The sequence below is a fragment of the Salmo salar genome, chromosome ssa13 (genome assembly GCF_905237065.1).
Source record: "Salmo salar chromosome ssa13, Ssal_v3.1, whole genome shotgun sequence".
In the NCBI taxonomy this organism is placed as follows: domain Eukaryota; kingdom Metazoa; phylum Chordata; class Actinopteri; order Salmoniformes; family Salmonidae; genus Salmo; species Salmo salar.
In genome coordinates, this window is record NC_059454.1 from 17,245,526 (window position 1) to 17,367,421 (window position 121,896).

The following is a 121,896-nucleotide window of genomic DNA, read 5'->3' on the forward strand; positions in this document are numbered from 1 at the left end:
CTTGATATATTAATATTTGGTGGTAGTGATGTCATACTCTGTGATTGGTTTATATTTGGTGGAAGTGATGTCATACTCTGTGATAGGTTCATATTTGGTGCCAGTGCAGTGTCATACTCTGTGATAGGTTAATATTTGGTGGAAGTGATGTCATACTCTGTGATAGGTTTATATTTGGTGGCAGTGCAGTGTCATACTCTGTGATAGTGTTCAGCACTGTCACCAAATATTAACCTATGTTTCAGTTTCAAGAGGCCATCCTGGCTCAGGTCAAGAGGAAGGTTAACTTTTCTCTTCAAGCCTCAATAAGTCACACGGCCTGGACCAAACTGTCTGGATACAGTGCCTTACAAAAGTATTCACCCCCTTTGCGTTTTTCCTATTTTGTTCCATTACAACCTGTAATTTAAATGGATTTTTATTTGGATTTCATTTAATGGACATACACAAAATACTCCAAATTGGTGAAGTGGAAAAAATAACTTGTTTCAAAAAATTCTAAAAAATAAAAAACGGAAAAGTGGTGCGTGCATACGTATTCACCCCCTTTGCTATGAAGCCCCTAAATAAGATCTGGTGCAACCAATTACCTTCAGAAGTCACATAATTAAGCGGCACCACCAAGCAAGCGGCACCACCAAGCAAGCGGCACCACCAAGCAAGCGGCACCACCAAGCAAGCGGCACCACCAAGAAGCGGCACCACCAAGCAAGCGGCACCACCAAGCAAGCGGCACCACCAAGCAAGCGGCACCACCAAGCAAGCGGCACCACCAAGCAAGCGGCACCACCAAGCAAGCGGCACCATGATGACCAAGGAGCTCTCCAAACAGGTCAGGGACAAAGTTGTGGAGAAGTACAGATCAGGGTTGGGTTATAAAAAAATATCAGAAACTTTGAACATCCCACAGAGCACCATTAAATCCATGATTAAAAAATGGAAAGAATATGGCTCCAAAACAAACCTTCCAAGAGAGGGCCGCCCATCAAAACTCACAGACCAGGCAAGGAGGGCATTAATCAGAGAGGCAACAAAGAGACCAAAGATAACCCTGAAGGAGCTGAAAAGCTCCACAGCAGAGATTGGAGTATCTGTCCATAGGAACACTTTAAGCCGTACACTCCACAGAGTTGGGCTTTACGGAAGAGTGGCCAGAAAAAAGCCATTGCTTAAAGAAAAAAATAAGCAAACATGTTTGGTATTCACCAAAAGGCATGTGGGGACTCCCCAAACATATGGAAGAAGGTACTCTGGTCAGATGAGACTACAATTTAGTTTTTTGGCCATCAAGGTGCAAACCCAACACTTCTGAGAACACCCTGTGAACACCATCCCCACAGTGAAGCATAGTGGTGGCAGCATCAGGCTGTGGGGATGTGTTTCATCAGCAGGGACTGGGAAACTGGTCAGAATGGAAGGAATGATAGATGGCGCTAAATACAGGGAAATTCTTGAGGGAAACCTGTTTCAGTCTTTCAGAGATTTGAGACTGGGACAGAGGTTCACTTTCCAGCAAGACAATGACCCTAAGCATACTGCTAAAGCAAGGGGAAACATTTAAATGTCTTGGAATGGCCTAGTCAAAGCCCAGACCTCAATCCAATTGAGAATCTGTGGTATGACTTAAAGAGTGCTGTACACCAGCGGAGCCCATCCAACTTGAAGGAGCAGTTTTGCCTTAAAGAATGAGCAAAAATCCCAGTGGCTTGATGTGCCAAGCTTATAGAGACATACCAAAAGAGTCTTGCAGCTGTAATTGCTGCAAAAGGTGGCTCTACAAAGTATTGACTTTGGGGGGTGAATAGTTACGTATGCACACTCAAGTTTTCTGCTTTTTTGTCTTATTTCTTGTTTGATTCACAATAAAAAATATTTTGCATCTTCAAAGTGGTAGGCATGTTGTTTAAATCAAATGATACAAACCTCCCAAAAATCGATTTTAATTCCAGGTTGTAAGGCAACAAAATAGGATAAATGCCAAGGGGGGTGAATACTTTCGCAAGCCACTGTAAGTTACACGGTCTGGACCAAACTGTCTGTCTGAATAAGTCACACGGTCTGGACCAAACTGTCTGCCTTTCATAACCCAGATAAAAAAGACTAGTTTACTATAGAATACTATAGTACTTACTACATAATGATATAGTATTCTGTTACTATAGAATTATATAGTATTTTGTAGTAAACTAGTATACTGTAGAATACTATACTGCACACTGTCGTATCCCTCGATCGTGTAGTGCAAACTATATAATTGTGTAGTATACTGTGGAATACTACTGTATACTACACACTGTAGTATCCCTTGATCATGTAGTGCTTACTATATAATTTTGTAATATACTGTAGAATACTGTACTACACACTGTAGTATCCCTTAACCGTGTAGTGCTTACTATAAAATGTTGTAGTATACTGTAGAATACTATATTAAATACTACAGTATTGTCTGCCAAAAACACTGTAGTAAATACTATGGTAATGTCCGCAAAAACACCGTTTTTTAACTATAGTAATACTACATTATTCAATTTGCATATGCTCCACCCATACCCATCCCCCATATACCAATTTGTGCCATATAAGTAAGAAACGTACATGCCAATTATAGACCATATATTGTGTTCAATACAGGTTATAGAAAAAAGCAGAAGTGTTGAACTATCTGTTCAGACTCCAGTCCTACCTTCAGTTTATGGAATATTTGCTCATAGTATATTTTATATGTCAAAGATAATAGAAAGAAACACTAGTAAATACTACAGTAATATCTGCAAGAACACTACAGTGAATACTATAGTATACTTCTGCAAAACACTACAGTGAATACTATAGTATACTACAGTCTGCGAAAACACTACAGTACATTACAGCAAAAAACACTACAGTGAATACTATAGTATACTTCCGCAAAAACACTACAGTGAATGCTATAGTATACTTCAGCAAATACACTACAGTGAAAACTATAGTATACTTCCGCAAAAACACTACAGTGAAAACTATAGTATATAAATATAGTAATACTACAGTATTTAGACCATAACATACTGTAGTATCTTTCATATGGGCAGCTGTCCTGTCTTCTCTTTCTGCACCTTTATCTGTTCTCTTCTTTCTCTCTCTGTGCCTCTCATTATCCTTCTCTCTTATCCTCTATATGTTTTCTCTCTAATATTCTCCTTCTCTGTCCGCCACAGACTGTCCCTCTCTGTCCGCCACAGACTGTCCCTCTCTGTCCGCCACAGACTGTCCCTCTCTCGTTCATCCTGCTCCTATCTTACCTCTCCCTGCGTCAGTGGGATTGCATAATGAAAGATCATCCATTGCAACCATATAAAGGAGCATATCACACATTCAAACACACAACACACACACGTTCATCTACGTGCCTTACTCAACTGTCCTCAAATAACCTGGGCAGTAAATTGTAAACTGAAGTCAACACAGTCACATCCAAAATAGCTTTTGTCAATGCATGTTATTCATCTGCAGAATTAGTCAGCAAATAGTGAAACTGATGCATGTCCCTGCTCCCCACGTGCACTATCCTCCCTCCTCCCCACTCTCCCATCCCTTCTGCCCTGCTCCCTCTCCTTCTCTTTAATCATATCTTACCTGAGGGAATCTTTCACCCTCTCCTTCAGGGGAGGTGTGGCGGAGTGTGTTCGTCTTCGGGCCACCTGGTCAAGGCAAAGCTCGTCCAAAACATCCCTCTCCACGTAAAACTTCCCAGCTCTCTGTTCTTCAACCCCCATGGTTGTCTGCCTGTCTGTCTTCCAACACTGAGTGTCTTTATGTTGATTGCTTTGTGTCTCTGTCTTTTCTGTCTTTTCTGTCTTTTCTGTCTTTTCTGTCTTTTCTGTCTTGTCTGTCTGTCTGTCTGTCTGTCTGTCTGTCTGTCTGTCTGTCTGTCTGTCTGTCTGTCTGTCTGTCTGTCTGTCTGTCTGTCTAGTCTGAAACACTGTGCAGGTCTCTCCAAAACATTACTTAGAAAAAAACACTGTTGGTCCAAAAAGTAAAAAATCTATTAGTCAAAAAAGAGAAAAACCTCTTGGTCCAAAACAACAGTTGTCTGCCAATTACCAACAACTGTCCAACACCCTGATAGGAGTTACAAAAGCATGAAACAAGAACTATGTCCCACGCTCCTGGCTGTGTCTCAGTTTGTATCCAGTTTAGCGGAGTGTGGGAGTGACCGTCCTCTCCTGCCCTTATGAGGGAACATCTCACACCCCCACCCAAGCCTCTGTGTGTGTGTGTGTGTGTGTGTGGTCGAACTTTACTATCTTTTGGGTTCCAGAAGTCCTCACAAGGACAGTAAAACAAGGACAATTCTAACAAGTGGTGACATTTTGTAGATAGGGTTGGGAGTTTTTTTAATCTTTATTTAACTAGGCAAGTCAGTTAAGAACAAATTCTTATTTTCAATGACAGCCTAGGAACAGTGGGTTAACTGCCTGTTCAGGGGCAGAACGACAGATTTGTACCTTGTCAGCTCAGGGATTTGAACTTGTAACCTTTTGGTTACTAGTCCAATGCTCTAACCACTAGGCTACACTGCCACCAAGTTACATTTAGGGTTAGGGTTAGGGTTACAATTAGGTTTGGGTTAGAATTAAGGTTAGGGTTAGGTTTAGTTTTAGTGTTAGGGGTTTGGAGTTAAGGTAAGGGTTAGGTTTAGGGTTAAGGGTTAGGGAAAAAAGGACTTTGAATGGGAATAAATGTTTTGGTCCCCACTTGGATAGTAAAACCACCGTGTGTGTGTATGTTTCTCTCTCTGTGTGTGTGTGTGTGTGTGTGTGTGTGTGTGTGTGTGTGTGTGTGTGTGTGTGTGTGTGTGTGTGTGTGTGTGTGTGTGTGTGTGTGTGTGTGGTCGGCAATGAAAGTACAGTGAAAGTATTTACTCAGGCCAGTCACCCAGCTGTACTTTTTCCCTAGGTCAATCATCCTGGGTTGAGTAGACATCTCTACCTTTCCTGAGTGTTATGTCCTGTTTTCATGTGCCATCCTTCAAAGTTCTTTGTAGTTTAAAATGTTTTTTTCTAAATAGTTTAACTGTACGAATTCTTTTACCCATCAATCAATAAATCAATCAATCAAGTCTCTTCCCTCACACCCACAAAACACACTAGTAATCTGATTTAGTAGGAACAGTATTTGTATATTAGGATGTCCATTAGCTTTACCAGAAGCAGCAGCTACTCTTCCTGGGGTCCACAAAAAACATCAATCATAACAAGTAACAAAACACTGATACACTGACAGACAACGACGGTCACACTCATTTTAAATACAAAACATACAAACAATTCAACAACATTATACAAACAATACAACAACAAACATTATGTGTGTGTGTGTGTGTGTGTGTGTGTGTGTGTGTGTGTGTGTGTGTGTGAGTGTGAGTCCCCTCACAGTACCTCGCTTGTTTTTTAATCCGTTTTTTTTCAAGGTAATTTTGCTGTTTGCTTGACTAATTTGAGATGGAAGGGAGTTCAATGTGATCATGGCTCTGTATAAAACTGTCCATTGCCGTGAATTCATTTTGGACTTAGTATTGCAATATACTGCCGGTTTTATTGGTAGTGATTGTCTTGTCTTGGCTCGGACAGACTGTACTACAAGGTTTAGACAGACTGAAGTCCAGATTAGGAGGAAGATGTTCTACTCTGACTCCACACCTTCCTCCAGAGTTTCATATCCTACTGTGCAACACATCATAACTCACAACCTCTGATAAAAATAAATACTCTCCAAAATATCGTACAAATTAGGATTTGTGTCATAATCGTCGTAGTGAGTGGACCAAAACGCAGCGGGTATATGTATGCTCATCTTCCTTTTATTGAAAAAAACAACCAAAAACAAAAACAAAATAAACACTTATACTAAACAAACAACGAAAAACAGTCCTGTAAGGTTCACTGACAATACACGGAGACAACTACCCACAAAACCCATGGAAAAACACCCCTACTAAATAGAACCTTCAATTAGAGGCAACGAGGAACAGCTGCCTCCAATTGAAGGTCAACCCAAGAAACTTAAACATAGACATAGACACACTAGAACAAACAGAAATATACTAACATAGAACATAAACCAAAAACCCTGAAACACATAAAACAAACACCCCCTGCCACGCCCTGACCAAACTACAATAACAAATAACCCCCTTTACTGGTCAGGACGTGACAGTACCCCCCCCCAAAGGTGCAGACCCCGTAAACAAAACACAAAATTAACCCCAAATAAAGGGAGGGAAGGGAGGGTGGCCACCGTCACCGACGGTTCCTGTGCTACAGCCCCGCTTCCCAAACCTCCCCCCACGGAGGTGGCTCTGGCTCCGGGCTTTATCCCCACTCTAACCTGTCCACCCCTGCTGAAGGCTCAGGGCTGTAGCCCACCGCTGAAGGCTCCGGGCTGAGGGCCGACTCTGGCTGCGCCGGACTGGCGGGCCGACTCTGGCTGCGCCGGACTGGCAGGCCGACTCTGGCTGCGCCGGACGGGCGGGCCGTCTCTGTCGGTTCCGGACTGGCGGGCCGTCTCTGTCGGTTCCGGACTGTGGGCCGTCTCTGTCGGGTCCGGACTGTGGGACGTCGCCTGAAGCACTGGACGGGGAACTGTCGCCGGAAGCTCTAGAAGGGGCACTGTCACCAGAAGCTCTAGACGGGGCACTGTCGCCGGAATCTCTAGACGGGGACTACGCACTGAAGGCCTGATGCGTGGGACTGGCTTTGGAGGCACCAGACTAGTGACACGCACCACATGGCTGGTGCGAGGAGCAGGAACAGGACGTACTGGACTGGGCAGGCGCACTAAAGGCCTGGTGCGTGGGACTGGCTTTGGAGGCGCCAGACTAGTGACATGCACCACAGGGCTAGTGCGAGGAGCAGGAACAGGACGTACTGGACTGGGCAGGCACACTAAAGGCCTGATGCGTGGTGCTGGCTTTGGAGGCACCAGAACAATAACACGCACCACAGGGCTAGTGCGAGGAGCAGGAACAGGATTAACCGGGTCTTGAAAACGCACTGGAGGTCTGGAGCGCACAGCCTGCACAACCCCTACTGGCTGGCTTGTCAGCGTAGCCCTGCACGGGTGGAGTGCTGGCACAGGGCGAACTGGGCTTTGCTGAGGACTGATGGCTGCCATGCGTAGAGCAGGCGCAGGGTAGCCTGGGCCTAGGAGACGCACTGGTGGCCAGATGTGCTGCGCCGGCGCACTTCTCCCTGGCTGGATCCCCACTCTAGCACGGCACTTGCGGGGAACTGGTATCCACCGCACCGGGCTTTGACTGCGTCTGGGCAATACAGTGCGCATTTCCGCATAGCTCAGTGTCTTCTTGATCAGTTGCTCCCCATAATAAGCATGGGGAGTTGGCTCAGGTCTATTGCCTGACTTAGTCAATCTCCCCATGTGCCCCCCAAAAACATTTTTAGTGGCTGCCTCTCAGGCTTCCTTGCCAGCCGTGTTCCGGCATAACGTTCCCGGTCCTCTCCAGCCTTACTCCATGGTCCTTCTCCAGCTAGTATCTCCTCCCATGTCCAGGACTTGAGATAGCTCTCCTGTTGCTCCTTCCTCCGCTGCTTGGTCCTTTTTTGGTGGGTAGTTCTGTCATAATCGTCGTAGTGAGTGGACCAAAACGCAGCGGGTATATGTATGCTCATCTTCCTTTTACTGAAGAAAAACAAAAACACTTATACTAAACAAACGACGAAAAACGCCCTAACCAAACTACAATAACAAATAACCCCCTTTACTGGTCAGGACGTGACAATTTGTTTTCGATCGGCTGTGAAATACCTCTCGGGTCAGTTTAAATATGTGTGTGTTCGTAGTTAATGTTTACAAAAGTAAGCTGGCAAACTCGTTGAAACCACTTTATCAAGTACCCCTCCAAACGTGCTATTGGAGTATATTTGCATCTGGATTTGACCATTATGCTTTGTTTGTTTAACCTCTATTGAACGTATTGACAGACATGTTCCTTTGAGGTCTTTGCCAGGGCATGTAGTCTAGTATTTCTATGGGTAACTGAGGTTATAAATACCTTAATGATGGATATGAGTAACTGAGGTTATAAATACCATAATGATGGATATGAGTAACTGAGGTTATAAATACCATAATGATGGATATGAGTAACTGAGGTTATAAATACCATAATGATGGATATGAGTAACTGAGGTTATAAATACCTTAATGATGGATATGAGTAACTGAGGTTATAAATACCTTCATGACGGATGGAGGACCACACCCCAAATATGAAAGAACTAGTTACAGCCAATGGTGGAACTGCATTAGACCACCATCTTTCATCCTCCATTCTGCTTTTATTCTATCCACAGATAGTTGTGTACACACACACACACACACACATTTTAAATACTTTATTTGAATCCACCAATCAAATTTACTAAAAAACGATCCAAACATTTCAAAGGTCCCTGTAGCATGGCCCTCAAGGGTACAGAAAGCACCTCCTTCTCCAAACAGCTAGGCTGCCCATGACAGCTGAAACAAAGCAGTACATAGCCAATGTCATAATTACAGCCGTGTTGAAGGGACCAAACTGCAGCAGGTGAAATGTAGATACTCATCTTTTTAATATATAAGAGCAAAGTATCCACGGGAAAAACAATAAACAAAAACGACTAACAGGCTACGTACATACCAAAGACTAGCAGTGTTAGCACAACCACCCACAACCCCAAGTGACAAACATACTCCTAATTATATGACTCCCAATCAGGAACAACGATAACCAGCTGTCCCTGATCGGGAGCCACACAGACCCACATAGAAATACAACACCCAGAACACACATACACAGACATACTCTGCCACGTCCTGACCAAAACTGCACAACAACACCCTCTGCTGGTCAGGACGTGACAGTACCCCCCCCACCCCGAATGCACCTAAAAAAAGAACCGGGAACTTTAACACTGCAACCTGGGTACCCCTGCTCAAGTACTGTATGAAGACAAGAACATGAGCTACAATATGAACAACGGATGTCAATGATATAGGACGGGACAAGCTTGGGTATAACTGACATGTTACACACACACACTCACTCACACTCACACTCACACACAGACACTGACATTCCCTCTGCGCTACTAGTGATGTGCTGTAGTTGAGCGAAGCCTGATTATTGTGCCTACCATGAGAGTTGTTATTTTAGCATTTTTTTTTAACATGTCCACTGATGTTTTTGTTGTGGTGTCATCTGTACTGTCAGAAGGTTTGTCCTGTGGGGTAACTATGTAAAAGCACATAAACACAGGTGTATGTTGGTAAACATTAAAACACTAAGTCAAACAGATACGTTCACATGTTCTTCTTGGAGTGACAGGTCATTAGCCTTTTTGTCCTTGTTCTTTGCTTTATCATGGTTTACAAATACACAGATGGAGAGGGGCTCGTCTGAAAGCACCAATAAAACCCGTTTATTACAGAGCATGACTGAGTATGTAACGGTGCCTTACAGACATTGTAGGGCAATGACAAACACAGCACAGTTATATACAGCACAATAAAATATACAGCACAATATACCGCAGGAATAAAATCATTGTATAATGTTTCCAGACAGCATGGTTTTTTATACACTGTATTATGTAAACCAAGAAAAAAATAACTGAACTTGACAACGGATTTACAAGGAACAATATCATAGAAGAAATGAGACGCATAGTGAAATGACACGAAGACAGAAGCTCGTAAAATGCCATAAAGATAAATAGGAGCTTTTCAGTGTATGGGGCTAACAGTCATGTCACGTCATGAAACATTAAAATATCCTCATAAAACAGTCAAATGTAATGTGTAAGACAAAGGTGTCACGTCCTGACTAGTGAAAGGGGTTATTTGTTATTGTAGTTTGGTCAGGACGTAGCAGGCGATGTTTGTTTTATGTGTTTCGGGGTTTTTTGGTTCATGTTAGTATATTTCTATGTTTGTTCTAGTTTTTCTATTTCTATGTTTAGTTTATTGGGTTGACCTTCAATTGGAGGCAGCTGTTCCTCATTGCCTCTAATTGAAGGTCCTATTTAGTAGGGGTGTTTTTCCATGGGTTTTTGTGGGTAGTTGTTCCGTGTGTTTAGCTGTGTGCCTCACAGGACTGTTTTTTCGTCGTTGTTTTTGTTTAAGTGTTTATTTTGGTTTTCTTCACAATAAAGAAGATGAGTATACACATTCCCGCTGCGCCTTGGTCCAATTCCTATGACGAACGTGACAAAAGGGTTGTACGGAAGTCACAACTTATTTATCTCAAGATCACAACATAACAAAAGTTGTCTTGTCGAGATCACAAGATAAGCTCTATAAACAGGAGTGGATCAGTATTGGTGATAGATTGACAGTACGGCTGAGGAGGCAGAGTCCACGGTGGATCAGTATTGGTGATAGATTGACAGTACGGCTGAGGAGGCAGAGTCCACGGTGGATCAGTATTGGTGATAGATTGACAGTACGGCTGAGGAGGCAGAGTCCACGGTGGATCAGTATTGGTGATAGATTGACAGTACGGCTGAGGAGGCAGAGTCCACGGTGGATCAGTATTGGTGATAGATTGACAGTACGGCTGAGGAGGCAGAGTCCACGGTGGATCAGTATTGGTGATAGATTGACAGTACGGCTGAGGAGGCAGAGTCCACGGTGGATCAGTATTGGTGATAGATTGACAGTACGGCTGAGGAGGCAGAGCCCACGGTGGATCAGTATTGGTGATAGATTGACAGTACGGCTGAGGAGGCAGAGTCCACGGTGGATCAGTATTGGTGATAGATTGACAGTACGGCTGAGGAGGCAGAGTCCACGGTGGATCAGTATTGGTGATAGATTGACAGTACGGCTGAGGAGGCAGAGTCCACGGTGGATCAGTATTGGTGATAGATTGACAGTACGGCTGAGGAGGAAGAGTCCACGGTGGATCAGTATTGGTGATAGATTGACAGTACGGCTGAGGAGGAAGAGTCCACGGTGGATCAGTATTGGTGATAGATTGACAGTACGGCTGAGGAGGCAGAGCCCACGGTGGATCAGTATTGGTGATAGATTGACAGTACGGCTGAGGAGGCAGAGTCCACGGTGGATCAGTATTGGTGATAGATTGACAGTACGGCTGAGGAGGAAGAGTCCACGGTGGATCAGTATTGGTGATAGATTGACAGTACGGCTGAGGAGGCAGAGTCCACGGTGGATCAGCGCATCCACTTTTATTTTGGTAAGGGATTAACCCAGGCAGAAATTGCATTATGTCTGTCAGTAATAGATGGCTTCCAGTTTTGGCTCCAATACAATCACATTTTAAAGACATGTAAAAGTATGGTTGCACTACTATTTTCAATGGATTGGATGTGTAATGTTCAGTGCAAGAAAAGTTAACATTGAGGTCTGTGGTCACAGACTACCAATGAAAGTTTAACAAAGATTACCAGACTACCAATTAACGTTTATTTTAATCTCTTCAATAATTTTAACAGGGAGGTTAGCCTGTCAATAGCAGCAAAAACACAGTCACAAACAACAATTAACAAGTAGTACAGAAAAATGTAACTGATAAAACAGCTGAAGTGAATCACATGTTGAGGTTTCTAAATACTACAACATTTCATGAAGGCTGCAGTCTATTTGTCATTATAGTCACAAATGATGGGCCAAATGCTGTCGTGGTGAAGGACAGCACCGCCATTCATCCAGTTAGAAAAATGATCTCAGGGACTAGACCAGCGTTTCCCAAACTCGGTCCTGGGGACCCCAAGGGGTGCATGTATTGGTTGTTGCCCTAGCACTACACAGCTGATTCAAATAATCAAAGCTTGAATATGAGTTCATCATTTGAATAAGCTGTGTGATACTAGGGCAAAAAACAAAAGGTGCAGCCCTTGGAGTCCCCAGGACCGAGTTTGAGAAACGCTGGACTAGACACATAGTTTGTTTGGAATTTGTAATTCCTCAGTTTGCCATCATTTGCCTTTTATTGCTGGAGCTTTGATAAGAAGGCCCCGGCCTGTACACTAGCACATGGTTACTTAACAGATCTTACTCCCTCTGGTGCACTGTGACACCGCTGGGAATCTATTGTCAATAAGTCCACTCCTGTGGGCGGCAGGTTCAAATCCCTGAGCTGACTAGGTGAAAATAAAATCTGCCAATGTGCCCTTGAGCAAGGTACTTAAGCTTAATTGCTCCTGTAAGTCGCTCTGGATAATAGCGTCTGCTAAATGACTTAAATGTATAGAGTTTATGTCATGGGCTCGACAAAACAACTTTTATTATGTAGTGATCATGAGATAAATATGTTGTGATCATGACCTAACGTGGGAATAATTTTTTTATTCATATGTCCTCTCTGGACTTCCGTACAGTAGTATGCCAATCTCCTCCAACTGTATACTATTTCATTCTGACCTATTTGCCAATAGAAATTCTTGTTTGTAGGTCAAATAATACATCAAATTGGAGAAATGTTTCAAATGACATTTTAACAGTAGCACTAAGCACGGTGAATACCAACTATTATCAAAACGTTTAGTATATTTATATACTGGGTTGAGCCAGAGCCATAGATAGTTTGATCATTGCGGTTTCTGTTGATTATGACCTAAACTTGTTTATTGAAAGCAGGAAATCCCAGTAGATGATGCATCAAGTTTTCAAGGGAGGCAATCATATATTCAAATATGTATTTGAATGTATTCAATGTTGATTGAAACCAGGAAGTCCCATTTAGATCTCTTGGACTTCAGTGTAAGCCATGCATCAGAGTCAATGGGAGATCTCTTGGACTTCAGTGTAAACCATGCATCAGAGTCAATGGGAGAAGTGCACAGATTTTCAGTTAGCATTTAGCCCTGACTGAACTACAGCAGAGACACATGGCTCCCTTGCACTGATCTATTTAAAACCTGTTTACACACACACACACACACACACACACATACAAACAGCAACCAAACAGTATTAGGGACAGACACAGCAACGGCCATTGACAGAGACACAACTCCATTCTCCATTAGGATACAATGCAACTTACATGACTCCAGCCCTGAAAGAGAAGCACCAAGCCCTGGAGAGGTTGTCCTGCAGACTGCTGGTACAGTAGCTCTGATCAGAGTAAACTAATGTCATGGATTTGCTTCTTAATCTAACTCTACCGCTACAGCTCAATGTCTGCCGTGTGGGGTGTACAAGGAGCATGTCTGCCCTGGTGTAGTGTTACACACACTGTTGTGTCTATTTCTGATGTCCTCACTCTCTCTTTTCTTTCTTTCTTTCTTTCTTTCTTTCTTTCTTTCTTTCTTTCTTTCTTTCTTTCTCTCTCTCCACTCTCTCCAGGTTTAGCAGAGCCATCTTGACCCTCCAGGGTGAGAGATGGACCCCCAGGTGATGGTGCATGGTCAGGCTGAACATGGACTTCTTCTGCTGGGGCAGCTGGAGAGGATGTGGGGGGCCAGGGAACTAACTGACGTGGTTCTTCTGGCCGAGGGCATTCCCTTCCCCTGCCACCGGGTGGTGCTATCCGCCTTCAGCCCGTACTTCCAGGTAAGATAATTGTGCTTGTTTCAATGAACCCCAAAATAAATATTTACCATTTTACCATGGTGTTTACCATACTTCTTTCATCCCTCCAGGCCATGTTTACCTGTGGTCTGAGGGAGACCCGTGGAGGTGAGGTGCCTCTCAGGGACACTCCTGCCCAGAGCTTGGAGCTGCTCTTGGGGTACATGTATCGCGCCCAGCTGCCTCTCTCCCATGACAACACTCAGGGAGTGGCCGCTGCTGCCTTCCTGCTGCACATAGACGGGGCATTCAGGTGGGTTCAGGTGGCTACTGTTAGCCATGACACGACTAATACAATCACTACATTATGGTCACTATTACAGGTTGTGTCAGAGCTACATGTTGGACAGCATGGATACTTCCAACTGTGTAGGACTGTACCACTGGGCCAGAGACCTGGGGGCCGCTGACCTGGCAGACCTCGCCCTGAGATACTTGTGTCGTCACTTTGCCCAGGTAGGACCGTAATCATTCAGTATAATCTGAAAATTCTGCCCAACCGCCACAGTCATGTCCATTTCCTCTTCTCACCACAAGAGAGCAGTAGTTCCCTGCATCTGTCTACAGGCAGAATCAACCAGAGCTGTCACATAAACATTTTTACATTTTTTAAAACATTTTTTGTCATTTAGCAGACGCTCTTATCCAGAGCGACTTACAGTAGTGAATACATTTCATAAATTTTTTTCCCGTACTGGTCCCCCGTGGGAATCGAACCCACAACCCTGGCGTTGCAAACACCATGCTCTACCAACTGAGCCACACTAAACATTTATTACATGTATTACCTCCTCTCTCTCACAACGTCATCTCTTTGTATCACCACTCTTCTCTTTCTCTCTCTCTCTCCCCTCCTCCCCTCTCCCTCTCTCTTCAGGTGTGTCAGGAAGAGGAGGTGTTGGAGTTGGACGCCCAGAGTCTGGGGGGTCTGCTGGGTTCAGACGACCTGAATGTGACCCAGGAGGAGAGCGTCCTGGAACTGGTGCTGCGCTGGGTGGAGAAGCGCAGGGGAGATGAGCAGAGTGAGGCGCAGGCCGTGGAGCTCCTCAGGCGGGTACGACTGGAGCTGATAGACCCCAACTTCCTCAGGAGGGCCAGGAGGAGAAACCCGGTGAGGATGGAAAGAGAAAGAGGAGGATGGAGAGAAGGAGATTTTAAAGCTATGTCCACCCTACTAATTGTAAGTGTATGGTTGCAGGTATTGCTCCGGGATGCGGAATGCTTCGGGATGATCGACGCGGCTCTCCAGACTTCTTATCTCTCTGTGGCGGCTGCCCCCACTCGGCCCACCCTGCGCTACGGGATGGAGACCACAGACCTGCTCCTCTGCCTGGGGGGGACTGATGAAGGGGGCGTCCCAGCCCGCCGGGGGGGTCAGGCTGACCTCAGCTTATGCTTCGCCCCCCAGGCCAGAAGGACGTACTATATCCCCTCTCCAGTGAAGGGGAAAGGGACGATCACGGCAGGGGCGGTGACAAGGGATAACAGCATAGTGGTGGCTGTAGAAGAGGAGGACGAACACAGGACCAAGAGGCTGGGGATGTACAGGTGTGTGTGTGTGTGTGTGTGTGTGTGTGTGTGTGTGTGTGTGTGTGTGTGTGTGTGTGTGTGTGTGTGTGTGTGTGTGTGTGTGTGTGTGTGTGTGTGTGTGTGTGTGTGTGTGTGTGTGTAATACATACCTGTCCTCTGTTATCTGCCCAGGTATGATCGGTCTTGTGAGGGCAGCTGGGAGGAGCTATGCTGGGTGGGGTACAGGGACATGTATGCCCTGGCGGCACTAGGCGATGCCCTCTACCTGCTGGGGGGACAGATGAAGGTCAGGAACCATTACATCATCACCAACAGTGTTGAGAGGTGGTCGCTGAGAAGGGGCGGTTCCTGGCTGAGCTTCGCTCCTCTGCCTCTCCCATTGGCATGTCACTGTGTGGTCAGCCTCAAGGACCACCTTTACGTGCTGGGGGGCTGGACGCCACAGGTGAGCAGGGATGTCAGTCAATAAACCAATCAAGTCAATCAATCACATATAGGTTATGTGATGCTTTTTACAAATGCATTTGTTATAAAGTGCAACTTGGGAAAAACTCTGATCCTCCTCCCTTCTCCCTTTCTCACCCCCATCCTCTCTCTCCACCCCTCCTCCGTCCCCCTCCAGTCGGACCGTCCAGACGATGAGCCAGACAGGCTGAGTAGCCGTGTGTTCCAGTTTGACCCAGGCAAGGACCGGTGGATAGAGTGTGAGAACATGAGATACTCACGCTACCGCTGTGGGGTCGCTACACTCAATGGAGAGATCTACATGCTAGGTTAGAGTACGTCTTTCAATGGAGAGATCTACATGCTAGGACGTTTTTTGTCTTTACTTTTCTCACTTCATCCAGATGGAGGCATGAGGGCCAAAACAGTTGGAACATAATAGTGAACAGAACATTTTTTATTTAACTAGGCAAGTCGGTTACGAACAAATTCTTATTTTACAGCTCTGACTGAGCTCCAGAGTTCCTCTGTGGAGATGGGAGTACCTTCAAGAAGGACAACCATCTCTGCAGCACTCCACCAATCAGGCCTTTATGATAGAGTGGCCAGACGGAAGCCACTCCTAAGTAAAAGGCACATCACAGCCCTCTTGGAGTTTGCCAAAAGGCACCTAAAGATTCTCTGGTCTGATAAAACCAAGATTGAACTCTTTGTCCTGAATGCCAAGCGTCACGTCTGGAGTAAACCTGGCACCATTCCTACTGTGAAGCATGGTAGTGGCAGCATCATGCTGTAGGGATGTTTTTCAGCGTCAGGGACTGGGAGACTAGTTAGGATCGAGGCAAAGATGAACGGAGCAAAGTACAGAGAGATTCTTGATGAAAACCTGCTCCAGAGCGCTCAGGACCTCAGACTGGGGCGAAAGGGGTTTACCTTCCAACAGGACAACAACCCTAAGCACACAGCCAAGACAACGCAGGAGTGGCTTCGGGACAAGTCTCTGAATGTCCTTGAGTGGCCCAGCCAGAGCCTGGACTTGAACCCGATCGAACATCTCTGGAGACCTGAAAATAGCTGTGCAGCGACGCTCCCCATGCAACCTGACAGAGCTTGAGAGGATCTGCAGAGAAGAATGGGAGAAACTCCCCAAATACAGGTGTGCCAAGCATGTGGCTTCATACCCAAGAAGAATCGATGCTGCAATCACTGCCAAAGGTGCTTCAACAAAGTACTGAGTAAAGGGTCAGAATACTTATGAAAATATGATATTTCATTTTATTTTTTAATTTTTATAAATTAGCAAAAATATTTAAAAACCTGTTTTTGCTTTGTCATTATCGGGTATTGTGTGTAGATTCTTGAGGGAAAAAAACTATTTAATCCATTTTAGAATAAGGCTTTAACGTAACAAAATGTGGAAAAAGTCAAGGAGTCAGAGAATTTGGCAGTACGTCCAACCGGCCTCACAACCGCACACCACATGTACAGTGCCTTTGGAAAGTATTTAAAAACAACGTTGAAGGAAACTTACAGTAGAGAAATGAACATTAAATTCTCTGGAAACAGTTCTGGTGGACATTCCTGCCGTCAGCATGCCAATTGCACGCTCCCTCAAAACTTGAGACATCTGTGGCATTGTGTTGTGTGACAAAACTGCACATTTTTAGAGTGGCCCTTTATTGTCCCCAGCACAAGGTGCACTTGTGTAATGATCATGCTGTTTAATCAACTTGTTGATATGCCACACTTGTCAGGTGGATGTATTGTCATGGCAAAGGAGAAATGCTCACTAACAGGGATGTAAACAAATTTGTAGATAAAATTTGAGAGAAATAAGCTTTTTGTGCGTATGGAAAATGTCTGGGATCTTGTATTGTAGCTCATGAAACATGGGACCAACACTTTACATGTTACGTTTATATTCATTTTCAGTGCATATGTGTGTTCTTCAGGGGGTATAGGGTGTGAGGGGGAGGACCGTGGCCAATCTCGTCGCTGCCTGAGCTCAGTGGAGATCTACAACCCAGAAGAAGACACCTGGAGGTCAGGGCCAACCCTCCCCACCGCTCTCCTCTCTTTACGAACCAATGCCTCCAACATTGGGGAGGTGGAGGGCAAGCTGTACCTCTGTGGCTACTACAAGGGGGCAGGTGAGAACCGAACACATTTACACTGATCAATCAATAAATGAATCAATCAATTATCAATCATATTTTGACAGGTCGCCATGAGATCATCACCAAGGAGATCTTAGAGCTGGATCCCAAGGACAACGTGTGGACGGTGGTGGAGCGTCGAGCAGCCATGCATGACAGCTACGACGTCTGTCTGGTGGCCAACCTCAACCCCCGTGATCTCTCAACCCCGAACTCTGACCCTTGATGGATACAGGACCAAAATGGCCTATTCAGAGGAAGAGAAAACACAGAGACAATATTGCATAAAGAGGGACTCATGTTGCTATAGGCCTACCCTATAACTTTGTTTCATCGTCAAGACATGATAGCTTATAAGCTTATAAGTACTGTATGTGGTATCCCTCAGATGAAAGGATAAGGTATGGAAATAAATTGCTTTGTAAACTCACTCTGTAAGGACAGCCTAAGCTTTAGACCAAGGGTATTCAACTCTTACCCTATGAGGTCCGGAGCCTGATAGTTTTCTGTTCTACCTGATAATGAATTGGTGTCCCAGGTCTAAATCAGTCCATGACAGTTGAGCTTGAGGGCTATAGACTACTAGCCTATCACACAGACGCAACTGTCTGCATGATGTGATGCCTGTACTAACATCTGAACTCTGTGTTTCAATAAAATACAAATTAAGACATTCAGGACTTCCAAATATAAAATGTCTGGTCTGTAGGCCTATTTCTCTCCTTCCACAATACATATTCACAGCTTAACAATTTACTGGACCTTTAACTGATGTCCATCTCAAGCGTTTATTTTTCCAGCGAACGGAAAACAAACAAGTCTGATTGAATGGGTCATTCCTCGAGGACGTTGCTTACGTGCCAAGCATTCCTTCTCCTACTGTTCGGCATGGTCAAAAATAGGTCGGCGGAAAGCCCAAAATGATCGGAAATTAGTGTGACGCTGCATGTTGCTATGACAGCTGGCATCAGTATGGACTGGGGCGGATTCACCAACCCCATGGGACCATGTGGTTCTCACTGCTGATTTGTTGTGTTTTGTTTTCAGATAGAGGAGGAGAGAGAGAGAGCGAGTATGAACAGCAGCATTAGAACGGGATGCGAGACAAATGGAACAGGGGTGTCCCTAATGGGCTGATGTCTGGGACTATTAACCGAATACCCTTTTGACATTTCATTTCCTCAAGCAGAGTGAATAATTGATAGTAGCCTGGTGTTTTGTTGCTTCGTCTATCTGCTATGAAACTGGGCAATTTGAGGCGTCCTTTAGTTGTTTGTAGGCATAAAGAAAAATAACCAATCCTGTGTCAGTTTATTAAATATTTCCGCTGCCAAGTAGGCAACTAGTTGCGACAGGTGCGCACTGAGCGAGACCAGGATGGGCAGGCGGGAAGTTCGCAGAGACCATCGCAGCAGCAGCAGCGTGATGAGCACTGAAGACCGGTCAGAACGGAGGGAGAACATGCAGGACACCGCAGATACCGAAACCGGCGATGATGGCTCCGAGACCTCAAGTCTGGACAGCCGTCGTCTCCTCAGCGGGGACAAGCGCCCCAGCCACACCGGGGAAAGTGGCTCTATGCCCGGCCCGCTTCAGCTGGCAGGCCCGGTGGAAGTGAAGAAGCACCAACATAAACACAACTTGAAACACCGCTACGAGGTAATGGAGACGCTGGGAAAAGGCACCTACGGGAAAGTGAAGAGGGCGGTGGAGAGAACGACCAGGAAGACAGTAAGTGTTTTTGTTTGTTTTTCAATTAAATATGTCTCTGTCTATCTCGATCCTATACTGTCGTCCCTTTCCATGTGTTAGTCTTTTATGTCATATTATAACCTAAATGTTCACTTTACAGACATTAGACCAACTCATCATTGCAACCAAATGTTTCTGAATGTGTGCTGCCTTCTATGTTAGGGCCACCAAGGCAAAATATGCATCTGTTATTGACACTTGTTTGTTACCTGTATTGTGCGTTTGCTATTTCAGTCGAACAAAGGGACCCCAGATGATGTGTGTGTGCTCTTGCCCTTGGCTGTGCCTGGAAGTCTCAGGCAGGCAGAATGATGTATGTGTGTTATTAATTATTCATGTGTGATAGAGGACAGATTGTATGGGGAAGGGGAAGGTATGCATACTTTGTGTGCGTGTGTGTGCCTGCGTGCCATCTGTAGTGGATTAGCTCATACCCGCTGCTATGCCAGGGATCAGGGGCCTGCTGAGGACCTAGGCCACCTTCTCGTTATCTGACCCATTACCCTTGACCCCTCGCACACTCTCACTGGCATGCACCCAGGCCCACACACAGACACGGAGGGCAGGCAGCTTAACGGTTAAAGTGTTGGGACAGTAACCGAAAGGTGGACGAATCTGCAGTAACTTCCCTTCAGCAAGGTAGTTAACCCCGCAACAACTACTCCCCAGACTTCGATTAGGACAGCCATCGTGTTAAATGTGGAAGACACATTTCGGTTACATGCATTCAGTTGTGCAACTGACTAGGTTTTCCCTTCCAAACACAGACCAAATGTAACAGACATAGTTCCATTCTAGGTGTGATAATGAAGGATTGGTTATTCTAAAGGGGAAAAGAACCATATGACATGTGCATTATATGATATGCAATAAGGCTATTGGCTATCTATTAATATAGCTGAGAAAAAGAATACATTATGAGAGAGAGAGAATGGTTCTGTTGCCCGTAGGTCAGGATTTAATCCTTCAGTCTACTGTGAGCTGAAGACAAAGAGATGGATACCCCTTTCTGATTTTTAGTAAACAAACATGTTATTATAGAGATAATCTGATGGAATATCAGATTAGGAGACTAGGACTAGCTCAATCCTGTCACTGTCTGCTACTGTACTGTACACCCAGTCCCTCATTCCTAAATTTACTGGAGAGCGGGGGATAGAGAATGAAAGAGAGAGAGAAGAGAGGGAGAGCGAGCTGGTGGTAGAATTCCTTGAGCCAGTGGCCAGTGCATACTGAGAATTCCTTGAGACAAATTGACCATATATTTAGAAACAGGATCAGGAGCTGTTGTCTGAGTGAAGAAGGACAGAGGGAGAAGAGATGTGGTGGGGAGGGGGAAGAGATGTGGAGGGGGTCTATAGAAAAGGAGAGAAGGAAGGAATATAGAAGGCCGGGGCATTGACTCCAGATTAGGGTCGGAACATTTTGGCATCCTTACAGACTGCCTGCTAATGGAGACAAGAGTCTGGGAGGGGGAGAGGGATGGAGGGAGAGAGGCTGGGGTATATCAGTACAGTAAGCTTTGCTTGTAGGTCACTTTCACTGACTGAATGTGTGCAAACTGCATTATTGGATATATTGTAGGATGGCAGTTGAACTCTTATGTCAGATAAGGCTCTGCCACCCATCAAGTACACTACTTCTATATTTGAACTACATATGTTTAGACTCATGACTCCATCTCTTTCTCTCTCTGTGTCCCACTTTTTCTCTCTCTCGCTCTCTCTCATACTCCTTCTATCTCTCATACTCTTTCTCTCGTTTCAGCACACACCCTAGTCATTTTCCTTTTAGGAATGCTGTGTGTTCCCGTAGGTGTCTAGAAGAGAGCAAAACCCAGAGTGCCCTTCTCTCCTTCTCTGTGCTCTGCTGGTCAGGTCTTCATGCCCCAGAGGAAGGCAGGAGGGGGCAGTGGAATGCCAGGCTTTTCCCCAGGCAAGCCTGAAGTGACACCCCCCCGCTCTTAGTTCTCCTTCCGTTAAACCCTGCGCCTCCCTCTCCCTGCTCTCCACTGCCCCCTCTCACACCCCTTTTCTGCCCTCAACCTCTAAGCCCTTTCACCAAATGCTAGCCCTCCCTCCTTTCCTCACTTAGTCTCCACTGCCCCCTTCTTCCCCACCATTTCACTCCCCCACCACTGCCCCTTTCCTCCTCACCATCCTTCACCCCCCTCCACTAACCCCTTCTCCTCCACCATTTCAATTCAATTTAAGGGGCTTTATTGGCATGGGAAACATATATTAACATTGCCAAAGCAAGTGAAGTAGATAATAAACAATAAACGTCACACTCTCAGAAGTTCCAAAAAAATAAATTACATTTGAAATGTCTTTATGTATATACTGTTGAAGTCAGAAGTTTACATACACCTTAGCCAAATACATTTAAACTCAGTTTTTCACAATTCCTGACATTTAATCCTAGTAAAAATTCCCTGTCTTAGGTCAGTTAGGATCACCACTTTATTTTAAGAATGTGAAATGTCAGAATAATAACATTCCCAGTGGGTCAGAAGTTTACATACACACAATTAGTATTTGGTAGCACTGCCTTTAAATTATTTAACTTGGGTCAAACGTTTCGGGTGGCCCATTCCTCCTGACAGAGCTGTTGTAACTGAGTCAGGTTTGTAGGCCTCCTTGCTCGCACACGCTTTTTCAGTTCTGCCTACAAATGTTCTATAGGATTGAGGCCAGGGCTTTGTGATGGCCACTCCAATACCTTGACTTTGTTGTCCTTAACCAATTTTGCCACAACTTTGGAAGTATGCTTGGGGTCATTGTCATTTGTAAGTCGCTCTGGATAACGGCGTCTGCTAAATGACGTAAATGTAAATGTCATTGTCCATTTGGAAGACCCATTTACAACCAAGCTTTAACTTCCTGACTGATGTCTTGAGATGCTGCTTCAATATATCTACATAATTTCCCTTCCTCATGATGCCATCTATTTTGTGAAGTGCAGATGCTGCCACCCCTGTCCTTCACGGTTGGGATGGTGTTCTTCAGCTTGCAAACCTCCCCCTTTTTCTTCCAAACATAACGATGGTCATTATGGCCAAACAATTCTATTTTTGTTTCATCAGACGAGAGGACATTTCTCCAAAAAGTACGATCTTTGTCCCAATGTGCAGTTGCAAACTGTAGTCTGGCTTTTTTTATGGTGGTTTTGGAGCAGTGGCTTCTTCCTTGCTCAGCGGCCTTTCAGGTTATGTCGATATAGGACTTATTTTACTGTGGATATATATACTTTTGTATCTGTTTCCTCCAGCATCTTCACAAGGTCCTTTGCTGTTGTTCTGGGATTGATTTGCACTTTTCGCACCAAAGTACGTTAATCTCTAGGAGACAGAATGCGTCTCCTTCCTGAGCGGTATGACGGCTGCGTGGTCCCATGGTCTTTATACTTGTGTACTATTGTTTGTACAGATGAACGTGGTACCTTCAGGCGTTTGGAAATTGCACCCAAGAATGAACCAGACTTGTGGAGGTTTATAGTTTTTTTTCTGAGGTCTTGGCTGATTTCTTTTGATTTTCCCATGATGTCAAGCAAAGAGGCACTGAGTTTGAAGATGGGCCTTGAAATACATCCACAGGTACACCTCCAATTGACTCAAATGATATCAATTAGCCTATTAGAAGCTTTTAAAGCCATAACATCATTTTCTGGAATTTTCCAAGCTGTTTAGAGGCACAGTCAACTTAGTGTATGTAAACTTCTGACCCACTGGAATTGTGATACAGTGAAATAATCTGTCTGTAAACAATTGTTGGAAACATTAGTTGTGTCATGCACAAAGTAGATGTCCTAACCGACTTGCCAAAACTATAGTTTTTTTAACAAGACATTTGTGGAGTGGTTGAAAAATGAGTTTTAATGACTCCAACCTAAGTGTATGTAAACTTCCGACTTCAACTGTGTACAGTGTTGTAACGATGTGCAAATAGTTAAAGTTCAAAAGGGAAAATAAATATGGGTTGTATTTACAATGGTGTTTGTTCTTCACTGGTTGCCCTTTTCTTGTGGCAACAAGTCACAAATCTTGCTGCTGTGATGGCACACTGTGGTATTTCACCCAGTAGATATGGGAGTTTATCAAAATTGGGTTTGTTTTCAAATTCTTTGTGGATCTGTGTAATCTGAGGGAAATATGTGTCTCTAATATTGTCATACAGTTGGCAGGAGGTTAGGAAGTGCAGCTCAGTTTCCACCTCATTTTGTAGGTAGTGTGCACATAGCCTAGGCCTTTCTCAATAGCAAGGCTATGCTCACTGAGTCTGTACATAGTCAAAGCTTTCCTTAAGTTTGGGTCAGTCACAGTGGTCAGGTATTCTGCAACTGTGTACTCTCTGTTTGTTGTAAATTCTTTCCAATGTGTCAAGTAATTATCTTTTTTATTCTCTCATGATTTGGTTGGGTCTAATTGTGTTGCTGTCCTGGGACTCTGTGGGGTCTTTTTGTGTTTGTGAACAGAGCCCCAGGAACAGCTTGCTGAGGGGACTCTTCTCCAGGTTCATCTCTCTGTAGGCGATGGCTTTGTTATGGAAGGTCTGGGAATCGCTTCATTTTAGGTGGTGGTAGAATTTAACCGCTCTTTTCTGGATTTTGATTATTAGCGGGTATCGGCCTAATTCTGCTCTTCATGCATTATTTGGTGTTTTACGTTGTACATGGAGGATATTTTTGCAGAATTCTGCATGCAGTCTCAATTTGGTGTTTGTCCCATTTTGTGAATTCTTGGTTGGTGAGCGGACCCTAGACCTCACAAATCAAATCAAATTGTATAAGTCACATGCGCCGAATACAACCGGTGTAGACCTTACAGTGAAATGCTTACTTACGAGCCCCTAACCAAGAATGCAGTTTTTAAAAGAATACGGATAAGAATAAGAAGTAAAAGTAACAGGTAATTAAAGAGCAGCAGTAAAATAACAATAGCGAGACTATATACAGGGGGGTACCGGTACAGAGTCAATGTGTGGGGGCACCGGTTAGTTGAGGTAATATGTACATGTAGGTAGAGTTATTAAAGTGACTATGCATAGATGATAACAACAGAGAGTAGTAGCGGTGTAAAGGGGGGGGGGGGGGGCAATGCAAATAGTCTGGGTAGCCATTTGATTAGATGTTCAGTAGTCTTTTGGCTTGGGGGTAGAAGCTGTTTAGAAGTCTCTTGTACCTAGACTTGGCGCTCCGGTACTGCTTGCCGTGCGGTAGCAGAGAGAACAGTCTATGACTAGGGTGGCTGGAGTCTTTGGCAATATTTAGGGCCTTCCTCTGACACCGCCTCGTGTGTATATAGATCCTGGATGGAAGGAAGATTGGCCCCAGTGATGTACTGGGCCGTTCGCACTACCCTCTGTAGTGCCTTGCGGTCAGAGGCCAAGCAGTTGCCATACCAGGCAGTGATGCAACCAGTCAGGATGCTCTTGATGGTGCAGCTGTAGAACCTTTTGAGGATCTGAGGACCCATGCCAAATCTTTTCAGTCTCCTGAGGGGGAATAGGTTTTGTCGTGCCCTCTTCATGACTGTCTTGATGTGCTTGGACCATGTTAGGGTGTTGGTGATGTGGACACCAAGGAATTTGAAGGTCTCAACCTGCTCCACTACAGCCCCATCGATGAGAATGGGGTGTGCTCGGTCCTCTTTTTCCTGTAGTCCACAATCATCTCCTTTGATGAAGGGCAATGGGTTCTATAACTGATTAAAGTATTTTGAGCTAGATCCTAATTGGTATGTTGAATTTGATGTTCCTTTTGATGGCATGGAAGGTCCTTCTTGCCTTGTATATCGTTCACCGCTTTGTGGAAGTTACCTGTGGCACTGATGTTTAGGCCAAGGTATGTATAGTTTTTTTGTTTGCTCTAGGACAGTGGTTCCCAAACTTTTTATAGTCCCGTACCCCTTCAAACATTCAACCTCCTTCTGCATACCCCGTCTAACACCAGGGTCAGCGCACTCTCAAATGTTGTTTTTTGCCATCATTGTAAGCCTGCCACACACACATTACACGATACATTTATTAAACATAAGAATAAGTGTGAGCTTTTGTCACAACCCGGCTCATGGGAAGTGACAAAGAGCTCTTATAGGACCAGGGAAATAATAATAATAATAATACAAAATTATAATCATCAATAATTTTGCTCTTTATTTAACCATCTTACATATAAAACCTTATTTGTTCATCGAAAATTGTGAATAACTCACCACAGGTTCATGAGAAGGGTGTGCTTGAAAGGATGAACATAACTCTGCAATGTTGGATTGTATTGGAGAGAGTCTGTCTTAAATCATTTTCCACACACAGTCTGTGCCTGTATTTAATTTTCATGCTAGTGAGGGCTGAGAATTCACTCTCACATAGGTACCTGGTTGCAAAGGGCATCAGTGTTTTAACACTGCGATTTGTCAAGGCTGGATACTCTGAGCGCAGCCCAATCCAGAAATCTGGCAGTGGCTTCTGATTAAATTGCAATTTTCACAGAACCACTTGTTGCAATTTCAATGAGGCTCTCTTGTTCAGATATCGGTAAGTGGACTGGAGGCAGGGCATGAAAGGGATAACGAATCCAGTTGTCTGTGTCATCTGTTTAGGGAAAGTACCTGCGGAATTGTGCACCCAACTCAATCAGGTGCTTCGCTATATCACATTTGACATTGTCCGTAAGCTTGAGTTCATTTGCACACAAAAAATCATACAATGATGGAAAGACCTGTGTGTTGTCCTTGTTAATGCAGACAGAGAAGAGCTCCAACTTCTTAATCATAGCCTCAATTTTGTCCCGCACATTGAATATAGTTGCAGAGAGTCCATGTAATCCTAGATTCAGAACATTCCGGCGAGGAAAAACATCATCCAGATAGGCCAGTCGTGTGAGAAACTCGTCATCATGTAAGCGGTCAGACAAGTGAAAATTATGGTCAATAAAGAAAACTTTAAGCTCGTCTCTCAATTAAAAAAAACGTGTCAATACTTTGCTCCTTGATAACCAGTGCACTTCTGTTATGTTGTAAAAGCGTTACATGGTCGCTGCCCATATCATTGCATAGTGTAGAAAATACAGGAGAGCTCAGGGGCCTTGCTTTAACAAAGTTAACCATTTTCACTGTAGTGTCCAAAATGTCTTTCAAACTGTCAGGCATTCCCTTGGCAGCAAGAGCCTCTCAGTGGATGCTGCAGTGTACCCAAGTGGTGTCGGGAGCAATTGCTTGCACACGCGTTACCACTCCACTATGTCTCCCTGTCATGGCTTTTGCGCCATCAGTACAGATACCAACATGAGCAGCAGCTACGTTTGGCTACATACAGACCGTTAGTGGAATTGGGGGGTTGTCAGGAGGGATTTTGGGGGAGATGACGGGGGGGTGGGATCTGTTGGGTTGGTGGGTCCTGTGTTGTCTGTCCCATTGTGGTGTTGAGGTTGTAGTTCACCCCCCTCCTCTGCCCACTTCTCCCCCCTCCACTGCCCACTTCTCCCCCCTCCACTGCCCCCTTTTCCCCCACCATCCTTCACCCCCCTCCTCTGCCCACTTCTCCCCCCTCACTGCCCACTTCTCCCCCCACCAACCTTCTCCCCCCTCACTGTCCCCTTCTCCCCCACTAGGTATGTATGGATGGAAAGGATGATTTACAAGTAAAAACAGAGTCATAATGTGTTCTTATAGCAGTGTTTTCCACATGCGAGCTGTCCAGAGCAAAAAGAAGGGCCCATCAATCTACTCGCTGAGCTTATTTATTTTAGGAAAAGTGATTTACAAAAGTAAACGTTCAATAGTGCACACACTAGCAATATGCTGGCTACTGTTGATAGTCTGCAAAAAGAACGACACTTAGCATTGGTCTTGGCTAGCCTACTGTACTAGCCATGTCAATATCTCTTTTGGAATGTTTGTCTTTAAAAGGGCAGCGTCCTATTTTTAAAACTTCTGAAAATGACATACTGTATCTACTAGCATGGTAGCAGTTACCATAGACTTCCAGTCTTGGCGCTAACGCTAGTTAGCAAATTCCTTCAGACTGTACGCAGAGACAAATGGTATCCACACGTTCATCTGACTGGGGAAATGGATAAAGGGCTTTATTGACAAAATCCTGAAGTATCCCTTTAAAGTGAGTGACTTGTCAATTGCCTCCCGAATCGCATCGGTAAGAGAGCCGTTCATTTGGCTCCCTAATTTGCATACTGGTAGGCTTTATGAAAACATTTGAAAAAGATGCTGAATCTTCCACACTGCAGGAACAATAGGTAGGCTAGTGGAGCAATAACCTCACTCTGGTCTAAAATATTATTTAAAAACCCCAGATTGAATTGTTTTTAAAGCTAATGATACTTGTATGGTATTTTCAAAGACATTGATATAGGTCTACTGATTTTAATCAAAGTGTTGACAAAGGAAGATGGGCCTAGCTCGAGGCTAACTGGTGCTTGCTTTGGGACAGAAACCCCCTCGGACGGTTACGTCGGTAGAGTCTTGATGGATCGGCGGCGCTCCGTGTCGGCAGCAAAGGGTCCAGGCCAATTGGCAAAAGAGGTAATTGAAGCCCAGGAATTCTTGATAGATCTAGCCGGGAGATGGGCCTAGATTCGAGGATAGCTCCAGGCTAACTGGTGCTTGCTTCGGGATAGAGACAGTAGCCACTAGGATAGCAGCTAACTAACTGCGATGAAGAAATCCATCAGATAATCCCTGGGCTTCAATACCTCTTTTGCTAATATGCCTGGACCCTTTTCTGCTAACACACAGCCCCGCCGATCCATCACGACTGATCTGCCGACGTAACCGTCCGAGGGGGTTGCAACAGGCCATGTCCCCCTGAGGCCCATCTGCTAGCCTGCTGCTAGCCCCGGCCTGTTAGCTGTCTGAATGTCTGTGCCTCCAGCTCGCCTAGCTACTCACTGGACCCTATGATTACTCGGCTACACATGCCTCTCCCTAATGTCAATATGCCTTGTCTATTGCTGTTTTGGTTAGTAATTTATGTCTTACTTCACTGTAGAGCCTCCAGCCCTGCTCCACCCCCCCACACATGTGGTGACCGCACCTGGTTTAAATGGTGCTTCTAGAGACAAAACCTCTCATCGTCACTCAATGCCTAGGCACTGTACTCACATCCTACCATACCCTTGTCTGTACATTATGCCTTGAATCTATCCTTCCGTGCCCAGAAACCTGCCCCCTTTACTCTCTGTTCCGAATGCACTAGTCGACCAGTTCTTTTAGCTTTTTTAACCGTACTCTTATCCTAGTCCTCCTCTGTTCCTCTGGTGATGTAGAGGTTAACCCAGGCCCTGCAGTCCCCAGCATCATTCCCATTCCCCAGGTGCTCTTTTGTTGACTTCTGTAACCGTAAAAGCCTTGGTTTCATGCATGTTAACATTAGAAGCCTCCTCCCTAAGTTTGTTTTATTCAATGCTTTAGCACACCCCGCCAACCTGGAAGTCCGAGCCGTGTCTGAATCCTGGCTTAGGAAGGCCACCAAAAATCCTGAAATTTCCATCCCTAACTATAACATTTTCCGACAAGATAGAACTGCCAAAGGGGGTGGAGTTAGCCTGCAGAGTTCCAGGTACAACCCAAAATATGTAACCATGGCCACCCTCTTGGATATCATCCTGACCAACTTGCCCTCTAAATACACCTCTTGTCTTCAACCAAGATCTCAGCAATCACTGCCTCATTGCCTGCATGCGTAATGGGTCCGCGGTCAAATGACCACCCCTCATCACTGTCAAACGCTCCCTAAAACTCTTGAGCGAGCAGGCCTTTCTAATCGACCTGGCCCGGGTATCCTGGAAGGATATTGACCTCATCCCGTCAGTAGAGGATGCTTGGTTGCTCTTCAAAAGTGCTTTCCTCTCCATCTTAAATAAGCATGCCCCATTCAAAAAATGTAGAACCAGGAACAGATGTATAGCCCTTGGTTCACTCCAGACCTGACTGCCCTTGACCAGCACAAAAACATCCTGTGGCGTTCTGCATTAGCAACGAATAGCCCCCGCGATATGCAACTCTTCAGGGAAGTCAGGAACCAATATACTAAGTCAGTTAGGAAAGCAAAGGCTAGCTTTTTCAAACAGAAATTTGCATCCTGTAGCACAAACTCCAAAAAGTTCTGGGACACTGTAAAGTCCATGGAGAATAAGAGCACCTCCTCCCAGCTGTCCACTGCACTGAGGCTAGGAAACACTGTCTCCAACGATAAATCCACGATAATTGAGAATTTCAATAAGCATTTATCTACGGCCATGCTTTCGACCTGGCTACCCCTACCCCGGTCCACACCCCTGCACCCCCCACAGCAACTTGCCCAAGCCTCCCCCATTTCTCCTTCACCCAAATCCAGATAGCTGATGTTCAGAAAGAGCTGCAAAATCTGGACCCCTACAAATCAGCCGGGCTAGACAATCTGGACCCTCTCTTTCTAAAATGATCAGTCGATATTGTTGCAACCCCTATTACTAGCCTGTTCAACCTCTTTCGTATCGTCTGAGATCCCCAAAGATTGGAAAGCTGCCGCGCTCATCCCACTCGTCAAAGGGGGAGACACCCTAGACCCAAACTGCTACAGACCTATATCTATCCTACCCTGCCTTTCTAAGGTCTTCGAAAGCCAAGTTAACAAACAGATCACCAACCATTTCGAATCCCACCGTACCTTCTCTGCTATGCAATCTGGTTTCCGAGCTGGTCATGGGTGCACCTCAGACACGCTCAAGGTCCTAAACGATATCATAACCACCATTGATAAGAGACAATACTGTGCAGCTGTATTCATCGACCTGGCCAAGGCTTTCGACTCTGTCAATTGCCACATTCTTATCGGCAGACTCAACAGCCTTGGTTTCTCAAATGACTGCCTCTCCTGGTTCACCAACTACTTCTCAGACAGAGTTCAGTGTGTCAAATCGGAGGGCCTGTTGTCCGGACCTCTGGCAGTCTCTATGCCACAGGGCTCAATTCTCGGGCCGACTCTCTTCTCTGTATACATTCTCTCTACTACCGCATGGCAAGCGGTACCGGAGTGGCAAGTCTAGGACAAAAAGGCTTCTCAACACTTTTTACCCCCAAGCCATAAGGGTCCTGAACAGGTAATCAAATGGCAACCCGGTCTATTTGCATTGTGTGCCCCCCCAACCCCTCTTTTTATGCTGCTGCTACTCTCTGTTTATCATATATGCATAGTCACTTTAACTATACATTCATGTACATACTACCTCAATTGGGCCGACCAACCAGTGCTCCCGCACATTGGCTAACCAGGCTATCTGCATTGTGTCCCACCCACCACCCGCCAACCTCTCTTTTACGCTACTGCTACTCTCTGTTCATCATATATGCAGAGTCACTTTAACCATATCTACATGTACATACTACCTCAATCAGCCTGACTAACCGGTGTCTGTATGTAGCCTCGCTACTTTTATAGCCTCGCTACTGTATATAGCCTGCCTTTTTACTGTTGTTTTATTTCTTTACCTACCTATTGTTCACCTAATACCTTTTTTTGCACTATTGGTTAGAGCCTGTAAGTAAGCATTTCACTGTAAGGTCTGTTGTATTCAGCGCTCGTGACAAATAAACTTTGATTTGATCATTGATGTCGCTCTTGCTGCTGGTGGCTCTCTGATCCACCTCTACTCAGACGACACCATTCTGTATATTTCTGGCCCTCTGGACACTGTGTTAACTAACCTCCAGATGAGTTTCAATGCCATACAACTCTCCTTCTGTCGCCTCCAACTGCTCTTACGTGCAAGTAAAACTAAGTGCATGCTCTTCAACTGATCGCTGCCCATACCTGCCCGCCCGTCCAGCATCACTACTCTAGACGGTTCTGACTTAGAATATGTGGACAACTACAAATACCTAGGTGTCTGGTTAGACTGTAAACTCTCCTTCCAGACTCACATCAAGCATCTCCAATCCAAAATTAAATCTAGAATCGGCTTCGCAACAAAGCATCCTTCACTCATGCTGCCAAACATACCCTCGTAAAACTGACTATCCTACCGATCCTTGGACTTCGGCGATGTCATTTACAAAATAGGCTCCAACACTCTACTCAACAAATTGGATGCAGTCTATCACAGTGCCATCCGTTTTGTCACCAAAGCCCCATATACTACCCACCACTGTGACCTGTACACGCTCGTTGGCTGGCCCTCGCTTCATATTCGTCGCCAAACCCACTGGCTCCAGGTCATCTATAAGTCTTTGCTAGGTAAATGGTGAGTGACTCTCATATCGTCAGTCAGTGTAGCCTACCGAATCGCATTGGTGAGAGAGTCGTTAATTTGGCTCCTTAATTTGCATGGGCTAATGGTAGGCCTAGGCTTTTTGGCGATTATCTGCAGATAAATTATGAAAACATTCGATGAAGATGGTGAACAATAGGTAGTAGAGCAGACGGGTCACCAATGGTACAAGTCAGTATTGGACGTTGGGAGATGACGTGGAAACCGGCCACTAGGGGTAACAGTGAGCGCTGTTACCTTCAAGTAGGTTTCGGTTTTGCTCAGACATTGGGGATGGTGGATGGGCATAAGCATATGCCTCTGATTCCAAAGGTTGATATTTTAGTTTTAATCCTATCCCAAACCGTAACCCTTACCTTAACCATTCGGATTGAATGCCTTTGAAATTTGACATTTTAAATAACTTTGATATTTGACGTTTGAGAAACATGGATGAACATCTAATTCTGACGTGAGACTGTGAGAGCTTGTAGAGTGGAGAGCCTCATTCGGGTCCAAATATGATAATTAGGGCCCTCACGGAATGCAGGCATTAAAATAGAATTCAACAACATTAAAAATGTATTGACCTTTGTAGGGAATCCACTAAAAACATACAGAAGTGCGCTGGTTAGAATTGAGACATTGTTTAGAATCGAGAGACGAGCTTAAAGTTTTCTTTACTGACCATAATTTTCACTTGTCTGACCGCTTGCACGATGACGAGTTTCTCACACGACTGGCCTATCTGGGTGATGTTTTTTCTCGCCGGAATGATCTGAATCTAGGATTACAGGGACTCTCCACAACTATATTCAATGTGTGGGACAAAATTGAGGCTATGATTAAGAATTTGAAGCTCTTCTCTGTCTGCATTAACAAGGACGACACACAGGTCTTTCCATCATTGTATGATTTTTTTGTGTGCAAATGAACTCAAGCTTACGGACAATGTCAAATGTGATATAGCGAAGCACCTGAGTGAGTTGGGTGCACAATTATGCATGTACTTTCCCGAAACGGATGACACAAACGACTGGATTCATTATCCCTAGAAGGCCAGCATCCCGGAGTCGCCTCTTCACTGTTGACGTTGAGACTGGTGTTTTGAGGGTACTATTTAATGAAGCTGCCAGTTGAGGACTTGTGAGGCGTCTGTTTCTCAAACTAGACACTGTCATGACGTTGGCCTCTTTTGGTACAGGGAGGACAGTTGACCCCCTCCCTTTTGCACCCCCCTACCTTCCCCCCAATCCACCCTGTGTGTAAAGGGTTGTAAAAACTCTAAAATTCCAGGAGAGTCTCTGGCCACATGGCCCATAGAGAGACACAGGAAATTCTTCCAACTCATAGAATTGGAGAGCCAAGCGACATTTTGTGTTCTGGAGAAGGTATGGAAGATTGGTGAAGAATCCAGCTACGAACTGATCCGCTTGGTACAATTTTGTGATACTCAGAAGAGACAATATAGCCATATTACCATAAAACTGTTTATATAATAGCATCAGCTTGAGACTTGCAACTTAATGGTTGTATAGAATGTATTAATAAGGATAAAGCTTTTATAATACACATGAGATGCTATTGTACTGATGTAATGTGATAGAATTGTATTTCTGTAACCAAATCTAACTCAGTCATAGGCACGCCCCCAGGGACCCATACAGGACCAGGCGTCATTTGACAAGCCTGTTCTATGGGCACTATAAAACACCCCCTGATTTACATTTCTTCAGACCAGGCCTACACTCCGTGGCCACATAGGTTTTACCATCTAATTCCTCTACTGAAAGTGAACCATACCACGTGGTTAACTTTTAGACTATTGATACCGACAGAATAAGAATAAGTCTTTGATATTAATTATTAGTCTGCAGCTAAGTAAATTATATCATTGAACGCGAAGACCAACGAAACAACTATTCTATGACGACATTAATGAATGTCGCTCTGAAAGATCCATTCTAACCGAGAGAGAGAGAACGCGGACAAAACTCCCCAACAGAACAGAACTCTCGAACAAGGATCACGACGACACATGAGCGTAAATATATATTGATTGCAATTGTTCCCGAATGAGTGAGCCTTCAATTGTCAATTGTTAATATTAATGAACCCTGTGTACCTTCTCAGCTGACCGTTTATGACCCATTGTCTAACAGACCAGCCATGCTTGTTAGCCATTAGGGCACATTACTATACCAATCCTTTGTGACGATAATTACTGTTTGTATGTTTTCTGTTAATTACTTAGTGTAGTAAATAAATGATTTTAAGACAATTGATGTATGGATGATTTTAGTAAAGACTGGGTTCGTGCAGATACAACAATTTACGACGTTTGGAATGAGACTGGACTAAAGGTAAAATACACCATTTAAACCAGAAGATAATCGGCCTATACTATAATAGAATATAATATTATAGTACAGGAAAATTATATTAGGAAAATTATAGCTTTGTAATCTGAATATTCTCCTTGGTGCCCCGATCTCCTAGTTAATTACAATTAAACGATTAATCAGTTTAATCGCGTGATAATAATTACAGGGAGCTAATTGATAAACATATCTTCAGTTTAATGGTACCCCAAAGACACGACAACACTCTAATGTACTTGTCCTCTTGCTCAGTTGTGCACCGGGGCCTCCCACTCCTCTTTCTATTCTGGTTAGAGCCAGTTTGCGCTGTTCTGTGAAGGGAGTAGTACACAGCATTGTACAAGATCTTCAGTTTCTTGGCAATTTCTCACATGGAATAGCTTTCATTTCTCAGAACAAGAATAGACTGATGAGTTTCAGAAGAAAGGTCTTTGTTTCTGGCCATTTTGAACCCACAAATGCTGATGCTCCAGATACTCAACTAGTCTAAAGGCCAGTTTTATTGCTTCTTTAATTAGCACAACAGTTTTCAGCTGTGCTGACATAATTGCAAAAGGGTTTTCTAATGATCAATTAGCCTTTTTAAAATGATAAACTTGGATTAGCTAACACAATGTGCCATTGGAACACAGGAGTGATGGTTGCTGATAATGCGTCTCTGTACACCTATGTAGATATTCCATTAAAAATCATCCGTTTCCAGCTACAATAGTCATTTACAACATTAACAATGTCTACACTGTATTTCTGATCAATTTGATGTTATTTTAATGGACAAGGACATTTCTAAGTGACCCCAAACTTTTGAGCGGTAGTGTATGTGAGAGTGGATTCTCGGCCCTCACTAACATGAAAACTAAATACAGGCACAGACTGTGTGTGGGAAATGATTTAAGACATACTCTCTCCAATACAACCCAACATTGCAGAGTTATGTGCATCCTTTCGAGCACACCCTTCTCATTAACCTGTGGTGAGTTATTCACAATTTTCGATTAACAAATAAGGTTTCATATGTAAGATGGTAAAATAAAGAGCAAAATGTATTATTATTTGTGCCCTGGTCCTATAAGAGCTCTTTGTCACTTCCCACGAGCCGGGTTGTGACGACAACTCACACTCATTCTTATGTTTAATAAATGTATAGTGTGTGTGGCAGGCTTACAATGATGGCAAAAAATAACATCTGAGAGTGTGCTGACCCTGGTGCAAAAGGGACTATAAAAAGTTTGGGAACCACTGTCCTAGAGTAACATAAACTAATGAACATGCTATTATGTTCTTTGAAATAATTGTTTTTTAGTTTTCTAACATTACTTAACACTTTTCTAAACACAACAATTATTATTCTTCACATAGCTAATATGAAATGGATTTATTACACTGTTAGAATGTTGATGCCTCATTGACTGGAAGTGTCGGAAATTGCCTTTTTTTTTCCCACTAGGACTTTGTAGAGTAAAGGACATGTTTTGTATAATTCTATCTAAACAAATATGGGGGCACGACCCCCATCCACATCAACAGGGCTGCAGTACAGCGTGTCGAGGACACTCACAGGGCCTTACACACTCACGCACACTGACACTCCAACACACACACATCATATGCACATACATTCATATTGACTCTATACACACGCACAGCCACTCACTTACACTCATCATATAGCCTATGCTGCTGCTACTCTGTTTATCATATATCCTGATCACCACACTCCTATACATATCTACCTTTACAGTGCATTCGGAAAGTATTCAGACCACTGGACTTTTTCCACATTTTGTTACGTTAGTCTTATTCTAAAATGGATTAAATAAAACATTTCCCTCGTCAATCTACACACAATACCCCATAATGACAAAGCGAAAACAGGTTTTCAGAATTGTTGCTAATTTAGAAAAACTGAAATACCTTATTTACATAAGTATTCAGACCCATAGCTATGAGACTCGAAATTGAGCTCAGATGCATCCTGTTTCCGATCATCCTTGAGATGTTTCTACAACTTGATTGGAGTCCACCTGTGGTAAATTCAATTGATTGGACATGATTTGGTAAGGCACACACCTGTCTATATAAGGTCCCACAGTTGATAGTGCATGTCAGAGCAAAAACCAAGCCATGAGGTCAAAGCAATTGTCCGTAGGGCTCCGACAGGATTGTGTCGAGGCACAGATCTGGGGAAGGGTTTCAAAAAATGTCTGCAGCATTGAAGGTCCCCAACAACACAGTGGCCTCCATTCTTAAAGGGAAGATGTTTGGAACCACCAAGACTCTTCCTAGAGCTGGCCGCCTGGCCAAACTGAGCCATCGGGGGAGAAGGGCCATGTTCAGGGAGGTGACCAAGAAGCCGATGGTCACTCTGTCAGAGCTCCAGAGTCCCTCTGTTGAGATGGGAGGACCTTCAAGAAGGACAACCATCTCTGCAGCACTCCACCAATCAGGCCTTTATGGTAGAGTGGCCAGACGGAAGCCACTCCTCAGTAAAATGCACATGACAGCCCGTTTGGAGTTTGCCAAAAGGCACCTAAAGGACTCTCATACTATGAAAAAGAAGATTCTCCGGTCTGATGAAATCAAGATTGAACTCTTTGCCCTGAATGCCAAGCTTCACGTCTGGAGGAAATGCTGTGGGGATGTTTTTCAGCGGCAGTGACCGGGAGACTAGTCAGGATCGAGGCAAAGATGAACGTAGCAAAGTACAGAGAGATGATTGATGAAAACCTGCTCCAGAGCACTCAGGACCTCAGACTGTTTGCGAAGGTTCACCTTCCAACAGGACAACGACCCTAAGCACACAGCCAAGACAACGCAGGAGTGACTTTGGGACAAGTCTCTAAATGTCCTTGAGTGGCCCAGCCAGAGCCCAGACTTGAACCCGATCAAACATATCTGGAGACCTGAAAATAGCTGTGCAGTGACGATCTCCATCCAACCTTAAAGAGCTTGAGAGGCTCTGCAGAGAAGAATGGGAAAAACTCCCCAAATGCATGTGTGCCAAGCTTGTAGCATCATACCCAAGAAGACTCGAGGCTGTAATCGCTGCCAAAGGTGCTTCAACAAATTATTGAGTAAAGGGTCTGAATACTTATGGAAATGTGATATTTCTGTAGTTATTTTTTTGCAAAAATGTCTTAACCTGTTTTTGCTTTGTCATTATGGTATATTCTGTGTATATTCAGGGGAAAAAAACGTTTAAATCAATTTTAGAATAAGTCTGTGACGTAACAAAATGTGGAAAAAGTCTGAATACTTTCTGAATGCACTGTACTTTTTTGTGTTCTTATTTCTTGTGTTTTTGTTCAACCTTATGTTATTGATTACTGCATTGTTGGGTCTAGAGCCTGCAAGAAAGGCATTTCACCATGCTTGTGCATTAACTTGAAACTTGAGGTGTGTAATTCCAGTCCATATAATATACAGTACAGTAACACAGTCCACACTCAAAGATTAGCCTATCAGAGCTTGTTTTGTCAGAGCATAGCTACATCTATGGGCTTTTATGTTTTTCTGTCGTGTGTAATGTGTGGTAGCCTATATCATAGATAACGGCACAATCATTTGAGGTTTTTTGGGCTTTGGCTCAGAAATGTCTTCAATGTGATGCTGATCAAAGCTCTAATCAAATCCAGACATATTTCCATGCTTTATACGCTTTAGAATGACACTTCCGGTTTTGGCAGGAAATCCCGGGTCACCCGGGAGAAAATGGATTTATTCTCGGGATGGAACATTTGTAAAATACCAGGAAAATATTTAACCCAACCACTTACGTTATATCATGGCAGAGATTGTGTATACCAAGTCATTTTGTCTCTTCTATATAGCAGCATGTATACCTCCACAGTCTATTCTATGGGCATGTATGTAAGCCTGTATGTAAGCCTATACTCATGGTTATCATTTCTGTTCTCTCCATAGAAACACGTTAACACTCGCACGTTCACTGTGAGCAGTCAATACATAGGAGTGTGGTGTTGAACCCAGTATCTGAATAAACCTGTTCTTAAGATATCTTGGACTTGTCCTTGCCTGACTATGGAACGCCGTTTGTGTCTTTGCGTGGGAAAAAATATACACGTCAAATAACACTATTTGATGCGTCAACTAAGCTTTTCATTTGACACTTCAAATAACACAATCCTATTATAGAATGATGTGTGTGCAGGCCAAGCTCCACTATTACGATCACTGTCAAAGCTGTACAATACCGAGTTCTTAATAAGGCATTATTTGTTCGACCGAATGTGAAAACGTCTGAGTGAGCATTTGAAATTAGATCAGGATCAAACGAGCAGGATCAAACATGTTTGCAAATATCTTCAATACAGATGTTATCAGCAACTTCTGCGGTACCTAGCTAGCACCAATGCAAACAGCCTGAAAACAATGAACAGTAGGAACTAGTCATTTTCAAAATTCTTAGCAATGATTTAGGAATCCGTGTGAATAAGTATTAGCTAGGTAGCCACTTGTTGTACTTCTATTGAAATAACTAGCTAGCCTGCTACTTAACCCTGTTGCCCAAAACCAACATTATAAGCAGCCAGCTAGCTTCATCTGATTTAACCTGGTCTGGTCAAGCCATAGCATATGTGTTGTGAAGCTAGCCACAATAAGGATTAGCCACAATAGTGGATTTTGCGGTTCGCCTTTAAAATAAAAGTCCCTCTTTGAAAGTGATGCAGAAGGTTACAATTGGTGAAATCATGCCATATTTAGACTTGATAATGTTAAACATGGTTGGAGTGTTGGAATGTGGAGCAATGAAATGGGGTATCAGTCTACTCGGTGACACCCGGAGAACACAACTGTGAAGAGTTTACGGAAATATTAGCGTCGTAGCTCTTATTGCGGGACTTTGACTGTGGGAAATCACCTCCCCAGTCAGCCTATTGTGCGCATTGACATTCATATTGCACTGTACAGCCTTACCCCATTTCATTGATCCCTAATCGTTAGGTATCAGCCTACTCAGTAGCCAAGTGCTTTTTCCCCCAAAGTCCTCGAGTTATCAGGCTCTAAAACATCCACGTTGTACGGTTTTTCCTCTGGAATAGTGTTCAATAGTCATAGTAGGTTGACTGGTACAATAAATGTGGCTCAATTCACAGTGGTTTCCGAGTCCCACAATAAGAGCTACGACGCTAATGTTCTCTGGGTGTCACTGAGTAGACTGATACCCCATGTCATTGATCCACAATCTATAGGTAAGGCTGTACAGTGAAATAAGTATGCCCCCAATGCAATTCTAAAGTCTCTAATACATCCAGTGTGATTTCAACAGATCTTTGTGAAATTAACAAATTGTCTTTTGTTGAATTTATATAACAATATTCCAACCTCGTTTTGCATGATCTGTTCCATTATGGCATGATTCCACTATTTGTATTTTTTTGGAAGACTTTCATTGAGACTTCTATTTTGAAGGCTAAATGCAAAGTCCACTGTTGTGGCTAATCCTTATTTTGGCTAGCTTCACATAGGTGGGTTCGACCACCATTAATCAAATAAGAACAGTCTTATAAATGTATGGTATTTTAGATGATGACACTTAGCTAGGTAGTTAGCTAGCTAGAGTATGTCGTTTTGCTGTTTTTGGGGAAGAACATTGTGTGCATCCATCAGCTTTTTTACGACCAGCACTGTCCAGAGCTTGGGGAACTTTACCAGCATAATAGCATACGTATCGGTGAATCGTGACGTGGAATACGAGTTATTGTGTAATAAATATGTAATAACTACGTAAAAAATTTATGAACGTGTTAAATTATTATGTGACGTACAGTCATATTCGGGTCAAACTTATTTTACACGTCAGATAGTGTTAATAGACGTGTATATTTCTTGACACGCAAAGACCCAAATGGCGTTCCATACCCGACAGACCTGTGGTGGCTGAAACTATACTCTGGCACATGTATCTATCTAGTAATACCTGTTATTCATGGTCCTCCTGGATCAGCCTTTAGTATTTTACACAAACAAGTGATTGAAATGATCCACATATTTTTAGAGGTCATTCAGATACTTGGACTAATAGTTCCATGAACACAGGCAGGCGCTCACAAACGTACATTCACACACACACACACACACACATACAATCCCCTACATGATCAGATGAGACGTGGAGTCTGTAGGGAAACTCCGAGGTGTGGTTACATCACTGTTCTCTCTAGTGGGACATTACCCTGCTAGCACGTCCACACAGTTTACAAGACATGGATCTCTGGTGGCTGATCAAGCAAGCATGAGCATCTAAGTCAGGGAGTCCCAGGAGTGTGTGTGGATATGTGTGTGTTTTGTAACTGTGTTGGCCCAGAGAGCGTGTGAATACCATCTTCTGATGTCCCAGAGTTCTTTCCGGCAGCTGAGAATTCTAGAACTGTGACCCAACTGGAAGAACAGTGGTCCTCAGAGAGAGAGAGAGTGCTAGCTTTGAGAACCCTAGTGGTTGCTATTATGCCACAGGGTTGAATAACTCGTACTATCAGGTTGAAGCCTCACACAAAACATTTGCAGGGGTGTGTGTGTGTGCCAGGGGTTTTGGGGGTTGAGTGTGTGTGAGATTAAGTGAACAGTGTGTGAACACTGCAGCCTCTGCCTGCTGTCAGCCTCCACCCCTAAACCCCAAGTATCACCTCTACCCAGGGACTTTACGTTTGTGTGTGTCTGAGTGTTTGGAAACTCGTGAATTGTGTGTTTGTCAGTGTTTGCCTGTCTTCCTTAACGAGGCGATTTAAGTTTGAGAGAGATAAGGAAGAGTGAATGAATTAAGTGTGGCTGGAGTGGTGAGGATTTAACTAGTGAGGAATCTCTTGTTGCTGGGACCAAACCCTGGACAGACAAACAGGGACAAATAAAGCATCACCATGGTTACGCCTGGATCATGGTAAGGCTGGGAATTTCCAGGGACCTCAAGATACGATATTATCACGATACTTCGGTGCCGATACAATATGTATTTCAATTCTCACGATGCTATATGTACTGCGATTTGATACTGTGATTTTATTGCAGTTCGCTGTTTCAAACATATTGCTCACTCACCATGTCTGTTGCAGAGGGACAAGAGAGAGCCATGAGAAAACTAGTTTTGATCAGTCATTGAAATAAGTGCTGAAAACAAATTGGCTCCCTATTTAAAAAGAAGATGGAGAACAAGCTATGAAGTTTTGGTGCATGAGTTTTGGATACTGGAGTTTTGGTGCATGTATAGCCAACTAGCGCAAAAATAATATTGCAATATTGTCAAAATGATACAATATTTTGTCAAAAAGAATATCCCTATTATGTAACTGTATCGATGTTTTTTTTTTTTTTTCACCCATCACTAGCTCACGGTACGTGATTTTTTAGCCTACTCTATAGACCAGATAGAAAACTACTCTATAGACCAGATAGAAGAAAGACTACTCTGTAGACCAGAAGATACTGGACTTAGCTTGTGTTTTCCAGAGGAAAGAGGTTGCCAACGTTACCCAGTGACACTGGGTTCATTGGTTTATGAGCATCATCATATTGACTATGAATGAACTATGTTTGTGCAGATGTGCGTCACCTAGCAACGCCTAGCATTGTATCGTTTGTGTGTGTGTGCCTGTGCCGTTAACATTCTTAAGCGTGTGTCTGTGTGGTGTGTTTGTAGCTCGGAGGTGTATGTAACCGTAATGAAGTCTAACGCTGTGTGTGTCTGGTGTTGTGTGTTCTCAGGTGGCCATCAAGTCGATTCGTAAGGAGAGCATCACTGATGATCTGGACAGAATTCATATCCAGAGAGAGATAGAAATCACCTCCGCCCTCAAACACCCTTACATCATACGCTTCCACGAGGGTGAGAATACACACACACACACACACACACACACACTGAAAGGAAGACACACATACATACACACACACAATGTAACCTTTCTCTGTGCTCTCCCTGTCCTGTGTAGTGTTTGAGAGTCGTGATAAGATAGTGATAGTGATGGAGTACGCCAGCAGAGGGGAGTTGTATGACTACGTCCATGAGAGGAGGAGACTGGTGGAGACAGAGACCAGAGACATCTTCAGACAAATCACCTCCGCCGTGCACTACTGCCACACGGTAAACACGCATGCTGCACAGGCTCACACACAAATGCATGACAAAACTCACGGTTCGGATAATTTTTTGGGATCAGCAAAAAAAAACAGAAATATAACTTTCCTTTCCATTTATTACTTAAAGAACACTTAAAGCATGGAACTTTTCAATGTTTAATAAAATCTTAAAATGAAATATTCAATACTCAATTGTTAAATTAAAGTGCTATATATATATTTTTTTTTTTTGATTTCACCTTTATTTAACCAGGTAGACAAGTTGAGAACAAGTTCTCATTTACAATTGCGACCTGGCCAAGATAAAGCAAAGCAGTTCGACAACATACAACAACATAGAGTTACACATGGAGTAAAAACAAACCTACAGTCAATAATACAGTTGTATATAGACTTATTTTACTATGTGAGCAAATGTGGTGAGATAAGGGAGGTAAAGGCAAAAAGGCCATGGTGGCAAAGTAAATACAATATAGCAAGTAAAACACTGGAATGGTACATTTGTAGTAGAAGAAAGTGCAAAGTAGAAATAATGGGGTGCAAAGGAGCTAAATAAATACAGTAGGGGAAGAGGTAGTAGTTTGGCCTAAATTATAGATGGGCTATGTACAGGTGCAGTGATCTGGGAGCTGCTCTGATAGCTGGTGCTTAAAGCTAGTGAGGGAGATAAGTGTTTCCAGTTTCAGAGATTTTTGTAGTTCGTTCCAGTCATTGGCAGCAGAGAACTGGAAGGAGAGACGACCAAAGGAGGAGTTGGCTTTGGGGGTGACCAGAGAGATATACCTGCTGGAGCGTGTGCTACAGGTGGGTGCTGCTATGGTGACCAGTGAGCGGAGATAAGGGGGGACTTTACCTAGCAGGGTCTTGTAGATGACCTGGAGCCAGTGGGTTTGGCGACGAGTATGAAGCGAGGGCCAGCCAACGAGAGCGTACAGGTCGCAGTGGTGGGTAGTATATGGGGCTTTGGTGACAAAACGGATGGCACTGTGATAGACTGCATCCAGTTTATTGAGTAGGGTATTGGAGGCTATTTTGTAAATGACAATATGAGGCATAATACCTTTTTCCTTTGAACAATAGTGAATGAAAAAATAGCCTGTGTCCATATCATCAAAACCAAGTTAAAAAAGAAAGAAAGCAAAGCAGACCTGAGCTTATAACTTCACATTTTTCTAAAAGATGAGGATGTCTACATTGTCTGGGGAGAGGGGAGACCTCTGCAGTCACTATGTCCCCTGCTGTGGAGGACACCCTCTCGCTAGGAATTGAAGTGCCAGGCACAGCCAGGTAGAATCTTGCCATCTTGGCAATGTGAGGGTATTTACACGCTTTTCCACCATGCCAGTGGATCACCATGCCAGTGGATCACCATCCACTGGAATACCGCTTGCTGTCTTGTAGGATGCCACCTCCTCTTTGATGGTGTTGGCAAATGTCTTGCCTGTGTCCTTGCTCGCAAAGGTCTCCCCGAAAAGCTCCTTCATGGCCAAATTAGTTTGTGAAGGAGTCTACTCCTGTCGGCTCTATGGCTTGACCCTGCAGAAAAAAATTACTTGATCTATTAAACTGTTAGGTTCTAATTTTTCACAGTAAATAACTCACGGACACTAGAGAAGCTTAGCCAAGTTTAATTCTTCCCAAAGGGTCGTTACAGCTGTAATTCAGACAAAGACATGTTTCCACTACTACAAGTATATATACTCTACTTTAGGCACTCCTCCTTCTCTCCAATCCTTAAATCTTATGGTTCGACAGGAAGGGGGTTATAGGATAATAAACCCTTATTACTTCCTTCAGGGGATCTGACCTGACCTCCTGACCTCAACCCCTCCTTCGCCTAATCCACAGATGTCCACCCGTATCACCTATCGCACTCCCGTGACTCCCTGCTGTCCACTGAGCACATTCCACAGCCACTCTGTCTTTTTACAGAGAACCATTAACTTCTGTCATAAAAACCAGTCTCTTCCTTTATATACTATGCTTATGCGTATAACAATGTTCAAAGTTTACCCAGAATCCAACAACACTAATTCTTTATTTTCAGATTTCATAGAACTATAATTGTCACGAACATTTAATAAAAGCCATTATTATTCCAAATAAAAAATGGATGATTCTAATAGCAATAGCATAGACTGATTAGACTGCACTATATTTATTATTGAAGTAATTCACTCTTTTATTTTAATTTTTTACCTCTTCAGTGGCCACAATCTTAGTGGTGAGATCACTGTATGACCTCCGGTGTAGGGCAGGGTCTAGGTGAGACAGGGACGTGAACCTTGGATCCAGTGCAGTAGAACTAGGAAGGTAGTCCTGTACATTAGGGGGGTATCTGGGGTTCAGGTCCTCTCTAATGGCAGCCTTGACATCTCTAGTGATGGTTCTGTCTTCCTCACTTGGTGCCATGGATTGTAGAATCCTTGTTTTTAGAGGTAGGATCGTGGGCACAGATGGTGCAGTTTGTTTTCAGTAGGGTTGTAACCGTTTTTGAGGAGTTTGAGCACCTGGAGGACCTCCTCTGCCACTTTCACATCATCATCATCAGACAAGGTGACGATGTCTTTATGTTTTTTCAGGGTCTTGTCTGTCAGTGCAGAGGATACAGCTGCCTGCTGCTCAAGATAGCTCTCCAACATGTTATAAGTGGAGGTCCATGTTGTTGTGACATTGTGTATGAGCTTGTGGGTCAGTAGCTGTAGCATTTCTTGCTTGGTCTTAAGCACATGAGCGGCTTCCTGAGGCAGTCCATCTGGTTCACTGAGATTCCCCTTGTGGATGTGAAATTGATCACATGTGCAAAGCAAGCTATCTGTGGCCCCAGTCCAGCTTCTATCACTGCATTTACTTGGTTCTTGGCATTATCTGTGGTGATTGGGATATTGCTATTGGGCCTCTCTAGCTTCCACTCTGCTGCTCCCAGCAGTACCTGCGCCAGATTTGTGCCTGTGTGACTCTCATAGAGGGGACGTGTCTGTAGCACTGGACTTCACATCTCCCACTCCTCCGTGGTGTAGTGAACAGTCACAGTCACGTAGCTTTCCATTACCCTGGAGGTCCACTCCTCTGTGGTGTAGTGAGCAGTCAGTCACATAGCTTTCCATTACCCTGGAGGTCCACTCCTCTGTGGTGTAGTGAACAGTCACAGTCACGTAGCTTTCTGTTACCCTGGAGGTCCACTCCTCTGTGGTGTAGTGAGCAGTCAGTCACGTAGCTTTCCATTACCCTGGAGGTCCACTCCTCTGTGGTGTAGTGAGCAGTCAGTCACGTAGCTTTCCATTACCCTGGAGGTCCACTCCTCTGTGGTGTAGTGAACAGTCACAGTCACGTAGCTTTCCATTACCCTGGAGTAGAGGTCGACCTATTATGATTTTTCAACGCCGGTACCGATTATTGGAGGACCCAAAAAAAAAGCCGATACCGATTAATCGGCCAATGTTTGTTTTTTTACATGTATTTATTTATTTGTAATAATGACAATTACAACAATACTGAATGAACACTTATTTTAACTTAATATAATGCATCAATAAAATCAATTTAGCCTCAAATAAATAATGAAACATGTTCAATTTGGTTTAAATAATGCAAAAACAAAGTGTTGGAGAAGAAAGTAAAAGTCCAATATGTGCCATGTAAGAAGGCTAACGTTTAAGTTCCTTGCTCAGAACATGAGAACATATGAAAGCTGGTGATTCCTTTTAACATGAGTCTTCAATATTCCCAGGTAAGATGTTTTAGGTTGTAGTTATTATAGGAATTATAGGACTATTTCTCTCTATACGATTTGTATTTCATATTCCTTTGACTATTGGATGTTCTTATAGGCACTTTAGTATTGCCAGTGTAACAGTATAGCTTCCGTCCCTCTCCTCACTCCTACCTGGGCTCAAACCAGGAACACATCGACAACAGCCACTCTCGAAGCAGCGTTACCCATGTAGAGCAAGGGAAACAACTACTCCAAGTCTCAGAGCGAGTGACATTTGAAAAGCTATTAGCGCGCACCCGGCTAACTAGCTAGCCATTTCACATCGGTTACACCAGCCTAATCTTGGGAGTTGACAGGCTTGAAGTCATAAACAGCGCAATGCATTGCGAAGGGCTGTTTGAATGAATGCTTACGAGCCTGCTGCTGCCTACCATCGCTCAGTCAGACTGCTCTATCAAATCATAGACTTAATTATAACATAATAACACACAGAAATACGAGCCTTAGGTCATTAATATGGTCGAATCCGGAAACTATCATCTCGAAAACAAAACGTTATTCCTGTTACATTGCACAACCTTCAATGTTATGTCATAATTACGTAAAATTCTGGCAAATTAGTTCGCAACGAGACAGGCGGCCCAAACTGTTGCATATACCCTGACTCTGCGTGCAATGAACGCAAGAGAAGTGACACAATTTCACCTGGTTAATATTGCCTGCTAACCTGGATTTCTTTTAGCTAAATATGCAGGTTTAAAAATATATACCTCTGTGTATTGATTTTAAGAAAGGCATTGATGTTTATGGATAGGTACAGTCGTGCAACGATTGTGCTTTTTTCGCAAATGCGCTTTTGTTAAATCATCCCCCGTTTGGCAAAGTCAGCTGTCTTTGTTAGGAAGAAATAGTCTTCACAGTTCGCAACGAGCCAGGCGGCCCAAACTGCTGCATATACCTGACTCTGTTCGCAAGAGAAGTGACACATTTTCCCTAGTTAAAAGAAATTCATGTTAGCAGGCAATATTAACTAAATATGCAGGTTTAAAAATATATACTTGTGTATTGATTTTAAGAAAGGCATTGATGTTTATGGTTGGAGCAACGTGTACCTAAGCGATTATATGCAACGCAGGACAGGCTAGATAAACTAGTAATATCATCAACCATGTGTAGTTAACTAGTGATTATGATTGATTGATTGTTTTTTATAAGATAAGTTTAATGCTAGCTAGCAACTTACCGTGGCTTCTTACTGCATTCGCGTAACAGGCAGGCTCCTCGTGGAGTGCAATGTAAAGCAGGTGGTTAGAGCGTTGGACTAGTTAACCGTAAGGTTGCAAGATTGAATCCCCGAGCTGACAAGGTAAAAATCTGTCGTTCTGCCCCTGAACAAGGCAGTTAACCCACCGTTCCTAGGCCGTCATTTTAAATAAGAACGTGTTCTTAACTGACTTGCCTAGTTAAATAAAGGTGTAAAAAAAATTTTTTTTTTAAATAAATAAAGGTGTAAATAAAATATATATATATATTATTAATCGGCCGTTCCGATTAACCAGTCGACCTCTAGAATATAACCTCGTTATTTTTATTTTATTGTGTTACTTTGTATTTTTTACTGTATTTTATTTAGTAAATATTTTCTTAACTCCATTTCTTGGGGCTTGTAAGTAAGCATTTCACGGTAAAGTCTACACCTGCTGTATTCGACATTTGATTTAATTTGCGTAAGAAAGCGTTCTACGATCTCGTAGGCTGAGCCCTACCTTGTTGGTTCATCGTGGATGAGCTTGTGGTCTGGTAAGCCCAGAAGATACTGTTTAGCTTCCTGCTGCCTATTCATAGGATCTGACCTTGTAAATCCTGACAGTTTTCCGTAGCTTGGATAAGCTTGCACAACACGGTCAATGTTCAGTGCCTTGTTGATTTGCCAGATCTAGGTTGTGCCCAAAACATGGGATCCAATTGTAATCTAAGAATGCCTTGCAGTGATTGGACGCGTTTTCTGTGAGTAGCAAGTCCCAGTCCTCCTTCAGTGTCTTGTCCAGTGCTTCTCTTAGGCTCTCTGCTGTGTGGTCGCTGTTCAGCCCAAGCACCATGATTGATTGCATGTCCCAGGTATCTGAAACAACAAACTGAACAGTCACAACCATGTATCCATTCATTGCTCTGCTGGTCCAGAGATCAGTGGTGCATGAGTAGCAGTGGATGTCTTCAAATTGAGCCTTTATGATTCCCTGGTATCTCTGTAGAGCTTTGGTATCTCTGTATTCATGAACGAGTTCCGGTAGTACATATAGTATTTGTGGTTCAGCTTCCTCACGAGTTGTTTAAATTCCCACTTCTCTGGCACTGGCACGTGGTCCACACAGCTTTTTGTCCTCTCTTGAATGTGGTTCATAATGCTTCAGGTTATCAAACAGCTTTGGGAGGGTCGGGGTGGGCTGGGTTTGTATTCATGTAGGCCTGCATTGATTCTGAAAGGAAAGAGGGAGAAAAAAACAGGTCTTCATTTTCTCTTCTATTGTCTCCCAGACACACACACACACACACACACACACACACACACACTTGCTTTCTCCCTTTTATCTCAATCTCTGTCACACTGACACACACTCTTACTTGCTCCTCTTTTTTTCTCAATTCAATTCAAGGGCTTTATTGGCATGGGAAACATATGTTAACATTGCCAAAGCAAGTGAAGTAGATAATAAATGAACAGTAAACATTACACTCACAGAAGTTCCAAAAGAATAAAGACATTTCAAATGTCATATGTCTATATACAGTGTTGTAACCATGTGCAAGTACAAAAGGGAAAATAAATAAGCATAAATATGAGTTGTATTTACAATGGTGTTTGTTCTTCACTGGTTGGCCTTTTGTTGTGGCAACAGGTCACAAATCTTGCTGCTCTCTCTCTGTGACTCACTCACTCCCTCGCACACCCCATTCCCTTCCTTACTTTCTCCCTTTTCTCTCTCTGTCACACACAGACTCTGAAACACACACCTCTCACTCTCTCAAACTCACAAAATAGTTGTGTAAAAAGGCTCTTACACACACACACTTCTATTAAACTCACTCAAACTACCCAAATAAATCTTCTATTGCACGGGTGTCTTTACCTACAGATTATAAAGGGATAGGCACTCAGTGTAAACTAAGTTAGAAGCCTAGTTGCAATGCATTTCGTTTCCGGCGCTGCTGTTCACGGAGAACGCCCAGCCACTCAAAGTCAGGAGAGAAGCGGTAGTTTGCAAGCACAGGCTAGTCCTGGCAAATAAACTTAATTAAGCCTAGCATACATTAACTCTCACACTAGCTAGCTACCTCCATCCCAGCTAGAGCTGCAAGCTAACTTTTACAGACAACGTCAGCTCTAGCTGTAGTTTGTATAATAGTAAACAGTAGTAGCTAACGTTACTGTAGCCGTCCTTACGTTAGCTAGCTAATGTTGACGTTACAGTAGCCGCCCTAACGTTAACTAACTAGCTAACGTTAGCTAGCATATACCATTTGCTATAATAAGTACAAAAACATAGATAACTTTACAAATCTCCTTTCTCTTCAGTACAGTAGCCAGTTCAGGGTGTGTTGTCTGCATGTGCTTCATTAAATTGATTGCGAGGTACACGTTTCCCGTATTTTCTGCAGATTGGGCGTTCATCATCAAATACTTGTCTGTCTGAATGAAAACTGAATGTCTGTTGCAGAGGGACAAGAGAGAGCCATGATAAAACTAGTTTTCATCAATCATGGAAATAAAAGTGCTGAAATCAAATTGGCTCCCTATTTAAAAATAAGATGGAGAACTATCTATGAAGGAAAAATACAGGAGTTTTGGTGCAGGTACTTAATCGACGTCCACGTCTTCGGCACCAGGGGAACAGTGGCATGGTTAACTGCCATGCTCAGGGGCAAAAGGACAGATTTTTACCTTGTCAGCTCGGGGATTCGATCCAGCAACCTTTTCGGTTAGTGGCCTAAAACTCTAACCACTAGGCTACCTGCCGCGTTTGGGTCACATTAGAATATAATTTGTCAATTGACATATCTTGATTAGACTATAATTTAATGACAACAAAGATTATATTAACTCAATCATGATTGGCTTGATGAAGTTACCAATATTAGATGTAGACAGTTTAGGAATACTTTCTTTTCCCCTTTTAATAAGAAATGACCATACTGTATTAAGTTTTTATCTAAATTGGAAATTAAAAGTAAGTATACCAACAAGCTTTACATTAATAAAATGTGTAGAGTAAATTGTCGATTCTATCTGGTAAACGAGGAAATGCCTAATTTCAGTTGTATCGAATGATTCTCAAATAAGTAAATCTGTGCATAGTCTTCTCAAATATAAGGTTTAATTTATACCCAAGATAATTCCCACCAGAGGGCTAAATAGTCGTACATTTCTTTTGGCAGTATCCAGGATTTAACGTTAACACACCGACATCAGCTTTAGTGATCAGTAATATGGTGGCCAATAGTGGTTGCAATTGAGATCAGGTGTGCGGGCGGGTGACCTTAGCGCATATTTATGGTTTAACGAGAGTACACCTCATGTTGAGGCAGTGCTCAATTTTGGTTGCAATTGACCCACTTAGTGTGAAACGGAGCCATAGGCAAACATGGTACTGCTAAGCCACAGGAGGCTGGTGAGGGGAGTACGGCTCCCAATAATGGCTGGAATAGAGTGAATGGAATGGTATTAAAACATTTGTAAACCATGTGTTTGATACCATACCATTAACTCCAGCCAATACAATGAGCTCGTCCTCCCCAGTTAAGGTGACAACAGTCACCTGTGAGCTAATCCCACTAAATCCTAATCACTGCAGTTTCTCTTCTCAGGGTGTGAAATTAAGCAACAGGCAAACATTGCACAGCTAAACCCACAAAATCCTACTCCTAATAGCAGAGGAAAAATGTGTGGGTCAAAGGAGAATTACAGTTGAAGTCGGAAGTTTACATACACTTAGGTTGGAGTCATTAACTTGATTTTTTTCAACCACTCCACAAAGTTCTTGTTAACAAACTATAGTTTTGGCAAGTCGGTTAGGACATCTACTTTGTGCATGTGTAACCGATGTGAAATGGCTAGTTAGTTAGCGGTGGTGCGCGCTAATAGCATTTCAATCAGTGACGTCACCCGCTCTGAGACTTGAAGTAGGGTTTCCCCTTGCGTTGCAAGGGCCGTGGCTTTTGTGGCGCGATGGGTAACGATGCTTCGTGGGTGTCAGTTGTTGATGTGTGCAAGGGTCCCTGGTTCGAGCCCGGGTTGGGGCGAGGAGAGGGACGGAACCTACACTGTTACACATGACACAAGTAATTTTTCCAACAATTGTTTACAGATATATTATTTCACTTATAACTCACTGTATCACAATTCCAGTGGGTCAGAAGTTTGCATACACTAAGTTGACTGTGCCTTTAAACAGCTTGGAAAATTCCAAAAAATGATGTCATGGCCTTAGAAGCTTCTGATAGGCTAATTGACATAATTTGAGTCAATTGCAGGTGTACTGTGGATTTATTTCAAGGTCTACCTTCAAACACAGTGCTTCTTTGCTTGACATCATGGGAAAATCAAAAGAAATCAGCCAAGACCTCAGAAAAAAATGGTAGACCTCCACAAGTCTGGTTCATCCTTGGGAGCAATTCCCAAACGCTTGAAGGTACCACATTCATCTGTACAAACAATAGTACGCAAGTATAAACACCATGGGACCACGAAGCCGTCATACCACTCAGGAGGAGACACCTTCTGTCTCCTAGAGATGAATGTACTTTGGTGCGAAAAGTGCAAATCAATCCCAGAACAACAGCAAAGGACCTTGTGAAGATGCTGGAGGAAACGGGTACAAAAGTATCTATATCCACAGTAAAATGAGTCCTATATCGACATAACCTGAAAGGCCGCTCAGCAAGGAAGAAGCCACTGCTCCAAAACCGCCATTAAAAAAAGCCAGACTACAGTTTGCAACTGCACATGGGGACAAAGATCGTACTTTTTGGAGAAATTTCCTCTGGTCTGATGAAACAAAAATAGAACTGTTTGGCCATAATGACCATTGTTATGTTTGGAGGAAAAAGGGGGAGGCTTGCAAGCTGAAGAACACCATCCCAACCGTGAAGCACGGGGGTGGTAGCATCATGTTGTGGGGGTGCTTTGCTGCAGGAGAGACTGGTGCACTTCACAAAATAGATGGCATCATGAGAGAGAAATTATGTGGCTATATTGAAGCAACATCTCAAGACATCAGTCAGGAAGTTAAAGCTTGGTCGCAAATGGTTATCCAAATGGACTATGACCCCAAGCATACTTCCAAAGTTGTGGCAAAATGGCTTAAGGACAACTAAGTCAAGGTATTGGAGTGGCCATCACAAAGCCTTGACCTCAATCCTATAGAAAATGTGTGGGCAGAACTGAAAAAGCGTGTGCAAGCAAGGAGGCCTACAAACCTGACTCAGTTACACCAGCTCTGTCAGGAGGAATGGGCCAAAATTCACCCAACTTATTGTGGGAGGGCTACCCAAAACGTTTGACCCAAGTTAAACAATTTAAAGGCAATGCTACCAAATACTAATTGAGTGTATGTAAACTTCTCTGTACTATTATTCTGACATTTCACATTCTTAAAATAAAGTAGCCTAAGACAGGGAATTTGTACTAGGATTAAATGTCAGGAATTGTGAAAAACTGAGTTTAAATGTATTTGGCTAAGGTGTATGTAAACTTCCGACTTCAACTGTATGTCTACATTGCTTTTTAAAAGTCACACACTGACACACACTACCAGAAGTATCTATAAACGCTTTCTTATAGATTATAGAATTGTGTCGTGGTAAAAGCTAAATTTCCTAGTTGGTGCAGAAATTTAGGAAATAGGAGACTTAGGAAATAGTGAACGCCTATTGGCAGAGTTTTGGGATAAAACTCTTCAGTGGAATAAACCATATGCATGTCTGCACACCAGAGCTAGCGCATAGCTGATACTGCTTAACACTAGATGGCTAAATTATGTTGGTCATTTTATTTGGAGTTTGCAAAGCATGTTTACCCCCATCTATCCCCCAACCCCAAACCATTACATTAGAATGAAGAACAAAAAACACCCCTCGCTATTTTAGCGTTGGAGCTCGATGCTGCATCCTCTAGTTGTGTCTGACCTCAAATAGTGTTCTAAAATAGACATGAATGTTCCGGAACGCGTGAATTATTTACAATGCTTCTGAGGTATGCAGCTTTAGCAGGAAGTATTTAGGCTTCAGGGGAACAGGAACGTTTTTAAAAGATACGCCACATAAACCTCTCTCTCTCTCCCTATGCATGTCTGTCTCTCTCTCCCCCTCCTTGTTTCTTTATCTTATTCGCTCTCTCACATTCACTCTTCGCCTGAATTGACCTCTGCTGTGCTATTCATATTTTCCTGTAGCAAACTGTTATACCCCCTCTTTCTCTCTCCCTCTCTCTTTAATATCATTATACTACATTAGAGATATCATCTGGCCATGTTGGGTTTGTTATAGAGCTGGATTGTTAATTGTGATAATACAATGAAAGACAGAAGGAGGGATAACTGAACAATAAAAAATAATTAAGGAAAGCTAATTGAAAGACAAACAGAAACAATAACTAAACAAAGCCCTGGCTAGGAATAGACTAACAAACACAGACAAGGTTTACACACACTCAGACTGTATACTGTTGACCATTCACCAGTACTGTATGCTCGTGGATTAATCATTGAATCAAACAATCATATCATGAGAATGATCTTTCAATGTCAATTAGACAATAACATTTTAATCTCTCCTCTCTCAAGCTGTTCTTTTGTTCTCTTCATCTGTTCCCTATTTCTCTTGAATCTGTATGCAGCAACTGTGTTACAAAATGATTGATATCACACACAAAACACAAACACACACTGGACCTCCACTTATGTATTCAGGCCATGTTTGTGTAAATGTCATCTGCTCTCTAGTTCCTAAATTAACACAGCAGTGTCTTCCTAGAAAAACATCAAGGGGGTGAAGAATCTGTGCGTGTGTAAAGATCTGTGTGTAATAGTAGTATTTTACTTGATTGTCTCTTTCCCTCTCCTTCAGAATGGTGTGGTCCATCGAGATCTGAAGCTGGAGAACATTCTACTAGACCAGGACCTGAACGTCAAGGTGAGAACACACAAAGAATGTAAAAAAATTATTGGTTAAAATCGAACCCCCCCCTATTGGTCTGTTGAAAATGTGATTCTACAGATTTTCCGCTTATAGTGCAGACCTTGTGCCTGTCATCCAGTGAGTGTAAAGGGTAGTTATTTTAAAAGGATATGCCTGCATTGGCCGGGAATCGAACCCGGGCCTCCCGCGTGGCAGGCGAGAATTCTACCACTGAACCACCAATGCTGAGCTGCTCTGTTAGTCTACTCCAGGGCTCACAACACAGTGGGGGTGGCATGAAGGACAAGGAGAAGGGAGGAGTGAAGTAGAGTTGAAAATAGGAGAGAAAGACTGGAAGGGGTTTAAGAGACATATAGGACAAAAATGTAGAGAAGTAGTTTGAAAATAGGTTGATATAGCTCATGCACTTAGATTTGTGTTTCTGGGTATTTTCAGGAGTTTAAATTCAAGTGTGTTGCGAGATCCTGCTTTACCCCAAAAGAGACCACACATTGGCCGGGAATCAACCCGGGCCTCCCGAATGGCAGACGAGAAGTTTACCACTGAACCACCAATGCTTTGCTATATAATTCTCTGGGACAGAGTATTTCTCTAACAGTCAGGGTGAAGTGAAACAAATGTTGAATTAGTATTTAACTATTCAGCTCGAAGCACCATTAAAAACAGACGTCGTCTTTTAAGACGTTTTTTGTTGTTGTTGCATGATAGACCAGTTATAGGTAGTACAATGTACTTAGAGTGCCCGTCTCTTAATCATTTGTATTTTTGCATGGTAGACTAGTTTTAGGTAGGTACAATGTGTAGTGTTTTTACATAGCCTAGTACCTAGAGTCTGTTTGCGACAAGGATTTGAAAATAAACTTGAGCGATACCCGAGTGATCTAAAATAATTATTCTAGAGGTTTATCCATAATTAATGAGTTTACAAATGTAATCCATATGAAAGGTTATCAGAAATGATGTAACATGTAGACTACCATGTAAAAATACACTACATGGCCACCATGCGCATTGCCAAGCATCAGCGTAAAGCTCGCCCCCATTGGACTCTGGAGCAGTGGAAACGCATTCTCTGGAGTGATGAATCGCGCATCACCATCTGGCAGTCTGACGGAGCAATCTGGGTTTGGCGGATGCCAGGAGAATGCTACCTGCCCCAATGCATAGTGCCAAATGTAAAGTTTGGTGCAGGAGGATTAATGTTCTAGGGCGCTTTTTCATGGTTTGGGCTTGGCCCCTTAGTTCCAGTGAAGGAAAACCTTTTTTTATTTTTTTTTAATTTATTTTTTTTACCCCTTTTTCTCCCCAATTGGTAGTTCGTCTTGTCCCATCGCTGCAACTCCCGTATGAACTCGGGAGAGGTGAAGGTCGAGAGCCATGCGTCTTCCGAAACACGACCCCACACAGCTTCTTGACACTGCTCGTTTAACCAAAAAGCCAGCCATACCAATGTATCAGAGAAAACACCATACAGATGGCAACCAAAGTCAGTGTGCATGCACCCGGCCACCACAAGGAGTCACTAGAGCGCGATGGGAAAAAACATCCCGGCCGGCCAAAACCTTTCCTAACCTGGACGACGCTGGGCCAATTGTGCGCCGCCTCATGGGTCTCCAGGTTGCGGCCGGCTGCGACACAGCCCGGGATCGAACCCGGATCTGTAGTGATGCCTCTAGCACTGCGATGCAGTGCCTTACCAGGCCCTTTCCTGTTTCAGCATAACAATGCCCCGTGCACAAAGCGAGGTCCATACAGAAATGGTTTGTCAAGATGGGAGTGGAAGAACTTGACTGGCCTGCACAGAGCCCTGATCTCAACTCCATCGAATACCTATGGGATGAATTGGAACACCAAATGCGAGCCAGGCCTAATCGCCCAACATCACTAATACTCTTATGGATGAATGGAAGCAAGTCCCTGCAACAATGTTCCCACATCTAGAGGAATGCCTTCCCAGAAGAGTGGAACCGACAGAGGGTGCCTCGCCTCGAGCGCCGATAAAACATTGCAGATCTAATTTTCTCAATCCGTTTGTTTCGTGCATTACTACATACACCCAGGTAGAACTTTTGGAATACGAAACGCTGGATACTCACCGTCCACCCGACCTTGCCGAATTCCCTGAGACAGCAGAGCAATGGACTAGCTTCTTCTGCGAGGAGCCAAGCTGCTTGGGAGTCCTACCGGAGAGTACATGGCGGGGTCTTAGTGAGATTAAGACGCCAGGCGACCCATCCTCCATTACTGAGCATACTACCCGCCAATGTTCAATCATAAATGAACAAACTTGAGTAAGTCAGAGAGAGGATCTTTTTCCAGAGGGACATCAGATCCTACAACATACTCTGTTTTTCTGAAACTTGGCTTTCCTCTGACATCCAGATTATATACAACCAGGGGTTTTACAGTTTTTTGAGGGGATAGGAAGGGGGCTCTCTGGCAAGAGCAAGGGTGGCGGGCTCTGCTTTATGACCATTATCTCATGGTGCGAAGGGGTAAACATACAAGGAACTTTATGCTCCGCCGACTTTTACCTTCCCGGGAGAGTTTACTGGGATTATTGCTATGGCTGTGTACATCCCGCCCCAAACTGATTCCAAAAAAGCTCTCAAAGATCTTCATTGGACCCTGAACAAACTGGAGACTGAATTCCCTGAGGCAGCGTTCATTGCTGCGGGGGACTTTAACAAAAGTAATTTGAGAACCGTGCTCCCAAATTATTACCAACACATCAACTGTCCAACTTGCGTAAATTCTACTCTTGACCACTGCTACACGCCTTTTCAACACGGGTGTAAGGCCCTCTCCCGTCCTCCTTTCTGAAAATCTGACCATGACTCCATCTTGCTTCTTCCCGCCTACAAATAAAGACTCGAGGGAAGTTCCGGTGATCAGGTCTGTACAGCGTTGGTCTGACCAATCAGAATTCACAATGAATACGCCACCTCAGTCACCGGATTCATACAAAAATGCATAGATGACATGATACCGATAGTATCTTTCAAAACATACCTGAATCAAAAACCGTGAATTAATAGCAGCCTTGTAGGAAAACTGAAAGAGAAAGATGCTGCTTATAAACAGGGATAGGTGACCGGGAACAATAGTTTGGTTAAACAGGACAAATATGACTTACGCAGATCGATCAAGATGGCGAAACAAGAATAGAGCCAAAGTGGAGAAGAAATTCAGCGGGTCGGACACAAGGTGTAGGTGGCATAGGCTCCTGAAGATCACGGATTACAAAAAGAAAGCCAGCCACATCATGCTCACCAACGCCACCCCCCCCCCCCCCCCTCCCCATTTATATAACCATTTCTACCAATATGCGTGCCAGTTATGGTTTCCATATCCACAGTTTTGTGGAACAGTTTCATTTCATGTATAATAACATATTTATATCGCAAAACCAAATCTAAATGAAAATTATACAAACCAAAAAAGGAACTTCTATTGCCAACTATGTAAAAATAGCCTACAAAAAGCCAACAAATAAAAACTGCAGCCTGCAGGTAGAAAATATCCTGATAAAAATAAATATACAATAAATCACATTGGCTATGCATGGCCTGTCTGCAACGAACTTAAAACATTGTATCAACTATTAATTTGGGTCCAGCCCGAAGCTTGCACTTGCAGACTTTCAACATTGTATAAAAATATTTTGCACCCTCCAAAGTATCCTCCGCCATTGAGCTTGGGACAGACACAGCTGTAGGCTATTTGCGCAAGGGATAAGAAGCAGTGCTTGACTTGGGCAGGAGCTCACTGGAGCTGAGTACTGACACCTCAAATTTTCTACTGCTTGAGCTCCTGTTCCTCTTATAGAATACTAGCTCAAAAGTATTGTGGAGATCCTGCACCTAAATATAAACAGTACCAGCACCCAAAATGAGTACTTAATCTATTTCAGTCCAAGTCAAGCACTGATGAGAAGTAATCTGGTAGGCCTATTTTATGACATTTCCACTGGATCAGAGCGAAACATTTTTCCCTTTCATGCTGTGGTTATCGAAAGGGAGAGAGCTGGAAAGATTTTTCAAATACATTGAGGAACTATTGTCATTCTAAATGGATGTAAAAACAGACTTCGCTTTCTCACTGTTTGAGGTGAAGAAAACATTACTTTGAGAAGCTCCAAAGCTCATTAGTGGTGGTGTGTTATTAAGCCAATCAGAAATACTATCAGATCTGCAAGTAGGCACATTTTAGTATGCCTACATTTGCTCGCAGGCCTACTTCTAAGCGTTCGTCCTTACTCAACATTGACAGGAGCGCTCCAAACAAAAGACAATTACTAAATTGAATTGACAAAACTCGTAAATGGAATGAAATAAACCAAAACTTGTTTCTCTCAAGTGTTTTATAGCTTGTGTGCTCTGCAAACAATGTGTCCACTCCGCCAATGAGAACGGAATGTCAAAGCTGTCATCAATGCAAAGGGTGGCTACTTTGAAGAATGTGTATATTTTGATTTGTTGAAAACTTTTTGGGTTACTACATGATTCCATATGTGTTATTTCTTAGTTTTGATGTCTCCACTATTATTAGAAAATTGCTAAAATAAATAGTAAACCTTGAATAAGTAGGTGTGTTCAAACTTTTGACTGGTACTGTATGTATGTATGTATGTATGTATGTGTGTGTGTGTGTGTGTGTGTGTGTGTGTGTGTGTGTATATATATATAGTGTGTATGTATGTATACTGCTCAAAAAAAGAAATGTTCATTGTTCATTCAGTATTGGTTTCGGCTTTTTTTGGTCCTCCAATAATCGGTCGACCTCTAGTCTTTGCTCTGCCTCCACCCCAAGGGACATTTATTTATTCATCACTGTATATAGTGCTACTTCTATTATATTGTTTTTATTACAATTGTCATTAGTGAAATAAAATAATCTTGCATGCTGAAGCTCGAAGCCTAAGATTTTCACTGTACCCTTCACTTACACCTGCAACCCTGATATTGGAATTAGATTTTCAAGGAGTAGGTGTCCACATACTTTTGAACATGTAGTGTATGTAAACAAATACATGGTACTTATATATTGGAACATGGTTGGACTGAAAGTTCCAGCATGTACTTATGTAAGTAGATCCCAAAATGCCTTAAAAAAAAAAGGGGACCATGCATTGGCCGGGAATCGAACCCGGGCCTCCCGCGTGGCAGGCGAGAATTCTACCACTGAACCACCAATGCTTTGATAGAGAAATTCTCCCCGAGAGTGATATAACCATCTGGATAAAGTGAAACAGAAGTTGAAACATGAGTTAGTATTTAGCTATCCGTCTCGAAGGACCATTAAATGAGAGGCAGTACAATGTAATAAGAGTGTTGTTACATAGTACTTACAGCCTGTTTGCAACGAGGATATGCAAATAAAGTTATTTGAGATACCTGACTGAAATCTGAGTAAATCCTACAATGCTTTACTTTTTCCACATTTTGTTACGTTACAGCCTCATTCTAAAAAGCATTAAACGTTTTTTTTCCCTTCATCAGTCTACCTGCATGTTGAAGCTCGAAGGCTAAGATTTTCACTGTACCCTACAATCACACCTGCAACTGTGAACATGTGACTAGTAAAAAATCTGAATTAAAATCAGCAAAGGGGGCCCAACTCCATATTAATGCCTACGATTATGGAATGAGATGTTCGACGAGCAGGTCTCCACATTACATTCGGCCATATATTGTATGTAAGCAAATAAATGGTAGTTATTTATATATTGGAACATGGTTGGACTGAAATTTTCAGCACTTATTTCTGTGAGTAGAACCTAAAATACTTTTTTTTTTAAAAGACATGCATGCATTGGCCGGGAATCGAACCCGGGCCTCCCGCGTGGCAGGCGAGAATTCTACCACTGAACCACCAATGCTTTAATAGATCAATACTCTTTCCCCAATAGCCATATAAGAGGAAAACAGAAAGGGGACGAAGGGTCAAGTTGGAGCGGGGAGCAGATGGGAGATGGCATTTGTGAAAAATGTAAAGTAGTTGTTTTGAAAGGTAGTATTAGGATTTATGTCTGATTGTGGACATCAGCCTGTTTACGACCTGGATTTGAAAATAAACTTATTTGAGATATCGGAGGGATCTAAAAATAATGATTCTAGAGCTATAGCCATAATTAACTTTAGTTTTAAATGTAATCCATATGATCATTTATCAGGAAGCATGTAACATGTAGCTGCTATGTAAATAGTTACATGTACTTATTATTTCTATGAGAAATCTTACAACACTTCAAAAAGTGTCCTTGCATTGGCCGGGAATCGAACCCGGGCCTCCCGCGTGGCAGGCGAGAATTCTACCACTGAACCACCAATGCTTTGGTGATGCAACTTTCTAGACTTCTGACTTTGAATGGAGCATGTCTTTGGCTCTATCGGAGTGGTTTGTGTTTGTTTATTATTTATTTCACTTGCTATGGCAATGTAACCACGTTTCCCATGTCAATAAAGCTATGAATTGAATTGAAAGAGAGGGAGGAGGAAGAAATGTAGACTGGATGATCGCAACAGAGTTAGTCAGACAATGAATTCCACTTCCCAATACCTCTTTCTGAACCATTGAGGATGAGGGAGAAAATGCAGTTGCAAGGCATATAGTAATAATGGTTCATCCTTCCTAATCCTTCCTGTTAATATACATTAATTATGTAAACAAGCATACATGACTGTTCCATGCGCAAAACCCCCTCACAGACATTGTCATCTGCTCTTAACATAGCATAGTTAATTGCCTGCTGATCGGACATAAACAGCAGATGGGCTTCCCATTGTATTCAAACTGTTTGGGTAGGTTTTATACTCCAAGAACATTCACACCTGGCCTAATGGGTAACCAGTTGACTGGACTCCACAGAGATATGGAAGTTGACAAAAGTCTGAACACAGTTGCAATGTTTTTTTTTATTATTGCAACTGGGGTAAACAATATGTAGCCTACAGTAAAGTGTTTCCTATATTCCTATATTATATCGATATCAAATGGAAAAATGCAGCTGATATGGACTTTGCATATCGGTGCCCATCACTACAGATTAATGTTTGAGACAAATACTTATTGGTCATTGATTTGACTTTGTATGCTGCACCAGAGTTTTCATTGTTCGTTTTAGCTGTCAAGCTGGAAAACGCAATAAAATAACTCTGTGTTGACTGAAAGCCAAAGCTGGGAAATGTGCTGCATTGTGAAGCCATGCGCTAAGAACCAGCCTAAAGACATGGTGTAAATTCCTATAACCCAGCCCTGAAGTCTTTCCATTCCTTTTATGGCCGGTACTCCCCTTATATGGTTGCACGACGCGAGGGAATACACGGAATCTGCAAATCTGGGAAAGCAGAGGGTTTTAATAAAAGTCACACACACCGTCTAAGAGTTAAAGAAAACAGACTACGTACTTTTCTCTCCGCAGCTTCCATACTTCTTCACCACAGTGGGTATTATTCAGACCAATGCGGGAAATGCCATTCTGTATGGTATGCATGAGATAGATAAGGGAGGAAGTTGCCCTTAGACACTGATTCAAGGCCAGTTTAGCATATTCTCCTCTAATGGTTGAAGCTGGAATCATTAATAGGTGAAATTGCCACGTCTGTTTTGGATATTACAACAAAGAAGTTACTGGAAACAGTTGCATGCGCAATAGGACAGCAGAATATGCACTGCACATTTTGTTCCTACACTGTAGAACGCTCCTTTCCTCATATTTTTATTTTACCTTTATTTAACTAGGCAAGTCAGTTAAGAACAAATTCTTATTTCCAATGATGGCCTACTAATAGCAATTACAATAGTGCTACAGTGGCAGGATAATAGCTAAGGAATAACAGTGTAAAAACATAGGCTACAAATTGGGCTATAAGATTAGATGTACTTTATTGTCCATTACCTTACAGACTAGAGGTCGACCGATTAATCGTAATGGCTGATTAATTAGGACCGATTTCAAGTTTTCATAGCAATCGGAAATCGGTATTTTTGGACGGCAATTTAAAATTGTTTTTTTTTTTACACCTTTGTTTAACTAGGCAAGTCAGTTAAGAACACGTTCTTATTTTAAATGACGGCCTAGGAACGGTGGGCTAACTGCCTTGTTCAGGGGCAGAACGACAGATTTTTACCTTGTCAGCTCGGGGATTCAATCTTGCAACCTTACGGTTAACAAGTCCAACGCTCTAACCACCTGCTTTACATTGCACTCCACGAGGAGCCTGCCTGTTACGCGAATGCAGTAAGAAGCCACGGTAAGTTGCTAGCTAGCATTAAACTTATCTTATAAAAAACAATCAATCAATCATAATCACTAGTTAACTACACATAGTTGATTCCACCGTGCTTCTTTCACATGCTTTGCTTGCTGTTTGGGGTTTTAGGCTGGGTTTCTGTACAGCACTTTGAGAATATCAGCTGATGTACGAAGGGCTATATAAAAATAAATTTGATTTGATTTGAGTTGATGATATTACTAGTTTATCTAGCCTGTCCTGCGTTGCATATAATCGCTTAGGTACACGTTGCTCCAACCATAAACATCAATGCCTTTCTTAAAATCAATACACAAGTATATATTTTTAAACCTGCATATTTAGTTAATATTGCCTGCTAACATGAATTTCTTTTAACTAGGGAAAATGTGTCACTTCTCCTGCAAACAGAGTCAGGGTATATGCAGCAGTTTGGGCCGCCTGGCTCGTTGCGAACTGTGAAGACTATTTCTTCTTAACAAAGACAGATGACTTCGCCAAACACCCTACTACATAAATCACCACCCCGAACCACATAAACGAAATACCCTCTGCCACGTCCTGACCAAACTACAATAACAAATAACCCTTATACTGGTCAGGACGTGACAGCATATTTAGCTAAAAGAAATCCAGGTTAGCAGGCAATATTAACCAGGTGAAATTGTGTCACTTCTCTTGCGTTCATTGCACGCAGAGTCAGGGTATATGCAACAGTTTGGGCCACCTGTCTCGTTGCGAACTAATTTGCCAGAATTTTACGTAATTATGACATAGCATTGAAGGTTGTGCAATGTAACAGGAATATTTAGACTTATGGATGCCACCCGTTAGATAAAATACAGAACGGTTCTGTATTTCACTGACAGGAAAAACGTTTTGTTTTCGAGATGATAGTTTCCGGATTCGACCATATTAATGACTTAAGGCTCGTATTTCTGTGTGTTATTATGTTATAATTAAGTCTATGATTTGATAGAGCAGTCTGACTGAGCGATGGTAGGCAACAGCAGGCTCGTAAGCGTTCATTCAAACAGCACTTTCGTCTGCCAGCAGCCCTTCACAATGCATTGCACTGTTTATGACTTCAAGCCTGTCAACTCCCAAGATTAGGCTGGTGTAACCGATGTGAAATGGCTAGCTAGTTAGCCGGGTGCGCGCTAATAGCGTTTCAAACGTCACTCGCTCTGAGACTTGGAGTAGTTTTCCCCCTTGCTTTACATGGGTAACGCTGCATCGAGGGTGGCTGTTGTCGATGTGTTCCTGGTTCGAGCCCAGGTAGGAGCGAGGAGAGGGACGGAAGCTATACTGTTACACTGGCAGTACTAAAGTGCCTATAAGAACATCCAATAGTCAAAGGTATATGAAATACAAATCGTATAGAGAGAAATAGTCCTATAATTCCTATAATAACTACAACCTAAAACTTCTTACCTGGGAATATTGAAGACTCATGTTAAAAGGAACCACCAGCTTTCATATGTTCTCATGTTCTGAGCAAGGAACTTAAACGTTAGCCTTCTTACATGGCACATATTGCACTTTTACTTTCTTCTCCAACACTTTGTTTTGCATTATTTAAACCAAATTGAACATGTTTCATTATTTTTTTGAGGCTAAATTGATTTTATTGATGTATTATATTAAGTTAAAATAAGTGTTCATTCAGTATTGTTGTAATTGTCATTATTACAAATAAATAAATAAAACAAATCGGCCGATTAATCGGTATCGGCTTTTTTGGTCCTCCAATAATCGGTATTGGCGTTGAAAAATCATAATCGGTCGACCTCTATTACAGACATTGGAAATGTGCGTTTATGCTCATAACCCAACACCCCAAGAGACACACACACACACCACGAGGAGCTGGAAACAATGGGTCAGGCACTGTGCAGAGTAAATGTAGGGGGTTAAGTACCTTGCTCAAGGGCACTAGGCATTCTGTCAAGGGCACTCTGAGCTGGGATTCACCCCGTTACCAGAGGGTTGATGGCCAGCTTCTCTAATTATAGCTAGCCTACCTGCTAAAATGGTTAAGGCTAATGGGCTAGACAACAATAGCAGTGTAATATCATCAATGGTAATAATAGACCAGAAGTAATACTATACAGGCTAATACACTGTAATAATAGGATTAATAGCAGCAAGGCTAACAGCATAGTAGCAATGGGCTTCCGAGTGGCGCAGCAGTCTAAGGCACTGCATCTCAATGCAAGAGGAGTCACTACAGTCCCTGGTTTGAATCCAGACTGTATCACATCCGGCCGTGATTGGGAGTCCCATAGGGCGGCGCAGAGTTGGCCCAGCGTCGTCCGAGTTTTGCTGGGGTAGACCGTCATTGTAAATCAGAATTAGTTCTTAACTGACTTGCCTAGCTAAATAAAGGAAAAATTAAAATGGGAGTAAAGCACATTGGCAATAGGCAATGACTTTTTAAGAAGCTAAACATAATAGCAGCTAATTATTAGCAACAGGCACATTTTTTTATTTATTTTTATTTATTTCACCTTTATTTAACCAGGTAGGCTAGTTGAGAACAAGTTCTCATTTGCAACTGCAACCTGGCCAAGATAAAGCATAGCAGTTCGACACATACAACCCAGAGTTACACATGGAATGAACAAAACATACAGTCAATAATACAGTAGAAAAATAAAACAAAAGTCTATATACAGTGAGTGCAAATTAGGTAAAATAAGGGAATTAAGGCAATAAATAGGCCATGGTGGGGAAGTAAGTACAATATGGCAATTAAACACTGGAATGGTAGATATGCAAAAGATGGATGTGCAAGTAGAGATACTGGGGTGCAAAAGGAGCAAAATAAATAAATACAGTATGGGGATGAGGTAGATAGATGGGCTGTATACAGATGGGCTATGAACAGGTGCAGTGATCTGTGAGCTGCTCTGACAGCTGGTGCTTAAAGCTAGTGAGGGAGATGGGAATAATAGAGAATAAAATACACACTATAAAGCTACTAGCACACATGAACAGCTAGACTGACATGGAACCCAAACCTGCTGCGCACGTGCGCCATCGTGCATAAATTTATTTTGTCCCCCCACACCAAACGCGATCACGACACGCAGGTTAAAATATCAAAACAAACAGTAAACTAAAAAGTTGTTTGACCTTAACCCGTTCGGCAACTTAATTGGTCTAATGAAAGCTTCATGCCGTAAAAAAACTAAGCACGTCACAGAATGTGTTTTTTTGGAGAAAAAAAATTGAAAGCGGGAAAAATCCATATATTAGCCGCGTCATTGTTTAAGCCGCGAGGTTCAAAGCCTGGGAAAAAAGTTGCGGCTTATAGTCCGGAATTTACGGTAGTTCATTTCAGTTCTTCAGGTCCTACTCACTGTTGTCAGACTCTCAACTGGATGAGAGGATCAAAAGAGCTGATAGGCCGGAATGAAGAACTTGGTGCAGAGTCTGTGAGGGCACGCTTAAGAGAAGAGGGTGTTCGAGTCCAGCGGGAGAGGGTCAGACAGAGTCTGATCCGTGTCAATCCCCAGGGAGCTGCGAGGAGGGCCATGCAGCAGCGGCTACACCGGAGGCAGTACAAATTCTTTGTGGCACATCGATGGCAACCATAAGCTGATCCTGTAAGTGCATAGATTTAGGCCTCCTGACCACTACACGTTTTTACAATCTTAGCATCGTAAAAAACTTAATGATTTATCTTGTTATATGGCCATGAAAGAATTGTGGCCCTATTCCCGGGTATACAGTGCCTTCAGAAAATATTCACAGCTTGACTTTTTCCACATTTTGTTTTGTTACAACCTGAATTCAACCACCATCACCTCTCAAGCCACCACCTCAGCTACTTCAACCACCACCTCAGCTCCTTCAACCACCATCTCAGGTCCTTCAACCACCACCTCAGCTCCTTCAACCACCACCTCAGCTCCTTCAACCACCACCTCAGCTCCTTCAACCAGCACCACCACCTCAGCTCCTTCAACCACCACCACCTCAGCTCCTTCAACCACCACCACCACCTCAGCTCCTTCAACCACACCACCACCTCAGCTCCTTCAACCACCACCACCTCAGCTCCTTCAACCACCACCACCACCTCAGCTCCTTCAACCACCACCACCTCAACTCCTCCAACCACCACCACCTCAGCTCCTTCAACCACCACCACCTCAACTCCTCCAACCACCACCACCTCAGCTCCTTCAACCACCACCACCTCAGCTCCTTCAACCACCACCACCACCTCAGCTCCTTCAACCACCACCACCTCAACTCCTCCAACCACCACCACCTCAGCTCCTTCAACCACCACCACCTCAACTCCTCCAACCACCACCACCTCAACTCCTCCAACCACCACCACCTCAACTCCTCCAACCACCACCATCTCAGCTCCTTCAACCACCACCTCAGCTCCTTCAACCACCACCACCACCACCACCTCAACTCCTCCAACCACCACCAGCCCAACTCCTCCAACCACCCCTCAGCTCCTTAAACCACCACCTCAGCTCCTTCAACCACCACCTCAGCTCCTTCCAGAGTTTAGACAGATGTAGCCTTCACAAAAGTTAAGTACTTTTCCATTCCAGTACGATTTTGTTTGATCATATTTGGATAGAGTAAGGTACTTTTAAGATATATGGCCTATGGTTGAGGTCTATTGTATTTTGCTCTGTGGCACTTTAGCACAGCAGCGCCATCTGCTGACAGAAAATTTGTCTTCCACTCGGTACAACAGGACCCAGGAGAGGCCTACTGCAATCACTGGATTGGAGCCTTCACTGCGTGCCTGCCGTGGGAGGAAAACAGAACATTCTGAATGGACAGAACTTTACCTTTACCTTTTGGAATGCCCAATTGGGACTTTTAGAAACGTTTTTTAAAAAAAATGTGTGGAAGGTCCTACAGTCTGCTCCTCAAGATAGGGATTCTACTGGCTTTTTACTGGACCGGTGGTTCGGCCCCCATTACATTTTAATTTGATAGAATTGTGATTAACAGTAACCTATTACAGTTAACAACATAACATTGTTGACACATTGTGGCAGCTCGAACGATGTGGTTGAAGATGGACTAGTGCAGGGCTCTCCAACCCTGTTCCTAGAGAGCTACTGCCCTGTAGGTTATCGCTCATTCCACAAGGTTTATAATCACAATTTGTACTGCTCTAATTATGTTGGTAACCAGTTTATAATAGCAGTAAGCCACCTCGGGGGTTTGTGATATATGGCCAATATACCACTGCTAAGGGCTGTGTTTAGGCACTCCGCGTTGCATTGTGGATAAGAACAGCCCATAGCCCTGGGATATTGTCCATTTACCACACCTCCTCGGGCCTTAGTGCCTAATTTTTGTATTTCATTTTTTATTTCACCTTTATTTAACCAGGAAAGGCTAGTTGAGAACAAGTTCTCATTTACAATTGTGACCTGGCCAAGATAAAGCAATGCAGTTTCACACATACAACAACACAGTTACAAATGGAATAAACAAACATACAGTCAATAATACAGTACAAAAAAAGTCTATATACATTGTGTGAAAATGAGGTAAGATAAGGGAAGTAAGGCAATAAATAGGCCATGGTGGCGAAGTAATTACTATATAGCAATTAAACACTGGAGTGATAGATGTGCAGTAGATAAATGTGCAAATAGAGATACTGGGGTGCAAAGGAGCAAGATAAATAAATAAATAAATAAATACAGTATGGGGATGAGGTAGTTGGATGGGCTATTTACAGATGGGCTATGTACAGGTGCAGTGATCTGTGAGCTGCTCTGACAGCTGGTGCTTAAAGTTAGTGAGGGAGATAATGAGTCTCCAGCTTCAGTGATTTTTGCAGTTTGTTCCAGTCGTTGGCAGCAGAGAACTGGAAGGAAAGGCGGCCAAAGGAGGAATTGGCTTTGGGGGTGACCAGTGAAATATACCTGCTGGAGTGCGTGCTATGGGTGGGTGCTGCTATAGTGACCAGTGAGCTGAGATAAGGCGGGGCTTTACCTAGCAAAGACTTGTAGATGACCTGGACCCAATGGGTTTGGCGATGAGTATGAAGCGAGGGCCAGCCAATGAGAGCGTACAGGTCGCAGTGTTGGGTAGTATATGTGGCTTTGGTGACAAAACGGATGGCACTGTGATAGACTGCATCCAATTTGTTGGGTAGAGTGTTGGAGGCTATTTTTTAAATGACATCGCCGAAGTCGAGGATCGGTAGGATAGTCAATTTTACGAGGGTATGTTTGGCAGCATGAGTGAAGGATGCTTTGTTGCGAATAGGAAGCCGATTCTAGATTTCATTTTGGATTGGAGATGCTTGATGTGAGTCTGGAAGGAGAGTTTACAGTCTAACCAGACACCTAGGTACAGTTGAAGTCAGAAGTTTACATACAGTTAGGTTGGAGTCATTAAAACTCGTTTTTCAACCACTCCACAAATGTCTTGTTAACAAACTATAGTTTTGGCAAGTCGATTAGGACATCTACTTTCTGCATGACACAAGTAATTTCTCCAACAATTGTCTACAGACAGATTATTTCACTTATAATTCACTGTATCACAATTCCAGTGGGTCAGAAGTTTACATACATTAAGTTGACTGTGCCTTTAAACAGCTTGGAAAATTCCAGAAAATGATGTCATGGCTTTAGAAGCTTCTGATAGGCTAATTGACATAATTTGAGTCAATTGGAGGTGTACTGTGGATGTATTTCAAGGCCTACCTTCAAACGCAGTGCTTCTTTGCTTGACATCATGGGAAAATGAAAAGAAATCAGTCAAGACTTCAGAATAAAAATGGTAGACCTCCACAAGTCTGATTCATCCTTGGGAACAATTTCCAAACGCTTGAAGGTACCACATTCATCTGTACAAACAATAGTACGCAAGTATAAACACCATGGGACCACGCAGCCGTCATACCGCTCAGGAGACACCTTCTGTCTCCTAGAGATTAACATACTTTGGTGCGAAAAGTGCAAATCAATCCCAGAACAACAGCAAAGGACCTTGTGAAGATGCTGGAGGAAACAGGTACAAAAGTATCTATATCCACAGTAAAATGAGTCCTATATCGACATAACCTGAAAGGCCGCTTAGCAAGGAAGAAGCCACTGCTCCAAAACCGCCATACAAAAGCCAAACTACGGTTTGCAACTGCACATGGGGACAAAGATCGTACTTTTTGGAGAAATGTCCTCTGGTCTGATGAAAGAAAAATAGAACTGTTTGGCCATAATGACCATTGTTATGTTTGGAGGAAAAGGGGGAAGCTTGCAAGCCGAAGAACACCATCCCAACCGTGAAGCACGGGGGTGGCAGCATCATGTTGTGGTCGTGCTTTGCTGCAGGAGAGACTGGTGCACTTCACAAAATAGATGGCATCATGAGGATGGAACATTATGTGGATATATTGAAGCAACATCTCAAGACATCTGTCAGGAAGTTAAAGCATGGTCGCAAATGGGTCTTCCAAATGGACAATGACCCCAAGCATACTTCCAAAGTTGTGGCAAAATTGCTTAATTGGAGTGGCCATCACAAAGCCTTGACTTTAATCCTATAGAAAATTTGTGGGCAGAACTGAAAAAGCGTGTGCGAGCAAGGAGGCCTACAAACCTGACTCAGTTACACCAGCTCTGTCAGGAGGAATGGGCCAAAATTCACCCAACTTATTCTGGGAAGCTTGTGGAAGGCATCCCGAAATGTTTGACCCAAGTTAAACAGTTTAAAGGCAATGCTACCAAATACTAATTGAGTTTATGTAAACTTCTGACTCACTGGGAATGTGATGAAAGAAATAAAAGCTGAAATAAATCATTCTCTCTACTATTATTATTATAACATTTCACATTCTTAAAATAAAGTGTTGATCCTAACTGACCTAAGACAGGGAATTTGTACTAGGATTAAATGTCAGGAATTGTGAAAAACTGAGTTTAAATGTAGTTGGCTAAGGTGTATGTAAACTTCCGACTTCAACTGTATTTATAGTTGTCCACATATTCTAAGTCAGAACCGTCCAGAGTAGTGATGCTGGACGGGCGAGCAGGTGCGGGCAGCGATCGGTTGAAGACCATGCATTTAGTTTTACTTGCATTTAAGAGTAGTTGGAGGCCACGGAAGGAGAGTTGTATTTCATTGAAGCTCGTTTGTAGGTTAGTTAAAACGGTGTCCAAAAATCCAAGGGGTGGGTTTAATTCTGAATGCTGATTGGTTAAAAGTGCATTCCAGCTGGCGTCTATTCCACAAGTTACCACCTGCTAAATCTATGATGTTAATGTCTATTTACTCTGTTCCATCTGACTGTGCAATCCACTGTCTCATCAAGTTATAAACTTGATCTCCACTATAGAAAGCACCTAGACATTGTCTCACATTTCTTTTGGACTAACATTTTGTTTTCAACAGCGGAGATTTGTGTAAACCTTGCTGTCTGTCTCCGACGTTTGCAACATTGTTTAAATATTCAAATTCGATCTCCAGCTGTCCCATAGTAATGAACGTGTAGGGGTCGGGACGAAGCAGGCAGACAGCATTTCTCAGCCAGTCGAAATCTTGAATCAGCTGGCATAATTGTTTAGGATACATACGAACATGTCAATTCGAAAAAAAGTTAAACGAAGTACAGCTAGTTTGCAGTCTTTCCTGCTTCAGTTTGAAGTGATTGTGTTAGCTTTGTTGTTGGCTAGCTCCTATGAACAACAGTGTCCTGACGAGTGAGCACATTTTCTATGCCACACGAAATCGCGCCTCATTAGCTCATTGTTATGGATGTTTCCAAATAAACTCCGCAAAAAAAGAAACGTCCTCTCACTGTCAACAGCGTTTACTTTCAGCAAACTTAACGTGTAAATATTTGTGTAAACATAAGATTCAAGAACTGAGACATAAACTGAACAGGTTCCACAGACATGTGACTAACAGAAATTGAATAATGTGTCCCTGAACAAAGGGGGGGTCAAAATCAAAAGTAACAGTCAGTATCTGGTGTGGCCACCAGCTGCCTTTAAGTACTGCAGTGCATCTCCTGTAAATGTAAATGTAATCTCCTCATGAACTACACCAGATTTGCCAATTCTTCCTGTGAGATGTTACCCCACTCTTCCACCAAGGCACCTGCAAGTTCCTGGACATTTCTGGGGGGAACGTGCCCTAGCCCTCACCCTCACCCAGACGTGCTCAATGGGATTGAGATCCGGGCTTTTCGCTGGCAATGGCAGAACACTGACATTCCTGTCTTGCAGGAAATCACGCACAGAACGAGCAGTATGGCTGGTGGCATTGTCATGCTGGAGGGTCATGTCAGGATGAGCCTGCAGGAAGGGTACCACATGAGGGAGGAGGATGTCTTCCCTGTAACGCACTGCGTTGAGATTGCCTGCAATGACAACAAGCTCAGTCCGATGATGCTGTGACACACCGCCCCAGACCATGACGGACCCTCCACCTCCAAATCGATCCCGCTCCAGAGTACAGGCCTCGGTGTAACGCTCATTCCTTCGACGATAAACGCGAATCCGACCATCACCCCTGGTGAGACAAAACTGCGACTCGTCAGTGAAGAGCACTTTTTGCCAGTCCTGTCTGGTCCAGCGACGGTGGGTTTGTGCCCATAGGCGACGTTGTTGCCGGTGATGTCTGGTGAGGACCTGCCTTACAACAGGCCTACAAGCCCTCAGTCCAGCCTCTCTCAGCCTATTGCGGACAGTCTGAGCACTGATGGAGGGATTGTGCGTTCCTGGTGTAACTTGGGCAGTTGTTGTTGCCATCCTGTACCTGTCCCGCAGGTGTGATGTTCGGATGTACCGATCCTGTGCAGGTGTTGTTATACGTGGTCTGCCACTGCGAGGATGATCAGCTGTCCGTCCTGTCTCCCTGTAGCGCTGTCTTCGGAGTCTCACAGTACGGACATTGCAATTTATTGCCCTGGCCACATCTGCAGTCCTCATGCCTCCTTGCAGCATGCCTAAGGCACGTTCACACAGATGAGCAGGGACCCTGGGCATCTTTCTTTTGGTGTTTTTCAGAGTCAGTAGAAAGGCCTCTTTAGTGTCCTAAGTTTTCACAACTGTGACCTTAATTGCCTACCGTCTGTAAGCTGTTAGTGTCTTAATGACCGTTCCACAGGTGCATGTTCATTAATTGTTTATGGGTCATTGAACAAGCATGGGAAACAGTGTTTTTTACCCTTTACAATGAAGATCTGTGAATTTATTTGGATTTTTACAAATTATCTTTGAAAGACAGGATCCTGAAAAAGGGACGTTTCTTTTTTGGCTGAGTTTACATGTACCTAGCAAACACCATAAACAAATGCAAATGCAGCTACTACTGCACTGTTTGGTATGAGTGTAAATTAGCCGTAGTTAGCTAGCTAGCAAGCAAGGTATAAGTACGTTGCCAGCCAGTATGGCAATGGAACATTTAAAAGGAAACGACTGGGTCGCGTGCATAGATACAGAACAAAGACTGAACAACTGGGTAGCGTCTCTAGCAACCGAACCGATAGAACGAACCTGCAGACGGCTTGCGTAGCAACCCTAGATTTGTGTCAGGACTATATCTTGTGGAAGGATGAAATGGTATGAATAAATTCATTGACTTCGTCTCGGGCCTAATAACACTCGTGCCAATATATCCTTTAAACACCGGCTTCTCGGGCATTATCACTTAATTGGCCAACCCTTTCATATCATTTTCATATTGTTATTTGAAGCATCAAATAGTGTTATTTGACGTGTATCTTTTTTGACACGCAAAGACCCAAACGGCGTTACATAGTATGTCAGGGAACAATTGTTCTTGTAAAAACATTAGGATTAGTTTTGACCATTTTGATTGATTGACTGTACTTAATTTCACCATGCCAACTAGATACTTTTATGGGTAGGTAAAGTGAACATTTCTGGAAATGTGTCTTCACCTGATGTTATGTTATATCCCTCCGCTGATGGCATGACAACCTGGTTGTACGCTGATGGCATGACAACCTGGTTGTACGCTGATGGCATGACAACCTGGTTGTACGCTGATGGCATGACAACCTGGTTGTACGCTGATGGCATGACAACCTGGTTGTACGCTGATTGCATGACAACCTGGTTGTACGCTGATTGCATGACAACCTGGTTGTACGCTGATGGCATGACAACCTGGTTGTACGCTGATGGCATGACAACCTGGTTGTACGCTGATGGCATGACAACCTGGTTGTCCGCTGATGGCATGACAACCTGGTTGTAAAACATAAAATATTTTGAGAATTATTTCCATCTAAAGATAGTATCTGACTTGCAGATGATTTTGGTTGGGCCTAATATTATGATGATACTGTTTTGACAACCTGTAAGCACCTATAATAGTCAGTGGTGGAAAAAGTACCCAATTGTCATACTTGAGTAAAAGTAAAGATGACGTAATAGAAAATGACTCAAGTAAAGGTGTCACCCAGTAAAATATTACTTGAGTAAAAGTCAAAGTATTTGGTTTTAAATATACTTAAGCATCAAAAGTAAATGTAATTGCAAAACTATACTTATGTATCAAAAGTAAAATTATAAATCATTTCAAATTACTTTTATTAGGCAATCCAAACAGCACAATTTTCTTGTTTATTAAATTAAGGATAGTCAAGGGCACACTCCAACACTCAGACAATTTACAAATTAAGCATTTGTGTTTAGTGAGTCTGCCACGTCAGAGGCAATAGGGATGACCAGGGATGTTGTCTTGTGTGAATTTAACCATATTCCTGTCCTGTTAAGCATTCAAAATGTAACAAGTACTTTGGGTGTCAGGAAACATTAATGGAGTAAAAAGTACATTATTATCTTAAGGAATGTAGTGGAGTACAAGTTGTAAAAAAAAAATGTAATAGTAAAGTACAGATACCCCCAAAAATGACTTAAGTAGCACTATAAAGTATATTTACTTAAGTACTTTACACCACTAATAGTTTTCTACTGACCCAGTTTCTATATAGTGATAGGTGTACAGTATGAGGGGAGATGCAGCAGGTAGCTTGCATACCTTCCAAGCCTCTGATAATAGTTCAGCTAATCCTCAGGCACGTGTGGGCAGAGGAGCTATGGAGAGAGGCGCTGTGTGTGTTTGTGTGTCAGGGCAAAAGAATGCCTCTTCTAAGAACTAGAGGAACAAAATGAGAGCAGGAATGGCATGCAGGCTTAACTCTGTCCGGCTGACTGGTGCTGGAGCCAGGTACAATTTACACCACGCACACATACTTCCCCAATTATGATATAAATCCACTGTAATATATTTGTATAAACACACATGCAGAGATGTAGGATCTTAATTTGATCAGGAAAAATAGATGAGCTTCCTGATTTACATAAATTTACTGAAAACCCACACTAACACACGGTTATATTAACAGTATTGCACTTTTCATGTAACCTACTTTTGGCCAGCTTATAGCCTAACCACTGATCAAGCAACATTATGGGCTAAATGTTCAAATCCTGTTACAGCGGGAATATTTTGCTGCGACAATACAGTTCCAATTAAGATCCTACATTAAGATCCTACATTTTGCTGCGAAGAGACAGAATCAATAGATCATTTATTCTGATATTGACCCTATGTAGCTTGTTTCTGGTCACAGGTTCAGGAATGGTTAAAAAATCCCAACATTCACTTAAAATTAACCTTACAATTCTATTTATTTATTTAACCTTTATTTATACAGGATTTTCTCATTGAGATAACATCTCTTTTCCAAGAGAGACCTGGTCCAATAGCAGCAGAGGGAACAACGTTTCAGACAAAACAACTTACATACACTGACACAACATTTAAAAAACTATAGACACACAACAAATGAACACTACAAATAAATCAAATCAAATCAAATGGATTTATATAGCCCTTCGTACATCAGCTGATATCTCAAAGTGCTGTACAGAAACCCAGCCTAAAACCCCAAACAGCAAGCAATGCATGTGAAAGAAGCACGGTGGCTAGGAAAAACTCCCTAGGAAAAACTCCCTAGAAAGGCCAAAAACCTAGGAAGAAACCTAGAGAGGAACCAGGCTATGAGGGGTGGCCAGTCCTCTTCTGGCTGTGCAGGGTGGATATTATAACAGAACATGGTCAAGATGTTAAAATGTTCATAAATGACCAGCATGGTCAAATAATAATAATCATAGTAGTTGTCGAGGGTGCAACAAGCACGTCCGGTGAACGTGAAATAGTGAAATAGCAGTGAAATAGCAGTGTTGGTGCGAGTTTGAAAGCCATAGTCAGTCAATAAATAATATAATAATACTGGTAGGAAAGGTTTTCTTTATCTCACAAGCTGTGGATAATTTATCATTAGAAAGGTTCAAAATGTATGTAAAACATCACAGCAGAATAGAAAAATATATGGCACATGGAAACCAAACGAGGATGGTCTATGATGATAGGTGGGATGGTCTGAGAGTGGCTGAGGGGCGGGATTAAATAGTTTATGTTTGGTAATGTATTATTGTTATGTGACTGCTTTATAGAAAAGTACCATGAATTTAAAATGTACGTATGTAAATGTAGCAAAAAAGCTGTAAAAAAAACTAAGATATTTGTCCTCTGAAGAGGGGGGGCGGTGGATTGGTTAATTAAAAAAAAATCCTACATCTGAACAGTAGACACACACACAACAGAAGATCCTACATCTGAACAGTAGACACACACACAACAGAAGATCCTACATCTGAACAGTAGACACACACACAACAGAAGATCCTACATCTGAACAGTAGACACACACACAACAGAAGATCCTACATCTGAACAGCACATACACACACAACAGAAGATCCTACATCTGAACAGCACATACACACACAACAGAAGATCCTACATCTGAACAGCACATACACACACAACAGAAGATCCTACATCTGAACAGCACATACACACACAACAGAAGATCCTACATCTGAACAGCACATACACACACAACAGAAGATCATACATCTGAACAGTAGATACACACACAACAGAAGGTGCATGAGGAGGTAATTGTGTGTAAGGTCAAGGGTCATTTTGATCTAGGATAGGCAATAGGTCTTTCTATTGTCAGTGCCACTAGGGCGCGTGTTAATATTCACTCAAGATAGCAATGACGACCCTGGTCCTCAGGCTACATTCTGGCACCCCTGGGCCCTCACCCTTCTGAGGTCCTGATACATGAGTGTTTGTTGGATGCTGTTCTTGGCTCTCTCCTATATCCTCTGGCTTGCGTTGGCCAAACCTGACCGCACGTCTATTTCTGGCCCTTTGGAAATAACTGAATGGAGTGTTGTGGTGGGTTGTTGTGTTCTACCACAAGGTTAATACAGGGAAAGCAGTCACCAGGATGGAATTTGTAACGTACGTGTGTGTCTGTGTTACTTTATCACAGACTAATTAGCCCATTATATCATCATTATGTGTGCTTCTTGACTCCACGTAACAGCAGACAGCAGTCTGGCCTGGGGTCTACAGTAAAATATGTCCCTGATGTTCTCTCATGACATTAAGTATCCATTCAGTATATCATGTCACTGGTGCTCAGCTGTCAAACTATTTTAGAGAAATATTAAAATTAGATTTCTTTGTTCAATAGCTAACCTAAAATGCCTCTCTCTCCCTCTTTCTCTCTCCTCTCCCCCTCTCTCTGCTCTCTCTCTCTCTCTGTCTCTCTCCCTCTGTCTCTCTCTGTCTGTAGCTGGCTGACTTTGGCCTGTCCAACCACTTTAAAAAGGGCAATTTGCTCCAGACGTACTGTGGGAGTCCTCTATACGCCTCCCCAGAGATAGTCAAGGGACTGCCCTATCACGGCCCAGAGGTGAGAGGACAACACACACACACACACACACACACACACACACACACACACACACACACACACACACACACACACACACACACACACACACACACACACACACACACACACACACACACACACCCTTACACTGTTTCCCTGTGTTTCTCCTGGGTGTGTGTCAGGTGGACTGCTGGGCTATGGGAGTCTTGCTGTATGCGCTGGTGTATGGCAGTATGCCGTTTGACGGGGCCAGCTACAGAGCGCTCACAGAGCAGATCAGCCAGGGACGCTACCGCAGACCAAATCCTCCTTCAGGTAAGCCTACACATCACCTGCAGTCTCACAAGGATCTGTTAACCTGTTAGTCCATGACTGTCCTGTAAACCGTGGTGTTTGTACTGAGCCCTGCCTGTGTCTGTCCCCTCCACACAGATGCCTGTGCCCTGATTGACTGGCTGCTGACGGTGCGTGTAGAGGAGAGGGCCACGGTGGAGGACATAGCCAACCACTGGTGGGTCAACTGGGGCTATGAGGACAGTGTATGTGACTGCCCCTCATCCCCCCACCAGGACTGCCCCTCCCCGCTGCTCGCCCGCTACATCGACTGGCAGAACAGGGTTGCCACGGCAACCAGTTGTCCAAGCTCTGACCCTTCCGCTCACCCTCACCCGTTCTACTTCAGCTTCCCCCTGAAGGGTGATCGCGGGGGAGGGGGGAGGTCGAGGGGGGAGAGGTCAAGTATAAGGAAGTCGCGTAAGGAGAACGCTATCCCCCAGAATGCACTGGGAGTATGTAGTCCAGTTTGTACTACAACTGCCATCAACACCACCACCACTGCCACCTCCATTTCCTCTTCCTCCATAGGCCAGGTCGAGAGGAAGAAACCAAAGGGGATTCTGAAACCCCAGCGGAGCTTTGATTCAGCCTTCCTGCCCCCTTCTAGGGTGATGGGGGAGAACTCCTCCTCCCAGCCCTGCAACCTGCCTCCCCAATCCCACAGAGTTCACACACACACTCACTCACACAGTGATGGTCTGTCCACAAGCCTGCCTGCCCCCTCTATGTTCTCCCATTCCTCCTCCAAGATGCCCAAGAAGGGGATCCTAAAGAACCTGTACGGTTGTGAGTCAGGGTACTGCTCGTCCCCAGAGAGAGGGATGTCTGGAGCGGGCACAGGAGTAGGAGGTAGAGGGGTTGATGGAGATATGTGCTGCTCTTACGAGCCCCACTCCCGCTCCCCCAGCTCAGAGGACAGTCCAACGATGCGGACGGAAGCAGTGAGAAGGAGGAAAGGCATTCTAAAGCGCAACGGCAAGTTCTCACGCAGCCTGGACCTCCCTGATGCCCTTCATCACTCCTTATCCTCAGCTCTGGCCCATTTCCCTGAGGCCCTGCACCAGCTCCATCAGGCCTCCGGGGGCAGCAGACCCCCCAGCGTGGTGAGTGAGGACAGCTTCCTCTCCTCCGATTCTTTTGACCTGCTGGACCTCAGCGCCCAATCACGCCGCAGGATCTTCTCCCGGGGCGCCCAACGCAGTGCTTGCAGCTCAGAGGAGGAACTCGAGGACCCGGTCACAAGGGCAGCAGACGGGATTGGATTTGGAAGAGGGCGGGGGCGGGGCAGAGAGGAGGAAGATGAGATGTCATTGGAGGAGAGACGGGAGATGCTAAGATAAGATAAAGGTTGCGTTCCCCTGCTCAACCAATGGTTGCGTGCCACGTCATCAACTGTCCCGTCGGGCACCAGATTGCTATAACATATGATGTGGGTAGCTGATACATAAAATACCTATCCAGGTGTTGTAAGATCAGGCATGCATCAGCAAGGCCTGGGTAAAGCAATGTGCCCACAATATGATACGCCCAAGAGATGACTGGACGCTTGTAATATCAGTTACTGGTGCTGTCTGATAGGCCCAAATTACTGACTGACTTTGTCTTTGCTAACCAAATGACAAATAACAATAAATAATTTGGCGGAAGCACCTAGTCATACAACCTGCAGTGATCGTATGTTGAAGGAAAGTCATCAAGAAATTGTTTATTTCATCATGATCAGTTACTGATTGGAATGGATTGAGACTGCTGTCCTAGTGATGGGATAAAACAGCTTAGTTCTCTTTAACTGTGTGAATGAAGCTATCACTGACTTTAAGGACTCCTATGTGAACTAAGTCAACACTGTACAGGAGACCACATGGCATTCCCAATCTGGCCCTCATACCATCATGGCCATCTGATCATCCCCTACTTGCAGTTGGATCATTCATCCCACCTTCTCTCCCATGTAACTATTCCCCAGGTCGTTGTTGTAAATGACAATGTGTTTTCAGTCAACTTACCTGGTAAGATAAGGGTTAAATACAAATAAAATGTCTATGGACTCCTGTGGAAACGAAGCTAAGCTAATATAAGACATAGTTAAAATTGTTCCTTTAATTCAAGCATGCTGTTTGCAGCATCAGACTTGAGTTGTTTGATTCCTGCATGGGCCAAATATACTGTATAATATACAGATTTTATGTGTTAATTCTAAGTCACTTTGGATAAAACAATTATCTAAATGTCTGTACAGTGTATGTCTTTGACTGGGGTGAAACCAAATGGTGTAAACGTGGATGTGTTATATCTGTGCCACAAGACATGTAATATTACTCTTATTTCAAATGTTTCATCTGATTTTACCGACAGCATGAGTATTCATATATATATATATATATATATATATATGTCATGTTACCATGGAATGTGATCTTATGGTCAAACAGACTGGAAGATTGAATGAGACTTTGAGGATTTGAAATCTGGGATCTGTACGCTGGAAAAGTGTAAGGGTATGTGATTACATTTGACTGGGAGGCAAGGAGGTAGTTACATAAAGTATTATTGCTTTGGTTTTTGGATTGGTTTAACCGTTTTGGTAAAGTGAAAGAAAAAATAAATACATGGAATGATGAAAATGAATACTTTTTTTTCTGGAAATAGGCCTAATGCTTTCTGCTGTCTCACTTCATCCAGAATGAGCAACGACCAAAAAATCCATTCATTTCTTATCATAAATTGCAGGAAGTGTTTGAGGTATTAACTTGACTGATTTGTGTCCCTGGCACTTTCACAGATGACTGGAGGTCTAGAAATAAGACGCTGAGAAAACATTTTGAGCCAATGGAGATGACAGATTAAACAAGCATTTACTGGACACAAAAATAGGAGCTTTTTAAAATACAATCATGATAGTGATTATAAAACGCCTATCTAATACCGAACAGAACAGCCATTTTTAGACAACACTTCTCTGTTCTCTGCAGTCGAGAGGCCTTTTCCCTGGATTGACCATAAGTAGGGGAACATAAGGGAGAACAGAGCGCTGTGTTTATAATGTGCCAGTAGTGGTTGTTTTTGATCGATAGCAGAAACCATTCTGTCCCTCTACACAAAGACATATTTACTCTAAAGTCCATTTCCATGTTCTGTTCATTTGCTACGATTAGAAACCATCTGAAGTAGTGCACTCTACTGACTGGAGTCACAAACACAAAATGACTGATGCCTTGCCTCTCTGTTGCAAATGCAGTCCATACCACAATCCCCTCTATGGAGCGAGTCTAGGTCATAGTCTAGCCAAACCGTCACCATGTCACCTCATGCCATCAGAAAGACTGACACAAAGGCAGCCTTTGTAATCTCAGGTTGACTCTAAAGTGTTTTTTTTTTCTTCATCCGCATCAGAAAAGGATGGTGTTGCTTAAATGGCTAATCCTATTCTTTTCAGGGAGACTTAATGATGTCATGGCTCAGGCAACACTAAACTAACATTTACCCAAGAACGGTGGTAAGAATAACATTCAGCTAAGCAACACAGAACATTTGAATAATGGATTGTATGCTGTGAGAGTCATTTATCCCTCTCTTTAGTATCAGCTTCAAGAATCTTTTCCATTAACTTTGGAGCAGTGTGTTTATCTACTTGATACGTACAGTGCTTGCAAAAGTATTCACCCCCTTGGCGTTTTTCCTATTTTGATGCATTACAACCTGTAATTTAAATAGGTTTTTATTTGGATGTCATGTAATGGACATACACAAAATAGTCCAAATTGGTGAAGTGAAATGAAAAAAATTACTTGTTTCAAAAAATTATAAAAAATAAAAACCTGAAAAGTGGTGCATGCATACGTATTCACCCCCTTTGATATGAAGCCCCTAAATTAGATCTGGTGCAACCGATTACCTTCAGAAGTTACATTATTAGTTAAATAAAGTCCACCTGTGTGCAATCTCAGTGTCACATGATCTGTCACATGATCTCAGTGTATATATACGTCCACAGAAATACATCCACAGGTACACCTCCAATTGACTCGAATTATGTCAATTAGCCTGTCAGAAGCTTCTATAGCCATGACATCATTTTCGGGAATTTTCCAAGCTGTTTAAAGGCACAGTCAACTTAGTGTATGTAAACTTCTGACCCACTGGAATTGTGATACAGTGAAATAATCTGTCTGTAAACAATTGTTGGAAAAATTACTTGTGTCATGCACAAAGTAGATGTCCTAACCGACTTGCCAAAACTATAGTTGTTATCAAGAAATTTGTGGAGCGGTTGAAAAACGAGTTTAAATGACTCCAACCTAAGTGTATGTAAACTTCCGACTTCAACTGTGTATATATAAATATATATATACATATATATATATATATCGATATATATCTATATATCGTCCAATGAAATGCTTACTTGCAGGTTTACTTGCAGGCAACAACAATAAGAAATAATCAAATATAAGAATAGGAATATAAAGTAAATGGCAGTAGAATAGAATAAACATTTTAGCATAAGTATAATACAGGAAGGCACAATTTAGAATCTAATTGTTACATGTATTGGGAAACGGGGGGATGGGGTCAAGTGTTTAAACTGAGCAGTATAACAAGAGTCTGGTAGGAGCAGTTGCGATGTGTGTGAAGCATGCATGTGTGTGTGTGTGTGTGTGTGTGTGTGTGTGTGTGTGTGTGTGTGTGTGTGTGTGTGTGTGCGTGTGTGCAAGGGGGGATAAATCAGAGCAGGTGGTCAGTCCAGTTCAAGTGTTCAGCAGTCTGATGTCTTGTAGATAGAAACTGTCTTTGAGCCTGTTGGTATCAGACTTCATGCTCCAATACCCAAAGTTGTATAGCTTTCTCTGACCCCTCTCTTTGGGTGATACTGTGAGGAATCACAGGATGTGTGATGCAGGTAGAGTGAGGGAAAAAAGTATTTGATCCCCTGCTGATTTTGTATGTTTGCCCACTGACAAAGAAATGATCAGTCTATAATTTTAATGGTAGGTTTATTTGAACAGTGAGAGACAGAATAACAACAAAAAATCCAGAAAAACGCATGTCAAAAATGTTATAAATTGATTTGCATTTTAATGCGGGAAATAAGTATTTCACCCCCTCTCAATCAGAAAGATTTCTGGCTCCCAGGTGTCTTTTATACAGGTAACTAGCTGAGATTAGTGTGGCTCAGTTGGTAGAGCATGGTGTTTGCAACGCCAGGGTTGTGGGTTCGATTCCCATGGGGGACCAGTATGGGGGAAAAAAAAAAATGTATGAAAGAGCATCTGGATAAGAGCGTCTGCTAAATGACTAAAATGTAAAAATTAGGAGCACACTCTTAAAGGGAGTGCTCCTAATCTCAGCTTGTTACCTGTAAAAAAGACACCTGTCCACAGAAGCAATCAATCAGATTCCAAACTCTCCACCAAGACCAAAGAGCTCTCCAAGGATGCCAGGGACAAGATTGTAGACCTACACAAGGCTGGAATGGGCTACAATGCCAAGCAGCTTGGTGAGAAGGTGACAACATTTGGTGCGATTATTTGCAAATGGAAGAAACACAAAAGAACTGTTAATATCCCTCGGCCTGGGGCTCTATGCAAGATCTCACCTCGTGGAGTTGCAATGATCATGAGAATGGTGAGGAATCAGCCCAGAACTACACGGGAGGATCTTGTCAATGATCTCAAGGCGGCTGGGACCATAGTCACCAAGAAACCAATTGGTAACACACTACGCCGTGAAGGACTGAAATCTTGCAGCGCCCGCAAGGTCCCCCTGCTCAAGAAAGCACATATACATGCCCATCTGAAGTTTTCCAATGAACATCTGAATGATTCAGAGGACAACTGGGTGAAAGTGTTGTGGTCAGATGAGACCAAAATGGAGCTCTTTGGCATCAACTCAACTCGCCGTGTTTGGAGGAGGAGGAATGCTGCCTATGACCCCAAGAACACCACCCCCACCGTCAAACATGGAGGTGGAAACATTATGCTTTGGGGGTGTTTTTCTACTAAGGGGACAGGACAACTTCACCACATCAAAGGGACGATGGACGGGGCCATGTACCGTCATATCTTGGGTGAGAACCTCCTTCTCTCAGCCAGGGCATTGAAAATGGGTCGTGGATGGGTATTCCAGCATGACAAGGACGCAAAACACATGGCCAAGGCAACAAAGGAGTGGCTCAAGAAGAAGCACATTAAGGTCCTGGAGTGGCCTAGCCAGTCTCCGGACCTTAATCCCATAGAAAATCTGTGGAGGGAGCTGAAGGTTCGAGTTGCCAAACGTCAGCCTCGAAACCTTAATGACTTGGAGAAGATCTGCAAAGAGGAGTGGGACAAAATCCCTCCTGAGATGTGTGCAAACCTGGTGGCCAACTACAAGAAACGTCTGACCTCTGTGATTGTAAACAAGGGTTTTGCCACCAAGTACTAAGTCATGTTTTGCAGAGGGGTCAAATACTTATTTCCCTCATTAAAATGCAAATCATTTTATAACATTTTTGACATGCGTTTTTATGGATTTTTTTGTTGTTATTCTGTCTCTCACTGTTCAAATAAACCTACCATTAAAATTATAGACTGATCATTTCTTTGTCAGTGGGCAAACGTACAAAATCAGCAGGGGATCAAATACTTTTTTCCCTCACTGTAACTGGACCATTTTTGGATTGAACAGATCACCAACATCCTTCACTAAACACATCAGTGACATGTTAGGGGACGCCAGTTGACGGAGTAGACTTCCACTCACAAACACTGCAGGCTGAGGTTGACTTGTGTACATATCGTGAATACATAACTCAACCTCAGCTTGCAGTGTTTGTGAGTGGAAGTCTACTCCGTCAACTGACGTGTTTAATGAAGGATGGAGTCCAGGGCTGTAGGTTGTTGTTGACAACCTTTCAAAACAGCTCTTGACTTCACATCAGGACAGAGCCATAACCTTACGTAACATCCCCCTTTAAAATGTTGAGTTAATGTTCAGCTGACAGCTACAATGAGCAGTGGCATCAACAGCCATCAACCATGGAACTCTAACTATGCAATGGTCCTTCAATGGTCCGGTCTCCAGGGCCATATTTCCATTACACATCATTATTTAGGAAAACCTTTGGCCCCAAAACAAAACATAGAAGCATAGCCACAGTTTGTCCTTTCCAAACATTAAAAAGGATTCAAACTGCTTCATTTGAGAAATTAGGCTTTGGTCAATGAAAAAGCGATAATAATTCAGGAACATACAGAGGAACATGAAGAGATTGTCTAATTTCCAGGGGTAGGGCTATTCATGTCTCAACTGGCTTTTCAAGCTGAGTGACAAATGCCAGATTTTGCACCATTTTACAGTTTCTGACCAAAGTCCTAAAACTGGCAGCTTTGACAGTGTATGGAGTCAGGGTAAATAGTTTAAACCCTTTTGTCTTCAGAGATTGCCAAGTCTTGAGGTCAGATCATTGTATTGGACTGAAGTGGTACTGTTAGGTTAGTGTTAAGACATAGACAAACACACTATCCACGATACACTTCCACACTCCATCCCCCAGGGGGCAGCAGCAACCTTGTCCAAATACTGAGCCTGGTTGATAAGCACATCATGTGTAGCCAATTAGGGGGATTGTTAGTGAGTGTCCCAGCTGGTAAGCCGTAAGACTGCAGGTTTTGTTTGGTGGTCATGAGACATTTTTGGGGGTTTTGAGTCTTTAGTTTGGGGCATGTCTGTATTTTTCAGTTTTGGAAGTTTATTTTCATCACCATCTGAACAAAAAATACTCTGCTTGGACTGGCCGACTAAGAGGTCAAGACAGAGCTGGCCCTGAACTCAGTAAGTTGCTGTCTCCCTGGGAACATGTACATTCAACACCTATGCACATATGCTGATTTCTCACATGAATGCACACATCCATTCAGGTTACAGACCAGTTAAATAGACCTTAGACCCCTAGACTTAACGAGTCAGGTTACAAACCAGTTAAATAGACCTAAGACCCCAGACTTAACGAGTCAGGTTACAGACCAGTTAAATAGACCTAAGACACCTAGACTTAACGAGTCAGGTTCCAGACCAGTTAACTAGACCTTAGACCCATAGACTTAACGAGTCAGGTTCCAGACCAGTTAAATAGACCTAAGACCCCTAGACTTAACGAGTCAGGTTACAGACCAGTTAAATAGACCTAAGACACCTAGACTTAACAAGTGCAGCAAAATCAATAGGCTAGTTATGGGTTTCGTAACACAATCTGGCAACCATGGTGGGAGGCAGAGGTGGGTTTCTAGGCCTGAGGAGATCATATTTGTGGAAGCCTGACTCTGTTTGTGTTGCTCTGCAACTGAAATGTCACATGATCATATATTTTCCGTTTATTAATCAGTCAATCCGTTTGTCCATTTTTCATAGGTCTTTAATGTATGTGCATCAGCTAAATGCATTTACATTTACATTTACATTTAAGTCATTTAGCAGACGCTCTTATCCAGAGCGACTTACAAAATGGTGCATTCACCTTATGATATCCAGTGGAACAACCACTTTACAATAGTGCATCTAAATATTTTAAGGGGGGGGGGGTAGAAGGATTACTTTATCCTATCCTAGGTATTCCTTAAAGAGGTGGGGTTTCAGGTGTCTCCGGAAGGTGGTGATTGACTCCGCTGTCCTGGCGTCGTGAGGGAGCTTGTTCCACCATTGGGGTGCCAGAGCAGCGAACAGTTTTGACTGGGCTGAGCGGGAACTGTGCTTCCTCAGAGGTAGGGGGGCCAGCAGGCCAGTGGTGGATGAACGCAGTGCCCTTGTTTGGGTGTAGGGCCTGATCAGAGCCTGAAGGTATGGAGGTGCCGTTCCCTTCACAGCTCCGTAGGCAATCACCATGGTCTTGTAGCGGATGCGAGCTTCAACTGGAAGCCAGTGGAGAGAGCGGAGGAGCGGGGTGACGTGAGAGAACTTGGGAAGGTTGAACACCAGACGGGCTGCGGCGTTCTGGATGATTTTCACACAAATGTGATAAAGACTAACAGCCAAAGTAAACTCAGCAAAAAAGAAACGTCCTCTCAGCCTATTGCGGACAGTCTGAGCACTGATGGAGGGATTGTGCGTTCCTGGTGTAACTTGGGCAGTTGTTGTTGCCATCCTGTACCTGTCCCGCAGGTGTGATGTTCGGATGTACTGATCCTGTGCAGGTGTTGTTACACGTGGTCTGCCACTGCGCGGACAATCAGGACATTGCAATTTAAGTTTTCATAATTGTGACCTTAATTGCCTATCGTCTGTAAGCTGTTAGTGTCTTAACGGCCGTTCCACAGGTGCATGTTCATTAATTGTTTATGGGTCATTGAACAAGCATGGGAAACAGTGTTTAAACCCTTTACAATGAAGATGTGTGAAGTTATTTGGATTTTTACGAATTATCTTTGAAAGACAGGGTCCTGAAAAAGGGATGTTTCTTTTTTTGCTGAATTTAGTAAGTACCAGAACGTGCCAAGTAATAACACGTGTCAATTTGGTACCACTGGCACAGAACCAGTGGTGGAAAAAGTACCTAAATGTCATACGACAGTAAAAGTTTAGATAACTTAATAGAAAGTTACTCAAGTAAAAGTGAAAGTCACCCAGTAAAATACTTAAATATTAAAAGTAAATGTAATTGCTAAAACATACTTACATAAGTATCAAAAGTAAAAGTATAAATCATTTTAAATTCCTTATATTGAGCAAGCAGGCGGCACCATTTTCTTGTTTTTAAAATGTATGGATAGCCAGGGTCACACTCCAACATTCAGACATCATTTACAAAAGATGCATTTGTGTTTAGTGAGTCCGCCAGGTCAGACGCAGTAAGGATGACGACATGTTCTCTTGATAAGTGTGTGAATTTGACAATTTTCCTGTCCTAAGCATTCAAAATGTAACGAGTACATCCCCTTCAGGGATGGAACCCTGCCGACCACCGGCCAGCCGGCTGTGGAGAGCCGACACGGCGGCGAAACTTCCACCAGACCAGCGTGGCGTCCGGCTACCGGAGTGGAAGAACAAGAAAAAGTAGGCGGGCGTGGGTTCCCCAGTAGTTGTGTAGGTTTCTACTTGCTTGCTAAGAGTAGCTACTTCGCTCCTGTAGTCCTCCGCAAGCAAGCAGTTGCTACATTGAAAGCCAACGCGGTCCACATAGTCCAGGAACAAAGCAAAGTAAACACAGCTCCTGCAGCGCTGGAAACATTCAATAGCGGCCACCATTTGAGACCACCGAGCCAGCTAGGCTAGCTGGGCTTTCGTGTCTCTCCCACAATGCGTAATCTGGCAGGTTCCCGGGACAGATAGCAACGCTCACAGCAATTTAGCCCAACAGAGCCGCATGATCCAAAATAAAATAAAAGTATATGAAAACACTGTCAGCTTTTAAACCGAGGTCTTTAATTCAGGTTTCAGCGTTCAACAGGTTTCAACAACAACAAACATATGTTGTGTGTGTATGCATCCGTACCTACAGTGCATTCGGAAAGTATTCAGACCCCTTGACCATTTTCACATTTTGTTATGTCACAGTCTTATTCAAAATGTATTAAAAAATATATCCTCATTAGTCTACACACAATACCTCATAATGACAAAGCGAAAACATGTTTTTAGACATTTTTGCAAATCTACAAAAAAGAAAAAACAGAAATACCTTTTAACATTAGTATTCAGACCCTTTGCTATGAGTCTCTAAATTGAGCTTAGGTGCACCCTGTTTTCATTGATCATCCTTGAAATGTTTCTATAACTTGTTTGGAGTCCACCTGTGGTAAATTCAATTGATTGGACTTGATTTGGAAAGGCATACACCGGTCTATATAAGGTCCCACAGTTATCAATGCATATCAGAGCAAAAACCAAGCCATGAGGTCGAAGGAATTGTCTGTAGAGCTCCGAGACAGGATTGTGTTGAGGCACAGATCTGGGGAAGGGTAACAAAACATTTATGAAGCATTGAAGGTCCCCAAGAACACAGTGGCCTCCATCATTCTTAAATGGAAGAAATTTGGAACCACCAAAACTCTTCCTAGAGCTGGCCTCCCGGCCAAACTGAGCAATCGGGGGAGAAGGGCAATGGTCAGGGAGGTGACCAAGAACCCGATGGTCACTCTGACAGAGCTCCAGAGTTCCTCTGTGGAGATGGTAGAACCTTCCAGAAGGACAACCATCTCTGCAGCACTCCACCAATCAGGCGTTTATGGTAGAGTAGCCAGATGGAAGCCACTCCTCAGTAAAAGACACATGACAGCCCACTTGGAGTTTGCCAAAAGGCACCTAAAGGACTGAATGCCAAGAGTCACGTCTGGAGGACCCTGGCACCATCCCTACAGTGAAGCATGGTGGTGGCAGCATCATGCTGTGGAGATGTTTTTCAGCATCAGGGACTGGGAGATGATGAACAGAGCAAAGTACAGGAGTTCCTCAATGAAAACCTGCTACAGAGCGCACAGGACCTCAGACTGGGGCGAAGCTTCACCTTCCAACAGGACAACAACCTTAAGCACGCAGCCAAGACAACGCAGGAGTGGCTTCGGTACAAGTCTCTGAATGTACTTGGACTTGAACCCCGATCGAACATCTCTGGAGAGACTTGAAAATAGCTGTGCAGCGATGCTCCCCATCCAACCTTACAGAGCCTGAGAGGATCTGCAGAGAAGAATGGGAGAAACAAATACAGGTGTGCCAAGTTTGTAGCGTCATACCCAAGAAGACTTGAGGCTGTAATCGCTGCCAAAGGTGCTTTAACAAAGTACTGAGTGAAGGGTCTGAATACTTATGTAAATGTGATATTTATGTCGTTTTTTTAAGAGAAATTTGCTAATAATTATAAAAACCTGTTTTTGCTTTGTCATTCAAATCAAATCACAATCACATTTTATTAGTCACATGCGCCGAATACAACAATGCAACAAGCCCCTAACCAACAATGCAGTTTAAAAAAACGAATAAGAAATAAAAGTAATAAAAGTAACAAGTAATTAAAGAGCAGCAGTAAAATAACAATAGCGAGACTATATACAGATATACAGGTGGTATTGGTACAGAGTCAATGTGCAGGGGCACCGGTTAGTCGAGGTAATAGAGGTAATATGTACATGTTGGTAGAGTTATTAAAGTCACTATGCACAGATAATAACAGAGTAGCAGCGGCGTAAAAGGGGGGGGGGGGGGCAATGCAAATAGTCTGAGAAGCCATTTGATTAGGTGTTCAGGAGTCTTCTGGCTTTGGGGTAGAAGCTGTTTAGAAGCCTCTAGGACATAGACTTGGTGTTCCGGTACTGCTTGCTGTGTGGTAGCAGAGAGAACAATCTATGACTAGGGTGGCTGGAGTCTGCAATTTTTAGGGCCTTCCTCTGCATGGTATAGAGGTCCTGGATGGCAGGAAGCTTGGACAGTTATCCCCATTATGGGGTATTGTGTGTAGATTGATGAGAGGGAAAAACGATTTAATCAATTTTAGAATAAGGCTGTAACGTGACAAAATGTGGAAAAAGTCAAGGGATCTGAATACTTTCCGAATGCACTGTATGTCTTAGCCTAACCACCGGCAGCTCAAGCTGTTGGGACATTCCCTAGCCATTCATCATTAATTCTTCTTTCTGCAAGAATGGGGGATTTGATTTGGGCAAACTGTAAAATGATGGGCTTTGTTGATGACCAGTCATCCATACCTTCCAGATAACTCAAAATAATAACCACAGTGCAGTCTCACCTCACTCTTTCTTATTCACGTCCAGTCAGCATTTTAAAATGAATGGCTCATAGATTGATGTAAAAAAAAATGCCTCTTTGGGCTCCAACCCCTCAAGGCAAGCATCATGTTATAAACTCCTATTTGAGCTTTGGGCCTCCTTTGGTTTAGTTTGGTTCAGAAAAATCATGTAAGTCCATCTGCCTTCTAGCCTGGTCAACGATCCAACGATATCTGCTTTAGCCAACTCCTCTGGCTGTCATTGCCTTAACATAGCCTACATATTAGAGACAATGGCTTAAAGATCTGGAAGCATGCTATACCCTCGCTAGCTAGCTAGCATTACATTCCCTATGGACCTGTACACTGATCGTAAAAGAGAAGAAATGTCTCTGTCTACTGGTGAAATACACTCATTACAACTCTAAAAGACTGCAGTGGACTGCTGAGCTGGGGCACAGAATATAAAATAATGTTGTGTAATATCGCATTAGTCTAATATATTGTATTTTTTTAACGAACTACAATAACTTTTCTCCAGTCCAGGCATTCTGTTCCAGTCCATATTTGGGGGGTGTTTTCAGGGACAGGCAGTCGTGCACGAAGACAGCCGCCCAGATTATTTTTGACCAATGGCGTCCTGTACACAAGCCTCATTACTATTACAAAGATTTTTTTTAACTGAGATTATCTCTGTGAATCACTTCCGGGTTTTATCAACGTAATGACATGATTAAAAAAATAATTGTACACAGTTTATATTTTCATAGAGTAAATGTTGCATACTTTGTCAGCTCTCCTTCCTATGGCTATTTGCGAAGAAGCCAATGTTGTTTTCTATGTCCGCATGGCATGCATACAGTAGTATCATGGGACTGTCAAATTACTTTGTATCTTCGTCTCTTTATACAATCTTTGATCGCTCCTCCCTCCTTCTGGTCGACCAGCCCAGTAAAAAAGGGAACTCGTTTCGGAAAGAGAACCAGTTTAGTAGACAATTTAGTTGAACGCGCCATAGTTTAAAAACACTTAGCGCGGAAGGAAGCCCCCAGTACCGGCTCGAAGGTGTTACCGGCACGGTTCAATCACCGATCATGATGGATATTCGAAAGCGTCCCAGAGAAGATTTGCCGAATTCTAGTAGTAGTGATCAGTTCAAAACCCCGGAGAAGCGGGTTTATGAGGCGGCGTGGCAGGACTTCGGGAAGTGGGGTGTCGAGGACGTTTGTAGATACCTGCGTCAAGAAGGTCACTGGACATGGGAGGATACATTCAGAGGTTCGTTTGTTTTGATCAGCGTTTTTGCATATCTTCGCTATCTAACTACACATATTTGATTGAACAAGCTTGGCTTGAAACGTGTCTTGAAAGCTTGAAACTAAATTGTGTTCCGTGGACGTGAGGGGGTCAAGAGCACCCAGAAAGACTACATTGTCCTTTGAACTACAGTACCTTAACTAGACTAACAAGTTCTTATCGCTTTAACTACGCACACACGGTTCTGGTTTAATGCCATGCAATTGACCTGTGACATTTTATTCTCATTGTGCATGTTTACACATCGTTAATGACTGACGCACACACAGGAAAGATGACCTGTTATTTTTTTTATTTTTTTTCCCCACACAGAGCAAAAGATGACAGGAGTGGGGTTACGATACCTCACAGAGACACTTCTGGATAAAATGGGTATAGGGTAGGTGTGGTGTTATGTTGGGTGTGGTGGTGGTATGCAAATCTTCAGTGGCATGGCAATCAAATGTGCACCGGGCCCTCTAATAACCTTGGTTGATTTGTGACATGTTTTTCAGTCAATGCCTCGGGTTGTGTTGTTTGTGCTTTTATGATTATGAAGTTGAACACACTCTCTCTCTCTCCTCCTCCTCAGGCCTCTAGGCACCCGGCTGCAGATCCTGCACAGTCTGAGGAAGCTGTGGCAGATGGCAGCAGAGACCATCAAGGTAACACAGACTGCACAACTAACCTCTGTTATCCTCCTCAAAGGCTAAAGAGAGGGAATGAAAGACAAAATGAGGGAGACATATGTGTGAAATTACGTATTTACCTGCTTCGTTTAATATTAATAGTTAACAATTATTCTTAACATTGGTCAAGAGAATTTCATAACTTGCAATACTGTGCTTGAGAAAGGATGGGTTCCCCCCCTCTCTTCTTTCTGCAGCTGGTCTGGGAATATCGTCAAGGACATCCTGTTATTGTTTCCAACCTTCTGGGCTTCTGTTCAACTTGGTCACACGGCATAAGACAAATGCCCTCTGAGAGTGACCGCAGTGTCTCAGTCATCCTGTTCTTCTCATATCTTTCAAGGGCACAGCTGTGTGGAGATATGAGATGAACAGAGGCTGGCTTGAACAGAGAGGAGTACGTTATAATGTTATCACTTGTTTGTGCGCAATGACCCGATACACACAGCCACAGGAAGAAAACAAGATAGTGTACTGATCTGCTGGGGAGGGGTGGAACCAGCCATGACTAAGAGTTTTTTTAATTTAACAAGGCAAGTCAGTTAAGAACAAATTCTTATTTACAATGATGGCCTACTGGGGAACAGTGGGTTAACTGCCTTGTTCAGGGGCAGAACGACAGATTTTTAGCTTGTCCGCTCAGGGATTTGATCCAGCAACCTTTTGGTTACTGGCCCAATGCTCTAACCACTAGGCTACTGCTGCCCTTATATAAGACATCAGCATTTCCTGTATTGTCAGGCTCTCAAGATATGTACCGTCATCTATTCCAGAGAGAGAAAAAGAGGAAGTCTATTAGTATAGTCAGTAAGAGTATCAGCAATAACGTGTTTTATTGTCTCCTGTAGGTGTTTAATGACCCCATCCATGGCCATGTAGAGATGCATCCTCTGCTGGTCCGTATCATGGACACCCCTCAGTTCCAGAGGCTCCGCCACATCAAGCAGCTGGGAGGAGCGTACTTTGTCTTCCCTGGGGCCTCCCACAACCGCTTCGAACACTCCATAGGGTATGATTGTGGGTGCTTGAGTACTCCATAGGGCAGGGGTGGGCAATCATTTCGTCTTGAGGGCCACGTGAGGGCCACGTTGGGCCGCCCAAAATGAATAACCCCTCCCTTAAGCAAAAATAAAACATATTTTTAACTCAAACCTCCCCTGGGCTTGATTGAATGGGATCTGGTCTGCGGGCTGTATGTTGCCCACCCCTGCCATAGGGTAGTATTATGTGTATTATGTGTGCTTGAGCACTCCATAGGGCAGGAGTTCTCAAAGTGTGGTCCGTGGCCAGATTTCAGAATATACAGTGGCTTCAGAAAGTATTCACACCCATTCACTTTTTCCACATTTTGTTGTTTACCAAGTGGGATTAAAATGGATTGTCATTTTTTTGTGAATAGTTTACACATATACTCTAATGTCAAAGTGGAAGAAAAATGTGAACATTTGTAAAAAATAAAATGAACACATCTTGATCACAAGTATTCAATCCCTAGATTCAATACATGTTAATCACCTTTGGTGGCAATTTACAGCTGTGAGTCTTTCTGTTTCTAAGAGCTTTCCACACCTGGATTGTACGATATTTGCACAGAATTTATTTTTATTCTTTGGACTCTGTCAAGTTGGTTATTGATCATTGCTGGACAGCCATTTTCAAGTCTTGCCATTAGAATTTCATGCTGATTTTTAAGTCAGAACTGTAACTAGGCCACTCAGGGACATTCAATGTCGTCTTGGTAAGAAACTCCAGTGTAAGGTATATTTGGCCTTGTGTTTTAGGTTATTGTCCTGCTGAAAGGTGAATTTGTGTCTGTAGAAAGCAGACTGAACCAGGTTTTCCTCTAGAATTTGCCTGTGCTTAGCTATATTCAGTTTATTTTTATCATTAAAAAAACCTCCCTAGTCCTTGCAATGACAAATACCCATAACATGATGCAGCCACCACCATGCTTGAAAATATGTAGAGTTGTACTCTGTGTTGGATTTGCCCCAAACATAATGCTTTGTATTCAGGACAAAGTACATTTCTTTGCCACATTTTTGGCTGTTTTACTTTAGTGACTTACTGCAAGCAGGATGCGTTGTAGTATTTTTATTCAGGCTTCCTTCTTTTCACTCCATCAATTAGTTTAGTATTGTGGATCCATCCTCAGTTTTCTATCACAGCCATTAAACTCTAACTGTTTTAAAGTCACCATTGACCTCCTGGTGAATTCCCTTAGCGCTTTCCTTCCTCTCCGGCAACTGAGTTAGGAAGGACGCCTGTATCTTTGTAGTAACTGGGTGTAGTGACTGTTTTACTCATCTACAAGTAGGTGCCCTTGGTGAGGCATTGGAAAACCTCCCTGGTCTTTGTGGTTGAATCTGTTTTGAAATACATTGCTCGACTGAGGGACCTTATACATGCGTTCAGAAAGTATTCAGACCCGTTGACTTTTTCCACATTTTGTTACATTACAGCCTTATTCTAAAATAGATAGTTCTTTTTTTTTCAATCTACACACAATACCCAATAATGACAAAGCAATTCGTTCCAGTCACTGGCAGCAGAGAACTGGAAGGAAAGGCAAGTGGTGTTGGCTTTGGGGATGACCAGTGAGATATACCTGCTGGAGCGCGTGCTGCGGGTGGGTGTTGTTATCGTGACCAGTGAGCTAAGGCGGAGCTTTACCTAGCATAGACTTATAGATGACCTGGAGCCAGTGGGTCTGGCGACGAATATGTAGCGAGGGCCAGCCGACTAGAGCTTACAGGTTGCAGTGGTGGGTGGTATAAGGGGCTTTGGTAACAAAACGTATGGCACTGTGATAGACTGCATCCATTTTGCTGAGTAGAGTATTGGAAGCTATTTTGTAGATGCCATCGCTGAAGTCGGATCGGTAGGATAGTCAGTTTTACTAGGGTAAGTTTGGCGGCGTGAGTGAAGGAGGCTTTGTTGCGAAATAGAAAGCCGATTCTAGATTTAATTTTGGATTGGAGATGTTTAATATGAGTCTGGAAGGAGAGTTTACAGTCTAGCCAGACACCTAGATCGTTGTCCACATATTCTAAGTCAGAACCGTCCAGGGTAGTGATGGTGGGCGGATGCAGGCAGCGAATGGTTGAAAAGCATGCATTTGGTTTTACTAGCATTTAAGAGCAGTTGTAGGCCACGGAAGGAGTGTTGTATGGCATTGAAGCTCGTTTGGAGTTTAGTTAACACAGTGTCCAAAGAAGGACCGGAAGTATACAGAATGGTGATGTCAGCATAGAGCTGGATCAGGGAATCACCAGCAGCAAGAGCGACATCATTGATATATACAGAGAAAAGAGTCGGCCTGAGAATTGAACCCTGTGGTACCCCCATAGAGACTGCCAGAGGTCCGGACAACAGGCCCTCCGATTTAACACACTGATGGAGGCAAGAGTGTGCAAGGCGGTATTGATTGTGCCACTGTCTGTCACTCAAATGTTTCTCTTGACCTGTGCATCTACAATATATACTTTAATTCATAGGCTAGGTTGTAGCAACCTCCACGATGGGTATTGAAAGGATTTTGTAATATCTGTACATTATAGGAACACCTGTAATTACAAAAGTACCATGATGAATGTTTTGCTTGAGATTAAGAATCAGTGGTAGACACTTTGTAAGTGCATGAAGAGGTCACCTATACACAAGTCATATGCCTGTTTGTTGAAACTATACTTTCATTTCCTGTTCATACTATGTTCCAGTCTTTCTTCTGGTAGCACATGATCTCAATAGGAAGTAGAAGGATTGGAAAACGAACTGCAAATAACCATAAACGAAGCTCCGCCTAGCAGAAACATCTTTGTTAGCTACTATTAATTATGAGCTTATATGGTATTAAAGTTAAGGGACATCACCCTGGGCGGGGTGAACCTCAGTAAGGGATAAAAAGGGGAAACACCCTATTTTGAACTGAGTGTGTTACTTGCAAATTACTGTTAGTGTCTGCTCTGGGTTGCAATCCTTATTAAACAAACTAACCTCTGATCAAATAAGTTTCCGGTGGTCTCTTGTATGAACAGGGCAGAAATCCCTAACAGTACAGGGACAATTTGAGTATCATGTAGTAGCCTAAACTTATCGATGTTACACTGAGCTGGGTGAATGAAATATGAATGATAGTCATCCAATATGCTGTAATAGAAATAAGGTAGTGCTCATTAAAAAACTGCGTCCTCCCTCATCTTAAACGGCGCTGGAGTACTTATATAGTCAATTTACCTTAAGGGAAGCTTAGGTTCCACCCTTCTCCCAAAGTGTATAGGCTATGCTTACACCAATCATATGCTTTTAAATCCATAATGGGAAGTGTTCAAGTGCACACTTCTGGAAAAGCGTGGAGAATTGGGATTCAGCCTATGTGGTTTCAGAGGCCCTATCCTGCATTTAAAAGACAACAGAAACTGGCCTAGTTGCTTTTCAGACCCGAGCCCCTTCCCACCCCTGTGGTAGCCTGGCAGGTTTAATTGGTTGTACAATGATTATTCATTGGTTGTGTTGTGGTTGTGTTTTCAGGGTGGGCTACCTAGCAGGTCGGCTGGTCCAGGAGTTGAATGAGAGACAACCTGAGCTCCTCATCTCCAGTAGAGACATCCTGTGTGTCCAGATTGCTGGGCTCTGTCACGACCTGGGTGAGTCTCACTCCCTCCCTCCTTCCCTCCCTCCCTCTTTTCCAATCTTATTCTGTTGAATGTGATTTCTTTCCAGGTCATGGTCCTTTCTCTCACATGTTTGATAGGATGTTCATCCCCAAAATGTGTCCAAAGTCCAAGTGGAAGGTAAGACTACAGTCTGAATAACCTCCTCTTTCTTGTCATAGCATTCTCTCCTCATCTTCCTGTGTGGGCGTGAGAATGTCTGTGTCACATGTATATTTATGTGTGTGTTACAGCACGAGGAGGCGTCCCTTGCGATGTTTGACCACCTGGTGTCTGTGAATGCCTTAGAGCCGGTGATGAAGGATCATGGCCTGGTCCTACCTGATGACCTGGTCTTCATCAAGGAACAGATCGCGGGACCACAGAACACTGTCCCCCTCAGACAGGGGGTGAGTCAGGAACCCTGCCCCTCTCAGACGGGGGGTGAGTCAGGAACCCTGCCCCTCTCAGACGGGGGGGTGAGTCGGGAACCCTGCCCCTCTCAGACGGGGGGGTGAGTCGGGAACCCTGCCCCTCTCAGACGGGGGGGTGAGTCGGGAACCCTGCCCCTCTCAGACGGGGGGTGAGTCGGGAACCCTGCCCCTCTCAGACGGGGGGTGAGTCGGGAACCCTGCCCCTCTCAGACGGGGGGTGAGTCGGGAACCCTGCCCCTCTCAGACGGGGGGTGAGTCGGGAACCCTGCCCCTCTCAGACGGGGGGGTGAGTCGGGAACCCTGCCCCTCTCAGACGGGGGGTGAGTCGGGAACCCTGCCCCTCTCAGACGGGGGGTGAGTCGGGAACCCTGCCCCTCTCAGACGGGGGGGTGAGTCGGGAACCCTGCCCCTCTCAGACGGGGGGGTGAGTCGGGAACCCTGCCCCTCTCAGACGGGGGGGGTGAGTCGGGAACCCTGCCCCTCTCAGACGGGGGGGGTGAGTCGGGAACCCTGCCCCTCTCAGACGGGGGGGGTGAGTCGGGAACCCTGCCCCTCTCAGACGGGGGGGGTGAGTCGGGAACCCTGCCCCTCTCAGACGGGGGGGTGAGTCTTACCTCCCTAATCTTACATTTGCACACACTGTATATAGATTTTTTATTTTGTGTTATTGACTGTACTTTTGTTTATCCCATGTGTAACTGTTGTTTTTGTCGCGCTGCTTTATCTTGGCCAGGTCGCAGTTGTAAATGAGAACTTGTTCTCAACTGGCCTACCTGGTTAAATAAATACAATAAAAACTCTGGTTAAGTATCCCTTGAACTAATTTGGAGTTACTGTACATGCTCAGATTTCAAAGGATTAGTCTAATTCTGAGTCTGTTGTTGTCTTTCCACAGTGGCCTTATAAGGGTCGTCCAGAGGATAAGTCTTTCCTCTATGAGATTGTGGCCAACAAAATGAGCGGCATCGATGTGGACAAGTGGGACTACTTCGCTAGGTGAGTACCCCAGTTGGAGTTGATCTCTCTTATAAACCATCATCAGTTACTGGAGTAAGCTATATAGAGTATGTGTCGTAATACCCATAAAACCTAGCGGTCAAACGGAAATGGTTTCAATCATTTTTCCCATAGGGGATTTTATAAACACTTAAAATAAGGGCTGTGTTTCGTTCTGATAACTGTGTAAATCTCTCTAGGACAGGGTGACTTGTATCAATATATTTGCCTGTATTTAGAGCTAACTGTTGATAAGTCACCTTCTCCAAGAGATTTACATGGTTATCAAAACATCACACCAGGGTAAGCCTACAAGAAACACAGCCCTCATTTTAAGTGTTTCTAAAATCCCCTATGGGGAAAAATGATTGGAACCATTTCCTTGTTTGACCACTAGGTTTTATGGGTTATATGACCCCTCCACTGTGGGGCTCTATTAGAGATCTAACAATACATAGGACCACTGGTGTACACTACCGTTCAAAAGTTTGGGGTCACTTAGAAATGTCCTTTTTTTAAAGAAAAGCAAATAAAAATGTCCATTGAAATAATATCAAATTGATCAGAAATACAGTGTAGACATTGTTAATGTTGTAAATGACTATTGTAGCTGGAAACGGCTAATATTTAATGGAATATCTACATAGGCGTACAGAGGCCCATTATCAGCAACCATCACTCCTGTGTTCCATTGGACATTGTGCTAGCTAATCCAAGTTTATCATTTTAAAAGGCTAATTGATCATTAGAAAACCCTTTTGCAATTATGTTAGCACAGCTGAAAACTTTTGTTCTGATTAAAGAAGGCCAGTTTTATTGCTTTTTTTTAGACTAGTTGAGTTTCTGGAGCATCAGCATTTGTGGGTTTGATTACAGGCTCAATGTCCCCCAAAAAATGTTGTTCACCTTTTATTTAACCAGGTAGGTCAGTTGAACAAGTTCTCAACTGTGACCTGGCCAAGATAAAGCAAAGCAGTGCGACAAAAACAACAGAGTTGCACATAAACAAACGTACAGTCAATAACACAATAGATGTTTTCTATGTACAGTGTGTGCAAATGTAGAAGAGTAGGGAGGTAAGGCAATAAATAGTCCATAGAGGTGAAATCATTACAATTTAGCGTTAACACTGGAGTGATAGATGTGCAGATGATGATGTGCAAGTAGAGATACTGGGGTGCAAAAGAGCAGGAAGATAAATAACAATATGGGGATGAGGTAGTTGGGTGTGCTATTTACAGATGGGCTGTGTGCAGGTACAGTGATCGGTAAGCTGCTCTGACAGCTGATGCTTGAAGTTAGAGGATATAAGTCTCCAGCTTCAGTGATTTTTGCAATTCGTTCCAGTCATTGGCAGCAGAGAACTGGAAGGAAAGGCGGTCAAAGGAAGTGTTGGCTTTGGGGGTGACCAGTGAAATATACCTGCTAGAGCATGTGCTACGGGTGGGTGTTGCTATGGTGGGCAGGATGAGGCGGGGCTTTACCTAGGAAAGACTTATAGATGACCTGGAGCCAGTGGGTTTGGCGACAAAACGAATGGCGCTGTGATAGACTACATCCAGTTTGCAGAGTAGAGTGTTGGAGGCTATTTTGTAAATGATATCACCAAAGTCAAGAATTGGTAGGATAGTCAGTTTTACGAGGGTATGTTTGGCAGCATGCTTGAAGGAGGCTTTGTTGCGAATAGGAAGCCGATTCTAGATTTAATTTTAGATTGGAGATGTTTAATGTGAGTCTGGGAAGAGTTTACAGTCTAACCCGCACCTAGGTATTTGTAGTTGTCCACATATTCTAAGTCAGAACCGTTCAGAGTAGTGATGCTAGGCGGGCGGGCGGGTGCGGGCAGCAATCGGTTGAAGAGCATGCATTTAGTTTTACTAGCATTTAAGAGCAGTTGTAGGCCACGGAAGGAGTGTTGTATGGCATTGAAGCCCGTTTGGAGGTTTGCTAACACAGTGTCCAAAGAAGGGCCAGATGTATACAGAATGGTGTTGTCTGCGTAGAGGTGGATAAAAGAATCACCTGCAGCAAGAGCGATTATTTATATATCTCATTGATATATACAGGGAAAAGAGTCGGCCTGAGAATTGAACCCTGTGGCACCCCCATAGAGACTGCCTGAGATCCGGACAACAGGCCCTGTGATTTGACACACTGAACTCTATCTGAGAAGTAGTTAGTGAACCAGGCGAGCCAATCATTTGAGAAACCAAGTCTATTGAGTCTGCCGATAAGAATGCGGTGATTGACAGTCGAAAGCCTTGTCCAGGTCGATGAAGACGGCTGCACAGTACTGTCTTTTATCGATGGCGGTTATATCGTTTAGGACCTTGAGCATGGCTGAGGTGCACCTGTGACCAGCTCGGAAACCAGATTGCATAGTGGAGAAGGTACGGTGGGATTCGAAATGGTCGTTCATCTGTTTGTTAACTAGGTTTTTGAAGATTTTAGTAAGGCAGGGCAGGATGGATATGGGTCTGTATAATAGTTTGGGTCTAGAGTGTCTCCCCCTTTGAAGAGGGGGATGAGCGCAACAGCTATCCAATCTTTGGGGATCTCAGACGATACGAAATAGAGGTTGAACAGGCTAGTAATAGGGATTGCAATCATTTTGGCGGATAATTTTAGAAAGAGAGGGTCCAGATTGTCCGCATTCAGGGCTCCAACCACCCAATTTATAATTGGAAGAAAGTGCACTTTGGGCAGCTTTCCATCAATCTCTCTCTCCCTCTCTTTCTGTTTCAATTCTGTTTTATTTTAGAGCAGAGGAAATGAATACAAATGTACATTTTGTTTAGTGAGCTTTTATTATTATTATTATTATTATTTTTTTACTTAAATGACAACAGGAACATACAAACAATTACGTCAGGAGTATTACAACAGGACAGCAGTTTAAACACATTTAAACAAAATGGATACATAAAGAAAAGGATAACCCAGACTGAAGACCAAACCAACACTCTCTCTTTCCCTCCCCATAGGGACTGCTACCACCTGGGCATCCAAAATAACTTTGACTACCATCGCTTCCTCAAGTTTGCTCGTGTGTGTGAGGTAGATGGGAAGAAGCAGATCTGCACTAGAGAAAAGGTGAAGGCTTGGCCCTAGATTTCACCTCCCATTCATTCCTTTCATTGTTATGTTTTCATTCAACTTGAAGTAATGAGGTATTAGCCTACTTTATTGGTGATATAGACTAGGCCCAGCTATAGACTAGTGTCCTGTCTAGGGGGTGTACTTGTACATCAAGCTGCCTCACGCTACAGAATCAGAAGATGGGGCAGGAGCCTATGGGCCGCTCTGGCTCGGACAAGGTCACTTACGTTACCGGTGATATCCATGTGTGTTGTCCGCATTCAGGAAGTGGGTAATCTGTACGACATGTTCCACACACGCAACTACCTCCACAGAAAAGCCTACCAGCACAAAGTGGGACACATAATAGAGACAATGTAAGTGCTCTCACATCAACAGCTATTCATTCTACTGTTAAATATCTAGCTGACTTACAATCTCTTATATAGTCATACATTCAGGTGTTTTTCTGCTGTATGTTATGGGTTCAAAATTACATGTTTGATTTAAGTGCGTGTGTGCCTGTGTCTGTCTTGATTCAGGATCACAGAGGCCTTCGTCAAGGCAGAACCCTACATCCAGATTCAAGGTTCAGAGGGAAATATGTTCACCATCTCCACAGCAATATATGACATGGAGGCCTACACTAAACTCACTGGTCAGTTCAACCCCATAGAAATATAATATGTAGAATGGCTCTCTGGTCTTGTCTACTCACTCTCATTATATGGTTCAAACCTCTTTGGTTGTCAGGGTTTTATTCTCGGTGTCATGGCTGCCCTAACAGGCTGGGTTTGGTTTGCATGATTAACCTCTTCTCTTCCCACACTCCTTGTCTCTCCCCCCCCCCCCCCATGTAGACCATGTGTTTGAGCAGATCCTGTACTCTTCATCCTCTGAGCTGGCCGAGGCCAGAAAGATCCTCCAGAACATCACCTGCAGAAACCTCTACAAGAATGTGGGACAGACCCAAGCCAAGAAACGTGTGGAGGTCTCACAGGTGTGTGTGTGCATGTCTGGGGGATGGAGGGTGAATATCCTCCCATGGCTTTCTAGGTGAGCTTTTTTAGAAGATCCATATTATGTGCCTCTCATCCTCCTCTTCTCTCGCCCAGGAACAGCTCCTGAAATGGGCAAGTGAATTGGCGACGTGCAGGCCTGAGAGCGACCTCCAGGGCCTCACTCTAGAGCCAGGGGACTTTGTAGTCAATGTGAGTGTCCAGTCTTTTTACCTCAATCAGGGAACTGATCAAAGACAAAACATGTCACATAACATGCCCGTCTATAGATAACCCTTTATTACTGTTTGCGTTATTGGAAGTATGTCAATCAATAACATTTGTTTTTATAAAGCCCTTTTGACATCAGCAGTTGTCACAAAGTGTTTTACAGATACCCAGCCTAAAACTCTAAAGAGCAAGCAATGCTGATGTAGAAGCACAGTGGCTAGGAAAAACTCCCTAGAAAAGAAGAAACCTAGAGGAACCAGGCTCTGAGGGGTGGCCAGTCTTCTTCTGACTGTACCAGGTGGAGATTTAAGAGGACATATTTGCCATGAAGGCCAGATTAACCACCATTTTTTGGGGGCGGGTTATTAAACAACTAATTGACCAACGTTGGTTTAATTACTTGAATTCCATTTAGTTCTAGGTTTTTTGTGAGCCCAACACACTGTTTCTCTAGAGAGAAATCAAATCCTTCACAATTAAAAAGCTCAAATATTTTGTCATTATTTCATAATGCATTTAATGTTTTATAAAAATGACAGATATCGAAAACCGTAACACTTTTTTTAATAACCGAACCGACCTAGAAAAGCAGTAATCGCTCAGCACTACTCTCTTTGACTCTTTACCTATCTCTCTCTCTCCCGCCTTATCTCTGTCTGTTCCTCTTTTAATTCTCTTCATCAGATCATCAACATGGACTGGGGTATGAAGGAGAAGAACCCCATCAACAACATGCGTTTCTACTGTAAGAATACCCCAACCAAAACCACCCAGATCAGCAGGGACCAGGTCAATACTACAATGCACTCTCAAATCTTTTTAGAAATAGTCTGTTCTTTTTGGATCTTGAAAACATTATTTGACATGATTGTTCTCCCCTGTAGGTGTCTCAGATGCTGCCAGATCGGTTTGCTGAGCAGCTGATCAGGGTCTACTTTAAGAAGAGAGATGAGAAGACTGTGGAGGCAGCTAAGATGAACTTTGTCAAGTGGTGCATGGACAACAACTTCTCCAAGCCTCAGGTCAGGAGGCCTCTGTCTTTCATTTACTGTATGGATCTCTTTATCTCAAACTGTTAGCGTTGTGTGGGGAAGATGGCATTCGAGTGCAAGGCTAAGCCAGCTAGCTATGACCAGCTTACCTGCACCACACATAATCAATCAAAAAAATGCTTTTATAAAGTCATTTTTACATCAGCCGATGTCACAAAGTGCTTATACAAGAACCCAGCCTAAAACCCCAAACAGCAAGTAATGTAGATGTAGAAGCACGGTGGCTAGGAAAAACTCCCTACAAAGGCAGGAACCTAGGAAGATACCTAGAGAGGAACCAGGCTCCTAGGGGTGGCCAGTACTCTTCTGGCTGTGCCGGATTCATAGATGACCAGCAGGGTCTAATAATAATAATAATAATAATAATAATAATTCAGTGGTTGTAGAGGGTGCGACAGGTCAGCACCTCCATGAGTAAATGTCAGTTGGCTTTCAGAGCCGATCATTCAGAGTTAGACAGCAGGTGCGGTAGAGAGAGTCGAAAACAGCAGGTCCCGGGACAAGGTTGCATGTCCGGTGAACAGGACATGGTTCCATAGCCGCAGGCAGAACAGTTGAAACTGGAGCAGCAGCACGACCAGGTGGACTGCAGACAGCAAGGAGTCATCAGCCCAGGTAGTCCTGAGGTATGGTCCTTGGGCTCAGGTCCTCCGAGAAAAGAGAAAGAGAGAATTAGAGGTAGCATACAGGACACCGGATAAGACAGGAGAAATACTCCAGATATAACAGACTGACCCTAGCCCCCCGACACACACTATTGCAGCATAATTACTGGAGGCTGAGACAGGTGGGGTTGGGAGACCCTGTGGTCCCGTCCAACTATACCCCCAGACAGGGCCAACCAGGCAGGATATAACCCCACCCACTTTGCCAAAGCACAGCCCCCACAACACTAGAGGAATATCTTCAACCACCAACTTACTACCCTGAGACGAGGCCAAGTATAGCCCACGAAGATCTCCCACACGGCACGGACCCGAGGGGGGTGCCAAACCGGACAGGAAGATCACGTTAGAGACTCAACCCACTCAAGTGACGCACCCCTCCTAGGGATGGCATGGAAGAGCGCCAGTAAGCTAGTGACTCAGCCCCGTAATAGGGTTAGAGGCAGAGAATCCCAGTGGAGAGAGGGAGAACCGGCCAGGCAGAAACGGCAAGGGTGGTTCGTCGCTCCAGTGCCTTTCTGTTCACCTTCACACCCCTGGGTCAGACTACACTCAATCATAGGACCTGCTGATGAGATGAGTCTTCAGTAAAGACTTAAAGGTTGAGACTGAGTCTGCGTTTCTCACAAGGATAGGTAGACCATTCCATAAAAATGGAGCTCTATAGGAGAAAGCCCTGCCTCCAGCTGTTTGCTTAGAAATTCTAGGGACAATAAGGAGGCCTGCATCTTGTGACCGTAGCATACGTGTAGGTATGTATGGCAGGACCAAATCGGAGCGATGGATAGGAGCAAGCCCATGTAATGCTTTGTAGGTTAGCAGTAAAACCTTGAAATCAGCCCTAACTTTAACAGGAAGCCAGTGTAGAGAGGCTAGCATTGGAGTAATGTGATCACATTTTTTGGTTCTAGTCAAGATTCTAGCAGCCGTGTTTAGCACTAACTAAAGTTTGTTTAGTGCGTTAGCCGGAGAGTAGAGCATTGCAGTAGTCTAATCTAGAAGTGACAAAAGCATGGGTTCATTTGTCTGCATTTTTGGGTAAAGTTTCTGATTTTTGCAATGTTACTTAGATGGAAAAAAGCTGTCCTTGAAACAGTCTTGATATGTTCATCAAAAGAGAGATCAGGGTCCAGAGTAACGCCGAGGTCCTTTACAGTTTTATTTGAGATGAATTGTCAGATCCAACAGAAGATCTCTTTGTTTCTTGGGACCTAGAACTAACATCTCTTTTTTTTTTGTCCGAATTTAAAAGTAAAAAATTAAGTAAAAATAAGTAACTTCCTAATGTCTGAAACACAGGCTTCCATGGAGGGCAATTTTGGGGCTTCTCCATGTTTTATCGAAAATGTACAGCTGTGTCAAGTCCGCATAGCAGTGAAAGTTAACATTGTTTCCGAATGACATCACTAAAATGGAACCTTGAGGAACACCGAAACTTACAGTTGATTTGTCTGACGACAAACCATCCACAGAGATAAACTGATATCTTTCCGACAGATAAGATCTAAACCAGGCCAGAACTTGACCGTGTAGACCAATTTGGGTTTCCAGTCTCTACAAAAGTATGTGGTGATCGATGGTATCAAAAGCAGCACTAAGGTCTAGGAGCATGAGGACATATGCAGAGCCTCGGTCTGACACCATTAAAAGGTCATTTACCACCTTCGAGTGCAGTCAGTGTTATGATGGGGTCTAAAACCAGACTGAAGCGTTTTGTATACGTTGTTAGTTTACAGGAAGGCAGTGAGTTGCTGCGCAACAGATTATTATTTTTTTAATTGGGAGATTCGATATAGGCCGATAGTATTTCATATTTTCTGGGTCAAGGTTTGGCTTTTTCAAGAGAGGCTTTATTACTGCCACTTTTAGTGAGCTTGGTACACATCCGGTGGATAGAGAGCCGTTTATTATGTTCAACATAGGAGGGCCAAGCACAGGAAGCAGCTCTTTCAGTAGTTTAGTTGGAATAGGGTCCAATATGAAGCTTGAAGGTTTAGAGGCCATGTCTATTTTCATCAATGTGTCAAGAGATATAGTATTAAAAAACTTGAGTGTGTCCCTCCCTCTCCTGGCAGTGTTGTGAAGACTCAGGACAACTGAGCTTTGGAGAAATACAGAGATTTAAAGAGGAATCCGTCATTTGCTTTCTAATGATCATCTTACTTTTTCCACATTTTAAAATTGACTCTGGTATCTGTTTGTTTTCACGTTTGTTTAGGACGGAGATTCGATTGCACCGGAGCTCACCCCTCTGACGCGAAGCTGGGCCCACGATGATGAGAACCATGATGGAGCGGATATCCAGGGAGGAAGAAGCAGGGCTGCAGTCAACATTGGACAAGAGAAGGCAAAAGCCAGACTCTTTTAGGAGGATGAGAAAGAGGATCTGTCTGTTTACTTCTTATGGCAGTTGTCACCAATCCTGGTTCTGGAGAGCTACAGGGTATGCAAGGATTTGTTCCAACCCAGCACTAACACACCTGATTCAGCTATTCTAGGTTATAATGATTAATTGAGTAGCTGAATCAGTCGTGTTGATGCTGGGTTGGAACAAACCGTTGCATGCCCTAGTGCTCCCTAGGACTAGGGGTTGGGGACCAAAGATGGTGGATAAATGATGTCTTGCTCAGGCCATTTACCGTTGAAAAAGATTGTCATTGTTCTAGTCTTAAAGGAAAACTCCCCCCAAAATGCTGTTTTTTGTTGTTGTCATTAGTCCATTGTTGATACAGCACCAATTGTTTTGCATTTCAGCAATCAAGTTAAAGATATCTAACTTTCAGAAATACAGCCGGTATGATGCAAAACGAAGCATCATACCGGCTGTATTTCTGTATTTTGAAAGTTATGCAGTATATCTTGAACTTGATTGCTGAAATGCAAAACATTTTGGGAGTATATCAACAATGGTCTAATGAAACAAATACCAAAGTATAGTTTTTGGGATAGCAGCTGGGTCTGGTCTGCTTAGTTCATTGACTCTATATGAACCAGAGAGAATGAGGGAGTTGGAGATCAGTGTCCTTGGGCAACGTCCAGAAGAAGTCCTTTGGCTCAGGGTTCTGTTCTCTCAGGTCTGTTCCGGATTATATCATAGTCTTTATTTTATTCGCTTTTTATCTCGTTTCTATTTTAAGCATATGTTATAGGTTTTTAAGTGCGGTTATTTTGCCTTGTGCCGTTATCGGAGTCATTGTGGTATTGCATTGTACGAGAAGTGTGGGAGCATGTGAGTGTGAAAGTAGTTGCGCCAGGTTCCTCACTTTTCCCTGGCTATGCATCTTGATGTGCCACTATCATACAGGCATCTTTCAGATAGCCTAGCAGCAACTGTTACATATTCATCCAACCTGATGAAAGTTGTTCTCAAACCCTTTTTGGACAATCATGCTTGTTTTACATTGTAGCTGAATGTGTAATTGTTCCATGGTATTGTTTCACCATTTTGTCTTTCAGGACATTCTTTCTTATACGCATGGTTTCTACAAGGTTTTAGTTTATATATAGGCACCCACCATAGTTAACCTGGTCGTTGACATACGTACAGTAGGTTTGTTGAGGTAGGGGTTGACTAAAGCACATAAAGATCAGAGATCTGTCTACCGTATAGCTTGATTATTTTCCCAAAAGTTGGTCACTTGAACTGACAAACAGAGATGGGTCACAGTGTGCAGTGCGGTGTGGGTAGTGTTCTTAGTTATACATACACAATGCATGCGGTGTGTGATTCAGATCTGAAACTTTTTTTGGTTTTGATTCTCTGACATTGGTTTTGATTTTGAAAAGGGACTGTTTCTGATTAGTGTGGTGTTTTTCTAAGTGCTGCGTTATCACATTGTTTACATCCATGTTACCTACCTACCTGTCTACTGACTGGTATCATGTGTGAGTCTGGTTATCTTCATTTAAACAATATAAACACAACGTTTACCGTACAGTCTGCATCAAGATCAGTCCACTGCATCAAGATCAGTCCACAGCTGTTGGTCATTGATGGTATGTTTGTTGATTTAATTATGTGCTTCGTGCAATTTTTTTAATATTTATATAATATATATATTTATATAATATATTATATAATGAAAGACAAATTGTAGAGACAGTCTCACTGTTTGAGGGATTTTATGATACAGAGTGCAACTGTCAAAAGCTGTGAAATACAACTATTTTCTCTGCCTGGCTATCTGACTTCTGTTTTCTTAGAGCTCTGTGTAGATGTCTTTTAGCACAGGTCTGAGATCAGCATTCCCTCACTATATCCTCAACTTAACCATGCGAGGGGTGAACTCAAAGCTGACGTGATCAGTTCTGTGTCTTTGAACGTCATCCAGTGTTTCACATCTTTCTCCACTAGAGGGCGATACAGACGTCCCCTTTCCATAGAGGGGATTTTCTGTAAAGCAGAAACGGCTCTGGCAACAACCACATATCTAACTATGTATACAATACATGACTCACTGACAAAGGGATACACACACCGAAACATACACACACTTAGACAGTAATACCAGTCAGTCTAAGAATTTTGCAGGAAAGGATTGTCAAACTGTCCTGGCCCGAGTCTGCTGTGGAAATTACAATATTCTATTTCTGGTCGTAGTCACAGAGGAATGAACTTCTGTTGTTTGGACAGGAAAGTTATATTACAGGAAGTGGAGGTAAAAAGCTGCCCTGTTACACGCACATACTCTTCCATTGCACATCCTGTGGCACTGATTCTCAGAGCCAGCCGAGGTATACCCACCCCTCCCTCACACCACCACAAGGCCAACTGCCTGCTATAGTATTTTTATAATCTTCATCCTCCCTGACCTGTTGCTCCCCTTCTGGCGCCAGTGGTCTCAGCGCCCCCCCCCCCATCCCCCTGTCTCACACACAGACTCAGCCCCCGTATCCCCCTGTCTCACACACACCCCCCCCAGCCCCTCCATGGATAATTGAGACCAGCTGTTGCAAGGTGCCTTCCCTCCACCCCCCCCCCTCCTCCTCTAACCCCTCTGTTACCCTCCTGCTGCACTTGCCTCTCTGGCAGATTGGATTGGTATTTGTAGACCCCTCCTTGCTTTTCCAACACAAACACAATCCTCCCATTCCATAGGCCTCTAACTGTGCTTGTCAATACCCATCAATTGTGATGATTGATTTAAAAATGTGATTGAATTACCTGCATACTTGTATGAGAGGCTGCTTTCTATGTGTTTGTCATTGAAACTCACATAAACCAATATTAGACATTACTGATTTACACTCACTCACAAACACACACTGGGGGTGAAGATATGGGGAGCTGATCTCCTCAAGCCCTGACACAAATGGGCCAATGGTGGGAAAAAGCTAGCCCAGCCGACACTGAAAGGAATGGGGGGTTTTGTATTCCTGCACATGACTCTATCCCAGCTGGTCCTATGGGGTCATAGCTACTGTGTGTGTGTGTCATGGCCTCTCATTGGGGGGTGAGACGTTGCGGCTCCAGACCCCCATGGTAGGATTGCTCAGGGAGTCTGCAGGGACCCTGCTACTTTGATGCCTCCACCCCCTGCCAGGACGTTAATGAGGGGCTGTGGAGGATCTGACTAGAGCAGTGATGGTTGTGTATGTGATACAGAGAGAGAGAGAGAAATAGGAGTATAGTTGTGGAGAATAATATATATAGAAGAAGGAGAAGAATATAAGAGTAACTCCACAAAGCATATCTGGTTAAACACCTCATCCCTGTCTGTCAACCTATGAGGGTAAAGCGCAATTGATTTGGAGACGAGACCAAATAGACTTGGAACTGAATTCCAATTTAGAAAAAATTGAATATAAATTACACTTTGAATTGAGTGAATAGACATTGAAATGGAATTGACCCCAATGCTGCTTGGTAGTCCGTTGTAGCTCAGTTGGTAGAGCATGGCGCTTGCAACGCCAGGGTTGTGGGTTTGATTCCCGCTGGGGACCAGTATGATAATGTATACCCTTACTACTTTAAGTTGCTCTAGATAAGAGTGTCTGTTGTATGACTCAAATGGACATCTAGAAGCTGAGAGACTGATGGTGCAGGGAGGTTTTTTCTGTTTAAAGTGCGGCAGTGCAAGTCCAGGCCAGCATGTATGGCAAAGGACTGGCACTCAAAACAGGTGCTCTCTTTCTTTCTTTCTCTTTCTTTTCATCTTATTCTTTTTTCACTCATTCTCTCCATTTCTCTCTCCACACCTGCTGAGGCGTGAGGGCTTTTGCTGGGAGAGGGAGGATGGGGAGCGAGGGTGGAGGCTGAGCTTAGGGGGGGGGCAGTAATTGCTTTATTAGTACTTTCTTTACCTCCCTCCTTATCCCCTCTTTCCCTTGATGTGAGGTGTCAATTCTAGGTGGATTAGATATTTGTTGCTCATTTAGCGCTCCAGTGATAGAGGCAGGAGGGAAGGAGAGAGGGAGTGAAATGGGGAGAGGAGGGAAGGAGAGAGGGAGTGAAATGGGGAGAGGAGGGAAGGAGAGAGGGAGTGAAAATCTGTTAATGGAGAGACTGTTAGAGTGATAGTGAGAAACGCTTAAGTCACCTTTGTTTAAAGAGAAGATAAATGAAAGACAAGTTGGCTAAATGTCCTGATATGCTAAAGTGTCGGTTTCCTGGCTTCCTAGCATCCTTTCCTGTCCTGTGTCCTCCGATCTGAAAGAGCAACTCCACCGTGCCTTGTGTATCAATGACTCTATCTCAATTAATCATGGAGCAACACTCATGGAGCAACACTAATGCATTTGACACAAACAGCAACCACAAGAGCAACACAAAACCCTCCAAACTCTCAAAAGAGCAAGCCAAGGAGAGTGTTGCTTGGAACAAATCCAACATGTACGTTGTATCTCCAAGGTTGATGGGGCCTTAATAAATAGGAGAGGTGGAGCTGGGCCACTTTAGACAATTTGAACAGTCTTTTATAATCTGAGTGACTGATCCAGGCTCTAGATCGCCAGGACCCAGGGGGTAGTGGGGTGGTCTAGCCCCCAAGGGAGCACCTTATTGGGCCTACCGTAAGCCCCCTCTCCCTTGCCTGCCGTCAGTGTGACGTGGGTCCAGATTTATACAGCTGTTTGGGATAACTGGGGTAGAATCTTGTCTGTCACTGGAGAGGGGGGGGGGGGGGACGAGAGAGAGAGATCCATAGTCATCAAATGAATTTTAGAGTTGTGTATTGAGGATTGGGAGTTTTACAGTAAATTAACCAGAGAAAGGGGATGCTTACACCTCCCTCCCTCTGGCCTGTCTGAGGATCCTCTGGTAATCATGTCCCATTTGGCTAGCATTTATGACATCCTGTCTTCGGTGTGTGTGTGTGTGTTTGTAGGTTTGTCCTTGGTGGCATCTCTCTGTAATAGAACGGATGAGGGCCAGAGCATGTGAGCGGAGTTGAGCTGTTGGAAAACCCGCTCATCCCTCATGGAGCACCGCTCCAGCGCCTCACGTCCTTTCCAACCGCTCTGCTAAAAACCGCTCCGTGCTCACAGGAAAAAAAACTGCCGCTCCAAATTCACTCAGAAATGAATTATTTAAGCTATAGCCTACAAAGACATACATTGTGAAGCATTTGCGAAGGCGACACAATTGGCTGGTAGGGACATAAAGAGCTCAGCATTTAAACAACATTTTGTTGTGTTAAATCATTATATATATAAATTGTGCATATAGGCTGTGACTTACTTACAATTAAATACAAATTAAACAAAAAATGACTTATTAGTGCCTTTTTAGAAACAGTAGTTTGGCTAGTCTGTGGCTTCAGGCTCATGCGATGGTGCCTGGAGAGAAGGCCAGCAGCAGAGAATACCCTCTCCATACTTGCAGAGCCATGGGGGTTGCAAAACACCCTTTGGCCACTCTTGCCAGGCTGGGCAGAGATGCAGAGTTGTTAAATAAAAAAAATCTATAGGTAGCTCTAAAGGTTTTTAGGCAAAATAACCCAATCAAAACAGAAAGCTCCTTGACCATGGAAATATGCCAGGCCTATTGGGCCAAAATCAATTAATCTATAGATAATAGTACAAAAATTAAGGAAATGTTTAAGAGATCAGATTTTCTGTTTATAAATACTTTGCTACTGTGACACAGTTATCTTCCCACCTTGTTCCTTTTTTTTAGCATGTGCAGGTAGTAAGTAGACCACAGGATGTTGGTGGCAATTTGAATGGGGAGAACGGGCTCGTGGTAATGACGAGTGGTACTGGTGGAATGGTATCAAGTACATCAAACACATGGTGTGCAGGTGTTTGATGTTCATTCCATTTGCTCCATTTGCTACAGACATTATTATGAGCAGCCTCCACAGAAGTACACTGTCATGCCTTCAGGATATGTGTCTTTTCAGATTCCACAATGACTATTTAGTTGTGGACACTATATCACCACACTCCCTCTCTTGCTCTTGGTCCTCGTTTTTGTAAATCACCTTGATTTAGCACCTGTGTGTTCTATCAGTTTCTTTATGAAAATATTTTGCAAACTCCATGACAGTAGCTAAAGCAAAGGGCTATAGCAGCACACAAGTAGACTACAAATGCATGCACTCGTGAAGTGAATGGTATTGGAGCACTACTGGAACGAAAATGAAGCGGGTGAGAAGACCGACACTCCAGCCTTTGGGAATCTTGCTCCACGCGCCAGTCAAATGGGGCACACTCCAGCTCCGCTCCATGCTCCACTCCACGCTCCTGCTCCGCTCCATGCTCCACTCCGCGCTCCACTTCATGCTCCACTCTCCGCTCCAGCTCCACTCTGATATACTCTGATGAGGGCACATCTGGAAAAGCTTTTGCACAAAGCTAAATTGTTTGGTTGGTTGGTGTGTGTGTGTGTGTGTGTGTGTGTGTGTGTGTGTGTGTGTGTGTGTGTGTGTGTGTGTGTGTGTGTGTGTGTGTGTGTGTGTGTGTGTGTGTGTGTGTGTGTGTGTGTGTGTGTGTGTGTGTGTGTGTGTGTGTGTGCGTGTGCGGGGGTCGGTGGCACCGTGCCGAGGCAGTCATGTGGGAATCCTCTCAGCACTGTCCGGGGGGGGGGTGTTTTCCTTTGGGTTCAAGAAAACAACCTGTCAAGTAATGACTTCAACGTCTGAGGGAGAAGAGGGGGAGTGAAGGGAGGAGGAGGGGATGAAAGGGGGATAAGCATACGTACCTGCATATTACTCTATCTCAGCTGGTCCTGAGGAGTCAGAACTATGGTGTGTGTGTGTGTGTCTCTGATTAACTAATTTCATCCTATTTAAATCTTAAATACAAGCCATATAATTATGTAAAAGGAATAGGTATTCAAAATAGGAAAGCAATGAAATAAAATGACCATAGCTCCTCATATTAATTCATCACACTGGCAATTTAGTATTTTATAGAAAATATAGCCATGGTGGAAATGTGAGGGGCACAAAGTATTTGAAGATGGCTGGGGGGTGGTCCGTACCTGAAAATTTAGCATTTTTCAAACACCTGAAAAAGCTTTTTCCTGCAATCTAGAGCCATAATTATTATGCTTAATTCTATGTAAAAAATATGTTTATTAGGGCCCTCCCGAGTGGCGTAGCGATCTAAGGCACTGCACTACTACAGACCTGGGTTCGAGCTCAGGCTGTGTTGCAGCCAGCCGCAACTGGGAGACCCATGAGGTGGCACACAATTGGCCCAGTATCGTCCGGGTTAGGGGAGGGTTTGGCTGGCCGAGATGTCCTTGTCTCATCGCGCTCTAGCGACTCCTCGTGGCGGGCTGGGTACATGCATGCTGACTTCAGTCGCCAGTTGTACGGTGTTGTAAGTCTCTTTTCAATAACGACTGTGTGAAATATCACACAAGAATAGTACTTTTCATTACTATATTAATCAATACCGTACTTACAGTTCGTAGACAACAAACATCTTTTCGAGCTAGTGAATTAGCTTAATTAGCTAGCTAGTCGTTTCAGGTAACTTAACCTATACTTATAGTACCTTCAGAAAGTATTCACACCCCTTGACTTTTTTCACATTTTGTTGTGGAACAGCCTGATTTTTCAATTGATTCAATGAAGATTTTGTGTCACTTGCCTACACACTTCACACACACACGCACGCACGCACGCACGCACGCACGCACGCACGCACGCACGCACGCACTCACACACACACACACACACACACACACACACACACACACACACACACACACACACACACACACACACACACACACACACACACACACACACACACACACACACACACACACACACACACACACACACACACACACACACACACCATAATGTGAAAGTGGAATTATGTTTTTCGGAATGTTTACAAATTAATTTGAAATGAAAAGCTGAAATGTCTTGTGTCAATAAATATTTTGTTATGGCAAGCCTAAATGAGTTCAGGAGTAAAAATGTGCTTAACAAGTCACATAATAAGTTGCATGGACTCACTCTGTGTGCAGTAATAGTGTTTAATATGATTTCTGAATGACTACCTCATCTCTGTACCCCACACATTATCTGTCCCTCAGTCGAGCAATGAAAGTTTAGCACAGACTCAATCACAAAGACCAGGGATGTTTTCCAATGCCTCGCAAAGGGCACCTATATAGAATTATTGCCACCAACAAAATGTTGAATATTTGGCGCATAAAATCATCGAAGCTCTGCAGATTTTGTTGTGAGGATACAGAATCAATATACCATTTATTTTGTTATTGCCCTCAGGTAGCCTATGTCTAGTCTCAGGTTCAGGAATGGCTGAAAATACAAAACATTGATCTAAAATTGACCCTAGAAATAGTGCTGTTGGGAGATATAGAGAGACCGGATCAGTCAATTCCTAATATACTAATACTCTTAGTAAAAGTATTTATATTCAACTTGCAATCTGTGGATTCTATTCGATTAGATAGATTGAAATTGTACGTTCAACATCACAGCATAGTTGAAAGATATACACTACCGGTCAAACGCTTGGGGTCACTTAGAAATGTCCTTGTTTTTGAAAGAAAAGCTATTTTTTTGTCAATTAAATAACATCAAATTGATCAGAAATAAAGTGTAGACATTGTTAATGTTGTAAATGACTATTGTAGCTGGAAACTGCCGTTTTTTTATGGAATATCTACATAGGTGTACAGAGGCCCATTATCAGCAACCATCACTCCTGTGTTCCGATGGCACATTGTGTTAGCTAATCCAAGTTTATAATTTTAAAAGGCTAATTGATCATTAGAAAACCCTTTTGCAATTATGTTAGCACAGCGGAAAACTGTGGTGCTGATTAAAGAAGCAATAAAACTGGCCTTCTTTATACTAGTTGAGTATCTGGAGCATCAGCATTTGTGGGTTCGATTACAGGCTCAAAAAGGCCAGAAACAAAGAACTTTCTTCTGAAACTCGTCAGTCTATTGTTATTCTGACAAATGAAGGCTATTCCATGCGAGAAATTGCCAAGAAACTGAAGAACTCGTACAACGCTGTGTACTACTCCCTTCACAGAACAGCGCAAACTGGCTCTAACCAGAATAGAAAGAGGAGTGGGAGGCCCCGATGCACAACTGAGCAAGAGGACAAGTATATTACAGTGTCTAGTTTGAAATACAGACGCCTCACAAGTCCTCAACTGGCAGCTTCATTAAATAGTACCCGCAAAACACCAGTCTCAACATCAACAGAGAAGAGGTGACTCCGGGATGCTGGCCTTCTCGGCAAAGTTGCAAAGATAAAGCAATTTCTCAGACTGGCCAATAAAAAGAAAAGATTAAGATGGGCAAAAGAACACAGACACTGGACAGAGATATGGCTTTTTCTTTTCATTTCACAAGGCCAAATGTACACTCGAGTTGCTTACCAAGACAACATTGTTCTTGAGTGGCCTAGTTACAGTTTTGACTTAAATCATCTTGAAAATCTGTGGCAAGACTTAGCTGTCTAGGAATGGTCAACAACCAACTTGACAGAGCTTGAAGAATATTTTAAAGAATAATATTGTACAATCCAGGTGTGCAAAGCTCTTAGAGACTTACCCAGAAAGAGTCGTAGCATGAATCGCTGCCAAAGGTGATGATAACATGTACTGATGAATTGACTCAGGGGTGAGAATACTATATACTATATATACTATAATACTATATATTTCTATATTTAATTTTCAATAAATTTGCAAACATTTCTAAAAACATGTTTTCTCTGTCATTATCGGGTATTGTGAGTAGATGGGTTAGAAAATAGATTTGGAATTCAGGCTGTAATACAACAAAATGTGGAATAAGTCAAGGCCTATGAATACTTTCTGAAGGATTTTCTTTGGCCAAAAAATAATTCCTGCTTACATTGCTCTCGTGGAATGACGTTCATTGAGCACTAGAGACATCAATTGCTAATTCACGTCAAGCTTCTGGCAATATTATTCCATCGTTTACATTTTTGTAGCCTGAATGCCTAGTTGTGCAATCATGCCAACTCCTTGTCACTAAATTCTCATTCCAAAAATGTTTAGCTTTACAATGAGCAGTGGCTCACTCATGTCAGTCATGGCTTGATTGATGTGATTGTCTTTATTGCCTTGGCTGGTCAGTGGAGAGTGGTTTAGTATTGTGGTGGATAGAGGTGATCTTAAATGTCACAGAGTTGGAGAAAGCAGATGGAGACAGGGTTGTGTTCAGTCCGTCACAGCCCACTGACCAGCCCAGTGTGTGTGTGTGTGTGTGTGTGTGTGTGTGTGTGTGTGTGTGTGTGTGTGTGTGTGTGTGTGTGTGTGTGTGTGTGTGTGTGTGTGTGTGTGTGTGTGTGTGTGTGTGTGTGTGTGTGTGTGTGTGTGTGTGTGTGTGTGTGTGTGTGTGTGTGTGTGTGTGTGTGTGTGTGTGTGTGTGCGTGCGTGCGTGCGTGGAGACACAAGTCTCTGCACAGACGGACAGGTGTTAGGGACAGGAGGTGCCGTGTGGCCTGGGGGCGTGGTCAAGTGGTGACACACCTGTCACTACTTGCACAGGAGGGTCCTGTTACATAGGAACACACACACCTGCATCTTCCCTGCCATTGGCTCTGACATGCAAATGCCAAGAGTAGCTTTCGTTCAGGCAGTGTATATCACTTAGCCATGAAAATCCAGTCCATTTTTCTCAGTAACCCTAGCCAAGGAAAACATGCCAGGGTTAACTCTATATGCCTTTCACACTATCATCACGTTGGAGACTGAGAGAAGTATGACATATGAGAACAATGATGTTACGTATAGTCCTGGGTGTGTGAAAGAGAAGAGAGAGAGGGGGGGAGAGAAGGAATGAGAGAAAGGGGGAAGGACAGGTTCTTGGTCTGATTTAGGTCTTCATCTACCATGAGATACATTTCCATTTGGGTCATTTAAGATCTTCCCGGGTCAGTAAGGATATTGTTACGTCTGATGCTGTGCTATAGGGAGGAAAAGGAACGCCTCATATGGATCAAACTAAAGAAGGTTGAACAATTAAAGTGTCATTGAAGCGAAGTGGAAGTGAAGGGGGCCAAAGATTCCAATCGTTTGATTCAGTATAAGAATGAGATGAAGTGGGATTAGACAGTGATGTCATAAATCTCAACATTCCTCAGGAAGGAATGTGCTCACTACGAACCAAATGGGTCTCCAACTATACTGTCAATCTTAACCTGTGCGCGTGTGTGTGTGTGTGTGTGTGCGCGCGTGTGTGTGTGTGTGTGTGTAAGGGGACTCCGGTGTGTGTGGCTTTAAGATGCTGTAAGAACTTGGAGATGGTTGGATAAGCGTCTGGCCTGGAGGTTTGGATTTCAGGCAGGTGCATTTGTGTGCCCTTCGGCTGCCCGAGGGACAGGATGAGACGGGACAGGAGAGGAGGAGGGTGGGGGAGTGGGAAGGAGGAGGGAGGTGGGGGATGCAATCTGTGCTCACTCACAGACAGTCATTCAATCTCTCACTCACTCACTCAGACAGATCCCACTGGGCACAAACTGGTTGAATCAACGTTGTTTTAACGTAATTTGTAGACGTATTGTGACGTGGAATCTACGTGGAAAATACATTACATTTTGAAAAAGTTATCAAAGTATACTGTTGTTTTGAGAGTGAAATTTGAACCAAAGGATTATGTCACCATTGTAACCAATTTTCAACATAGAAATACCTTGTATAAAAATATGTTGAATTTGTGCCTTTGAAACAACGTCAGATCTACAACTTTATATCCACTATCAGAAAAAAACAATAGGTTGGGCAGCACCTCCTACTGGAGAGTTGACCTATGTACAGCTATTAATTTGGTCTCCCATTCAGGGTTTTTACCAAGCCCAGCTCTGCTTAGCTTTTATATTTGTCACTTACAGTGCAATTGTGAGAATGATTATTGAGAAATATATTAATAAATAAATATATTCACTGTTGCTATTGAAGTCATTCGAAAGGGCAGGTTTAACAGAGCAAATTAAATGTAACTATTATTATCAATGATACTCTTTAGGCCTATATAGCATTTGCAAACGTCATCAACAGCTATTGTTTCAATTCAACCCAGAGTTCAACTAAACATAGACAATACATACACTACCGGTCAAAAGGTTTTTTCTTTATTTGTACTATTTTCTACCTTGTAGAATAATAGTGAAGACATCAAACCTATGAAATAACACATATGGAATCATGTAGTAACCAAAAAAGTGTTAACAAATCGAAATCAATTTTATATTTAAGATTCTTCAAATAGCTACCCTTTGCCTTGATGACAGCTTTGCACACTGCAGGCATTCTGCGTCTCACAAAGACACGGGATTGGAACCAAAAATCTCAAAATTTCCACCAGTCTAATGTCCATTGCTCGCGTTTCTTGGTTCAAGCAAGCCTCTTCTTCTTATTGGTGTCCTTTAGTAGTGGTTTCTTTGCAGCAATTTACCATGAAGGCCTGATTCACACAGTCTCCTCTGAACAATTGATGTTGAGATGTGTCTGTTACTTGAACTTTATTTGGCCCGCAATTTCTAAGGCTGGTAGCTCTAATGAACTTATCCTCTGCAGCAGTTTAACTCTGGGTCTTCTATTCCTGTGGCGATCCTCATGAAAGCCAGTTTCATCATAGCACTTGATGGTTTTTGCGACTGCACTTGAAGTTCTTGAAATTTTCCAGATTGACTGACTGTCATGTCTTAAAGTAATGATGGACTGTTGTTTCTCTTTGCTTATTTGAGCTGTTTTTGCCATAATATGGACTTGGTCTTTCACCAAATAGGGCTATCTTCTGTATAACCCCTACCTTGTCACAATACATCTGATTGGCTAAAACGCTTAAGAAGGAAAGAAATACCACAAATTAATGTTTAAGAAGGCACACCTGTTAATTGAAATGCATTCCAGATGACTACTTCATGAAGCTGGTTGAGAGAATGCCAAGAGTGTGCAAATCTATCATCAAGGCAAAGGGTGGCTATTTGAAGAATCTCAAATATAAAACCCTTTTTTGGTTACTATGTGATTCCATATGTGTTATTTCATCGTTTGATATCTTCACTATTATTGTACAATGTAGAAAATAATACAAATAAAGAAAAACCCTTTAATGAGTAGGTGTTCGAAAACTTTTGACTGGTAATGTATTGGCCTTGGGTTTCAAGCTGTGGTTGATTTCAAATTTCATCTTCAAGTTAATAATTGATACACTATATATACAAAAGTATGTGGACACCCCTTCAAATGAGTGGATTTGGCTATTTCAGCCACACCCGTTGCTGACAGGTGTATAAATCGAGCACACAGCCATGCAATCTCCATAGACAAACATTGGCAGTAGAATGGCCTTACAGAAGAGCTCAGTGACTTTCAACATGGCACGTCATAGGATGCCACCTTTCCAACAAGTCAGTTACTCGAATGTCTGCCCTGCTAAAGTTGCCCTGTTTAACTGTAAGTGTTGTTATTGTGAATTGGAAATTTCTAGGAGCAACAACAGCTCAGCCCCGAAGTGGTAGGCCACACAAGCTCACAGAACAGGACCGCTAACGCATAAAAATCGTCTCACTACCGAGTTCCAAACTGCCTCTGGAAGCAACTTCAGCACCAGAACTGTTTGTTGGGAACTTCATGAAATGTGTTTCCATGGCCGAGCAGCCCCACACAAGCCTAAGATCCCCATGCACAATGCGAAGCTTCGGCTTGAGTGGTGTACAGGTCTCCGCCATTGAACTCTGGAGCAGTGGAAACAAGTTCGCTGGAGTGATGAATCACGCTTTCCCATCTAGCAGTCCGATGGACGAATCTGGGTTTGGCAGATGCCAGGAGAACGCTACCTGCCCGAATGCATAGTGCCAACTGTAATGTTTGGTGGATGAGGAATAATGGTCTGGGGCTGTTTTTCATGGTTTGGGCTAGGCCCCTTAGTTCTAGTGAAGGGAAATCTTAACGCTACAGCAAACATTGACATTCTAGATGATTCTGTGCTTCCAACTTTGTGGTAACAGTTTGGGGAAGGCCCTTTGCTGTTTCAGCATGACAATGCCCCTGTGCACAAAGCGAGGTCCATACAGAAATGTTTTGCGAGATCAGTGTGGAAGAACTTGACTGGCCTGCACAGATTCCTGACCTCAACCCCATCGAACACCTTTAGGATGAATTGGAACGCTGTCTGCGAGCCAGGCCTAATTTCCCAACATCAGTGCCCAACCTCACTAATGCTCTTGTGGTTGAATGGCAGCAAGTCCCCGCAACAATGTTCCAACATCTAGTGGAAAGCCTTCCCAGAAGAGTGGAGAATGTTATAGCTGCAATGGGGGGACCAACTCCATATTAACGCCCATGATTCTGGAATGAGATTTTTGACGAGCAGGTGTCCACATAGTTTTGTTCATGTATTGTATGTTGGATTCACGTCTCCATCTCAACCAAGAATCAAAGTTAAAGAACATGACTAAATCAAATCAAACTGCATTTAAAGTGAGATTTTATTTGATTTAGTCCTATTCTTTGAGTGAGATTTTTGGATGAGATGGAGCCGTGAATCCAACATATCAAATAATAATTTGTAGACCAACTGGCTGTTGAATTGTGTTTGGGTGTGAACACAACCAAATATCAACATTTGAAGGAGATTTATCTTCTGCTTGGATATTTCCATCTGAGCCACTGACTTAGTCTGGCTTTAATTCCAGTTTGTCTACAAATTAATAAATGATATGTTGGATTCACGTCTCCATCTCAATCAAACATCTATGATAAAGAATAGGACTAAATCAAATCAAATCTCCTACAAATGTTGATATTTGGTTGCGTTGACAACCAAACACAATTCAATGACACTTTGGCAATACAGTATATACCCTATCGACTTGTCGACAAGTTATCAAATGGTATGTTGGATTCACGTCTCCAACTAAACCACAAATAACAGTTAAAGAATGGAATTAAGCCAGTGGCTCAGATGAAACTATCCAAACATAATTCAATAATAATTTTGTAATACACTAAATAGCCTAAAGTTAAGGCTAAAGTATCAGTAACACATTCATGGCCACATTTTGTGGTAAGCCTACTGTGACTATAAATGTCTTATGTAATTATAAAAAGCGTGCATGTTCAAGATAGCATGCGAAGGTCACAGGTCTGTGGAGATCTTCACAATGGCTGTAATAACCTGTGTAGAATCTGATCAGCATTGATCACTTGCACCAT

At 43.2% G+C, this 121,896-nt stretch overlaps 4 protein-coding genes and 4 non-coding genes across 10 annotated transcripts in view; 3 read left to right on the top strand and 5 right to left on the bottom strand.

Moving 5' to 3' along the window:
• The window catches only part of slc26a6l2 (solute carrier family 26 member 6, like 2), a 19,089-nt gene extending 14,892 nt beyond the window's left edge, over window positions 1–4,197 (bottom strand). The window contains exon 1 of the mRNA XM_014134693.2: window positions 3,619–4,197. Coding sequence (XP_013990168.1) covers window positions 3,619–3,758 — 140 coding nt within the window. The 5' untranslated portion in view covers window positions 3,759–4,197. The remainder of the gene's footprint in view (window positions 1–3,618) is intronic.
• Window positions 4,198–12,933: 8,736 nt separating this feature from the next.
• Window positions 12,934–18,384, top strand: LOC106566565 (kelch repeat and BTB domain-containing protein 12). Of its 2 annotated transcripts, none has more exons than XM_014134691.2 (10): window positions 12,934–13,114; window positions 13,357–13,563; window positions 13,653–13,834; window positions 13,905–14,037; window positions 14,459–14,692; window positions 14,780–15,129; window positions 15,283–15,556; window positions 15,734–15,794; window positions 17,508–17,705; window positions 17,777–18,384. In XM_014134691.2, the coding sequence occupies exons 2-10, from the start codon at window positions 13,393–13,395 to the stop codon at window positions 17,935–17,937; spliced, it is 1,764 nt and encodes a 587-aa protein (XP_013990166.1). In that variant the 5' UTR covers window positions 12,934–13,114; window positions 13,357–13,392; the 3' UTR covers window positions 17,938–18,384. The 2 variants fall into 2 exon arrangements, with proteins under 2 accessions (XP_013990166.1, XP_013990165.1); XM_014134690.2 differs by having other exon boundaries at window positions 12,935–13,114; window positions 15,734–15,884.
• A 120-nt stretch (window positions 18,385–18,504) lies between these two features.
• On the top strand, window positions 18,505–81,206 carry LOC106566564 (NUAK family SNF1-like kinase 1). The gene is made up of 7 exons (XM_014134688.2): window positions 18,505–19,442; window positions 41,804–41,924; window positions 42,031–42,182; window positions 54,015–54,080; window positions 77,043–77,162; window positions 77,327–77,459; window positions 77,577–81,206. The coding sequence occupies exons 1-7, from the start codon at window positions 19,089–19,091 to the stop codon at window positions 78,818–78,820; spliced, it is 2,190 nt and encodes a 729-aa protein (XP_013990163.2). The 5' UTR covers window positions 18,505–19,088; the 3' UTR covers window positions 78,821–81,206.
• trnag-gcc (transfer RNA glycine (anticodon GCC)) lies at window positions 54,241–54,311 on the bottom strand. The gene has a single exon. It is a non-coding gene; the product is annotated as a tRNA-Gly (tRNA).
• Window positions 59,214–59,284, bottom strand: trnag-gcc (transfer RNA glycine (anticodon GCC)). The gene has a single exon. It is a non-coding gene; the product is annotated as a tRNA-Gly (tRNA).
• trnag-gcc (transfer RNA glycine (anticodon GCC)) lies at window positions 59,897–59,967 on the bottom strand. The gene has a single exon. It is a non-coding gene; the product is annotated as a tRNA-Gly (tRNA).
• Window positions 60,350–60,420, bottom strand: trnag-gcc (transfer RNA glycine (anticodon GCC)). The gene has a single exon. It is a non-coding gene; the product is annotated as a tRNA-Gly (tRNA).
• Window positions 81,207–91,100: 9,894 nt separating the features above from the next.
• On the top strand, window positions 91,101–108,443 carry LOC106566563 (SAM domain and HD domain 1). Of its 2 annotated transcripts, none has more exons than XM_014134687.2 (16): window positions 91,101–91,449; window positions 91,801–91,867; window positions 92,060–92,132; window positions 93,005–93,165; window positions 96,687–96,802; window positions 96,879–96,949; window positions 97,063–97,218; window positions 98,138–98,238; window positions 101,223–101,331; window positions 101,602–101,693; window positions 101,859–101,974; window positions 102,177–102,316; window positions 102,438–102,527; window positions 103,230–103,334; window positions 103,430–103,567; window positions 106,481–108,443. In XM_014134687.2, exons 1-16 carry the CDS (start codon window positions 91,266–91,268, stop codon window positions 106,628–106,630), a joined length of 1,869 nt encoding a protein of 622 aa, XP_013990162.2. In that variant the 5' UTR covers window positions 91,101–91,265; the 3' UTR covers window positions 106,631–108,443. The 2 variants fall into 2 exon arrangements, with proteins under 2 accessions (XP_013990162.2, XP_013990161.1); XM_014134686.2 differs by having other exon boundaries at window positions 91,103–91,449; window positions 102,432–102,527.
• The last annotated feature ends 13,453 nt before the right edge of the window (window positions 108,444–121,896 follow it).

Coding starts and splice junctions, on each gene's coding strand:
- LOC106566563 (XM_014134686.2), top strand. CDS start 91,266: ATGATGGATATTCGAAAGCGTCCCAGAGAAGATTTGCCGAATTCTAGT. Junction 91,868..92,059: donor CTGGATAAAATGGGTATAGG/GTAGGTGTGGTG, acceptor CCTCCTCCTCAG/GCCTCTAGGCACCCGGCTGC. Junction 102,317..102,431: donor AACGTGTGGAGGTCTCACAG/GTGTGTGTGTGC, acceptor TCTCTCGCCCAG/GAACAGCTCCTGAAATGGGC.
- LOC106566565 (XM_014134690.2), top strand. CDS start 13,393: ATGGACCCCCAGGTGATGGTGCATGGTCAGGCTGAACATGGACTTCTT. Junction 13,835..13,904: donor CACATAGACGGGGCATTCAG/GTGGGTTCAGGT, acceptor TCACTATTACAG/GTTGTGTCAGAGCTACATGT. Junction 14,693..14,779: donor GGGCCAGGAGGAGAAACCCG/GTGAGGATGGAA, acceptor GTATGGTTGCAG/GTATTGCTCCGGGATGCGGA.
- LOC106566564 (XM_014134688.2), top strand. CDS start 19,089: ATGGGCAGGCGGGAAGTTCGCAGAGACCATCGCAGCAGCAGCAGCGTG. Junction 41,925..42,030: donor CATCATACGCTTCCACGAGG/GTGAGAATACAC, acceptor TGTCCTGTGTAG/TGTTTGAGAGTCGTGATAAG. Junction 77,163..77,326: donor TGCCCTATCACGGCCCAGAG/GTGAGAGGACAA, acceptor GGTGTGTGTCAG/GTGGACTGCTGGGCTATGGG.